At 33.2% G+C, this 144,179-nt stretch overlaps 10 protein-coding genes and 1 pseudogene across 14 annotated transcripts; 4 read left to right on the top strand and 7 right to left on the bottom strand.

The window, feature by feature from the left end:
- Positions 1-18,389: 18,389 nt before the first annotated feature.
- On the bottom strand, positions 18,390-20,149 carry LOC128164882 (acetylcholine receptor subunit alpha-like). The gene is made up of 2 exons (XM_052828940.1): positions 20,129-20,149; positions 18,390-19,975 (listed from the first exon to the last, which is right to left on the bottom strand). Exons 1-2 carry the CDS (start codon positions 20,147-20,149, stop codon positions 18,830-18,832), a joined length of 1,167 nt encoding a protein of 388 aa, XP_052684900.1. The 3' UTR covers positions 18,390-18,829.
- Positions 20,150-28,618: 8,469 nt separating this feature from the next.
- On the bottom strand, positions 28,619-39,239 carry LOC128164880 (neuronal acetylcholine receptor subunit alpha-5-like; annotated as a pseudogene).
- A 12,416-nt stretch (positions 39,240-51,655) lies between these two features.
- LOC128167210 (scavenger receptor class F member 2-like) lies at positions 51,656-55,376 on the top strand. 2 transcript variants are annotated; one of them, XM_052832789.1, is made up of 6 exons: positions 51,656-51,894; positions 52,184-52,324; positions 54,256-54,432; positions 54,579-54,708; positions 54,794-54,859; positions 54,934-55,376. In XM_052832789.1, the coding sequence occupies exons 1-6, from the start codon at positions 51,849-51,851 to the stop codon at positions 54,938-54,940; spliced, it is 567 nt and encodes a 188-aa protein (XP_052688749.1). In that variant the 5' UTR covers positions 51,656-51,848; the 3' UTR covers positions 54,941-55,376. The 2 variants fall into 2 exon arrangements, with proteins under 2 accessions (XP_052688749.1, XP_052688748.1); XM_052832788.1 differs by having other exon boundaries at positions 51,701-51,894; positions 54,959-55,376.
- Positions 55,377-57,264: 1,888 nt separating this feature from the next.
- On the top strand, positions 57,265-76,299 carry LOC128167209 (receptor-type tyrosine-protein phosphatase alpha-like). 3 transcript variants are annotated; one of them, XM_052832785.1, is made up of 33 exons: positions 57,265-57,342; positions 57,671-57,850; positions 58,057-58,263; positions 59,986-60,084; positions 60,215-60,355; positions 62,646-62,783; positions 63,322-63,558; positions 64,119-64,349; positions 64,494-64,589; positions 64,774-64,911; positions 65,243-65,383; positions 65,667-65,801; positions 66,189-66,320; positions 68,613-68,720; positions 69,594-69,732; positions 69,995-70,051; positions 70,229-70,302; positions 70,897-71,087; positions 71,205-71,292; positions 71,398-71,474; positions 72,018-72,054; positions 72,162-72,259; positions 72,341-72,469; positions 72,644-72,789; positions 72,954-73,089; positions 73,394-73,540; positions 73,730-73,802; positions 74,223-74,269; positions 74,390-74,521; positions 74,611-74,736; positions 75,023-75,177; positions 75,305-75,440; positions 75,875-76,299. In XM_052832785.1, exons 1-33 carry the CDS (start codon positions 57,282-57,284, stop codon positions 75,959-75,961), a joined length of 4,119 nt encoding a protein of 1,372 aa, XP_052688745.1. In that variant the 5' UTR covers positions 57,265-57,281; the 3' UTR covers positions 75,962-76,299. The 3 variants fall into 3 exon arrangements, with proteins under 3 accessions (XP_052688745.1, XP_052688746.1, XP_052688747.1); XM_052832786.1 differs by lacking the exon at positions 66,189-66,320; XM_052832787.1 differs by lacking the exons at positions 65,667-65,801; positions 66,189-66,320.
- Positions 75,979-78,220, bottom strand: LOC128167211 (uncharacterized). 2 transcript variants are annotated; one of them, XM_052832791.1, is made up of 2 exons: positions 78,046-78,220; positions 75,979-77,155 (listed from the first exon to the last, which is right to left on the bottom strand). In XM_052832791.1, the coding sequence occupies exon 2, from the start codon at positions 77,029-77,031 to the stop codon at positions 76,492-76,494; it is 540 nt and encodes a 179-aa protein (XP_052688751.1). In that variant the 5' UTR covers positions 77,032-77,155; positions 78,046-78,220; the 3' UTR covers positions 75,979-76,491. The 2 variants fall into 2 exon arrangements, with proteins under 2 accessions (XP_052688751.1, XP_052688750.1); XM_052832790.1 differs by lacking the exon at positions 78,046-78,220 and adding an exon at positions 77,595-77,745.
- A 2,226-nt stretch (positions 78,221-80,446) lies between these two features.
- Positions 80,447-83,225, bottom strand: LOC128165162 (uncharacterized). Its single transcript, XM_052829405.1, has 4 exons — positions 83,124-83,225; positions 81,784-81,840; positions 81,466-81,679; positions 80,447-80,927 (listed from the first exon to the last, which is right to left on the bottom strand). Exons 2-4 carry the CDS (start codon positions 81,820-81,822, stop codon positions 80,707-80,709), a joined length of 474 nt encoding a protein of 157 aa, XP_052685365.1. The 5' UTR covers positions 81,823-81,840; positions 83,124-83,225; the 3' UTR covers positions 80,447-80,706.
- A 645-nt stretch (positions 83,226-83,870) lies between these two features.
- On the bottom strand, positions 83,871-103,740 carry LOC128165159 (VWFA and cache domain-containing protein 1-like). Its single transcript, XM_052829402.1, has 27 exons — positions 103,191-103,740; positions 101,290-101,352; positions 100,918-101,066; positions 99,357-99,463; positions 95,494-95,632; positions 91,556-91,700; positions 91,224-91,368; positions 91,021-91,104; positions 90,660-90,797; positions 90,310-90,410; positions 89,950-90,082; positions 89,674-89,823; positions 89,445-89,568; positions 89,185-89,290; positions 88,986-89,064; positions 88,624-88,856; positions 88,009-88,196; positions 87,768-87,878; positions 87,522-87,644; positions 87,282-87,372; positions 87,012-87,176; positions 86,814-86,900; positions 86,574-86,689; positions 86,296-86,412; positions 86,051-86,196; positions 85,624-85,851; positions 83,871-85,411 (listed from the first exon to the last, which is right to left on the bottom strand). Exons 1-27 carry the CDS (start codon positions 103,524-103,526, stop codon positions 85,020-85,022), a joined length of 3,996 nt encoding a protein of 1,331 aa, XP_052685362.1. The 5' UTR covers positions 103,527-103,740; the 3' UTR covers positions 83,871-85,019.
- A 73-nt stretch (positions 103,741-103,813) lies between these two features.
- Positions 103,814-110,645, top strand: LOC128165161 (adrenodoxin-like protein 1, mitochondrial). Its single transcript, XM_052829404.1, has 6 exons — positions 103,814-103,973; positions 106,060-106,114; positions 106,414-106,520; positions 108,496-108,583; positions 108,900-108,952; positions 109,690-110,645. Exons 1-6 carry the CDS (start codon positions 103,829-103,831, stop codon positions 109,791-109,793), a joined length of 552 nt encoding a protein of 183 aa, XP_052685364.1. The 5' UTR covers positions 103,814-103,828; the 3' UTR covers positions 109,794-110,645.
- A 136-nt stretch (positions 110,646-110,781) lies between these two features.
- Positions 110,782-114,372, bottom strand: LOC128165160 (uncharacterized). Its single transcript, XM_052829403.1, has 2 exons — positions 114,082-114,372; positions 110,782-113,752 (listed from the first exon to the last, which is right to left on the bottom strand). The coding sequence occupies exon 2, from the start codon at positions 113,744-113,746 to the stop codon at positions 111,959-111,961; it is 1,788 nt and encodes a 595-aa protein (XP_052685363.1). The 5' UTR covers positions 113,747-113,752; positions 114,082-114,372; the 3' UTR covers positions 110,782-111,958.
- Positions 114,373-114,550: 178 nt separating this feature from the next.
- LOC128168226 (ubiquitin-conjugating enzyme E2 U-like) lies at positions 114,551-121,117 on the bottom strand. The gene is made up of 9 exons (XM_052834413.1): positions 120,894-121,117; positions 120,612-120,696; positions 120,390-120,482; positions 119,007-119,104; positions 118,694-118,820; positions 117,549-117,737; positions 116,981-117,077; positions 116,586-116,707; positions 114,551-114,856 (listed from the first exon to the last, which is right to left on the bottom strand). Exons 1-9 carry the CDS (start codon positions 120,957-120,959, stop codon positions 114,738-114,740), a joined length of 996 nt encoding a protein of 331 aa, XP_052690373.1. The 5' UTR covers positions 120,960-121,117; the 3' UTR covers positions 114,551-114,737.
- A 16,427-nt stretch (positions 121,118-137,544) lies between these two features.
- LOC128167913 (cystathionine gamma-lyase-like) lies at positions 137,545-143,834 on the top strand. The gene is made up of 13 exons (XM_052833897.1): positions 137,545-137,796; positions 138,045-138,126; positions 138,810-138,905; positions 139,173-139,282; positions 139,500-139,634; positions 139,829-139,886; positions 140,118-140,195; positions 140,316-140,468; positions 141,226-141,347; positions 141,434-141,486; positions 141,864-142,002; positions 143,283-143,354; positions 143,520-143,834. The coding sequence occupies exons 1-12, from the start codon at positions 137,545-137,547 to the stop codon at positions 143,331-143,333; spliced, it is 1,329 nt and encodes a 442-aa protein (XP_052689857.1). The 3' UTR covers positions 143,334-143,354; positions 143,520-143,834.
- Positions 143,835-144,179: the final 345 nt, after the last annotated feature.

Raw genomic sequence — 144,179 nt, 5'->3', positions numbered from 1 at the left:
CAAAGCACTCCTTTTTAAGCCGAGTAGAATAACGTGGGTGCATTGCTAAATGTTGTGTGCATGCAGTCATTGAGATGGCGGCATTTCTTTGATGCCGGCAAAGCGACCCAGCGAACTCTAATGCGGTCGAACTACAGGGGCACTTCGGCGGCATGTCTTTGATGTCAGCGATGCAACGAGCGTCGTAATTTAGAGAGCTGCTGATAGAAAAGAGCTCTATATTTGTACTAAAAAAAGCCGCTATCATTTTTTATTTATGACAAAAATAAAACGGAAAACATTCAAATTCATCATTTTAAAGATAAACCCATTAACCAAAACACAAATGAGAGAGAAAAAAGATTCGGCACTCAGGGACTGAACCCGGTTCGCCTGGGCACAAGTCCACCACTCTTACGACTGAGCTACGCGGACCCTCGCTTCAGAACTTTGGAGTCCAAAATCTCAAGAACTCGTGGATTGATTTTAAAACGAATTTCATATTCTGAAGTTTTGAGAGCGTCTCTATCGAATGAAAAAATAAAAAAAATTCAAATCCAAAAAATTAAAAAATTAAGGTTTTTCATTTCCTTCCGGTGACGACCGGAAGTGACGGCGGATGTTCGGATATGCGAAGGGCACTGCAACCGTTCACTCTCTACCTTCTCTGAAAATTTGAAAGTCCTATCTTGAATACTTTTTGAGAAAAATTGTGAACAAGCAAAAACATAAAATCTTTAATATCTCGGTACCGGAAGTGACGACCAAAAAAATCTCGTGTAATTTTCTTACAAATTTTGTCATGAATAAGATCTGAAAGTTTTACGAAAATCGGCTGAAGCGTTTTTGAGAAAACGTGACAGAAAAAAATTAATAATAATAATAGCTAGACACGATCTCGTTGCGAGCAACGAGGAGGTCTTCCGTCCGCTGAAGACGGAAGACCCTAATAATAAAACACTGTTTTTTGTCTAAATCTTAATTAAAGAGTGTTTTTCAACTTGTTTTACAGTCCAACACCCTTTGATGTTGAATATTTTAGTTAGAAAATTAGACAAAAAGGAGAGAAAGAAATAGAGAGAAAGAACAAATCTTGGCTCTGGCGAGATTAGAACACACAGCCTTTGCAGGTGTCTCAAAACATTGCTGACGCGAAATAATTCCCGAATTTGTCTTTGAATTTTGGGAGTTTCCGCCCGGGAGAGGAGTTGAGTTTTTGTATGAAATGAAAAACAACGTGTAAGATGTCTGACAATTTAGGTTTGGTAACAGTGCGAGGTCATTTGAAATATTGATGCGTGTTTGTGTCTGGAGGGGGTTGAAAAGACCCGAGCTTGAATTTTCGTCTTAAAGAAATCGAAAATAGAATTTTGAGGTGTGGATCTCGGATTCGGTTAACAACAATTAGGGGAAGTCCTAAATCAATGACTGATGCATTTTACCCATGTATTTCAGTGTTTAGATTTTTTTTCGTGTCGTTTTCTATTATGTTTGACTGTTTGATTTGATTGATAAAATCTTTATCAATGTAGAAATAACGAAATCAGTAACACGTAAATTTATTCGGTAAAAATTTGATGACAGTAATTTCCACAGTTCTAACATTCATAAGTAGTTCACACGCTATCGTAGATACAGACAAAATAGAAAACAAGAAATATACATGCAACAGAAATATAACGCGGCTGCTTACATTCCTTGTACTGTGTAAATTTTAAGTCTCCGTACAGGCTATACTCGCCGTTTGATCTCAGGAATTTCTTCTTAATTGTTCAATCCGCTGCATATTTGGCAGACAATAAGAATGGGGTCCAAGGTTTTTTTCTACAGTCATGTCAAGCACGCCAATCGAAACTCAAATGCCCAAAAATTCATAAATCCTTAAAAATGAACGAATATGTCTGGTCATTAGTACAGTAATCAAGAATTGAATTAGGTTGAAAATAAAGGCTCAAGATGAAAGATCAAGTAAAATAAGGCCAGAAAAACTAAATGATTTTGTGAATAGGAAGGGGGGGGGGGGTCGGTGCGTGTACAGTGTGTAAATTTAATTTCCACGTATAGGCAACAAGCGCCGTTTAATCTCAGGAATTTCGTCTTAATTGTTCAATCCGCTGCATATTTGACAGACAATAAGATTGGGGTCAGAGGTTCATTTTCACGAATTTTCATTAGGATTGAGTGAAGGGCTTGGGAGTCAGAATTTTTTTTTTACAGTACATGTCAAACACAACAACTAAAACTCAAATGCCAAAAGCTTCATAACTCTGTTAATAATGAACGAATTGGTCTGGTAATTAGTACAGTAATCTAGAATGATAATTAGTTGAAATTAAAGGTCGAAGATCAAAGATCAAGTAAAATCGGGCCCTAAAAACTAAATGATTTTTTGAATTTGGAGGGGGGAGGGGGGAGGTCGGTGACTTCTATATTAAACGTAGAAAATTAAATTCTAAATATCACATATTGAAATATGTGGCATTAAATAAAATACATATGTTAAAAACAATGTATAAGCGTTGTTTGAAAGATGAACCTATTGATTTTTTTTTTACATCTGTTTATTTTTAGGCTCAAACACTCATAAACGGGTGGTCAGTTTTCAAATCTTGTCGCAGTCACCCGTTCGTTTGTATAGTTACATGTACGAGTATAAACTTCGGAGGTTTTTCTTAATCCCAGACAGGCAACAGATTTGTATCAGTATATAGACATGCACAAAAAAGGAAAAAGTACACCATCATTAATAAAAATGACTTTTTAGCGTTGATTTCCAATCAGTAAGAAGACAATCATTAAACAATGAATTTCAAATTATTTGAATCCATAGACATTATCCCGTAACTTGAAATAAATACATGTATAATTTTTGGACGCCAATGTACATTTAGCCTCTATCCAATTTACTGCATGTTACCTGTACTTAGTTCTTATGTACTTGAGAGAGAGAGAGAGAGAGAGAGAGAGAGAGAGAGAGAGAGAGAGAGAGAGAGAGAGATTTTCTAGTTATTTATAGTGTTTAGGGAATCAGTATATCAGCAACGTATGTCAATAAACGCATGCATACATGCATGCGTGTATCTATATATGTGAACAAATACTAATCAGTCCTCCTTTTAAAGCTATGTAGAATAACGTTGGTGCATTGCGAAATGTTGTGTGCATACAGTCATTGAGATGGCGGCATTTCTTTGATGCCGGCAAAGCGACCCAGTGAACTCTAATGCGGTCGTACTGCAGGGTGCTTCGGCGGCATGTCTTTGATGGCGGCGATGCGAACTGCTGACAAAAACGAGCTCTATATTTGTACTAAAAAAGCTGTTATTATTTTTATTTATGATAAAAATAAAACGGAAACGATAAAAACCATCATTTTAAAGGTAAAATCGTTAAACAAAACAAAATTAGGGAAGAACAAATAATCGGCACTCGGGGATGGAACCCGGGTCGCCTGGGCACAAGTCCAACACTCTAACGACTGAGCTACGCGGACTCTCGCTTCAGAACTTTTGAACTCAAAATCTCGGGAATGCCTGGATCGATTTTAACACGAATTTCATATTCTGAAGTGTTTTAAGCGTCTCTATCGAATAAAAACATAAATAAAATTCAAATCTAAAAATTTGAAAAATTAAGGTTTTTCATTTCCTTCCGGTGACGACCGGAAGTGACGGCGGACGTTCGTATATGCAAAGGGCACTGCGGCCGTTCACTCTCTACCTTCTCTGAAAATTTGAATTTTCTATCGTAAATACTTTTTGAGAAAAATTGTGAACAAGCAAAAAAAATAAAATCTTTAATATCTCGGTACCGGAAGTGACGATCAAAAAAATCCCGTGCACTTTTCTTACAAATTTTGTCATGAATAAGATCTGAAAATTTCATGAAAATTGGCTGAAGCATTTTTGAGAAAACGTGACAGAAAAAAAAACCAATAAAAATAATAGTGAAAAAGAAACAAAGCAATAACAATAAGGTCTTCCGTTGGAAACGGAAGACCTTAATAATAGAGGAAAAGAAACAAAGCAAAAACAATAAGGTCTTCCGTTTCCAACGGAAGACCTTAATAATAGAGGAAAAGAAACAAAGCAAAAACAATAAGGTCTTCCGTTGGAAACGGAAGACCTTAATAATAGAGGAAAAGAAACAAAGCAAAAACAATAAGGTCTTCCGTTTCCAACGGAAGACCTTAATAATAGAGGAAAAGAATCAAAGCAATAACAATAAGGTCTTCCGTTGGAAACGGAAGACCTTAACTAGACACGATCTCGTTGCGAGCAACGAGGAGGTCTTCCGTCCGATTTTTAGAAGAGGAAATGACCTTGCCTTTTATCTTCATCAACGAAACATATCAGGAAATGCAGATGTGATCTAAAAGAGCGATGGATGAAGGATTATACCCCCCGTTGGATCCCTAATTTAAAGGACCAGCTCCATTTTATTTCATATTAAATAAGAGGTCTTTTGATCTAATAACAGGTCTAATGACCTGTAATAAAAAGAAACCGAAGAAAAAAGGAGGGTCTGCCTTTGTAAACGGCTTAATTGAAGAATGTTTTACAACTTGTACTACAGTCCAACGACCCTTTTATGTTGAATATTTTAGTTAGAAAATTAAATAAAAAGGAGAGAAAGAACAAATCTTGGCTCCGGCGAGATTAGAACACACAGCCTTTGCAGGTGTCTCAAAACATGGCTGACGCAAATATTTCCCGAATTTGTCTTTGAATTTGGGGCGTTTCCGCCCGGGAGAGGAGCTGAGTTTTTGTATGAGATGATAAACAACCTGTAAGATGTCTGACTATTCAGGTTTGGTAACCAGTCTAGACGGGACTCCCAAAACGGAGTCTTTGGCTCCATCATGCATTGCGGTAAAATGGCGTTTCTAATGTAAACAACGTATGAGTTTTGCCCCTTAGTTCTAAATAAATCTCTAAAATTGGCCAAAAACACGACAAAAATTAATTTTAAACTTTCAAAAAACATTTCTGAACGTTTATTTGTCATATTTATGTAAAATGTTCATAACTGTTTACTTGTATAACGTAAGATTAATTTTTAAAATGAAAAATTCACCCATATCTTCGATCGCGCATAACTATAACTTTTAAGAAATAAATTAAATGCTTGGATATGATTATTTATCATTGTTTGTTGAAATGTAGTCTCATTTACATCATTTTCAGGCTTAATTACTTAATTATCTTGAATAATTATGCATTTAATATGGTTAACTTCAATTTTTTTCAATTCAATTCTTTATTCGCTCAAGACCAGTTCACTGGTATTTGAGGTTCAAAATCAGTATATACAAATGTACACGAATACAGTCAAGGATCACATGTACAGTAGAAGTAATAATGACAAAAAAAAAGTTAAAATCACAATACAATAGGTTGTTAAAGTTGGTTTCTGGAAGAACAGACTTTGAAAATTTTCTTAATAAATATTGACAAGTTTTTTAGTTTTTCTACATTAAAAGTATTCATGAGCTCGTTAAATTTTATAATATTTGGGTTTTCATAATATCTCTTGGGTAAAAACATTTTTCTGTCGTTTACAAAATATGTACATTCTAAAATATAATGAAATTCATCCCCAATACTATTAGAATCACACATTGTACATTTTCTTAAATGTTTTTCAATATTGTGCCATCTACCTGTTTCAATGGGGAATCGATGATTACATGTTCGTAATTTTGTAAACGTGATCCGTAGATCTGTAGGTAAAATCAACAAGTACTTTTCTAAATTGAGATTTGTTTTAAAAATTCTATAATTAATACATTTTGGTGAGTTATCTACAATACTTCTCCAATCTTGTACAAATTGATTTTGTAATATTTCTTTAACTATTGACCTAAGCCAGTTATAACTACATATTGTTTGATTTTCCCATATATATGACAACCCGCACGAGTTGAGTATATCATGTATACATTGTATCCATGGATGTATAAAAGATCCATTTTTGTAACATCTATAAAAATAACAATAGATTACATTAGTGAGTTTACAATCGTGGGCTGTCAAAACTTTTGCCCAGTACATTATCATTTTAATTTTAACAAAGAGTGACAATGGATACCTTCCAGTTTCTCCATACACCATACAATTTGGAGTACTAGATTTAAGATTAAGAATAAATTTCAAAAATTTTAAATGTACCTTTTCAATAATATCTAAATTTTCGTAACCCCACACTTCGCACGAGTAAAGTAAAATTGGGTTAATGACCTTGTCAAATAGGTCTAACTGACAATTAATTGGTAGGCTAAAATAACGTATTTTACGTAAAACACCATACAATGCCTTTGACGCTTGTTCTACTAAATGTTTTTTAGCATTATTAAATTTTCCACTTCTTGATAAAACAATACCCAAATAGCAAAATGATTTTACGTTTTCAATAGTTACTCCTTTATACAAAAATTTACGCTTTGACATTGCACCTTTTGAAAAAATGAGGATTTTTGTTTTGGCTATATTGACATTAAGTTTCCATATATCACAATAATTTGCAAACACATCTAAAGCCTTTTGTAAATCAGGCGCAGATTCAGATATTAAGACAGTGTCATCGGCATAAAAAAGTAGACAGAGTTTCAACATAGCAAATAAATCATCCTGTATTTGAAGAGAAGGACAAGTAAAACCCTCTATCTGGTTTCTTAATAAATAATCTTCCAAATCGTTAATAAAAAGAGAAAATAAAAATGGTGACAAATTAACTAACATCGGAAACGACGCGACCGATTATAATTGTTTTGATGATAATTATCTGTTTAATCAAAGAGTTATTGTATCTAGAATGACAATTTGTTTAATTTTCGAGGTTTTTAAACTACCAATTCTATTTTTTCAAAACAAATAAGACGTTTTTAATCATCGCTAGAGCATCCAGTTTTTGTTAATAGTCGGGGCCCTATTCGTTTATGCACTTCTCAATTTGTGTGTTTGGTGACTTTAAATTGTAACACAATACGAAGAAAGTACAATTTAATGCAATTTACCTTTTAGTAACGATAAAATTCCATGAAAAACACAAAAATATCACTTTTTAAGAATCGTCCAAACATCCAACTTCGGAGATAAATAACTTTCTTATGTGCAAATAAACACTTATTTTGTGCAAATACGATCGATAGTAAATTATATCCTGTGTCTTTTAAAACATGTTAGAAGTCTGCCAACACATGCAGCACTTTGCAAGATGATTTCTCGTGGACCCCATGTTTTCATCGAAAAATCGCCATTTTTTGTATAAGTGCGCATGCGTAGACTCCCAAAACGGAGTCCAAAATACTTGCAGAAATTCACTTCCGTTGACTCCGTATTGGGAGTCCGTCTAGACTGGTAACAGTGCGAGGTCATTTGAAATATTGATGTTGTGTTTGTGTCTGGAGGGGGGTGAAAAGACCCGAGCTTGATTTTCGTCTTAAATAAATCGAAAATAGAATTTTGAGGTGTGGATCTCGGATTCGGTTAACAACAATATGGGGAAGTCCTAAAACAATGACTGATGCATTTTACCCTGTTGAGAATATTTTTTCGTGTCGTTTATTATTATGTTTGACTGTTTTATTTCAGCAGGATTGATAAAATCTTGATAAATGTAGAAATAACGAAATCAGTAATTAACACGTAAATTTATTCGGTAAAAATTTGATGACAGTAATTTCCACAGTTCTAACACTCATAAGTAGTTCACACGCTATCGTAGATACAGACTAAACGGAAAACAAGAAATATACATGCAACAGAAATATTACGCGGCTGCTTACATCCCTTGTACTCTGTAAATTTTAAGTCCCCGTACAGGCTATACTCGCCGTTTGATCTCAGTGATTTCTTCTTAATTGTTCAATCCGCTGCATATTTGGCAGACAACAAGAATGGGGTCCGAGGTACCTTTACACAAAATTTCATTAGGATTGAGTAAGGGGCTCGGGAGTTAGAATTTTTTTCTACAGTACATGTCAAGCACGCCAATCGAAATTAGAATGCCCAAAAATTCATATCCCTCTTAAAAATGAACGAATAGGTCTGGTCATTAGTACAGTAATCTAGACTTGAACTAGGTTGAAAATAAAGGTTCAAGATGAAAGATCCAGTAAAATCAGGCCAGAAAAACTTAATGATTTTGTGAATAGGAAGGGGGGGGGGGGGGGAGTCGGTGGGTGTACTGTGTAAATTTAATTTCCACGAATAGGCAATAAGCGCCGTTTAATCTCAGGAATTTCGTCTTAATTGTTCAATCCGCTGCATATTTCACAAACAATAAGAATGGGGTCCGAGGTTCATTTTCACGAATTTTCATTAAGATTGAGTAAAGGGCTTGGGAGTTAGAATTTTTTTTATAGTTCATGTCAAACACGACAATTGAAACTCAAATGCCAACTCTTTTATTAATGAACGAATTGGTCTGGTAATTAGTACAGTAATCTAGAATGGTAATTAGTTGAAATTAAAGGCCCAAGATCAAAGATCAAGTAAAATCGGGCCAGAAAAACTAAATGATTTTATGAATTGTGAGGGGGGGGGGGTCGGTCGGTGACTTCTATGTTAAACGTAGAATATTAAATTCTGAATATCACATATTACACAATTTCTAAATAAAATACACATGTTAGAACAATGTATAAGCGTTGTTTGAAAGATGTAACTATTGATTTTTTTTTTACATCTGTTTATTCCTATGCTCAAACACTCATAAACGGATGGTCAGTTTTCAAACCTTGTCGCAGTCACCCGTTCGCTTGTATAGTTACGTGTATAAACTTCGGAGGTTTTTCTTAATCCCAGACAGGCAACAGATTTGTATCGGTATATAGACATGCACAAAAAAGGAAAAAGTACACCATCTTTAATAAAAATGACTTTTTAGCGTTGACTTCCAATCAGTATGAAGACAATTATTAAACAATGAATTTCAAATTATTTAAATCCATAGACATTATCCCGTAACTTGAAATAAATACATGTATAATTTTTGGACGCCAATGTACATTTAGCCTCTATCCAATTGACTGCATGTTACCTGAACTAGTATTATTATTATTAGTATTAGTCTTATTCAAATGCTAAAACATTTGTACTTTAAAGAGAGAGAGAGAGAGAGAGAGAGAGAGAGAGAGAGAGAGAGAGAGAGAGAGAGATTTTTTAGTTTTTATAGTGTTTAGGGAATCAGTATATCAGCAACGTATGACAATAAACAAATTTATATACATGCATGCGTGTATCTATATATGTGAATAAATACTAATCAGTCCTCTTTTTAAGGTCATGTAGAATACTTTCTTAAACGTGGGTGCATTGCTAAATATTGTGTGTGTCATTGAGATGGCGACATTTCTTTGATGCCGACAAATAACCCAGCGTACTGCAGGGGTACGTCGGCGGCATGTCTTTGATGCCTGCGATGCGACGAGCGTTTGAATTTAACGAACTGCTGACAGAAACAAGCTATCTATTTGTAATGGGGAAAAAAGCTGCTAATAAATAAATATAAAACGGAAAACATTAAAATCCATCATTATAAAGATAAAATCGTTAAACAAACCTCAATTAAGATAGAAAAAAACGTTCGACACTCGGGGACTGAACCCGGGTCGCCTGGGCACAAGTCCACCACTTTAGCGACTGAGCTACGCGGACTCTCGCTTCAAGACTTTGAAGCCTAAAATCTCGAGAATGCGTGGATCGATTTTAAAACGGATTTCATATTCTGAAGTTATTTATGTGTCTCTATCGAATAGCAACAAATTTCAAAACAAAAAAGTTAAAAAATGACTTTTTTTTTGTTTCCTTCCGGTGACGACCGGAAAAGAATAATAATAATAGAGAAAAGAAACAAAGCAAAAACAATTAGGTCTTCCGTTTCCAACGGAAGACCTTAATAATAATAGGGGAAAAGAAACAAAGCAAAAACAATAAGGTCTTCCGTTTCCAACGGAAGACCTTAATAATAGTGAAAAAGAAACAAAGCAATAACAAGAAGGTCTTCCGTTTCCAACGGAAGACCTTAATAAACTGATAATGATACTGATACTCAGTAACTCACAATTACATAGCAAATCCCATTGACCAAAACCGTCAAAATCAAACCTGATATTAAAAAAAGCCTGTCAATAACTTCCCCTGACGGATATTTAACTTTCGTTTGAACAATACCTGGAGTATCTTCGGTTTTCTCGTGTTCCTTAGTTTTTGCTTTGTCATAGCATCTACTTGCATATATCACTCCAATAAGTAACACAAAGCTGATTGTATTGTCTCCAAACTGTTTAAAAACAAGAACTGGTACATCCGAAGTTTTTCTTCAGTAACAGTTAGAAATAATATGTTTTACGGTGCTACCGTTCCGGCGAGCGCAGCAAGAATTACACATACATGTACCTTGCATCATTGTCAACCTATAGTGTTATTTAGGTATCAACGAACGTCAAAGAATTTATGAGAGATTATTTCTCTACAATAAGTATACTGGCGCAAAGGTACTAATTTTAATGGTCATGATACATACAGCGCAACCCCCCTACCCCGAGAGAGAGAGAGAGAGAGAGAGAGAGAGAGAGAGAGAGAGAGAGAGAGAGAGAGAGAGAGAGAGAGAGAGAGAGAGAGAGACCGGTCCCTGTTTGTCGGTGTGTAATTTCCCACTTTTAAATTTAATGGTTTGACTATATGCAATATTTACATAAATTTTTTAACTGTTTATTTTTTCTCTTTATTCCTTTTTATTTAGTTCAAAATATCCTATTGTCCTATTTCCTCCCATTACTTACCTGCCTACGGTACATGCATGCATTAGCTTAAAAATGAATCGATATGACAGTAAAGTGTGGCACTTGTAAGTATATATTTAAATAATCTCTATATTAAAAAAAACAAATTATATGTCAATGAGACAGGTATCGCAGTCTATACTGAAATAGCTTGTACACGCATTACAGATGTGTGATCCACCTCTAAATTTATCGCGGGAAATATAGTGCGATAGCACTGTGACGTCATCCATAACGACTCAATACGAAGAACAAATCTCTTGAGTCTCGCCAAAGCATATGCGGTACTCTAAACGTGTCTTCAAACCTTAAGACACCGTAAATTACGAGTTAAAAGTCGGCCATTATGGGACGCAGACAAAAAATTTTGTATGATGAAAATGATGAAATGTAGGTTTAGCTCGTTCTTTTTCCCGCGCACACTGGTTCTTAGATATTTATCAAGAAAAGAAAGCAACATCTGATTGAAACAAATACCAACAAAACACATATGTAAACAATAACAAGACTCGAGCTTTGTTTACAAAACAAAGAATTCCAAACCCTGTATCTTGCTTATACATCATTATCTGACTTTTAGATTTTGATAAAGCATTAAAAATACCCATATTAACCATTCTAAACATTAAAAGTGGAAAAATAAAATTAAAAATTTTGCTTGTCCAAGTCCCTTTCCGTTGAATGTACAGTCGTTGATAATAGTGTTCGAACGCCTCGTAAACATCCTTCTACATCAACAAACATCAACAAACATCACCATTTCTGTTATTTCTGTTGGAATAACTAAGGCGACGTGCATTATTTGTCGCATAGAGACAAAAGGTTTGCGTAGCATACCACGTTCAGCACTTGCAAACATTTTCATACAGCAAGGCACCCCTGCGAATGTGTTCAGAATGTTTTCTTTATCGTTGCTAAGTACGTAATAAATCCTGAGGTGCTCGAATGAAAGTTCACGAGACTTCACCGAGATTTGTTCAGTTCCTGTGAAATTTCGAGCGGAAGTATAAGTGTTCGGATAATATTCTCAAAATACGTAAGTTTTGGTCGTTTTTCATATCATATCCTACTTTGATTTCTGTTAAAACGGGAAAAGCTTTCAAGATGTATGTCTTATTTTACCATCTTGCAATTATTTATATTAAACGATAATATTCAGAACAGAGTTATCGTTCGTGTTCAACCACGTGTAGAGTGGTTGAAATTATAAACATTGGGTTGCTTAATAAAATTATAGCCATGTTTGATGCTTGTGGTGTGCATTACCATGTTTTTAAAAAAAAATAATGAGTGTGTTTTTTACATTAAAACTTAGTACATCGAGCCATTTTCAAAGAACATTCTGCATAAAATGGTATAGTCTGTTTCACTATTGATGTCATTACTAGGTCAGACGCGGATCGGAAATTAATCCTCAGGAGGGATCTCTTTTAAGCATGTTAGTTGTTGCAATAGCAGACAAAAACTAATTTTTGTATAGTCACTTTTATTTCTAGAACACATTTTATTCACCAATTATTGAAGATAAAGTTTAAAACCAATAAACCAATAAAACAATAAATTTTTGACTACAAGAACCTAGATACTGTGAAATAGACTATATACACGAGGTACGATGTTTACTGCGAAACTGAAAGGGTCAAATAAAACCACGTGGTCTAAAATTTGTATGACAATAACATTCGCAGGGGTAAAGGGGTGCTTGTCAATCGTTGTGAAATAAATAAGTTCAAAAAAAAGATCTTGTAAAAACATTGCTTTTGATTAATGCAAATGAATGTGTTCTTCTTGTTGATACGGATCTGTTTCATAAATTTTGAATTATCAAAATTATTTAAAATATGAATGAGATAAAAGGAAAATAAATACCCGAGTTTAACGTCATTGAGAACACGTCATAATTACGCAAGAATTTAATTATGATCCTATACGGGAATGAAATACAATAACATTCCTTATTTTGCAAAGGATATCTGTAATGTTTTCAATTGAATAAAAGAAAATTGATGCATAAAACGACCTTTGAATTCGCGTCACGCGATAGTTGCTAATATGTCCCAGGTTGTAAATTAACGCATTTAAAGTATATTTATCGTATTATAGAAAGTAAACTGAAAAAAAATTAAAGATAACTAGATACGACCTCGTTACGAGTAACGAGTAGGTCTTCCGTCCGATTTTTTTTTGTTTAAATGATACCATGAAATATCGATACAATTTCAAAATTAACCCCCCCCCCAAATTTGAAGATAAAGAATAAAAACCCTAATTACGCCAAACATGGGCCTGACGACGACTTTGACTTTTTCAGACCGATAATGTAGAGATCAACAACTTTGATTTTATAATGCATAACAAAATATTTATCGTTTTCAAGGTATTCGTAATAGACTTTACGGGTCTCTTGGTCAGCCCCTATTTCTTGATTTTATTGGATAGAACTTTTGATTCTCTACAACTTTTGTTCTATATGTCTTAACAAAATATCAACTGATAAAAAGATACTGATCAAAACATATGAAAATTTTGATTCGAAATTTGTACCCCATTTTCGTGCCTAAGCGAGCTCCAAGGAATAGCGCCACTGGTGCAAAACAACTTAATAGTGCACAACTTCAAACCATGCTCTACCTATCCTGAAAATTTCAAAGTCATATCTCTAATAGTTTCTGAGATCAGCTGAGGCCGTTGGAAACGGAAGACCTTAATACCTTAATAAAGTAAAAAAAAAAAAAGCGCCCATAACTCACACTGCTGGGACAACGACTGTGAAACAGTAGATCAATTCTTTTGTTATATACAAGTGATCCTTAAAGGTCTTTCCCAATTAACCGGTATTAAAACACAAAGAACAGAGTACATGTCGTTTTATATAATAGCTTAGTTTAGTCATGAAAATTTTCCCTTAAACTAAAGAAAGACTTTTCAAGAAGTAGATTTTCTGGACTCTCTAACGTAGAAAAGGAGAACCAATTTGAAATCTACACCACCATTTTCATTACTACACACTAGAAGCAAAAATCGTCAGACAACAATATACAGAAAATACTTGGAATTTGAGAGCAGGACAAATAACAAAACAAACATGCTTTAAAAAAAGAACGCAAGTCTTCAAAAAGCCATTTCTGTAAGACAACAATACGACTTTCTTTTAGTCCCCGTTCATTCAACACTGTAAGTCATATGGTGTTATAGCGAGAAAGAGTGCTATTGGCAATTAAAGTGACTTGGTGAAATGTGCAATGGGACGTTTTTTCACAAAATAATGATTAAGACCATTAAAAGCTGTTTTAAAATACTTAAAAATATCATCCCGACCAAGTAGAGAAAAACAGTTCTTTGATCCCGCCAATTGCACTGATTCCGGTGTTATAATAATTAAGTCATTGGTTTGTTTCTTTATTACTATCACTAGTTTTCGCAAGTTATTTCTAGGAACAACATGGAGCAAAAACTGAATTGAGGATCTCACATTATAGACTCTAACATATGGAGCAGAAGTCTGGGGGAACTGAGATCATCGAAGTGATTGAAGCTGTACAGAATGACTTTTGTAAATGGATATTAGGGTTAAACAGAAAAGCCACTAATATAATGGCTAGAGAAGAATGTGGAAGACTTCCTCTAACGTTTTACATGATAAAACCAGTGAATAACTGGTATATAAAATGCAAAAAATGGAAACTCCAAGATTTCCAAGACAGTGTTTGGAAATGCTTTACAATTTGTGATTTTAGTTTGGTTTTGTGTAGCAGTCGTTCAACTCAAAACTGGGTATCTAAACTGAAATTAATCTTAAAGGGGCAGGGTCACGATTTTGGTCAAAGCTAATTTTTCCGATTTTCATGTTTACAATGCGTAAGTAAGGCATTTTTAATATGCAACCAAAATTTGAGTTTCATTCGTTGAGTTATAAGCGAGTTATAGAGCGTACAATTCTTTACTATGTAAACAAGGCTTTTGTTTACAATTTGAATGTTGAAGTAAAAACTCAAATTTTAGACCTAAATGTATGTGTTAAACGTCAGGAACTGTTAATTATTTTTAAAATGAATAAGAAGATAGACAAATCAGCTCGAAAAAGATTTTTACTGGTATGTTGAACAGGGCACAAGCCTTGTTTACATAACAAAGAGTTGTGAATTCTGTATCTTGCTAATAACTTAATGAATGGCTCTCAAATTCATTTGATCATTTGAAATGCATTTCTAAAGCATTATGAATAATAATAACAGAAAAATAGAATTTGACCAAAATTGTTACCAAGCCTCTTTAAATCAGAGTCCCTTTGGGGACGTTTGGTTAAGTGATCCAAAGGTCTTTGTCAGAAGTGAACCAAAGGATGAGAGACTGTGTCCTACAGGAACAAGAATGGAATCACAGTAAGCAAATTCATTAAAGTGTGCTGTCTATGCTATGTTTAAAAATAACCTACACTGTACATGTAAGAGTGGTCTCTCTTTACTTAGGTACCCCTTAAAACAGGCATTAGCTTCTATTAGGTGTTCCTTACACAAATTACGTATCGAAGAGGGTAGATTTTAGGGAATTGATAGTGTAGATAAATCATGTCAATTTTGCAACTTAAGGACGTTGTTTACTCAGGGTTTGAGTTCTCAAATTCGGATTGTTATAAAGTTCAATATCATGAGTAAAATTTGTTCTAATCACTAAAAGTATTTATGAAATGAATAATTATTGACAAACCATTTTATATTTTTACTATATTATGGAATTTGGCTCAAACAAAGTTGGACCTTTTCAAAACAGAGGAAATTCGGACTAAAATTTCAGATTTTGTTTTTCACTTAAATATTTTTGGTAGTACTGTAATATTCAAAGTTAAGATTTTATGTGTTAGTCAACATAATTTTGCATATTTTCTGTTGGTTTTATCTCACTTTTTTGTTTAGATATTTGAATGGTACACACTACAAAAATATTGAAAAATGCTTAAAAATGATAAAAGACACCTTATCTCAAAATTTTGATCATTGACCTCTTATAACTTTTAGGCCTGCAGAGTAAGGTTAATATACCTAGTTTAATGCTATAAATGTTTTGGCATTATCATCATTCAGTTTTTTGTAAAATTGAGTTAAAAAAGTGTAGGAATTTGGAAACTGATAGAGGAAATTTGGACTGTAATATTCATAAAAATTGTGAATGAAAACTTAATGCTTTGTGTCTGTTTAGTGTCACTGCCATTCATCAACTGAATTTCATTTTTAAAAGAATTTAGCGATTTGAATTATTTTCACAATTAAGAAAATCTCAATCACAGTGTTAAATTTTTGGGGATTTTTCTTATATTTTCAAAAAATATTCAATGGCCATTATCTCAAAAAGTAGGTCATTGACCTACTTTTTTGAAAGTGAAAAATAGCACTACCATGATAGGTCTTTAACACACAATAGATTATCATCAGTGGAATTTTTTTTCATTTTGAGTAAACGTATACCTTAAAGGTCATATGAAACGATTTTTAACACTATGATTTTCTTTCATAAATGTAAAGCTTGGTATAAACAAATGTTAAAATACGTGATGTAAGATTTTTTTGCCTTTGCTTTACTGAGAAATAACCGTGAAAACTGAGCACCTGTAAAATTTCTTGCCCGCTTATCGTTCTTGATTTTGTGGATTTATGACGTCACACAGACCCACCGATGTAAACAATGCATTAAAATTAGTGTAATTTGACAGTAGTTTATCGATTAAATTTTAGTAATTTTTGCATATATGAACGTGTCTTCCTTTTCAAATGAGATCATTTGATTTCGTAGTAACCTACAGATTACTTAGTTTTAATTAGTCGTTAATGAATAAATCTAATATCAGCTTCTCACCAGAGTAAAATCATAAAGAAGATCCCGTCCTGCAGTGGAAATTTAACGAAAGAAATGCTCCAACATTAACAGCTGATTAATGAATTATCCTTTTCCTTTTGAGATAGAAACATCATTTTCTTCTTCGGTACTTATAATGATTGAGCTACATTTAAAGGAAATTAAAGCATTTAAATTTATTTGATTTATTTTGTCATATAAAAAAGTATAAGGCAGGCCAATGAAAATGTTTAGGCACTGTGTACATAGTTTTTTTTAAGAGCTGCTATAAAATGCCGCAAAATTATTCTTAAATTTCATTTTGAAATAATATAAATTTCTGACTTATTGATATATACATGTAGCAATATCTTTAGAAAATACTTTGTGTACATGTGTATTAACGTTTTATTAAATTAGATCGCGGAAATGTGGCATTTAAGGATTTAGAAATGTATCGGTAAAATAAATCGGTTGTTTGATAAAAATAGTTGTGAACGAATGTGAAGATAATCAACAGATTTTAATAAGAACAAGCATCAATAATGATTAAAAAATGAAAGAAAACATTGCGGAAGAAAGTGGGATAGAAGAGATCTGTGAGTAAACACCGCATGTATACACGTTGTAAAATCAAAACACCGCACATACAAGTACACGTTTTAAAAACAAAACATATGAAGAAATTTTAATTTACCATTAAAATAATTAAATGGTAACATATTTGTGAATTTGAAAGCGAAACAAACAATATAATCGTGAAGCGAATGATGCACAATGAGGCCTATAAGTTGTTTAGAAAAAAAATCTTTAAAATGAATTGCATGAACGTGCAAATGGGAAAAAACGATCAGTTATTTTTGAATTTGTCAATTTCATTAAAAAGATCGAAATAAAACATATATACATGCATATATTAAAATTATATTATACTTGCATGTGGATCTATGAAGAAAATCATTCATTTTCCGTGCAGTCTCGAAACTGAATATGTACACGCTATTAAATATAAACGCACATGATTTCATTTCTTGAGAGAAAAAATACTGACGTGGTTGATTATTGTATAATTATACCAGTTTTTATATAAAATAGTATTTATTTTCTTTTAAAATGCTGCAAAATGACATGGATATTTGTATTCACAACATAGCTTTATAAGGCTATTGGGTCTTACTGACGTCATAAGCAAGTTTCAATTTGTATTGATCATCTTTTAAACAGCAGTGACCAAAATGTCATCAAATGTATAGCTATTTTAAAAAAAAAAAGTTTGTCTATTAAACAAGAATTGGTACCTCTATGATAATCTATGATTAAACAATATAGAATTATTCCTGTTTTAAATTAGGAGGGATATGTGCCCTTTAACGCTTATTATGAATACCTGTTGATGTCCTCTTACTAATACAAGTGTTTTAAAGATTTTTTAATGAGACTCAAGTGAGATAGAAACCCCTGAAATGAACCAGAACCCCTGGGAGCCACTTGATAGTACCCCTACAGCCTAAATTCCAGACCGGGGAATATTAGCCCGATAGGTCCCCTACATTGCCCTGGTATATGTTTGATTCAGTCTTCAAGATAAGGGAGATAATGGACCAGCATTTCTCTATTATCATTTTGAAATGCTAAAGGATGCCAAAGGAAGGATGAGCTAACTGGGCCCTTTTAGGGGTCATAGGTATATAATAACAGAAAAAAAATCAATGGAAAAGTCTTTTATTCACAAAACCCCATAGTAACTGTACATGTATGCTAGTTTTGCTTGTCACAGTTTTAAATAAAACGCAAACAAAGTTTATAAGACTTGTTAACATATTTTGGATACAAGAAATAATGTTTCTATTTTGCTATGTTTTAAGTCACAGCCTATTATATTATACTGATCTATCTAATAGTTACATATCAACTACACAAATTACAATACACATGATTACTATTGTCAAAATTATAAAAATCCCAAGCAAAACAAACAAACAAAAACGAAAAGGAAAGAAATACCTTATCCATGTATTTTATGCACTTTATAATATAATCATAACATTAATTTAGGAAACAGAGCTACAAGTATTAAACTTATATGAACTCTACACACCGAGGTTACGTTTTAATACTAGTATTGGTTAAAAATATTACACTGATCAGCTACTAGTATCTTTTTGATATACTTGCAGAGTACAATTGCCTTATTGATATTGCATGTAGATGCAATGCGCCTGTAAAATAAATTGATTATGAAAATTTTGCCAGCATATAACAAAAAAAATTAATTAAAACCGTGTATAAAGAACATACAATAAGAAACAATTTGTCAACACTTTTCCCCGACATATTTTCATCTTTTGTTTGTTCAACACCCGGTGTTTCTTCTGTTTTCTCGGATTCTTTAGATTTAGCTTTATCATAGCATCTACTAGCCCATATCACTCCACTTAGTATTGCAATGCTGGTAAAAATGTCTCCAAATTGTTTAAAAACAAGAATTGGTACATCCGAAGTTTTGGGTAGCTTCTCTTCAGTTATTGTAAGAAATATAACCTCAGCCAGGAGAATAGTTAATGAAAATCCTACTCTCTCACCTGATTCATCGGGCAACACAAACACCAGAAGCTGCAGCACACTTAAAACAAACATTGGCGATATTTGCCACAAATATGTTTCTGGTCTTCGTTCCAAATTAATTGCCAAATACAATAATTCAAAACTTATATTATCAATGTGATGAGTGAAAGGATAAATAGAAGTGCTAGTTATAGACCACTGCCCATCATATACAAACATATCCCTATTAAAGGTATCTGATTTAGGTATAAGTTTAAAATCGGAATAAAAATATCCTGAAACATACAGCTGCAAAATACAACGTCGAGTATCAAATGGATAATAGGTAATGTTGGCCGAGCACAATGCTTCAAAAGTGGTAGGAGGCGGCAAGCATGATACATTTCCATCATACCAAACGCTGCAAAAAAATCCATTGGAAAGTATCGGTTGAATTTCTTCTTGTGATTTCGTCAGGACCAGATACGGTGTCCAAATCTTGTCAACGGGAAGGAAAGTTTGATTAAGGCCACCGTCGTAGTCTGGTGGATTCCAAACAAGGCGAACATCTCTCCACTCCACACCAAGAGTGCCTACTAAACCCATTTTTCTATCAATTTCCTGGAACTCCTTAATGCTCCTCAAGTAGAATGAAATTTTGATTTCGGTTTTTATTGTTTGGTTCTCACCAGGTCGGATTTCCTTTTCATAGTTTGTGAATAAATCCTTTTGAAGTTTGGAAATATTTGCGAACGTGTATGCTTCCACTGCATAAAGCAGAAAATAAATTGTCAAAAACACTTTCATCGCTTCGCTGTAAGTCGAATAATAATACCCCTTTTTCAAACAACGCGTCTATATGACGGTATCTCTAGCACTTCTGGCCAATCACAAGTCTATGTTTACAAAGGATCCCGTCATTTTTCTTAGGTCATGGCTAGGGAATCAAATTTACATCGGCAAGTTTAAACAATTTACTGTCAAACAGACTTGTTTTACAAGTTGTGACATGTTAATGGTAAATACACTTTACACAATGAAAGTGGTTGCATATACATCGAGTTTGCAGAAATAAACGACATTTAACAATTGAGTTTTAAATGTCTAGAACACCGACCAAAGTGCAACAGGCCAAAACAAAAATTGCTTTAAAATACTTGCAAGAGATCATATTCTCAGTCATTTAGTTTTATTAAATCGACTTCACCCTAATATGTCTTTAAATTACTAGTATATAGTGATGGTCCTCATGATCTATAATAGATCTTTAATAAGTACCTAATATGTTTATGCACTGATTTTTAGCACAGTTCATATATATATATATATATATATATATATATATATATATATATATATATATATATATATATATATATATATATATATATATATATATATAATCCAAAATGAGTGAAAGGTGATATCACACAGTATAAATAATCAAAAAAGAAAATGAACAGTTCCAAAGTTTCTATTCACTAGCGCTTTCTGGATTTACATTCTTCTTCAGGTGAACGTACATAAGTTATGTACGTTCACCTGAAGAAGGATGTATATATATATATATATATATATATATATATATATATATATATATATATATATATATATATATATATATATGATAGAATACTGATAACAAATAAGAGCAAAATTCTAAGCAAAAATCAAAATTTTTCTCTAGAATTATTCATTATTTGCAAACCTCAGAGAGCGCAGAGAAATATCTGAGTGAGTAAATTTATTATTTTTTTAAATTTATTTCCTGCTAATGATATACTCAGAAACGGCTCCAATGAGTTATTCAAGATACATTAATACCTTATTATATTATAGTGGTTTTCTAAAGAACATATCTATTATATCTATTCGTCTCCTATATTTTAGACTAAGCATATCTCCTCTACGTTGAAGAATTTGGATGGAAGTAAATAAACTAAACATACTTGTATGACATTTTTAAATGGTTATGAAACCAATTCCGTATTCAAGAAAAATTTTGTACAGTTGTAAACGTATATATATGAGGGCCATTGAGACCCATCAGTATATTGCTCATAATTTTTATGATAAATTTAGCATAAACATTTCAAAACTGATGCCAATAAAGTTAATCGCTCCTCTAAGTGGAATTATAATTGTATCCCTTTATTAAACAACGCGTTTATATGACGATGAGTTTGCAGTCTCTAACACCTCTGACCAATCCCAATCTTCGACAGTCACGAAGAAACCCGCCGTTATACTCTGACAATGGTTACGGAATTCTATATCAGCAAGCATTACAATAGCCGAGAAGAAATGCTTTAAAATGTTAAGCTTTAAATGTCTACTACACCGACCAAAATTCAACAGGCCCAAACAGAAACTGTTAAAAAATACTTCCAAAAAATCATAAGGTCTTACTAAATAGACCTTATCTTAATATTTTTTTTATTAATAGCCAATGTCCTTGGGAACTGTGATAAGTATCATATATGTTTTCGCCTCATCAGGCTTTGGTAGATTTTTTTTCATAAATATTTATCATATGCTGATTTCTCTTGCATTTAGATTGATTTATTTCAGCGTTGGTATCGTTTTGTTTGAAGGGGCATGGCCACGATTTTGGTCAAAATCTATTTTTATGTTTTTATTATTAACAATGCTTTAGAAATGCATTTCTAATCATCAATTAAAATTTTAGAGTTATTCGTAGAGTTGTAAGCAAGATATAGGGCTCAGCATTTTTGTCATGTAAACAAGGCTCGTGCTCTTTTTTGTATACATAGGTTCAAAATACCAAGAAAAAATCTTTTTCCAGCTTATTTGTCTATTAAAAGTGCCTTTCCGAAGCATTGTAAATACTGAAATCGGAAAATAATCTTTGACCAAAATCGTGACCATGCCCCTTTAAAGTGCTACCATGATAAAACCAACATACAGTCTAGTGTGTGCGACGGCAAAGATTTGAAAAAATAGCAAATGAGCAAAAAAAATGATGCTACGGCGAATAGCTCAAGAATTAATAGTATCTCAGCAACTTTGCACCTTGACCTCTTCAATATTTGCTCTTGCAAAAAAGTGTACTTGAGAAATTGGAACAGACATGATTCCCGCTCTACTAAACGTACATATATAAATTTATTCAATCTTTTGAAGAATAAAGAATGAGACCCATTGAGGCCCATTCATTACATTGCTCGTTTGATATATTTAGCGTAACACTATCAACAACAATACCAACAAAATTAAAAGTTTCCATTTTGATAACGCCAAGCATTATATAATAATGACCATGATTTAATAGAAATTGATATACTTACACCTACATCAATATCATAGATTATAGCTCTTGAACCTGTTTTTACAGAAGAATGTTATGTTTTCTTTGGTCTCTTAACAGTGGATTAAAAAACAAATTTGACATCTGAAATACAAATTAAGAGTATACTGTAAATTAATAATTGAATTAATAAATGTTTATTCATGTGGACCTTTAGCATTTATCGATTGTCATCCGAACAAAAGTTTTCATAAATTTGACAATTTATTATGTGTTGATAAAACTTCAGTACTAGTGTTACTAGTGTTACATGTATATCTGAATGAAGAAAAAAATATGTAAATCATGTCAATTATCCCTTTAGATACCATTTTGCTTGTAGGAATGTGAACCTTGCGATAGCTTTCACATCAACCATAATTGGTTTTACATGCCAATGAGATTTCTTTCTGATGACCTACAAAGATTGCTTTCATAAGTACTTCTAAAATGCACACAGATTAGAACATGTCCAAACCTTGTTTAACTATAAGTTTCACCGTTATCGATTTAACCGTGAAGGTTATAATTATTTCTCGAATCTGATAGCTTTTGAATCGTCAATTTGCTCTTTGTATTTCATACTTAGAGATCTTTAAAGCAAAGAACCTTATTCGGCAGAAATTTTTATCAAGTTCCCGATCTCAACTGACATTTAAGAAAATTGTTTCCTTCAATTTGTAACTTTCTATGAACACGGTCACCTATCCCGACATTTATATTCACAAATGATATCCCTTATAATCATCCTGCAATTTTTAAATATCTAATTGGACCACTCACATTTCCCCAACTTCTGTTTCCCTAAGGCTATCGAAAAAAATCTGTTTCCTTTACAATTTTTGTTCATTGTAGTTTTTAAAAAAAATATAATTCTAAATAAAATTCGATTACTAACGATTTGGATCCCTCTTTGATAGTCTGGTTATGAAAAGTATCAAAGTTTGGTTAAAATTGGCACGGTGGCGAACAGGCAGACAAAAAGTCAGACATAAAAGCTCAAACATTTCGGCCAGATGAGTTGGACAATTAAAATTAGTTCAAATTCAAATATATAAAATGGCTGAAAATAAAATAATACCCAAGTATAACCTATTGTATTATAATTATTTTAAGACTTGGTTACTATGTTTTTCAACTTTCCTATGCAACTACTCTGGCAAAACGGAAGTAAAATAGTGTTTAGACCTAAGTACAAATCATGAATGGAAAATCGTCACTGCTGACAAGACATAACACCAGAGAATAATTGATGAATTCGATGGAATGTATTCGGAAGCCTTGTTTTTCAACGAGGCGTATTCATAAATACATTGAATATATATGCAGGTATTTATCTGGACATACATGTACAATTCTATACAATATCACTAAATTCTAGCTTGTAGGGTATTCATATCTTTTTGGGGAAGTTGTTCCATATTACTTTAGAGGCATTTAATCATTAGCCCTGAGTCACATTATTTGTATCCATTTTCCATTTTTTGAACCACAACTTGGTTCGCTATTAGAAAAAAATATGCCTTCATTTTTTTTTCTATGTCGTGACTAATGATGAAAGAAATTCAACGTAGATTCCTCATTTCGTCAGGTCATGTTTTTCAAATGTTTTTATTAACTTCTGAATAAAAACAACTCCCGTCAATACTTTCATTTTTATCATACATGGTTAGTATAAATTGCCCCCCCCCCCCAAAAAAAAAAAGAAAAAGAAAAAAAGAAAAATTCGTATATTTCGTGAATTTCGTGATCAGTTTTAGACAATGATTATAATTATCCAGGAATAAACAGAGTAAAATTATTGATATGATATAACAGTTTACGTTGAATAAATATTTTTGATACATGTTTAAATTACACTGAACAAAAAAACATGAAATATACTCTGTCAAAAACTTTGCCAGCATATGTAACACCTCTTTAGCTTAAGGAGGCGGCCGGGTGGTCAACAAATTAACCATCAGACTGTCTTAAACTTTAACATATGATATTTTTTTTTATATTGACATTTACTTTATAGATATCCAAAATATTTAGCTTTAAAATTTAAGCACTTTCATATGTCTGTATACAGAGCTTTTCTTCATAAGGAGGTAAATGGCTATGGCCACCGAGCCTTCTTAAACAATGATAGCCTTAAAATACCTTATCACTTTACATACACCTCTACACGTACATGTATATTAACATGGGTATAACAGGTCTTTTTAGATCAATGGTTTCTCCCTTTTCATTTCTTGGCATTATTATACAAATCTCTCGCTATTACAACTTTCATCCCTTAAAAAAGCTATATTATGATGACGACCACCCGTGTTTAGATAATTTATAATAACTCTGGATTTGGAGCTTCCTGTAATTTTTCTTGAATCATCGTGAAAAATACTACATTGGCCAAAAGAACAAAAATCTAAAAAGCTCTTTTCTGAATTATAAGATTTATTATGCGACAAAAAAAAAACAAGTTCTGCATCAAATTAAACAATAAGACTGGTGAGAGGCTTATAAGTTATAACGCAATCTTCGTCTCATTTTATTTCCAACTTTAATTTTCAAAATTTTTATTATCAAAGTGATTGTCATACACTGTCCACAACTCTATATTTGTCTGGTATTCTCAGACCTGGCGTATTTTCCTATTTGAACAAAAAGTGTAGAAGTATATAGATTACATACAAATATGCATCTACGTGTACTTCATGAACTTTGGGCCATCTGATTTATAGAAGAGAACAAAAAGGAAAGAGGAGCAACTCTTGTCATTTTTGACAACTTAGGTCGATATATTAGTATCTTTCTCTACCTAGAAAGAAATTATTCGGAAGTGAATCAAATTATAAAAAATGATTTTTTTTTAAATTATGAAACCACTCATACTAATTAAATACTCAATAACATGTAAGTTAGACCATATGAGAATTTATGTGCCACCTTTCACCTTAATTCATAAAATTTTGGTAGAGGCTAACAGAAAATAATTATCCTTTAAGTTTATTTCTACATAATGTTTAACTTTGATTTTTATTCTATTATCCATACTCTTCATAAGGTCAACACTGATGTTTCTCCTATTTTTTTCGGGAAATCTTAGACTCTTATTTGGCAGCTTTATGACCTCTTTTAGAAATGGTCATGATTTTTATTCAGATAAAACTAAAATAACCAGATGTTATATATAGTATGTCCTGGGTAACTGCTTCCCTCACTTTATAGCGAATTTTAACGCACGCACGCACGCACGCACGCGCACACACGCACACACACACACACACACACACACACATGCGGCTGAGCTGTACAGTTAATTTAACATGAACCTCGATTCATATCAAGAAATGATCAAATCATTTGGAAAACCCAATAATAACCTTCGTCATTATAACAGAGAAATAAAAGAAAAATCAAAGAAAAAGTTTTTTATTCATAAAATGAACATATGGTTTTTACTTGTTCATGATTGCCACATACCGGGGTATTCAAGTTAACAAAGTTTATAAGACTATATATTTTGGATGCTAGAAATAATGTTTCTACTTTGCTTTTTTGTTAATTAAAGGACAGGTGACACAATCACAAAAACATTGACCAACAAGTTGATTTGTGAGTGGGATACAATTTCTGCAAAATTTTCCTTACTACTCCCATCAGTTTCACAGCTATTGCTGAATTACTGAGCTGATAAGACGCGTGACCTCAATATGCATATCTGAAGCCTCTGAGATCGGAAACCTTCGGTGCGACGTAATAGCCGACACACTGCCCATTCGCTGTATCTTTGAACCATAGGGATTTCTGAATTGCTCTTGTCTAAAATCTGAAGTCATTAACTTTTGCTCATTGCTATTAAAAGTTTGAGAACCCAGTACATAAACAGAGTTATTCTAAGCTTAGAAACCCCATTTTTATTTCCTCAGCAATTATGAATAAGAGTAAAAATTGTGACCTGTTCTGTTAACTTTTCATTGATCTATATACTTCATGCTGGAAAAAATATGCCAGATGTTGGATTTGTAAATTTAAAGATAAAAATCATCAAAACCATGGAATCATTGTTTCTGAAGAAAGGATTTTGTTTTGTCAACACAAAGTAAGTGATAATGTATAGAGACTTTTCGTAACCAGGAATTTCACTGGATCTTAAACCCTAAATAAACCCTAATTAAGTTAATTGGACTTAATAAAGGATATTTTGATTTAAGAAGTATCACCAGAAATCCTGGTACCTGTAAGCAAATATTTTTGTAAATTTCTTTAATTCCACTAAATCAGGGGTCTACCTTAATCTCAATACTAATAACCGAAACATCTTTTAATTTCATTTTTAGTATGGTATTTGATCATGTTCGTTTATTGAAATTTCATTAAAAGAACTATAGATATATACCAATTTTCATTATCAGTAAATACTGAAACAGTAGTTTCTTAACATAGTATTCAGGTTTTAAAATCGTATTAATCTCAGACTCCTTGAATTTTATCCAAATGTAATTTGATCTTTCTTTTAATAGTTTATGAAGATCATTTTTTGGTAGTACTTCTGAGGTGTGTATAATTTATTCTCTATTGATCAAACTTAAGAAAAAAAGCCCAAAAACGAGCTGTTATGCACACTGATTACTTCTTATATACTGACATTAGATTCAGAATGGACAATGGATTTTTTTTTTTCAGCAACACCAATTGTTACAAATAGCACACAAAAAAGGGTTTATATGTGATATAATAAAAATCTAACTCATCGTGCCCCAGTTGAGTTTTTTAAAGAAAAAAAAATATTTAGATTAATATCAACTAATTCAAATCAATGTTTTGGATCTGCAAGATTGGATTAATATGCATATTATTCAAACAATATATTTCAAACTTTACTGAATACTGACAATCTGAGCAAGTGGGTGCCTGTCTGGCTGACAGGATGATAATCTGCAATTAATGATTATCAATCACAGAATCTTCAGATTCATTCTAATTTAATTACTTTTTTTCAATTCCTATTACCACTATCTTATGTACATGTAATCTTGTACATTCTATAATCTTATTACTTTGTTTTTAGGATAGGGTGCATACACTAAACTTTTCAATAAAATATGCTTTAATAAATTCACTTTAATCTAATAGTGCTTTATTTCAAAATCATCATTTGCAACACAAATACACTATCCTGTATGTGTAAATAAATCCTCGTCCATTGCTCTGTTTACTATGTAGCCGATAGCTGACTATGTCATCTTTGACGAATAACGTACAGGGGTTTCTTATCTCATTAAAGATCGGCAAAACTCGGAGATCTGCTGCAGCTGGGATTTTCAGCACACTTAATTGAGCTGTGTGTTCTTATCTGATGCTAGTCAAATGGAAAAATTGTTATAAACTGATTTATATTTATCAAAGAAAATGTTTTTAGAAGAAAATGATTTTGTGTCACCTGTCCTTTAAATCTCGCCACAGCCTTAAATTATATAATTTATTATTATGTGATATAATACTATATTATAGAAACCAATATCAATACCGTATGATGCAATATTATATAGTATACAATATCGTATCATACAATACAATATTATATATTGCAATATCATATGTAACAGTATCATGTGATAATATAATGAATAAATAATACAATATCATATTATACAATATTGTATCATAATATTGAATACTATACATAACAATATCATGATACAATATCATATCATAACATACAAAAAAAGTTGATACACTATCATATTTTGTTTTGCCTCGGACTAGAATGTCGCGACGGCATTGGATGAAACGCGTCACGTGGCTGCCTTACAAATTTCTTTAAAAGGCAAGCGTCAAAATTTATAGCGCAACATGGCGGACGTAACGTTATTTGAACTGATTTTCTACACAAACGTTTGTTTACTTATCAAACTTTAGGTCCTCGACAAAACAAAACACTTATTAGGTTTGTTACTGACTGTTTAAAGAAATTTGTGGGGTCGGTAAAGTCCATAGAAGGCTCGGCTCCGCCTCGCCTTCTATGGACTTTACCGACCCCACAAATTTCTTTAAACAGTCAGTAACAAACCTAATAAGTAATAGTATCAGATAATTTTATTACAATAAAACATATGATATTATATTGTATCATATGAAACAGTCATATTATAAAATACTTTATCATATATTTTTTTGACCTAGCTACTAGTTACATATCAACTATAAGAACTCGTAAAATGTGGTTACTATTGTCAGAAGACAGAAACAAAAATCTCACACAAAACATACAAACAAAGGCAAAAAGGAAAGAAATAACATATGCATGTATTTTAAGCATTTAGTATTATAATTTTAATATTTATTTAGGAAACAGAGCTACAAGTATTAAACTGATATGAGATGTACACATCAAAGTTACGTTTTTGACACTAGTATTGGTAAGTTAACAATATTACAACTTTTAATACCCCGTGACTTTTACGTTTTCTGAAAGTACGTCACAACATGGCGATTTTAACGCCTGTTAAAACAGTTTATATCGCCAAAGAGTTTGAAAACTGCAGACTTTTATTCATGAATAACGGTAAAATTTTAAAAATTTGATTTTTTTCCACCAAAATTGTTTTCCCCTTGTTATTTTCTAGTCGATCACATGCTAGAAATCCATACCTTAAGGACGTTGTTTTCTCAGAGTTTGATTTCTTAAATCTGGATTGTTAAAAAGTTCAATTTCATGAGTAAAATTTGTTTTAAATACAAAAAGCATTTATAAAATGAATTATTATTGACAAAACAATCGATATTTTACTAAATTATTGAATTAGGCTCTGACAAAGTTTGACTTTTTGGACAAAATTTTCAGATTTTGTTTTCCACTGAAATATTTTTGGTAGTACTATAATATTTGAAATTAAGATTTTATTTGTTAATCAACACAATTTTTGTTCTGTTAGTTTTATGTTGCTTTTTTGCTTAGATACTCGTATGGCACATGCTACAAAAATATTGAAAAATGATTTAAAATGATAAAAGACACCATATGTCAAAATCTTAATCATTGACCTAATAAAACTTTTAGGCCAGCAGAGAAAGGTCAATATACTTAGTGTAAAGGGAAATGGGCACGATTTTGATCAAAAATTAATTTTCCGTTTTTTAATGTTCACAATGCTTCAGTTAAGCATTTGTAATAGGCAACCAAAATTTGAGAGTCATTCGTTGAGTTATAAGCGAGTTACAAAGCTTACAATTCTTTGCTATGTAAACAAAGCTTTTCTTTACATTTTGAATACTAAAGTGAAAATTCAAATCTTATACCTAAAATGGATGTGTTAAACGTTAGAAACTGTTTAATTATGCTTAAAATTAATTAGAAGGTAGACAAAGCCGCTCAAGGAAGATTTTTTACAGGTATATCGAACCAATGTAAACAAAAACAGGGCACGAACCTTGATTACATGACAAAAAATTGTGAGCTCTGTATCTTGCTTGTAGCTTAACTATTGACCCTCAAATTTTATTTCATAATTAGAATTGCATTTCTAGAGCATTGTAAATAATAAAAAAAGAAAAATAGAATTTGACCAAAATCATGACCATGCTTCTTTAATACAATAAGTGTTTTAGCATTATCATCATTAAGTTTTTTGTCATATTGAATAAAAAATTGGTAGTAATTTGAAAACTGATAGAGGAAATTCGGACTAGAAATCTATATTTACCTACTTTTTTTAAAGTGAAGAAAAACACTACCATGTAAGGTCTATAACACACAATAGTTGGTTTTTCATTATCATGAGTGGAATTTTTTTCATTCGGAATAAACGTCAACCTTAAAGTAATTTAGTATATTGGGTTTGTATGCAGATATGTTCACCCAGATGGGTGGAGGTTAAACAAACATTGGCGAAATATTTTCGGTGTTCTTTTCAATTCAATTGTTAAATAAATTAATTTATAACTTATATTTTCAATGTGATGCGTGGAAGGAAAATTTTAGACCACGGCCCACCATATATATAAACATATCTGTGTTAAAAGTCGATTATTTAGGTATAAGTTTTAAATCTGAATGAAAATATTGACATATTCTAATATTACGTAGCCTTAAGAAAACTTTTTAATATGTTCTGAATACAAGGAATAATGTTTCTAGTTTATATTTTTAGGAAGTCTCGACACAGCCTATTATACTTTATTGACCTAGCTATTTTTGTTTTACATATCAACTATACAAATTACAATACACATGTTTACTATTGGCAAAATACAAAAACAAACAACTTCACCAAGAAAAAAGACCCCACACAAATAAAAAATAAATACCCTATGCAAGTATTTTGTGCATTTCATAACATACTTTTAACGTTTTTTTAGGAAACAGAGCTACACAAATTAAACTAAAATGAATGGTACACAGCGAAGTTACGTATTTCATACTTAAAACGGTAATGAAAATATTACACTGATCAAACATCTGTTTTAAGAGAGCTTTAAAGTACAATATCCTTAATGAAATTAAATGCAATGGACATGAGAAATAAACTTATTATGATACTGATACTCAGTAACTCACAATTACATAGCAAATCCCATTGATCAAAACCGTCAAAATCAAACCTGATATTAAAAAAAGCCTGTCAATAACTTCCCCTGACGGATATTTAACTTTTGTTTGAACAATACCTGGAGTATCTTCGGTTTTCTCGTGTTCCTTAGTTTTTGCTTTGTCATAGCATCTACTTGCATATATCACTCCAATAAGTAACACAAAGCTAATTGTAATGTCTCCAAACTGTTTAAAAACAAGAACTGGTACATCCGAAGTTTTTGGTAGCTTTTCTTCAGTAACAGTTAGAAATATTACCTCAGCCAGGAGAATAGTTAATGAAAAACTTATTCTCTCACCTGATTCATAGGGCAACCTAAACACCAAAAGCTGCATCACACTTAAAACAAACATTGGCGATATATGCCACAAATATGTTTCCGGGGTTCGTTTTAAATCAATTGTCAGATACAATAATTCAAAACTAATATTATCAACGTGATGAGTAAAAGGATAAATAGAAGTGCTAGTTATAGACCACGGCCCATCATATATATACATATCTGTGTTTAAGGTGGATGATTTAGGCATAAGTTTTAAATCTGAATGAAAATATCCTGAAACATAGAGCTGCAAAATACAACGTCGAGTATCAAAGGGATAATAGGTAGTGTTGGCTGAGCACAAAGCTTCAAAAGTGATAGGCGGCGCCAAGCATGATACATTCCCATCATACCAAACTCTGCAAGAAAATCCACCGGAAAGTATCGGTTGATTGTCTTCATGTGAATTTGTCAGGAACAGACACGGCGTCCAAATCTTGTCAACTGGAACAAAAGTTTGATTAAGACCTACACCATAGTCTGATGGCTTCCAAACGAGGCGAACATCTCTCCACTCCACACCAAGAGAGCCTAATAAACCCATTTTCCTATTGATGTCTTGGAACTCATCGATACTCTTAAAGTAGAAAGAAATTTTTAATTCGGTTTGTATACTTTGGTTCTCACCAGGTCGGAATTCCTTTTCATAGTTTGTGAACAAATCTTTGTAAAGTTTGGTAATATTTGCAAACGTGTATGCTTCCACTGCATAAAACAGACAAAGCATTGATAAAATCATCTTCATTGCTCGGCTGAAAGTGAATTAATACACGTAGTATCCCTTTATCAAACAACGCGTCTTTATGACAACGAGTTTGCAGTCTCTTTATTTCTGGCCAATCACAATTCATATTTCACGAATTGACCTGCCTTTTAAATCGGGCAATTGACACAAAATCAAGATCTATAAGATCTTAAAATATACTTCATATGTTTATACACTGATTTTAAGCGCTGTTAATACCGTGGCATATGTCTGTGAGAGGCATAATGATAACAGAAAAATATAATGAACTTGTTACTGAAAGCAACAGTAACAAGGTGAAATGCATATGTTAAATATACATAATTTACTGTAATAACTCTCGAAAAGAAGCATCTGCTACAAAACTCAAAGAGAACACAGAGAGATACCTGGTAAATACATATATTACCAAGTTGTAAACACCAATAATATATCATATTATATAATATTAATTTATTAATATAATATTATAATAATTAATAAAATTATTATAATAAAATTTTATTTTAATATAAAATTTTATATTATTAAATAGTATTATTATATTTGTTTATAATATAATATTAATAAATAAATAACCGTTGTAGTTTTCAAGAAGAACTAGATGTTAAAGGGGTAGTTTTCAAGAAGAGGTTAAAAATGTAAATTGTTACGACGCACGACGGACGACGACCGACGCACGATGACCGATAAGGACAATTTGCAATAGGTCACTTGGTGACTAAGATGGCTTAAAATGTTAGCGCATTTGATAACAAGTAACTAACTTTATTCTGATTATAAAATGTACATGTAATTCCATTTGCTTACAAATTGTTTACGTTGTACGTGTATAACTTATTTATTAGTTCCATTTGCTTACAAATTGTTGATATTGTACGTGTATATCTTTGCGGTTTTTTTTAGAATATGATTCTTGATGATAAAAACATCAATAAAAAAAAAAGTAAATATTTGAAAACTTACTTTTATTTCGTTTTTAATTACATACACTGTAATTATAATTACTAATTACCTTTGTTTTAAAATCATTTCTGATTCTATCATTGCACCCAGTCGCTAGATTTCAAGAATAAGAGAGGAAGTAAAATTTTACTCCATGATCAAATGGACGGCTTTTGGGTGATGAAAGAGGTAATAAATTTTTGTAATCTTTGACCCCGTTTTTCTTCAAAAGATACACACCAGTCAAGATTTGCCACAACGTTTTTTGATAGGAGCTTAAGACTTAGTAATTTTTAATATGAGTAAACAATGTCATTTTATATATTGTGAAATCTTGCCATAAAAGATCCGCCATAAACATTGCCATAATAAAAGAAAGGGGGAAATTCTACCAGAAAGTAGACTTTCCGTGGGGGGAATCTGTCTATATAAAGGAGGAATACCACTATATAGCCTGTAAACCGTTGGAGAAAACTGCTACATAGCGATTTTACGGGGGAAGGGTGGGGGATGGTTAGGGGAGAAATGCACTATACAACACCGGTATTATCTTTACGACAGATAAAAAAATTATACTTTAAAAAAATACCGACAATTCTGGGATTCGCATCAAATGAATCAAAACGTCAGACCGGACCGGGTCAGCAAGGGGCCAACCAACGTTACAACACCACCAAACCAGACACGTTGAATTTTGCGAAAAATGAACACATCGTGCTTATTTTTCGGAGGTATTCACGTTTTTCTGTGATAAGATAAGATTTTTACAAATATGCCTGTTTAAGAAACAAATTGGAAATGGAAGTTTCTAAAAAAAATTCTGGCTCTTGATATTCATATGAAATTAATTTTGTTTCAAGGAGGCAGTTTTTCACAATACTAAGGATTCCCTTTATAAAAAAGCATAAAATCTGTTACATTTTTATGTGCTACCATTTTACTATTCATTTATTTCATTTGATTTCATTTAATAGTCTTAAAAAAGTAGGTATGAAGTTTTCAGATATAATTCTATCTTTCTTCATGTATAACGTTGTATGTAAAAAAAAAATACATCGAATTCTGTTACTAATTTTTTTTTTTTTCATTTTATGTGCAACAGCTTTTAGGAAAAAAACAGAGGAACTGCACATCTTCTTAAATTGATGCTGTCCAGCTGTCACCGATATCATATTCTTCGAGGCGCAGCTATCGAGCGCAATCGAGAATCGGACGTATTATATACAATGAACAACCTTAACTCCTGAAAACACAAAATATTTGGTTAAACGATTTGCCGCAACCGTAATTGCTCGTTCATCGATCGTAATAAACAAATGACAATATGATGGAGAAACACGAGGCTACTAAAGGAGCATCAGTTACCATCGTGCCACAATGAAAACCAAACAAAATACTCCTAAAACATCCATCGAGAAACAATTTTTTGAATGCACAGATTTGACAAAAAGGCCAAAAAAAAATATCAGAAAAATACATTGTTTCAATAGCTATTCAAACAACAACTGCATATAATCTATTAAATATTTTCGATTCGTCTAAAATTATTTCCTAAAACTATGTATTCAAAACGAGATGTTAAAAATAAGTTTTGAAATAGAAAGCCAAATGAAGGCAAGCATTATGAAGTTGTCCTGACATTTTAATTATTATAAACATTCGCAAATGAATCAAAGAAACAGAGCACCTTACAGGTTGGTTTCCAATAATCAAGGTGTAAAATATCACCAACATAGATTGCAAAGCATATTCATTAGCTGGCCAATGCATCAAAGTAAACGATTAAATGACAAACTGGTTCCCAATAATTCAAAATGTTAAAAATATAATCAACATTCTTTGCAATTTATCGATATTTTCATTTTCCAGTGATTTGTCTGTGATAACACTACGAATCAAATTGGTAATGTATGGTTCAATACATTTCCTCAATGACTTATCGTTACGGAGCAAGCGGGGTTTGCAAAATAATACGAAGTTGAAAAAACTTAACCATGTCAATTAATTAATAATAAAATTATTAATTGTACAATTGCTAAAAATTATTTAAGGAATCATTCTTTGAATATTATGAGGTGATCAAATACAGTCGGGGTGATCAAATAAGCCCATATGACTTTATGATAGATTTGATCACGCCCGACCGTATTTGATCACCTAATAATATTCAAAGAATGATTCCTTATTACTGACATTACTTGATCAACAAATTCTTTATCATATTCGTATGCTGGATTTCAAATGATGATTTAACACGTTTGCAGCTTGTTTTGAAAAACGTTTTAGTATGTTCATACAACACTAGTGTTTAGGTTTCAATGTCATATTTCATTATGATAGCAAAATCAAAAGTTGGTACGTTAAAATAACAGTATATTAAAATGTTTGTTTTGATGTTCTAATCCTCGAAACTATAATAAAATGTCAGGTAAATTGTTGACAGTCAAGCTTCGAGACTGCGATGGTGAAGGTAATTTGTTGATGCAGTAGGCCAGGTATAATGCTATCATTATATCGCCCAATTTATCGAGCTTTTCTTTGACTATCACTTTTAAGTTAGTTCAACATTTTTGTAACTATTAAGTGTAATTGTACGCTATATTTTAACCAGCTATTATAAGGCAACAAATATGTACGTAAATTTCTAAATTTTTAATTGTACATGGTAGACTTTAAAAAAAGAGAAAAAAAAAAAGAAAAAGAAACATGGCAAATACATGGTATAATTTTCTTATTCATTTACTGCCACTAGATATTCAAAAAGTCACGTTCATTATTTGTCTTTAATTACAAGTATATGTGTAGTAAGATCTTGACAAAGATAAACTTTAATCAGTTTTTGAAACCTACTTTTAGGATATCAACTGACCAATTTTAATATCCTTTGTCTCAACATTTCCAATAAAAAATTAAGAAATAAATAATAATAAAAAGCGAAAAATAGGTTACTATGACTTATATGTACTTTCGAATAAAAATACCCTATGTTGAGATAGTAAACCAACTAAAAGATTTTGATGACCATAGACCTAAGAATGTCAAAGATTTGACAATACTTTCATGTTAAATACTGAAATCTGATTGGTTAAGACGCAGTTCATAATCCTTTCTATTACCCTCAGCGTTAGCAACGCACTTAGCAACGGGTAACATTAAAAAATGGTTACATGCGCGAAAATTATGCGCGTACGGTTCGCTGTAGAATTCACCTTATTCCTATATAAAAGCAGTAAAATATTCTTAAAAATTAAGACATTCAGTATAACAAAATAAATAGTGCCTGTTTGGGAGGATAACAGTTGAAATTGACACCCCTTGAAAACCATTGTCAACCTCCGCTTCGCGTCGGTTGACAATGGTTTTCTCGGGGTGTCAATTTCAACTGTTACCCTCCCAGACAGGCACTATATATATAATGTAAAATAGCGAGTCTGCTGAACTTCTTGAACTTGATATAGATATTTGAGGATATGGGAATGATTACGAAATAATATCATAATTAAATCGTAGCATTGTATTACTAGATTTCAGATTTCCTCTCTGTTGAACGTTAAGCCCCTCCTGTGGGCCCAGTATCGGTTTGAACAATAAAAAATCTACACTATATGAGAACGCTGGCATACTCATTTCACAGTTTGAAGCATTGTAGTTCATGAAGAAAAACGTTTTAAACATGTTCCCTCTTTATTCTTTGTTTAAATTTGAACTTTTCTTTGGGCCCAAAAAGTGCACTGGGGTCGCAGTTTTAATAATTTAAAATCTACACAATCGGAAAGTGCTTGTTTACCAATATCACAGCATTGTAGTTCTTGAGACGAACATTTATAACGTTTTTCCTATGTCGAATGTGATTAACAGTTTCAGATAAGACAAACGCTGCCGTTATACTGACACACCCTGGTCTAAACCCTCGCTGTAGAGGGTACGGAAATGATTCTCGAGAAGTGTCTTTGTTTATACTCCAGGAGTTGCATGGCGGTGAGTGTCAGTGACAACCATATTTCACAGGAGTAGAGGGCAGAGGGTAGCACAACACGTTTCCATATTTTGGCAGACACAACTGGATGGATGTCGGAGTTACTAACAATAATAGAGTATAATGAGTGGATTTTTGATCTTGCATTTTTGCACACTCGTTCGGTTAGCTTGTCAGTTTTCAATTTGCTTGTAGAAGGCACCCAGCATAAACCGTTTTATCAGACTGAGGAATTTTACTACCAAATAATGTAATACTATAGGAAACAGAACATTTTTGTGTTTTGTTAAAAACAATAAAGACACTTTTACTTGGATTTTAATGAAGTCTATGCATATTTTTCTACTTGATTAAGTAAACATTGTAAAGATCTTAGCGAGTTGGTCATTAAAGCAGTATCATCCGCTAGTAAAATACCTGGTATGTGTATAGCGCCCAAAACAAAACCATTACCATTTTGGCAAATTTCAGATAACAAATCATTAAAAGAAACATAAAAGTACCGTGGACTCTTCCTTGTCCTACACCTTGTAAAATTTTAAACAAATTTGAGTTTGCACCACAAAATGATACATAACATTTGCTGCCATTATACCAGTATTTCATAATTTGCCATAGCCTTGAGTCAATATTAAGATCATATAGTTTATATAGGAGGCCATTATGCCAAATTCTGTCAAACACTTTTTCATTGTCTAAAATAGCACAACATGCTGGTGAACCTTTATCTACATAATAACGTATTGCTTCTTTTAAGTCATAACAAGCTGGTATGGCTAATCACTTCTGATCCCAAATGCAAATTATATGGGAATGATACATTTTTGTTAGCGAGGTCATTTTCCATTCTTGATAGAATTATTTTTTCAAATAGTTTGATCTCTACAGATGTCAATGTAATACCTCTGTAATTAGTAGGATCACACTTATCCTTATTTTTACCTTTATAGATATATATTATTTTTCCAACTTTAAACATTTCGGGTACATACTTTTCACTCAGTTTAGCATTACAAAGTAGACATAGTTTTTCAGTAAGAATATGACCACTGTATATCAGGTGCTCTGTTATAAAAAAGTCTGGTTCAGGGGCTTTGCCTTTTAGGAGTTTTTCAATGTGATGCGTTATTTCCTCAACTGTTATCTGCGGCGTCTTGTTCCGTGAATGGTTTTTCCTGATAGTTTAGATTATTATCGATGTTTTCTACGATTTCATTATTAATAATATAGTTTCTAAAGTTATCATCGAATTTACCTGGACAGTGCTGTTAGCACGCAAGATCTGAATAATATTCCTGCCAAATATTACACATATCAATTATGTTTTTAGCAGTTTTTTCTTTATATCTTAACTTGGAAGGTAGTGCTGTGGTTGTTCGTTTTTTTGGGGTTTTTCCACGCTGTTCTATAAAAGGTTCCTATATCTATCTCGGCGGCTTTGTCAATTTCATCAAATATTGTTTGTGTCCAATTTTTTTTGCTAATCTGTGAAGTTTTCTAAATTTACATTTTGTGTTTTTGTAATTTACATACGATTCGTGGTTTTTTTTTTTGTCTCTAGGTGAACCTTCTGATTTCCATGCTCCTCTAGAACGCCACATTTCATAATGGGCGTTGTGTAACTCTGATTTTTTCCAATATGGTTTGATGTGTGAATTAAATTTTCCATACGGAATATGTTCGTCATCAGATGATAGAAAAGAAGCGGTTAGATGGATAAGGAACATGTCGTTAGATGACATACCATATCTGTTGAATTTAAAAGATTATCTCATGTAATTCCATATGCTGCTAGGTTGTTTGTTTCAGCTAACTTTCTTTTTGGAATATTTCTTGAATAGTCTGATGGTAGATGAGTGAAGATGTTTTGGATGTCAATTTCACATAGTAACTGAAAGTGGTCAGAAACATCGTAAGCAGTCTTGAAATATTTCTTTATATTTCACTTCTGGAGTAATCTACTCGGGTACAAAGATGTAGTCAAGAAGTGATCTAAATATTTTTATCTTTTGTTTGGAACGTAAAATGGTTGTCAGATGAGATTAAGATGTTAAGATAGTTTCCTAAAGGAGTTTTGACTTTAAACTGCTGTATTTGTTTTAATATCTGTATTAGAGTCGCCACATAGTATTACGGGACCAATTTCACTACGCTCGTCAAACAAGTCGAACAGATCTTTTATCGCCTGTTTGTATTCTTCGGAAGATTTGTGGAAGGGAGGAGACATCTAATAATAAAGAGTTTGTGTCTCTCATTACCTATTTCAATTCCTATCACTCTTTCATTTACTATTTTTACTTCTCTTGCATAGATTTCACTAATTCCATGAAACCACTCCATGCTAGTTAAACACTCTGACTATAACAAGTGAGACCATGTTAGAATATAGTGGCACCTTTCACCTTACGGATATACAATTTTGGTAGAGGCTAACAGAAAATATGCCAGAGGTTTATCTCTACAAATTATTTGCATTGATTTTTTCATAAAATCTATTTTAGGTAATGAATGAATGATTATTTGTAAACTTAAAAACAATACAGATGAAAATCATATTTGTTACTGTTTTTGTACTAATCTATATCTACATATGTACATATTGAATGTCCACTGGGCTTTTTTTAAAGCTTGCAATTCCAAAATGAAAAAAAATGTTATCTCAGATTCAACTGTATCTATTTCCGTAAATAAGTCATAGGTTAAATTGTATCAAAATGTTAAAATCTGATCACATATCTTAATAATTATACATGATTATCTTAGCCACATTAAGGATATATGTACATGTATTTACACAGTTATGTTCCTTAAATTACATAGAAAAGTAAATAAAACTAAAACTATGTTTTCACTTTATGAGATTTTGGTAGATTTTCTTGCACAAATATTTTGCATTTACAACAGAGGACCTAAAAATACCCTAGACTGACTAGACGTATTCTGATTTATTTGGTAGTGTGGGGTTTTAATCTCATCATGATTTACTTGTTCTGAAAAAAACAACAACATTCAGTCCGATTAGTATCTAAGCAACTTTGCAATTTATCTCATTTAATTTTTGCTCGTACAAAAATCATGTACTTGAGAAAGAATATACGGAAATACGATGGCGCAAATGTCAATTGGTTTTATCGAAAATTACAATTCAATTAAAGTTTGTTAATTCAAATCTATTTGTTTATAATATGATAATACAATCATGCAAAAACCTAGTTTTTAAATTTCAATAGTTCAGTACATCAAGACTTATTCGTTTTATAGACACAGCGTCACAAGCTGAAGATTTAAATGTTTGTATCAATCGATTTGGTTGAATATCATCTTCACTTACTCATAAGAATTCCTAATCACGTGTTCGAATCTGCCTGGGCTTTTGTTCATATTTACTGAATTAAAAAATTGAAAATAATAATTATATATGCAAAATTGCATATTTCATGCCCATTTGACTTAAATACTTCTTATGCATCGTGCTATCTATAATTAAGAATTAATTTTCTGCTGATTTCAGAAACTATTTACTACTCGTTATGATTTAATAAACAGGCACGTCGCAAGGGGAGCCTGCCCCCCACCCCCGCAAACATTTTCCCGCAGCAAACATTTTTTTGAATTTGCAAATAAAAAAGTAAATTAAAATGGAGCCCCCCCCCCCTTTTTTTTGGGAGCATGAGCATGTAAAAAATAAATTAAAAGGAAGGAAATTAGCAGTGAAATTGATGTTATATGAAGCTATAGGAACGCTATGCTCTCACTTGTACATGTAAGCACTTGACAAATTTTAACGAAAATTCACATACCTGTCAAAGAAATACAATTGAAATCGATATACGGGGGAAAACCCAAGATTTCTTCATCGACACTTCATCATATATTATCCGGAGAAATAAAAATGAACGAAAACAAATTTTTTTACGCAGATTTATAATTTTCTCTATTCGCAATTACTCGGAACACCTCGCACAAGTTTTAAACGTTATCATCCGAGTGTGTTTATGTCTAATGTAATGCAAAATCCCTGTAGACTTTCTATATTCGGTTGTGTATTGAAAGCTGCAGCGGTAGAGGGGGCGTTTCAAAACAGATAATCTGGACATTTTTCATTCTAGTTGATAAACATAGTTTGGGCATTTTGGGTATTTTTGATTATCGAAATATTATGCAAAAAGTGGTGGAAGAAGAAACTTGGGACAGAGTAAAGTAACTTTTTAAAATGTGAAAATCGTCATTTGTGGTCCCTCTTTGATATGCAGAGGTGACAGTTTGTAAATGATGAATCATTCATTTACCAGTAGGTGTAAAAAGTCATATCTTTTATTCCTAAAATAACATGTACATGCATATTAGTGACCTTTCTAGAATGGCAGCGCGTGCAGATTACAGTACCGGGAATTTCTGTCAGGTGAATCGACGTCTAATTGAACTTGATAACACAACTTGTGTCTATTGAGGAGCTGAGTGAAATTAGATGTATAGCTAACGTTTTTAGTATGGCATAATGTTAGAATGGAAAATCAGCTTCACTTTCATGGTCAAGAATTTTAAATAAAACTCACGACGACAAGCTGGCGTTTCCAGGAAGGTAACGGGACTAAATTTCAAATGATTTAAATAGTTGTTTTGATGCAGCCCATGCCTATTTGCTCGTAATACACTTTAATATATATACATGCACTTACACATGTTTAAATTTGCCCGCATTATTATGCGTTCATGGGAAGGATGTGAATACACGTTTTCGTTTGTTTACCGCAGGAGAAGGTCATATGTTGTGTGGATGCCAGTAACTGTCTCGTGTGTGGGATAAGCATTTCTCGCATTATCACCGGTGTGAGATCGGTTTGTCCGGTGTGAGACAGCAGTGTGAGATTTTTCTGCCTTACACTGTGTATTACTACGCTGTTTTAAAACGTAAACAAACGTTGTCTGCCGTAGGGAAACGCAAAATAGTGCATTGAGATTATCCATTAAGTAATTGTGTTGCATAATTTATTACAATTTTTCATATTTTGATTGAAAAAACTGTCGTATGCTTTCATTTAACTTGCACTATTTGAAGCACGCGGAGGGATAAACCGAAAGTACTTTTGAACGTCATAACAGAAAGTTGTCAAACATCATTTTTTTAAGCTAATATAATGCGAGAAAAATAATCATTCATTATATACTCGTGTGGGATAGTGAAATTCCACCTCGGGGCCAAGATTCACGGTCTAGGACTCGGCAAAGCCTCGTCCTAGACAGTGAATCTTGTCCCCTCGGTGGAATTTCACTATCCCACACTCGTAATAATGAATGATTCTATTAGTATCGGAACAACACGTGAGGACTTATACATTGAAAGATGTGGAGAATGTAATTATGAATTAATGGATGGATTGGATAGATTTAATATCATATCAAAAATCCAGAGCTTCAAATTGTTTTGTAACATGTTTCTAATTGTTTCTAACTAGAAAGTCCCTATCTATGACTAAACAGTATCTAAAAAGGATTGGATTAAAAATTAAGTTTTGAAAATCCTTTACAATTTAGGAAGTGTAAACCCCGATTTTAATTTTTGCTAACCCTGTCATCTCACATCTCCTTCGTAAATACTAGGACTATTTGCAATATGTTGTAACTTTAATGTAGTTAAAGATAATAAAAGGATTTATATAGTCGGTAAATAGGGTTCCGGCCGGGACAACAATACTGAGAGGAGTTCAAGTGTAACTTCCGTCTTACTTTTCCGCAATTGCTTTTTGTGAAAGGTAAAACTCAAACAAAATCAAATAAACTCGCGTAAGTTGTATCGTCAAAAAGGATGTTTACTTACTTAAAATACATGGTGTTAAATTAAAATTTAAAAAAAAGCACATTGTGTAATGCATCAGTTACTAATATACAACAATAGAAGACATCTTAACGAGTCAATGAACTGAAAGACAGGATCGACTATCCAAAGAAAAAAAAATAAAATATATATATATTTGTTATATTCAGTAATATATTCTCACTATATAACTCTATATAGACAAATAGTCAATAACTGTAATATTAGCTCGTCCGAAAAATATTGACCGGTCAATATTTTTTTGATATTGACCGGCTAGGAATAATATCTAGAGAACATTCCCTCCATTTCAAATAATCGCCTCTGATTTGTTGATTCGTAAACGATGACGTAAATAACTCTTCGCGACTCCAAAACAAGGTGACGTCATAATAGACAGTCAGTCAAGGCAAGTAAACAACGGACGCGCAATACGACGGTTTGCTATCATAACGGATATAAGGATTTGCGAATTACTGTGAAATGAAATCAGGTAGAACGTCTGTATGTTAATTCTTACGGTCGGCGGAATATCACCAGTGACCGTTTGATGCTGAGGATATTTTGAAAATGAACTTTGCACAAAATTGAATTTGTGAATTCTTTGTTGAGCTGAGAAAATTACGGCGATCTGTTTTCAATTACTTTCTTAAATTTTGGTTTGTTTCTTCATATAACAAAACAAATGTTGACTGTGTTTTCGGGCAACATTGATTATATTAGCCCCCTTGGGACGAAAATATTGCCCTCCGCTTCGCGTCGGGCAATATTGCGTCCCTCGGGGGCTAATATAATCAATGTTGCCCTCAACCCCAGTCAATATTTGTATAATATATATATATAATCCAAAATGAGTGAAAGGTGATATCACACAGTATAAATAATCAAAAAAGAAAAAGAAAATGAACAGTTCCAAAGTTTCTATTCACTAGCGCTTTCTGGATTTACATCCTTCTTCAGGTGAATGTACATAAGTTATGTACATTCACCTGAAGAAGGATGTAAATCCAGAAAGCGCTAGTGAATAGAAACTTTGGAACTGTTCATTTTCTTTTTCTTTTTTGATTATATATATATATATATATATATATATATATATATATATATATATATATATATATATATATATATATATATATATAATTAAAAAAGAAAAAGAAAATGAACAGTTCCAAAGTTTCTATTCACTAGCGCTTTCTGGATTTACATCCTTCTTCAGGTGAATGTACATAAGTTATGAACTTGTTTTCCTTAGAAACGTTTACTATGACGTCATGATGTAACGAGTCTTTTCAGGGAAGGAATAAATCCATGACGTCATAATACAATATAAAACGTTAAAGTTCGGGAAAACTGAATTAGACACAATATGATCATAACGACATCAATAAATTTACAAATATCAAGACTGGCTAGAACAAAGATGATTATACAGATATTTAATGTTTGTTGAGTTTTGGGGAAAATAATTTAATAAAATAGTTCTCTTTCACAAGTCTCATGGCGGTTGAATCGGTTTTAAGTTTATAAAATGGGAATACTTTATAATCTCCCTTAGCACATCTGTCAAAATGTTCACTGCATGGGGTGTTTCTGGTACTGGGATCATTGATCTGTTGGCGATGGACGCGCATGCGGGCGGTAAGTTGTGTTCCGGTTTGGCCGATGTAATCTTCACCACAGTGGTTACATGTAATACAGTAAAGCAGATTTTTGGATTTACACGACATAGTCTGAAGAAAATATTAACAAGAGCAAAATTTCATTCAACACCAGAAAAATATGTTGTTTCCAAATGCGGAGATTCAAGGTGCGGCACGTGTCCTTATCTAAAGACAGGAGATTCGATTTCTTTTAAATGTGGAAAGACTTTTTATGTTAATGAAAATATGTCGTGGATTTATTCCTTCCCTGAAAAGACTCTCGTTACATCATGACGTCATAGTAAACGTTTCTAAGGAAAACAAGTTCATAACTTATGTACATTCACTGAAGAAGGGTGTAAATCCAGAAAGCGCTAGTGAATAGAAACTTTGGAACTGTTCATTTTCTTTTTCTTTTTTGATTATTTATACTGTGTGATATCACCTTTCAATCATTTTGGATTATATATATATATAAAACTTGTACTAGAAAATAACACTTTCCTCTTTGATGATGTAAATTACCTACAGATAAAAGGTACTGCCATGGGCACAAAAGTTGCCCCTACGTATGCCTCACTTGTAATGGGGTACCTTGAAGAAAAACTTTATAGTATATTGCCGGATATCTTTGATGCCGATTTTACGCTATACATTAAAGAGAACTGGAAAAGATACCTTGATGACTGTTTCATCTTTTGGACCAGAACGGAAGAGGATCTTATAAAATTTCATACTATCTTAAATGAACTGCAGGCCTCGATAAAATTCACTATAGACGTCCATCGTGAGAAACTCCCATTCTTAGATATTCTTATTATCAAAGACGGCGAGAATATCATTACCGATTTATTTAGCAAAGAAACAGATTCCCATCAATACTTGGATTTTCATTCATGTCATCCGTCTCACACAAAAAGGAATATTCCATACAACATGGCACGGCGTGTATGTACTATTGTGACTCACCCTTCTCTTCGCCTACAAAGGCTTCAAGAGTTAAAACACCTTAGACGACAGAATTACCCCGTGGAACTTATTAATGACGGAATTAACCGGGCTATGGATATTCCTTTAGCACAACTTAGAAGGACCCGCCTTAAGGAGGAGAAACAAGATGAGAAAATTCCGTTTGTAACTACACATAATCCGTGTAACCATAATATTTTTAAATCAGCAAAACGTTTTTTTCCAATATTAGAACAATCAGAAAATATGAAAAAACTGTTAAACCAATCATCTATCATAAACAGCAGAAGACAAGCGCCGAATCTGAGGAAAATTCTCTCCAAAGCAAAGTTCTCGTCCAGCAATACTATTTCCATCAAAAAGTGCGGCGACCCCCGATGTGGAACATGTGACCTTATACAGGAGGGAGAAGGAATAATATTAAAAAGCGGCCAAATTTTAAAACCTAATGCCCCAATGAACTGCAAATCGTCTAATTTGATATATTGTGCGACTTGTCCAACATGTGGAGAAAATTATATTGGCCAGACTAACCAGCTCAACGCCCGAGTGAGAGTCCACAAACAACAAATAAAGGACGAAACAGTGAGAAACACTCCATGTTCGGAACATTTTGCAAAGTGCGGAAAGGGAACATTTAAAATATTTCCGTTTTACAAAATGTGGACTTCAAATGAAATCCACAAAACCACAAAAGAGGACTATTTTATTAAAATATTTAACCCGAAACTTAATCGAAAATAGATTTATCATATATATAATTTTTTATATGTATTGTATTATATGTCTATGCATTGCTTAACGGCGTTGATAAAGTTCACGCCATCGCTACCTTGATGTACATTGTGACGTCATAATGAACTTTAAAATCACGACGTCATTGACAACGTTACAAACAACGTTTTTAATATAGCATTGAATCATGATTTTTTGAAGTATACACTCTCATAACTGCAGCGGTGTGTGCATACAAATTGAGTAACGCGCGTTAGCGCGTTATGAAAATTTGTATGCACACACCGCTGCAGTTATGAGAGTGTATACTTCAAAAAATCATGATTTAATGCTTATATTTACATTTTTTTAACTTCTTGCCTTGTCTGCAAATGCGATTCATACCTTAAAATTCCTGTCTTATCCTAAGGGTAAGTTAATATTAATGGAAGAGCCACAGTAACAGCCACAAGCGTGAACTTTGATTTTCGCTTGTGACGTTGCAGTTTACAGCGTTTAACGTTTGTGACGTCATAACAAAAACTCGTCAATTTGACCTTTGACTACTTGTTGCATTTAGAGGCATTTGAAGATCACAGAATTTAATGGGAAAACACAGTAGAATGTAAATATTTTTGTATAACTGTCTGAAGAGCCGACATGGCTGAAAGCGCTAACAGTAAACAATTTATTTAATTTGGACTGTCGCATTCTGTTTTATTTATCTAAGTGTTTTTTGCTGTACCAAGGCTTTATTTTTCTACATATATATATATAATATATATATATATATATATATATATATATATATATATATATATATATATATATATATATATATATATATATATATATATATATATAAATAGTATGAATCCACACACGTAGTATTATATGAAAAAAATCACAACACCGAAAAAAACTCAACTAGTTTCATTTTAAATCATTTTAAATACTCCTGATGATTTAAAATGAAACTAGTTGAGTTTATTTCGGTGTTGTGATTTTTTTCATATATATATATATATATATATATATATATATATATATATATATATAATTGGTTGACATATGTATCTAGTTTACAGATTTATTAGTTTGACAGGTATCTCTGTTTGACAGATATCTCTGTTTGACAGGTATCTCTGATTGACAGATATCTCTGTTTGACAGGTATCTCTGATTGACAGATATCTCTGTTTGACAGGTATCTCTGTTTGACAGGTATCTCTGTTTGACAAGTATCCCTGTTTGACAGGTATCTCTGTTTGACAGGTATCTCTGTTTGACAGGTATCTCTGTTTGACAGGTATCTCTGTTTGACAGATATCTCTGATTGACAGGAATCTCTGTTTGACAGGTATCTCTGTTTGACAGGTATCTCTGTTTGACAGATATCTCTGTTTTACAGGAATCTCTGTTTGACAGGTATCTCTGTTTGACAGGTATCTCTGTTTGACTGGTATCTCTGTTTGACAGGTATCTCTGTTTGACAGGTATCTCTGTTTGACAGGTACAGTACAGCTCACGAGTATCCCGACAAAAACACCGACCACCGTGTTTGAAAGTCCACGCTGAGCGTGGAAGTGTCGGTACCTTTGATCTATTGTTCTCTGTTACGGCCACAGAACGAGAAAAAACACGGTGCGACACGGTGCAACGCGATGCAACACGGACAATAACACGGTGTAACACGCGGTATTTACCTGTGAAAAAAGGAGGATTTAGGAATAAAACTTATAAAGAATAAAACATTTATTGATGTAAGTAAGAGAATCAAAGAAAAAGACAAAGAAATAGAAATAAATAAAATTTTTATGCACGCAATTTTCAGATGTATGCGATTGACACGGTTGGTTTTTATTAATCAAAAATCGATATCGCCCACATAAAGGTTTGAACAATTAAGTTTACTAACACTTTCTTTTCCTTTTTAAAATTCAAATAAACGGTTCTATAAGTTTTTGTTTCAGTCCGTTTTTAAACGTAGTAGTAATCGTAGTTACTGTAGTTTGGCAGTTTCAATAGTGCATAGAACCATAACTGTGATCTTTTCTCACTTATACTCTATTCAACGATAACAAATCTAACGGGTTGTTGAAAACAAATGCACGTTCTGTAAATAATATAATTATACAGCTTTATATCTAATATACTTTCAAATTTCTTTCTTTTATACATATGTGTGATGTACTTGTCCATGTAGTACCGCACGGTACATATTCATAGCGCTAAGAATCCGTGGATCGGTTCTTGACAATTTTTTATTTTATCTTTATAGCAACTTGAGTTTAGAAATTATTTGTGTTCCAAGAACCTACTCAGTATTGCAATAATTACTGTTTGATTGTTTAATGATCGTCATATGAGAGAGAGAGAGAGAGAGAGAGAGAGAGAGAGAGAGAGAGAGAGAGAGAGAATACCAGTATGAGTTTAATTTAAGTACATTTTACTTGTAATTCAGTGTAATAAGTTAGATTTATAGTTTCCATTATATTGAACCCTTTTCCCTAAAATTGCAATAGAATATATGCAGTCAGGGTCCACGTGCTATCCCTGTCAATCAAATCCGCCCGCGAGATAGACCACGTGCTCCTTCCATGACATGGAAAAAATGTCGTTCTATTGTTTTTTTAAGTCTGCAAAATAGAAAAATGTTTTACAATGACGTATTCAGTGTTTGAAATGTTTAGTTTCTTCATTCTTATACTGCATGCATGAGGGTTGGAATATTACGTTGTAAAATATCTCTCTCTCTCTCTCTCTCTCTCTCTGTGTACTTTTGTGCAACTTTTTTTGAATCATAAGAGTTCTATTTGTATGAATTTATTTCATTTATTTTAGATCCATTTAATAACGATTTCAACACAATGACTAAAAGTTTGTAAAGTTCACGATATAATAAGATTTTTCGTTAAAATTTCGACGCTATTTCACATCAATAAAATTGTGTTTATTATAAATGCTTGCAAAAAGTTGCTGGTATTATCTCATTCATCTTTGTAATCAATCAGGTTTTTTTGTACATACATGTATGTGTAACCGGTAAATAATTTCTTATCGCAAGTTAATACTTTGTGAAATTCCCGCATTTATAGAGTTGCTGAATTGTTCCCCGGATCCACGCGCCGTTAGTCTTACGTGTAGTTGTTTGTGTACATATCTACAGACAAATTTTTTGTTTGTTAGAGATTAGGAAAAATCATTGAACTAACAAAGTAGAAGTAAAATATATTCAGACCATACACATGACGGGTTGTGATAAGTTACCAAACAGGTGTTCGCGGAAAGGTGTGAATAACGGCATCTCGAGTACACCTGTTCAGACGTCCAAATATACACACAGATAGTTGTAAATTCCAATGACACCTAACAAGACATACAATAACACCTGTTGTGTATAGAACCCAAGATGAAAGACAATGCTGTGTATCTGATCAGCTTCCGTACATCGCACGAGTGATTTTTTCATGTGAAATCACGAGGCCATTACGTGCTATACGGAAATAAAGTTGAAAATTATTTTATGAAATGCGGGTATATTTTGAATACATGCTTGAATAAAATTTAAAAAGAGTTTGTACATGTATTTATCTATAATCTATAATATAAAAGTGATTTTTTTGTTTATTTATTGCTACATAAATAGCTGAAGTCCAAATTATTCGAGTCACCGGTAATATGGGGTTGTTATTTACTACAGCACATCAACAGCACATGTTTTTAGAAAAACATGATCTGAAATGTTTTCATTTCTCATTTTTAATTGGTTAAAAATAAGGCTGTAAATTAATTAATAAATCAGAAAGTGTTTACAGATAACAGAAATAAGACGTTTAAGCTCCCGACATTTTAATAGGATCGTCAGTTACAACATCACGTGTGTTTAGAAAAAAACTAAGATGAATTAAATTGATTTGAATTTTGATTAAATATTAATTGATTATTAAATATTTTTGGTGAATTTATTTCAATTTATTTAAGAACAAATGAATTAAAAGGTATCCATTTACGTAGAGTTTTCAGATTACAAAAAATTAACTTCACGTTGACAGCCTCGACAATTTTCTGAGTCCGTGTAACTTAAGTCGACATTCTTTTTTTTTAATATGAAAAGGATATATATGTTTCAACCCTTGTTTAGCCATAATTTCTTTATTTCTAAACATACGCTATTTCTATCAACGTCTCAGGTAACGATATCCACGGAGTAACACAGAGGCCACGGAGTTACACAGGCGGCCACGGTGCGACACGGTGCTTTTTCTTGAATTTTCCAATACACATACACGGTGTCACACCGTGTACACGGTGCGACACAGACCGTTTTCCACCGTGTTTTTTACACGGTGGGTGTCGGAATACTCGTGAGCTGTACTGTATCTCTGTTTGACTGGTATCTCTGTTTGACAGGTATCTCTGTTTGACAGGTATCTCTGTTTGACAGATATCTCTGTTTTACAGGAATCTCTGTTTGACAGGTATCTCTGTTTGACAGGTATCTCTGTTTGACTGGTATCTCTGTTTTACAGGTATCTCTGTTTGACAGGTATCTCTGTTTGACTGGTATCTCTTTTTGACTGGTATCTCAGTTTAACGGGTATCTCAGTTTGACAGATATCTCAGTTTGACAGATATCTCTGTTTGACAGGTATCTCTGTTTGACAGATATCTGAGTTTGATAAGTACTGTATAATAGTTTGACAGAATATACTGTTTACTAACGTTTTCAGTTTTAGGGAAACACCAGTTTGAGAGGAGCCCCATTTTGACAAATACCTCAATTTGAAAGGTATCTAACTCTGACTGGTATCCTAGTTTGACGGATATCTCAATTTGACACATATGAACAGTTCAACAGGTGTCTTTGTTTAACAAGCATTTCAGTTTGAAAGCTATATTAACTATTTCAGTTTTCTTAGTTAATCAGCTTGTAGTTGTAGCCATTGATAGATTCGGATAACTTGACAGATTCAAATATGCACCTCAGACACGAATATCTGTATATGAATGTAGGATATTTTTACAGCAAACACGAATATCCTGCATATATAAATAAGTGCGATATTGGGATTGTTTTCATATACTGTAGATAGACGAATGCAAAAATGCCATCTCGGCACCAGCATGATTATACGACAGATTATAGTGTAAAAAGTGACAATCGTCCTGTTAAATTACTTTATTTTATATGCACGTTGTTTCAACCATAGCTGTACTAAAGAACCAAAATCTCCACCAGGTTTTTATTGGGAAAAATGAATTTATATAACTATTACCTTGGGCAAATGACCCCAGATTAGGGTCATGGTCAAACCACAAATGTCAAGGATAACTGTTGTATAAAGGATTAACCCCTGATCAGTCGAATGCTAGTTTCCTGAACAGACAGATAGACGGATAAGAGGATTCAAATATATCCTATTTCTTACAAAATTATAGATTGTAGAGTGTTCAATATTAATCCAGCTAATTTTTCTCCAGATTTAATGCCCCATTCACCCGCTGATAATTTTAACCCATAAAACAAAAATAACTTTTATTTTGGTTGTGTTGTAAATACTACTACCGGTAGTTGAATTGTAAACTATGCTCGACTACTATAGAAGGAATGTCTTAATAACTACGACGTCATTCCGGACATTTTGTTTATAAATATCCGTGATATGCGTGCACCTCTTAATGTTATTCAGTGATGAAACTGTTAAGGCTCCTTCTTTTTACCGTATGTGTACTAACCGGTGAGTAATTTTTTTTTTGATATATGATTTACTAAATAATGAACTCGAAGTGTAATTGACTATACGGAAACAAAAAACTATCTGGCATTGTGTAGTAAGTGGGTGGCGGGGTTTAAACAATAACAAACCGTGATATTTTACAATCAAATAACTGACAGAGTAAAATATTTTGTTTAAGATATTATAAGTGATACAGGGAGAAATAAAATAGAGAGAGAGAGAGACAGAGAGAGAGAGAGAGAGAGAGAGAGAGAGAGAGAGATGTTACTGATGAATTGATTTGCTGCAGTCTTGGGGGTGTGTCCAGATGGAAAGTATGGACCCCAATGTTCCTTAACGTGTGGCTCCTGCAAGAATATCACCTGTCATGAAGACACTGGAGTGTGTCAGGGGTGTTCTGCTGGGTACCTGGGCCTGCTGTGCGTTAGAGGTAAGTGCCCTGTTACATTTCATTAACAAATCATACACTCACTCTTAAACATAATAGTGTTTGCGATATAGCTATAATGATCTCAACAATCATTCACTCGTTTGATCATCTTATGCTGTTATACAAATGATATACCAATTCTACAATATTATAGTTTAGATGCGATATACAATTTTTAATGTACATATGAATTTAACAACCATTTACACATTTATATATGATATTCATCAACATTCGGTTGATTCACTTCCCCTGTGTTACTTAGTGGTTGAGCGTAGGTTTTAGTTCGTACCAGAGTCGGTACGGAGGGTGTCAATACTGGCATCAGTTGTTCGATACCACTTTGGGACATTTTTTCTGCATACATTGTATTAGTGACAATCTCCTGAATCGAGGTAATAATAAATACGTTATTGTTGCGACACACAGTACTAGTTATACATGAAGAAATACATAAAATTATAACTTGCATCGAGGATATGATCAGATTGTATACAAATTGGCTTAAGTGGGTTTCTCAAATGACTTTGATAGAGAATTATCCATTTAATATTTGATATCTACACGTTAGAGCAGGAAATATTCAAGTTACGGCCATGTCCTTTAGCGACATATTTGATTTTTATCTGAAATATAAAACGACGACGATAATTCTACCGTGTTTATTTCCCAAACAATCAAAATAAACAACATTTTGTTTAAGCATTGAATGCAGTGCAGGCAGACAAATTGAAAATATTTCATAATTTGTCTGAACCGCTTGGTGTGTTATAGGACCGACGACATCCAAAAATAAGCATTCAATGCTTTGATATATTAATATTCATACTGAAGTCTTTTTGTATGAAATATAGTAATATAAAATTCAGAATTATGTTGTATTATACTCAGGCATTGAATCATCATTTGTTGAAAGAAATTATCTCACACCTGACACGGTGGGTGCACACAAATTTAGTAACCCAAGTTAACGCGTTATGAAAACTTGTTTGCACACACAACCGCAGTTATTAGACTAGGCTACATCTTTTTAAATATAGGTTTACATTTTTTTAAACTAAAACTTCCTGTATTGCAAATGTGTTTTTAAAATATCTTAAAATTTCTGTAATATCCTTATGCTAAGTTAAAAACAATAGGACCACTTAACTTATAATGAAAGAGACACTACAGCTAATTTTCCTTGCTTAATTCTTTTTTTAAACACAATTCAATAAAACAATAGAAGTTGTTCATGTACTGAAAGTTCGAATCTTGTTACTGCTATTGTATTACTGCTATAATAAGCTCGCGATTTTTTGTTAAAGATCTTCGGGATTTCAAAATTCATTTCATATTGACTCGCACTTTAAAATATTCTAGATAGCTTCATAAAAATAAACAAACAGTAAAAATTAATTCTTCATGTAAAGAAATTTCTACACTTTTTAATACGACCCCAGAGCGTCATTTTACATGAGGAATCTGACGGAGAAGGAAAGTGGAATTGTTCGGCGGATCTAGGTGTTAGAACATTCTTAAAATAAAATGATGTAATTTCTGCAAACTTCATACTTTAAAATTTGCAAGAAATTTCATTTAATTAAGGTGCGGGAAAACTGTTATTTCATGGCATTAGTGCAAAATGGGCTGTAGTGTCTCCTTAACTAAATTCTCTTCATTAAAAAAAGAACTCGTGCTTATGCTTATACTGACTGTGCTAATAATCGTAGTGGTTAAAAACAAAAATTTGCATTTTATAATGTATTCCTTTTTCATATGTTGTGTCTATTTGGTAAATCGCACTAAGCCAATTTTTATTTCATTTTCTATGCTGAGCTCCCCAGCGGTCACACGCAGAACATGACCATTTGTAGAGTAGGTAAAATACATGTAACTGCTTTGGACAAGTTCTAAAAAAACTATATGATTTTTATTTCTCTTCGTACCAGAGTGTACAATAGGTACATATGGAGAAAACTGCCTGCTCAGCTGTAACCAATGCGTTAATAATACTTGCGACCCGGTGAACGGCACATGTACTAATGGAACTAAACAAACCACCAGTTCCACATCTACTACTGCAAAAAGTACCACCACTTCCACGAAACAGACCACTACCACTCAAGGTAAGTCACATATCAACTCACGATTTTTGAAAATAAGTTTTCTGTGATCGAAACTGAAAAAAATCCCAACAACTTAAACAATGCTCATTGATCTTTTGCTTTGATATTTTGAATCTCTAATTTCTATTGTTTTCTCTTATTTTCAGAAAAAGGATTAATATTCGACAGCCCTGCGGTGTTTTTGGGTTTTTCTATCCCAGGTCTGGGGCTTGTTGGAGCGGGGGCACTCATCTTGTTTCTGATCATCGCAATCCTGTGTCACACGGCACTGAACAGGTAACCAAGAGGACTGCGTGTATGTTTACATCAAAGGATTCGAATTTTTGAAAAGCCCTCGTGTTTTAACTTTTATCTTTTTTAGATGTTGTCCGAGGAAAGTACAAGTTGAACCGACTTACCACGCAAAACGACGACGATCAGAAAGAAGGTACATATTTATTAATCATCTACATACATGAATATTGGCCTACAAATAAATTGTTACGACATTTCTTTGTCTAGTAATTGAAATTTTTTTTGGTTCCAGTACCTCATTCATGTACAGAAAATGGTCCTCCAGTCCGACATAAGAAATTTCTTACGCCTCATCTTGTGATCATCAAAAACCGGATGTACTATTATGTCAGCCCGACTTCCGTAAGAAGTAGAACACCACAGAGCGCAAAAGGGAGCAGCGACACCGGAAGCGCGATTCACTATAGCTACTAGCTTTTCGCATTTGCTAGAAACCTTAACAATACGTGGACTTTTGTTTTCATGTTCTTGTCATCATTTTGATTATCTTAAAATCTTATTAATACTCATAGAAGCATAGTCGGTCTTTATATCACGATTGAAGTACATAAATTAACCGAATTCTTTACAGCAGTAAAATAAATACCAGTATGATCAAATAATTTGGAACGTTTTTGTCAGAAAATTTGAAATAAAATGTTTATATTTGTTTTGTTGTTTAATGAACTAGGTAATTCACATTATTGCAAAACCAATGATTTTTTTGTCATATTTATATATTTACATTTTCAACTGTCTTTTTCTGTGGTAACATTACGAATCAATTTTGAACCCTGAAACCCAAAAACTTCATAAAATATGAGTGACACAAAATGGGCGTGTCTTGGAGCATAACCGAAAAACGGTATTGGCTGCGCCGGGTAGTAATACATAGCATGTAGTGGTTTTAAAATAATGTTGTTTTAAAGTGTACAAATTGGAAATAATATAAATATAAGTAATAAGGAATCATTCTTTGAATATTATGATGTGATAATTTCGGTTGGAGCGTGGTCAAATCTATCATAAAAACCTTTCGGCTTCATTTGATTTGACCACGCCACGACCGACATTATCACCTCATAATACTCAAAGAATGATTCCTTATTCCTTATTCCTTTAATAAGCTCTGACTGGTTACAAGGTTTGATATGGTACCTCACTTCCGTCTTAATAGCCAATCAAATATGGAAACTCGTTGTCTTAAGTAGCATCTCTCATTTCAGTTCACAGAATTACAAAATTATTCCGATAACTCCAATGATTTTCAAAACAGGCGAGTAATTTGGGGCACCATGAGATAATGAGATAATTGTTAATGAAAGAAAATTCGAGATAACATTACGGTTTCAATTTTTTTTTCAAAATACATTTTAAAAATTCTTATAAAGGTGAAAAAACCCACGTAGGGTAAAGAGCTTATAAAGGGTTTTAAAGGGGCATGGTCACGATTTTGGTCATATTTTATTTTTCTGTTTTTATTATTTACAATGCTTTATGAATGCATTTCTAATGATCAAATGAAATTTGGGTGCCCGTTGATAAGTTTTAAGCAAGTTAAAGGGCTCACAATTCTTCGTCATGTAAACAAGGCTCGTGCCCTGCTTTTGTTTACATAGGTTAAATATACCAGTAAAAAATCTTTTTTTTTTCAAGATGTTTTGTCTATATTCTCATTCTATTGAAGCATAAATAAACAGTTCCAAACGATAAACACATTCATTTTAGGTCTAAGACTGGAATTTTCACTTCAACATTCAAAATTTAAACAAACGCTTTGTTTGCATAGCGAGGAATTGTAATCTCTGAAACTCGCTTATAACTCAACAAATGACACTCAAATTTTGGTTGCTAATTAAAAATGCCTTACTGAGGCGTTTTAAACAATAAAATCGAAAAAATAATTTTTGACCAAAATCGTGACCATGCCCCTTTAAACATGCTTTGCAGATCGTTAGCTGGCGCTTTAACATAATGCGCTACGCTGTTACACATCAAAATGGTGAAGGAAAAATCGTGTAAAATTATAATGGATTCTTCTGTCGTTTATTTCAAAAGACATTGAGTCAAAATACAGAAGTGTCCCATAACTCCTCAACAAATTTAAGACCAAATATTTAAAAAAAAAAGAACAGAAATGACTACTTAAACTATGATAAACCCATAGTTATACACCAACGGATGTCCAAAACTTAAAAGTATCTAAGACTTGAATATAAGAACAGGAATTACCCAACAATTATTAAAGCGGATGTTCAATGTACGTAAACATATTCGCTTCACCGACTGGTTGATGTAGACGTAACGTTGGGTCGACATTGCTAATCACTATATAGAATATAAAGATGTAAACATGAAACATCAAATATTTGCGTCAACTTTGCAGGCCTAAGACAACGTAAATCTACTCATTGATGATTCATAAAAAAAATCATTACTACATTTACGTGCATGTATTTGCGATATTATGCCCCTCACAGTTTGCTTATCTAAGAACGTCCGGCTGAGTACAGCTTCATCCTCCTCGGTTTCCGCTGATCATTGTTCTGTCCGTAATAACACTAGGACCAGAGCCGATGGCGGCCACCGAACGAGTGCTTCTATTAGCTTTAGTTTTTCGGAATATATTTGCTTACGGTGAGGATACTAAATCTAATATTGTTTGGATTTTATTTTTAAAATTGTATTCTAAAAATTAAGATTGGCAAAAACTTAATATATTCATTTAGAAATGGTTTAACGGATTTTATCAGTTTGTGAAGAAGAAGATATAACCATGTACTATATGTAAATAATTTAAATGTTTGCATATTAAAGATTTGGACTAAGATGTGTTTATCACTAAAATTGTAATGATAAGTTTTGAGACTACAAAAAATTACTTAAATGTGTCTTTGTTTTAATAAATCTAATTTTTATCTGTGTTACCAAATTAATTTAAAAAACTGATAAATTTTTTAATCAGACAACCTCGCTTTGAATCGGCCATCAAGCTTCGAGCCGTTCCAGACAGCGGCTCCGGGTAACGATGGCAACCCGTCATCCTGCGTCACCATGTCTCCGACAGCTACGTCAGTCGCCAGATTTGTCGTAGAATTTGCCAGCAGCAGAACAATTCAAGAAGTCAACGTCACATTTCCTTCAGGCAAGAGACAGAGAGAGAGAGAGAGAGAGAGAGAGAGAGAGAGAGAGAGAGAGAGAGAGAGAGAGAGAGAGAGAGAGTTTTAACTTGTTAATTGTAATTTTCTTGATAACAAACATGTAGAATTCTACCTTGGGTGAGCAGTCCAAGCAGAATCTTAAAATGTAAATTACAGTCATTTCAAGTAAACTTTATACTTTTTTATACAGGGGGAACTGGCATGGAGGGGTTCTTCATTTCTATATCCAACTCGTCGGAACTGGACAGTGGATACATTTGCTATCGCTCAAAGTTGAATGTAATTCCGCCATCATCCAACACTTATCCCTGTGTTGGTACCGGGAACTATTTGACTGTATACAACAGACAGAGAGACGGACCCATAGACTTTGACATCTGCGAAGTTGCAGTAACAGGTATTGTATTTAATTGACTGGGAAAGAACACATGCATGATGTCTCTAATAATTAGTCAGAAATCTGAAAATACAATATGTTAATAGTTTCTTAAAATTATTAACGAATTAGAATTGGTAGTAAATATTAGCCTTATTCTCCAATGGCAGGCATATATATTTGACTACGATCTGCACTATTTAACCAAGTTTTACCCTTTCAAACACATTAATTTAATCATATCATATTGCACACTCCTTTAATTAAGAAGTATTTTTTTTCAAGTTCATGTATATCATATAGATACACTGAATGAAATTGAACAGCAGACAAAATGCCCATATATGTTCTATTCTAAAATACGTTTTACACTGTTGCCAATGATGTTAATGATTATTTGTTGGCTATTACTGAGTATATTTATTTTCTATTAAATTTTCTCAAATATCATATACGGTACGATTGGGTTTTTAGATTAATGACGTTTAATAAATGGCTAAAGAAATCTGGTAGAAATGTGTTAAGGCTTGATATGATCCTTGAGCCCAAATCCTCATATTCACTTATTAAATATACATATCTAAATATCAGTAACTTGTCTGTACAGAAGCGGTCAATTTCAATTTAATAATGCTCAAAGCATTATACATGATCTCATACAGAATAAAAACAAAAGTAGTCAGAGGTATGCACACTGTACAATAAGAAAACAGGAAATAAGATATTAATAAATACAAATATACTATATGTGCAAGAAAAAAAAAGAGGGATTGGAAAGCTATTGAAACAAGTTTTAATAATTAAATTACAGAAATTATTCATAATTGCAACATTTGTACTCAGAATAAATTCACAGAATTTAATATTTGGAACAGAGCAGTATTTATGATTAAGATAATTTTGTCTTTTTTTAAAATCATTATTAGTTCCTGGCACTTATAAAGAAAATAACGGAATTCGTTGGCAGTTTGTCCTGAATTACATTTAATTTACTTACTCTTTGGTTGAGAGTAATTTTGTACCATCTCCCAGTCATCAATAAGAGAATAAGGCTTGAGGTTCTGAATTTCATAAAAATCATTTTAAAAAACGCACGATTTTTGTGCGAATATGTAAATTTTATTCGGTTCGGTTGAAAGGCAACACAATTTTTAACGCATGGCAATCCAAAAGTTTGAGATATTTCCTAGTAGATACAATTTAATTTTCAAAGTGTGTTTACAATTTTGCCTAGTGGGAACTCATTCTGATATGCACATTGATATATAAAGGAAAATTATCTGCCTCCCTGTAAATCATGTTTGATGGCTTACTTCTTTTCCAGTTAATTGCATACTTTAAAAATTCTAGATGTACACGTATGTTTTCGTAGCCCCAGATCTAACACCCAATCGAAAACACTGGAACATTAAATTTATCAAATAAGTCAAATTGGCAATAAAGTGAGAGTCAAAAAGTCTCCCTTTATTTTTTAATTAATACTCATGTTTTTGATCTTTAGAAAATTATAACATTATAAAAAAAACCATAGCCATGTATTGAAAATCTTGATAATATTCCTTATTGTCATAAATGACTTTGTTTTGCAAAGAACATTTGCTTTTGTAGCCACGTTAATCAAAGCAAATATAACAGTTCTTGTAAATGTAATATGACAGGGTTTCTGAATTACTGGTATTAAGGGTGATATTTAGGCATATACTGTTGATATCTAAGTAACTGCTTTGTCATTTCTACCTGAAGGATGTTCCTACCAGAGGTTCGGTTACGAATGTTCTCAGACATGTTCCTGTCCAGGCGAATGCCATTTTGAGACTGGAGAATGCATTACTCCCATATCAGGTATTGTATAAGGTGTCCCCTAGCGTTCAACTGTACTTCCTCTTTATACCAATATCAACTGCTCATGAAACGTGATGGCTGTAAGTGAAACTTTTGAAACTGATTAATTTGCTTCACTACTTTGTGATAGTTTGCAATATCACTGGACGTTGGGGAGAAAACTGTAACGAGGTCTGCGGGTTTTGTAAAGATGGCGCTGCGTGCGACATGTCGACAGGTTCGTGCCCGGCCGGATGTTCCGCTGGTTACCGAACAAGCAAGTGCACTGTGGGTAAGTTGATCAAAGGTTTTAAATTCTAAATCCAATTTCTATATGTTTAATATCTAATAATTTAATTATGGTTGTAACGCAGCATTTTATTGGATAGAAAAATTTAGTTAAAGTATAACCATGTTAGCACGTCAGAATGCACCAACGTCAAAAACGTACGCATTAGCTTGACGTTACGTTTCAAAATTGATCAGTTTATCATCAATAATTTCTTAAAGTAAAACGTACTCAATTTGAACAGTTAATTACAGAAAATGAAATTTAATTTATAATAAGGAATGAACTAAATATCTACCAAAGTTATACTCGTATGACCTGGTTTGGAGCAACATACACTTTTTTTTATATAATCCGCTTCGCGGATTATATAGTGTAAACTGTTTAAGGAGGCTGGGGGGTAAAAATATAATTTTATATAAAACCATCAGATTTATTTGAAAATCTTATATGCGATTTCTGAAACTATCAACTACTATTTGATAAAGAAAAATTTCATATATTTTGATATAAAATTTCATCATTTCGCATTATCTTTATATGGAGCTCTTCTTTTATAGGAGATCAATATCGTCTAAAATGGCAGCCACCCCCAGCCCCCTTAAACTCATGTTGTATTTGTATAACTTGGATAGACATTGAGTTCTTTTCTTAAATATATTTAAAATCTTTGAAGAATAGTTTTGTTGCCAGCATTATACATCACAGTCAAACTGGTATCAAATAAAGACAATGTAAAAAGCGTGATTTTTCTTTCGGCTAGATTTGCAAACTCACTGCATGCAGTATCACGTAGAATTTGTGTTCACGTGGAACTCATAAAGGTATCTCACTCCTGAATTTTGCTGCATCAAGAATTTCTTTTCCAATTAAGCAGAGTATTTAAATCAACAATTGAATTAAATTGTGCACAATGATCAGATTGAGTATTGGGAGAAAGGAAAGCTGTTATATAAGGCCTGCATAATTTTTCATGACCTTTTTACACTAAAAATGGTTTATTTTTCTAAAGTATCAAATTGATTTGAAATTAAATATTTTCAATATCAAACTCTCATAAATCCGATGCAGTTTTTCAAGATATGTTATCAGTTTGTAATTGACAAAATAAAACAGAACGGTCAGTGATTTAATATTTCTAAAGAGGACTCAAATGTATATTTTTTTAAAAATCAGACTTTTTTTATTTATATGCATGTTTTACACTAAAAGTCAATCTAATCCTTTAATATTGATTTCTAGATGCAATTCAGAGCCTACAAAATATTTTTAAACACGCCACATGTTTAAAGTTTGTGTACATAAAAATTTATATTAATGAAATGCTTAAAGTTACTAATAGTAAATCCTCAAAGAGCCCATGACTTTATTAATCATTTTTGTCTGGAAAACCTTTCGCAAGAAAATATAATTTCCGGCAAAACCTAGCTGTTTTTTTTTTATATTTTAAATTGATTTTTGTGAACGTTTTGTAATTATTAAATAACAATCTTTTGTGCCAAATGAATACATTCATACTAGTTGACCTTAAAACGTGATGAGCGATATACCTCAAATTGAAACCTAAATGTAAAAATCATTTAAGACATATTTCTGTCTGTGTACTGCACATTGTATTAAGGAGGACATGTGTTAACAAATTAACCATAAGATCTTCCTTAAATTTTTAGATACTGGTAATGATGTTTGTTTAGCTATAAACTATCGTTTAGTAAAGAAACAATCCACATATTTCAGTTCTTAGTTTGAATATTTTGCTATATCATTCTACAATGCTCTTCTTCTTTAGGAGATAAATAATATAATATTAATAAAATGGTCACGACCATGCAGCCCTCTCAAACTCTGAATGCCAGTAGATAACAAAATACATGTCGGGTAGAATATATACAAGTAATAATTACCCAAACCTACAAGTAATAATTACCCAAACCTACAAGTAATAATTACCCAAACCTTTGTTATTTTACAAGCTAACTTATTTGTGTTGTGCAACGGTGTCGTGCATCCCATTTATCTTGGTCTTTGACTCATCAGCCATCTTAACGAATATCAAACGAACATTTGCCGAACGCTAAGATGACCATTTCTGTTGCACAGTACGTACAGTAGACAAACTCCTTCTAGCGAAATATATGAAGGTTTTTATGGGGATTTTTGGGGGAGTTTTTTGTTTGTTTGTTTTTTTGGGTTTTCTGGAGGAGGAGAAGGGTAATTTGCAAGAGAATGATGTTAGAAGTGGGTTTTTTTTGCTGCGAAACATTAATAAAAGGATTATAATTATTTCTTCAAGAATGCATCGGCGGGACATTTGGCGAGGATTGTCAAAAATCTTGTGGTCAATGTAAGAACAGTCGCTGTAACCCCGTGACAGGAGAATGCGATAACACGGGTTGTAATACGGGCTACATAGGGGCCTCCTGCTTCAATAGTAAGTATACATTGATGTGACAGTATTTATGATAAATCACCAACTAAGTTAGATGAATCACTCAGTGTTTGCCCGTCGTCGTCCATAAACATTCACGTGTTCTGACCTTTTTAAACATCACTGAGGAAATTTTGACCTTACTTATCATGGATCATGGGTAGGGAAACGGGGTCATGATAAACATGACATGAATTCCTGGACCTTTGTCTCTAAATAACATCCTTATTTTGTTATACTATAAACTCTAAAAATGAAGAAGGTGTTAAAATATCTTCTTTTGAGCATATAATTAAGCATATATCGAATGTTTGTATTTAGTCAAGGTTAACATTGGGGGCTTCAGCAAAATTATAAATTGCATTATCCATGGTCAGGGGATTGGTGCTAGGGTGAGGGGGGGGGGCTTTATTTTTCATAACGTAAAATTTTTATAACGATCCATAGCCTCCCAAATATATATTATTGATGCTCGTGTCGAGATGTATTCACAGGATATGTTGAAAATAAGTACATGTAAAACCGCTCTGTTTTTGTACAGGCAACACCTTTTACAACAATCAGAACGGAGCAACCTCCCTTGCCTGGCAAGGCAATGTTGCTACGGGAAGCATAAATTACAACGGTCAGATTTTGACGGACGAGAGACTGTCGTCCTGTGTCTATCAGGCGGCAGCCTTCACCAATACCATAGGATCATCTTCCGTGCAGGTCACGCTGACGAAGGAAAGAATGATCAGAGAACTCGTCCTTTCTCATTACCCGGAAGGGGTTACTGGTATTAAAGATATTCTGAATGTAAACGAAATTAATGCAACAGTTTTAACCATTTTATACACGGCATTTAAGACGATTGGGAAAAACAGCGATGAATACCGCTGTTTGTCATTGAAATGTTTGGAAGAAAGCTTCAATATTGTGACGTACTTCCTTTTGAAATAAACATAATTTTCTTTCTTAACTATGATGTCTGAAAGCGTGAATCAAAAGGTTAAGCATTAGTTATATATGTTTTGCAAGTCATGAGAGACCAGATTTGGCTTGTACCATTTTTACAGTTCGAAGACTTCTGAAAGTGTATTTTATTGTCAAATATTGTATGATCAAAAAACTAAAACGGTGATAAGATTTTGAACCCCATGTACTTTCAACCACGTCGATATTTCAAGGTATCCAATACCAGATGAGTGCCGGCGACATTTGCTCACTTTTTCTTGAAGTGGGATAAAATGGTCGTCGCTTCTATAGTATTCCAGAACCTAACGGCAGCAATCCACAAAATTATAGCCATTTACTTGTTTTAAATAACAGGAATCGCTTCTTACTTTTTTAATGTAGGTCCTACCTTATCAAACATGGCGGGGTTTAAGATCTTGATATCAAATGGTGTCACCGTTAAGGATTGTTTCAACTGGACCTCAAGTGACGTCCCTAAACAGCTTCAAACCGTGACCTGTGTCGGCCTGGCAAAGGTCATTACCATTATTAACACTAGGTCAATAGGGACTACATATCCATCTGCCTGGGGGCTCAATCCTGGTCTAGCCTTTTGTGAAATAGCTGCTATAGGTAAATCAAATTCCATTTTTGTAAAGCATGCTCAGTCTGTAAATCAAAGATTGCACCCCTTATCATTTAATATTTGTTTTCGAATATAATCATGGTGATGTGTTGATAGTTTTAATATGCTTTTTGAATGACTTTATTTCACAGGCTGCCCGGAGGGCAAGTTTGGTACTTATTGTGAAAAAGACTGCATTTGTCCATTATGTGATTATGTCACAGGGGCGTGCAATAATATTGATCAAAGTGAGTACTGATTACACTTGCAGTGATGGGCATATACTTCGACATATTTGAGTTAATGCAAGACATAAAAATAGAAATCATTTCGTCGAAGGATGACAGAGCTCTATAGAATATGCAATATTCTACAGAAAATATTATGAATTACAACGTAAACAAATAATGACTTTATTTTCGATCATTATAGATTGTCAGATGGGAATGTACGGTGTCAATTGTGTAGAAAAATGTGGAAATTGCAAGAATAATGAAACATGCGATATTGTGAATGGCACGTGCCCAAACGGATGTGCGGCGGGCTACAATGGAACCGTGTGTAAAGATGGTAAGTTACTGTGAGCTACAATTAAAATTTATTCTACGCAGATGATGTGGCTCCTTGGTCAGTCAGAGCAGTTGTTACCATAATACAGAATACGCTGTTGTGTTATTACAACGCTAAAGACATGTCGTAAATCAAAATCATTTTAAAAGTTGATTTTGATTAAATTTACGCGATACATAAACACTGATATTCAAAAACATATTAATAAAACTATAAGATTATGACTCAAAACTGAACTTGAATAGATAAAATATGTACTGAGAGAAAAAACTAAATTTTGTTGATTTCATTATGCAAATAGCTTCAATTTGCTTTTTTTCCTTTTTATTAGCGTGTTTGTCTGGGTATTACGGAGAAAATTGTGTCGGAGAGTGCTCCAAATTTTGCCGAAACAACAGTGCTTGTGAACCCATAAGCGGCAATTGTCCAACAGGGTGTTCGGACGGATATCTCGGAGCAAACTGTTCACAGAGTAAGAATAAAGACACGTCTCATATACAATGACGTAAACGTGAAGGACATAAAAAAAACAATACAAAATTAGTTATAATATTCAATCTTATTAAAATTAGACTTGGAAATTCGCTCCTCTGGCATATGCTGATAACTGAACTGCGTATCGTAGAGGAGAAGATTTACGATTGTGAATGCAGCTGTATATATTTCAAACGCTTCCTATTTTCACTCTTGTGTATGCATCTACTTTATGATTCTTATGCATGGCAGGATATTTATAAGGGCGTTTCCTTTGACAGTTTGTGAGAGTGGTACTTATGGGATGGATTGTATGAATAACTGCAGCAGAGACTGTCGGGGCCAGGCTTGTAATCATATAAGCGGGACTTGCACCAGTTGTAATGTCGGATATCGGGGACAATTTTGCACAGATGGTATTTTTTGATAAACAGTATCTTAGGAGGCTGGGTGATTTCTCACACAATCATCTTTAAATTAAACATTACAAAAATGACTTGTCTACTAACTGTTAAATTTCTAATTTCATCTTTTATTATCGGAGGTAAAAAAGTTTCGTAATATGGCAGCGACCACCTAGCCTCGATAAGTTGTCAAGAGGACAATAAATAAACTTAGATTGTCGCTCAGTTGCGTAAAAAGTTGTCATTGGTTGAAATGTTTTTTCCCTTAAAATTCTGGTCAATAGTCATAACTTATTGACTCACTTTCATAGTTATTAGCATTGTATTTACTGATCGTTCTTGTATCATTATTACATGTCCATATGTATATCAATAGTATGACTGTGCTTCATTTTTCAGCATGTGAAAATGGCACATATGGTCAAGACTGTACTAACCAATGCAGCAATTGTCGAAACAACTTATGCAATCACAGAAACGGCACTTGTTTCCAGTGTGTAGTCGGATATCAGGGGGAAAATTGCTCAGATGGTATCAGTATATTTTTGGCTTTTACTATTGTGTACATAGTAACAGGAATTTATTTGAAGTTTAAAAGATCAGTTATCAATATGCTTTTAATAATTTAAGGCATCCATTTTTTGTTAAGAAAAACATCACCTCTTTAAAATAAAATGTACACATACGAGTATTTACCTAGTGTACGCATTTCAACATGCTATTGGGTTGTCTTTTTTTCACAAAGTGCTTTTCTAGTCTTTGAAAAATTTCTTTGAAATGTAAAACTTCTGGAAACTGTAAACTATCGATTTGATTACTGATCGCAGAAAAGAATACCAAGTCAATGGTTAAGATGTTGATTGAAAACATTTCCGATATTTACTATGTAGGTCATAATTTTTGCAATATTTAAAAATGATGCATAGTACTCATTTATTATGATCATTAAATATCATATAAACACTTTCTCAATACCTAGTCTCATTCCTTCTGCAATTTTTTATTAGAGGCACATAACATCAAGTTAGATCTACTCTTTTTCAATATATATAGACTTTCTTATGGTTTATATGCAGTTCGATATACATGTTTTTGTTGCATTTTCAATTATCAGATTTAATTCAATATGAATGAACAATAAATGATGATACCAAATGATATAAACCAATGAATGAATAACTATCTTTTTAGCTCACCTGAGCCAAAGGCTCAAGTGAGCTTTTCTGATAACAATTTGTCCGTTGTCTGTCGTTGTCGTCGTTGTTGTCGTCGTCGTTGTTGTAAACTTTTCACATTTTATCTTCTTCTCAAGAACCACTGGGCAGATTTCAACCAAATTTGGCACAAAGCACCACTAGGTGAAGGGGATTCAAGTTTGTTCAAATGAAATGCCACGCCCTCTTTAAAGGGGAGATAATTGAGAATTATTGAAAATTTGTTGGTATTTTTCAAAAATCTTCTTCTCAAAAACTATTCGGCCTGAAAAGCTTAAACTTGTGTGGAGGCATCTTCAGGTAGTGTAGATTCAAGTTTGTTCAAATCATGGTCCCCGGGGGTAGGGAGGGGCCACAAGAGGGGGATCAAGTTTTACATAGGAATACATAGAGAAAATCTTTAAAAATCTTCATCTCAAAAACTATTGAGCCAGGAAAGCTCAACTTTGAGTGGAAGCATCATCAGATAGTGTAGATTCAAGTTTGTTTAAATCATGGTCCCCCGGGGTAGGGTGGGGCCACAATTGTGGGATAAATTTTTATATAGGAATATATAGAGAAAATCTTTAAAAATCTTCTTCTCAAAAACTATTAGGCCAGGAAAGCTCAAATTTGAGTGGAAGCATCCTCAGATAGTGTAGATTCAAGTTTGTTCAAATCATGGTCCCCCGGGGTAGGGTGGGGCCACAATTGTGGGATAAATTTTTACATAGGAAAATAGAGAAAAATTTCTTTTAAAAACCATTTGGCTCAAATTGGCATGTAACCATCCTCAGATAATGTAGATTCAAGTTTGTTCAAATCATCGTCCCTGGGGGTAGGGCGGGACCACAATGTGGGATAAATTTTTATGTATAGAGAAAATCTTTAAAAATCTTCTTCTCAAAACTATTAAGCCAGGAAAGCCCGAATTTGAGTGGAAGCATCCCCAGATCATATAGATTCAAGTTTGTAAAAATAATAGTCCAGGGGTAGGTGGAGGCCACAATGGGGGATGAATTTTTACTTCGGAATATATAGAGAAAATCTTTAAAAATCTTCTTTTTAAAGACTATTTGGCCAGAAAAGCTTAAACTTGTGTAGAGGCATCCTCGGGTAGTGTAAATTCAAGTTTGCAAAATCACAGTCCCTAGTGGTAGGGCGGGACCGTGATGGCGGTTTGAATTTTTACATAGGAATATATAGAGCAAATCTTTAAAAATATTCTTGGAAAGTTTTCGGTCCAAAACTCAGTACTTAGTGTGAAAGCACAGGTTATGCAGATTTAAGTTTGATGAAACCATGATTCACTAGAGAAAAGTGGGGCCACGAAATGGGGGGGGGGGTATTTAGGAATAGAGAAAAATCTTCTTACAGGTACAACAACAAAAGGGGCTTGGTATTTACCAAAAAATAAGAGGTGGATAAAAATTGGCAGAATTTCAATTTTTTTAGCAAGATCTACTGTACTCAGTTGTCAAGATATTTTGATACTGTAATGCTAATTTGATCAGAATTAAGGCAATTGTTGCTCAGGTGAGCGATGTGGCCCCTAGGCCTCTTGTTTAAGCTAAGTTCCGAAGTCGACATACACATTCAGTATTTTAATTAAATTTTAATTTAATCGCAGTATGTAGTCCCGGTACTTACGGTCAGGACTGTGCCCAGCTGTGTGCATGCGCCAACAACCAGACCTGCAACCATATAACCGGCCAGTGTCCAGTCATCGTAACCAATGGTATTCAATCTCTAAGGCAATTTTTATTCGAAACGGAAAAAATATTTTATTTTACATTGTCAAATCTTAGGACTACATTTCTCTGCACTGTACTAAAATTGTGCAAGTTGGGTTTTTTTTTACTATTTTAAATATACTTTCTCCTTTGTAGAAACTGTTAAGACATTTAACTATATTAGTGTTGTTACTCTTTTCATTAAAGAAATTCTTTAAAACACCCTTATTAACCCTGAAAGTGGGTGATTACGTTTACATGTAAGTTGGCGACAGTTCATCAGCCCGTTATGACACACTTCACTTTTCGAAGTTGGTGTGTGCATTCATAGAGAATTTTCGGGGTGATATCTTACATTTCTGGTAAAATAAAATTTCACTGGATTTGATAAGGAAACTAGTAAAAAAATTAAAATTATGGCATGATTTTTGTGCGCATTGAATGTCTTTTTGCATGTACAGAACCTATGATATCTCCACCCGAAGTTTTCGTCTGACGACAACCCTTCAGCTACATGAATATTTTTCGGAGGAAAAAATATTTGACTTTTCACATCATCCTGTACCACCTTTTTTATCAGCAGTCGCAATTCAAAATTATTTTTTTTATATTTAGGGCCTAAACTTTTCAGATTTTGGCTTCAGCCAGTGGTGGAAAACCACAACCACTTTGAAAAAATGATGATGTTGTCATTTCTAGCATATGAGATTCGGACAGATGATAGAGTTTATGTGAAATTTATTTTCAAATATATCTCAGAATTTTTTAAGGCTATATTAATAAATTAATTAAGTCCACAGTAATATGATGGAATATTTTTTTAACGCTGATCACGTTCTATCGTCAGAGTCTGACTATTCCTTGTCATTACTTCACAGGGACAATAACCGAGCCCCAGGCTGCCTCAGCGTCGCTGAGTACGGACGACCTTGCCATGCTCATCTGCCTGGTGCTGGGGGTCATCACTCTCATCATCGCCGTCATCTTCATCATCATCGCCGCTCGTGCCAACAAACGGTACAATCAAATCAATTCATTTTTTTAAACCAATTTACAATGTAAACATATGTATCAAACCTCTTTTTTCATTCTACGTTAATCTGGAAAAATTCAATGTTCAAAATTATTGATTTAAAGCATGCCATCTTTTTTGAACCCGTTTTGTACTGCTAACATTAGGCTTTGAAAATTGATGAACATTTTTTAAATATTATAGACTAGTTTTGTAAAATGTTTTCAATGCAATACAGCTGGATTTTTTTCTTCCGTACTGGTTTAGATTTAAGCAGGAAGCAGAAGAAGACTCCGAAGAAAAACAAAATATTAATAAACACAGGTATAACATGAAGAAATTCAAAGTTTTTATGATAATGTTACCCCTCCAATAAATATCAACACTGAACTTGAATGTCATGGAGGATCCTAGATTTTTCTGCTGTACATTCTATATCTAGGTAATGGTTAAGAAATCGATAATATGTTTTACTACATAGCATTTTTCTGTCCATTTCAGCGATGAGGTAGTGCCACTGTCAGGAAATGGGCATGTACCAAGTTCCCACAACGAACATTTAGTGCAGGTTCAAGGTATCCACCACTAACCCGACACATACTAGAGGATATATCATTGCTGGAAAAAGCCTAACAAACTATATATATACCATAAGGAATCATTATATTAAGATACTATAAATACATGTATTTATATATAAAAAATATATCATTGTCTGGTGCAGGAAAAACCTTACAAACTACACATCTCATAATGGATATTAAAATCCTATAAACACATGTATATTAACTATCTTCATTGCCATCCTACCGTTAGGAATATCGTATATTATTTTTTCCTCTCTTCATCAACTTAAAGAATTTTTCTCGTTAAATTGATTTATTTATATCCATTGATTAAATCAAATATGAACAATAAACGCTGAATCTCCTATATAGTTGTTCTGGTTATTTATTTCTTTAAAATATAAAATTGAAACTCGCCACGAAAACTCCTTACACTGAGAAACGCATGATATTACTTCAGATGTCATTTTCAAAAAAAAATAATCCGTTACAAAGTTTTTGCTAACAGTTTTTAAAACAGAGAATTTTCGTTTATTCACCGTCAATTTAAAGCCGAAATCAGAGGGCAACTTGTTGTATATCTCTGAATAACTCCATTTCTAGGTCCCTTCCCTAGCGCCCCTAAGCCCGCCCCTCCCGTGACGGATGACGGGGGACTTTACTTTGGAGTGGATGACTTACCAGCCAAGACAGAGGACTACTACAACTCTAGTGTGCTGTCCAGCGGGGTCTCCGTCCCAGATTTGAAAGAGCGCATTAAAAATGGCCAGAAGATGATAGAGGATGAGTTTAAAGTACAGTTCTTTATAACATCAGGGACATTATTAGCATCCTAGTATTGTAATTTCAGAACTGATAAATGCTGGACTTAGAATGATCTCTACGTTAGCAATGCGTTACATTTATTTCAGGAGCTACAAAAGGGGGCCGTCCATCCTTGTACCATCGCAAACAAAGTTGGAAACAAACCAAAGAATAGATACCTCACAGTCTTACCATGTATTAGTTCTCTCTCTCTCTCTCTCTCTCTCTCTTAATGAATAGATAAAGGCACAAATAAACAATTAATCGGTAATTTGAACAATTTTCTCTGATGCTTTGAAGATGACCACTCCATTGTACAACTGACGCCTCTTTCTGGGAAGCCAGACACGAACTACATAAACGGAAGTTACATTGATGTAAGTGTCTGTAATAGTTACGGAAGTACGGTAATCGCCATTATTTAAAATGCGTCATTTATGCTCTAGTATTAAAAAGAGAATCATTACAAACTACGGCCAGTACTGTAAATTCTTAATTAAATGCGAGGAATTAATATCCGCGTAAAATCGCGAGAAGCCCGTCTTGCGAATTCTTAAATCTTGCTTTTAATTTTGGGAGACATGTAAACTACATGAAACTATGATGAAATTTCGCCATTCGCAATTTTATGTTCTCGCGATTTGATGGTAAATCGTTGAATCGCGGAATTAAGAATTCGCGTAAAATAAGGAATCTACAGTATGTACGATGTTCTCCCATCTGGCGGATATGGGAGAGCCATATAGACTGCGGACCGTGGTTTGAGACAAAAGATTAAAAAGAGAGTGCAATCCAATTGACCAACGGGGCTTACTTAGTAGCTTCCAAGAGTCAGTTTCATTTATACAAGTTATAAATATAAAAAAAACTACATGTACAGACAGTGTATAGAAAAGTTTTCTCTCGTTTTTTATTCTCAGAGTACACTAGAGGACAAGGCTTACATTGCAACACAAGGTAAAGTTTGCCTTTATCATTATATGGCTGTTTTTATCTTATTCCACCAAAGTTGAAAGCAAAAGAAGTAAAAAACAAAAACAAAAACCGTATGATTTGTGTTTTAGGACCGATGACATCAACAATTGGAGATTTCTGGCGGATGGTTTGGCAGACATGTTGTGGCAAAATAGTGATGCTAACCAATCTAAAGGAGAAAAACAAAGTAAGTTCATCTGTCGGACGATCATTTCTTTAACCCTGACTCATTGTCATTCACTGAAACCCTTTCAACATTCGTTTTTAGATAAAATGTGCTCAATATTGGCCAAATAAAGGGTCTACGCTAGAGTTTGGACTTTATAAGATATCAGTGCAAGCCGAAAAGACGCACATAACGTACGTCCAGAGGGCGCTACGTCTGGAGGACATGACAGTAAGTTTATTGTCCATCTTACATGTAATTTAAATACTGATGCGGGATAAATTCCAAAATTTTGTATTTTAAGTTGTACGTGCCGGAAAACGAATTGGAGTTTTCTGAAAATGTAAAAAGGATCTGAAAATTTTTACATACTAATGTCTTAACGGCTTTGTTGCCTGACTTTAGACCAGCGAGTGTCGAACCATTCACCACTTCCATTACACGGCCTGGCCAGACCACGGCACCCCCGATCACGTGCGGCTTGTAGCTTTCCACCATCTTGTGTCGTCCGAGGAATCGGACTTCATTGGACCAATGGTCGTCCATTGCAGGTACAGTTTGCTGATGATTCTTGCACGTAACATAATATAAATACTTTGATTTATGGCAGTTAGAGCTTCAGCAAATCTTCAGCACCATTGAAGTCTCCTAAATTTGCCAGGAATGATATTAGCGTTGATATGATAGACACGGGTGTTTTGGTTATTTGCTTTAGCGCTGGTATCGGTAGGACGGGTACTTTTATAGCCCTGGACTCTCTCCTGAAGCAAGCAAAACTCACCAACCAGGTGCAAGTCTTCAACTTTGTCAAACATATGAGGAAGGACCGCATGAACATGATTCAGACGGCGGTAAGACATCCAGTATACTAGTACAGTAAAACAAGGTTACAGCGAACACGCTTACAACGAATTCACTCTTATAGCAAAATCAGTTTCATTCTCTTGAAATTGTATTATGTATTTATTAGATATAATCATATAACAAATTTAGTTTGTTAGGAATCTAAATCACTTGTTCCTAACTCTTCTACTAATTTTGTGTAACTGATGTTTCAATATATTATATAGTATATAATGATAGATACATACATGCTACATTTTATGCTATAAATATGAATAAATCATTGGTAAAGTAAGGTTTTGTCTTTTATAGGATCAGTATATGTATGTTTATCACACAATTTATGAGGCATTGAATATGAAAAACTCAACCATTAAAAGAAAAGATTTTCCAAAAGAGCACTTCAAACTTGAGGACCCGTCTTTTAAGGCGGAGAAGAGAACTGTGGCGGAATTCAGGGTAACTGTGTATTGTAATGTCACTCAGCAGTGTAGTCTTATTACATGTATATATAATACCGGTGTCATTTAGACAGAGTTTCAAACCTAAAGTCTTTATATGTTACGAAAGTCATACTTGCTTAACAAACAGTTATTCTTGAAGAAGGAACAAGTATCAAATTACTTACTTTATTCTCATGTTCGGTAGACTCTACAGGAAATGCGGGGTGTTTTTACTGCCGACAATCTCAATCCAAAGCCAAAGAGAAAAGGCCGAAAATGTGTGTATTCATACTTGTTGTTAATACGCTTCTACTTGCATGAAACATTCAATGAATTTTAACAGACATTACATTATCACCATTTAAATGTACATTTTAAGTCGGATGATTTAATAACTTATAAAATCATTTAAAATTTAAAAATAAACTATTTATTTTTAATATCATAGTCAATATTTTAAAAAGTAAATATAGGACCAGTATTTGCGGGCTTTAGTGTGTGTTGGATAAAACTAATTTCAAAAAATTGGAGTTCTGCTTAATATAGATCGAAAAATCAAATTAATAGAGAAGCTACTTGTGTAACTTTGTTATTTACCCAGCTATGCTGGCAGTTTAGATATTTATTAAGCATGCAAAATATTTTTTAAATTTTGTCTGTTGCGCATTTTTTAAGCTCATGTTTTATATCGAATATAGCTCAGGACAACACCATTGTTGAAACTTTACAGACCATTAAAGTTCTGGTAAGTTATTTTATGCCATATATATCTTATGACGAACTTTTTAATGACGTAGAGCAGAACGCGATCAAAATGCATACTAGATGGGCAGTTTAGTTATAGTAATTTTATTTACATTTCTAGCCTTACGGGGACAGCAGGGGATTTCTATTGGTCCAATCACTGATGCCGACCATGGACACGGATCTGTGGAACTTGGTTATGACGTCAGAGTCTGCAGTTGTCGTGTCGGTGGACAAACAGTCTAGCGATATTGTAAGTTTCAGATAAAATTTGAAATCCTTCGATGGTCACATTTGACAAATCATAATCCTTCCTTATGTCCTCGTCGATTTTATTTGCAGCTGGGCAGTTTCTTGCCTACATCGGGGGAAATTCGAGTGACCAACGGAATGGCGGTTTCTATCACTAGTTCCGCCATCAATGAGAATGTCAACGCGTCATGCTCTGCAGTGGACATAACTAACAAGGTTAGGGACAAAGATAGTCTAAAATACATCATAATATTTCGGATAAATGTAATTCGTCTTTATCGAGGACGAATATCATCGTTGAGTTTCCCATCGATATCTAAAAACGAATAGAAAAACGAGTTGTTCAGCCGTTTTTTACTTCATCAGTTAATTAAACTTCTCTATTCATTTAATATGTATTTTTAATAGAAAAAGGTTAGAGATTTTAAACTTTGTTATTTATCATGCATTCATTTAGTACACGTGTGATTTACTTAATATGGTCATAATTTATTACATGTAGAACACTGAGCAAAGTGACGAAATGACAGTTATTAGAGCTTGTATTGATGGAAAGAACCCAAAAATGACCGCTACGGAAATGGCAAATCTGGCAATCCTAATCGAACACACGGAAAAATCCAGCTCACTCGTAGGCCCGACAATTGTACTGAGCAGGTAATTGAAAGTCTAAAAGCAAACAATCAAATCAAGATTTTTCACATTTTAAGCTTCATCTCATCACTGTAAGGATAAATAAGATTTCTTTTAAAAATTGTTACGAAAATGAATACTTTGTTTCAAGCGACGGAATTTCAAGTCCCGGATTGCTGTGCGTCGTTTCCTACGCTATACAGGACGCCATTAAAGAAAAGACTGTCAACCTATTTCAGACTGTTCGTCAGTTTCATATCAGACACCCGGAATTCATTGCCACAAAGGTAATATTTTAGAATTTTTAATTCTATAACGATAGTTTGCAAATACGTGTAGTTTTATGGGGCTTAACAAGTTGTTATTCCTATAAAATATAAGTAAATTTTATGTTCCACTTTTCCTAAATGTTATTAAATAAATCATTTTTGTTCTCTTTGTATCATGGGCTTAAAAGATATTTAGCAATATTGACTTGTTAAAGTAAAAACAATATTAAATAAAAAGGCAAATACAACTTCTAATGCAATGCTGTCCTTTTTTGCCCAGGATAAAATTAATAACAAATACAGCTTTTTCGTTTGGTCACTTCATAGATAAAATAGACTTCACTTAAATACGTATGCTTTTTTTGACATTTTGAAAGCCTTAAAGGGTAGTACTTGAACAAATTCAATAATATTAGAACGGGATATATAAGATGTTTTTGTATTATTTGCAGGAGGACTACGATTTTTGCTACCACTCGGTGTACGAGTTCCTGTTGACAGATAATGATTACGCCAACGTCGATAATGATCAGGAATAAATTATTTCTACAAACGTCTCAGCTACCAAGGCTAAATAAGGCTAAATGATCAGATACTACCAATGACACCTTTTTACCAGGAGTCAGTTGGGTTTTTTTTTATATTAGAATTGGGGACAAATTACCATACCATTAGCTTTAACATTTAGCATTGGAAAACAAAGTTTCGTGTTGTTTCCATATTGCAAGAAAAGCATTTTCATTTCTTATGAAATTGTAAATCAACAGTAAATCTTAATTTATTTGGGTTTTTTTTTCAGATATATAGCTTATGTTTTTATATTGTAACTTGAGAAATTGACTGTACGTTCATTAAAAATAAATAAACTTGACTGTCATACTAGCAGCCGTTCATCACAGATATCTATAGTCAATATCTTCCGTAACCTTATTTTGAATTGCTGTCATTAAGTCAGGATCCGATAGTTTCACCGACAATTAAGATTAATAATTAAATAATTCAGACAATTTGATCACAAGTGAGAGGGTAACCACAATCCATCTACTTCCGGTATTTCTGGTTTAACTTTTCAAGGCATGGTTAGTTCTCGTTGGACAATCATAGTTTTTGGTGGAAGGGTTCTTAAGGCGGAATCGTCACGTGCCTGTCCTGTTTCAACACGGTCATTTTGTTCTGGATTTTCTCGATGAGATACGCTGAACAGCAGCTTTTGATTTTTGTGTAACTGTTTCTTATCAAAGTTTTTACCTGAATGGTTAAGATTTGAATCGTGTAATTTCCAGTCATTGTAACTGTACTTGAGAGACAGAAAGGTATTCACTCTGTTGGTGATGTTCTTAAGTTTCAGTAGTCTGTCCTGGACTTTCTGAGAGTATTTCCGAACTTCTGCGGTAAAAACCCGTTGTCCCCGCTCATAGGCTCGAATCTTTCGTTCCGACTCCTTCGTCAAGTCTCGGTGAATCCTGTGCAGTTGACCGTGACGAACCGGGTTCCTCATCGACTCGAATCTGACGTCATGAGTCGTGTCGTATTTCAGCTGCCAGTGTACCGGGGGTTGCCGAAGCTCTTGGTCCTCTCCCGGAATTCGAAATTTCTTTTCCGTCATCATTTTTAACACTATTCCAAGCTAATCAAACACACAGACTGCCTCATTCTTTTCGAATCCTTCTTGTTGAAGAAAATTAATTCCACTTTAAAAATAAGATTGAGAAGTTGTTGAAGACTTGTAATGCCTGCAAAAGAAAGAAATGTTGTGAAGGAATTGATTCGTACAGCTGTAATGTAAGACAATATTCCAATAATATACATGGAACTCGCGGTCAGTGAAGTGTCCCAGATCAATTTCTCTGGGACATACAAATCGCAGTAATGACATGATATGGCACTTTTGTACCCTCCGTGGGTATTGTTGGCGTCTTTTGAAAGAAATAAAAGAACTGTGAATACAATCAGCTAATCAATGTTTGTTTATTGCTTTCATACATAGGCGACAGTGTAGAATTACTGCCCAGTCGCCATTGGACATCAAACCTTTTTTTATGATTTTGCAATAAGTGTAACGAATTTACCCGTTTTCCATCTAAAAACCTTTAAGCTTTTTTGTTAATAGATTTTTAGTAAAAATGATACGACGGTAAATATATTTGAAAATGTGCCATTTAAAATACAAACCTGAATTAAATGAAAAATTTAGGTTACTCCTGAATGTAAAAATCAAAAATGCCGAGCGAATATATTTCTTTAACTTTAAAACAATAAAACGTCTTTAAAAAAAACAATCGCGCGTTAGCAGGTGGAACATCGGACGATATCCCGGTAAAATCAAGGGTCTCGCATCACAGGGCTTGTTGAATGAAGATCGGTTGTGACACGATGTCTTATCTACTACAAAGGGTTTTAATAGACAATTTGTATATATCTAAGATAGTATCTTTTGTGATAAAAAAGACACGTGTGGATAATCGCACACACATATACATTTATACACACTACTTAGCTTCCCTTGTCGAACAACGCTACACATAATTAATGCAAATTACATTAACGAAGACAATTTCCTTAACATTTTCTTTTCAATTTTTTTTTAAAGATTTAAATTGATATCTGATCTAATGTAACCCACCTTCATTGCCAGTTTAGTAGACGGCAAAACCCTCATAGGGGAGTGGCGATTGTGTACGACTTTATGGTTAATACCTCTAACTTATGTTAATATTTACACTCTTTGGAAACGTTTGCTACAAAGTATGTATGAATTGTACATTAATATGAATATAAAAGAAACGAATTCACTTATCGTATAAAAATGGCCTCTAATAAAAGGACCTAACACGGATTTTGTTTATTCTTCCAATTATTAACTCAAGTTGGATAAATAAATAAGAAGTAAACTTTTCAGTGAAGCATAGGTACATGGATATCAGTTGGAAAAAATTAAATAGAAAATTTGATGCAAACGTCGAAGCATTGTCAACCATTGAACCGCGAGAGAAAATAACCTCATTGATTGAAAAATCAAATGGAAGCGTATTTCAAGTTCATATTGCTGATTCAATATGTCAAGTTTAAAGGTGTCGATGGGGGTCAATTCCAAGGTCAAGGTGAAATGAATTATTCCATATGGCCCTTGACGCTTCGGTGTGGATGACAAAATTGGTTGCGCGAGGAGCGAACGTATATGTTACTTTATTTGATGTACATATGTAGTAGAAAAACATGTCTGAATGCACATTAATTTCAAGCAAATGCTAACTTATTTATCATAAAAAATATACCATTTTGTATGTGTCTACCTATATAGGCATAATGTGTTTGCTATATCCATATTCCGTCCTTTCTTCCGTCCGTCGAACTCATTCTCAAAAAATGCTCAAATGCTCAAATATTTTCAATAAAATTCATAGATATACACATTGCGATGCCATACATGTCATGACGTGTGTAAAAGCAATTCAGCAATAGTCTCTGTCGTCTTATATAATGAACTTTCAGTCATTTACCACGACTTGTGCCCTTGCTCGAGCCCAGCGTTTGAAGAAACGTGTTAATAAAATCATATATTAATACATGTGAGAAAAATTAAGTAAAAGGTTTGATATAACTATAACTATAATTTGGAAAAATGGGGAAATATTTTTAATAATTGTTTATACCACCCGCTCTTTTATCATTTTCTGAATTCTCCTTGTTGAAGCTCAGATCAGTAAAGCTCACTTCAGTTTTTGGTCCTGATGAACTCGAAACGATCATAAATCATGCTAACGATGACCAGCAATTATTATAGAATGATCAGGTAATAATTCGAATGCTCGAAGGGAAAAAACACAAAGAGAAAGTGTCGCTAGATCGCCCACGGGCGAGTTTCCCAAATTTCAAACACGCAACCTGTTAGCGTACATTGTATGAATTTAAAAAAGACCGAGAAGTGGGCATCCCATCGTGGTCCCGGGGGCGCCGTGTTACATTGGTACAATCTGAGATAGACAATCACTAAGCTTCGATTAGTACAGGATACCAAATCAATGTCCATGAACAAATTACAGCTTGCGGCATGGTAAGGGTAGACACCAACTTACTAGAGTAGATCACTAGAACATATGTTAAACAAATGTCCATTAGTATTGTGGTTAGTTCTTATGTTAATTGACCTTCTTGTTGAACTGCAATTCACCAGAATGGCACATTTTAGACGGGGGTGAAAGAAATGGGTTTAGACCTTTTCAGATCTTCCCTCTTACTTTCCTTTCCAAAAACCTGGTAATTGGCATGGAATATGCCCATTTTCTTTAAAATTTTCATATTAATTAATAATCAGACAGAGAATATCCATACGGAAATGGGCAGATTATATAGATAAGGAAACAGGAATCAATTCTGTTGATTAGTGCGTCAAAAGTACCGAAGAAAAATACATGTACATCTATTCTGTGGTAGAACTTACACATATTTTAGTTTAAAAAAAAATGTATATTAAAACTTAATTTTGTCGAAAGGCTTAAGCGAGCTTTTCTGATCAAATGTTTGGTCGTTTCGTTATAATTTTTTTTTTACTTGTTCATCCTCTTCTAACCAAACTTTAACCAAACTTGGTGCAAAGCATTCTTGGAGGAAACGGATTCATGTTTGTTTATATGAAAGGCTGAATCTTGTGTAGAAGCAACATGAGGTACAGTAGATATAGTTACATGTAGTTCAAATTATGATCCGCTGGGGTAAGATACATGTAAGGCCACAATGTGGGTTGAATTTTTACAAAGGAATATATAGAGAAAACATTTCAAAACCTTCTTCTCAAAACTAAAGAACAAAAGCGGCTTCATATTTAACATAAGAATAAGCGGAGAAAAAAAAAATTAAAAAACTTTTAAATAAAATCTGCTCTAGACTACTAAATTGATAGTTTTTATTATTTGAGCTATTACAGCTTATTTGATCAGACTTTTAGTTATTGTTGCTCAGGTGAGCGATTCTATGACAACTAATACCGATGCTTTAAAAACTGCTAATTAAAATTTAAAATAAACAAATATAAAAATCATTTATTTGGAATTCAATTTTCTTTTTAAAAAAATAGCATTGTTAACGAAAAATTGAAAGTTAAATGTACTTTACAGTAGAAATTCAAACGATGCAAGATTGAAATTTCACATCTTTAAAAGTAACAAAAACGATTATGGAGAATTGCCATATCGTGCTCTGGGACAACCCAGGCTTTGTTGTGACGTGCTCAGGGGGGATAGCACAGGCAAGCGAGCGATTGAAATCAGTGTCCATAGTCCCCGTTCTATTTGACTGACCAGTCCATCATCACAGAGTATTCATCCTCGTCGAACTCGCCCTTGGTGGGGCTGGGTTTGGTAAGTCGTTCCTTGAGAACACGGACTCGCCTCCATAGATAGCCGATAGCGAGGAGGGCAGTGATCAGGAGCAGGATCAGGATGACGATCAGGACAATGATGGCGGGCGACGGTTTGTGGAGAACAACGACGGAAGCAGACTGATGCCCTGTCACAATAGAAATTTAGACAGTTACAATGAGACATTTAGAATGAAGACTTTGTATATATCTCACACTCTTATTTTTATGTTAGACACAAATATTTTTTAACAGTAAGAATAAAAATATTATATTATGTCACAATTGCCGAGTACTTCAGTTTTATCCAGATATATTTAAAAAAAAAACCAACAACTGTTATGTATATTGTGAATTTAAAAAAAGTTAAATGATACATGTCCATTTAAAGATAAAGGAATCATTCTTTTAATATTATGAGGTGATCAATTACGGTTGGATTGATCAAATCCAATAAACCTCAAAGTGCTTTATGATACTAGATTTGACGCAAGACCGTATTTGATCACCTCATAATATTCAAAGAATGATTCCTTACTTCTGTTTATATAATTTTCAGCAATTATACGATTAAATATTAAAGTACTTATTGATGAAATGTATTGGACTATACAAAACCAAACCTATTCGTAATGTATCACAGACAAACATATTGGAAAATGTAAGTGTGTCGATGTCAAAACACACCTGTAGCACTATTTGATATATCACCAGGCTGTCGTTTAGGAGGAGGGTGTTCGGTGACTTTATAGACAGGGGTTTTGTCTAACAATACGTCCGTGTCCCCGCTCCCCTCGTAAACCACGTGGGAACTTCTCTGGACCGGAAGGAGGAGTTCCGACTGTAAATGGTCGTGAATCGTCTGCTGGCTATTGCGTACTCCACAGATTAAAGGAAGAAACTAAATACAGAAAGAGGAAAAAATCGTTCATTATTGACGCTGTGTGTGAAGAGTAATCGTTGTCCGAATTTTTTTTCAAATCGCCAATTTCTTGATCGCTATACCTGAAAAGCAGCAAACACTCCAGCAAATGTCCACTTCATTTTTCTCAAAGGAAACCCCTTTATAAAAAGAAATACTCTGTACATATATCAAGAGTAACAATGGAGCTTTGTGTATTTATTTCCTTGAATAGTACTCATTTTCCAATGCACGATATGTATTATGTGTTTTATTGTACATACTTATGTTGACTAATGACACATGTCAAACATGTATTCTCTCTCTCTCTCTCTCTCTCTCTCTCTCTGGCACAGACACACACGAAATTTATAGAAGAACCAAATAACATCGCAATTCCAAAATACAGTATTGTTTTACATGGTTACACAACATTTGCTAAGGAAAAGTTTTGGTCAGTGAAGTCGTGGGCTAAGTACTCATCCAAACAAAATGCTCTCGGGGCACCACACTAACATTTCTGATGCCCTGGGGAAAGACGACTCGCCGGTGTTTAAACAGATATCAAAGATAAATGACTTGTCAATGGGTGTCTGTACCTTGATTACACAGAAAAAAATTAGTCAGTGAATTGGGAAGATACTTTAACATATTAGTCTAAGAACAGATTATACAAATTTTACAAGGTTGTTTTTTTTTTATTTGAAGTGAAGGGTTTCTTGTATGTTAACACGTTTTAGCTTGAATCGTTTTTGCATTAAAACATATTTGTAAGAGAATTCGTGTTTTGTAATGGGGAGAGTATTCAGATTATTCAGACACCATCCATCCAGCTTTGTAAAGGGACACAAGAAGACCGAAAAGTGGAGCCGTACGACGTACAAGTAAAGAGGCATGCCTGGTAGTATATGTACCACTCACAAAATCATAATCGAAAATGCCATGTTTTCAAAACTAAAATATGCATTATGATTACTGTTATTTTCCTCGCAAGAGTGAATTGTCACTCATATACTGGAGAAGGGCGCGTATAGATGTGTTTTATTTACATCGGTTGTCGAGCTGTCACTTGCATTCAGTGGCATCCCTCACCTGTAGAACATTTCCTGTAGCACATTGGAGGACTTGTACTAACCGAACATTTCACGTGTTAATTTTAATTTCGTTTGACAAGAATAAGCGCCATATTTCCTCCTTTACTGTACATTTCAAGTCTCTCTTCTCTTATTTTTTTTCTGGCAAATATACATGTTTATAATTATTTATAAAAGTAATGTAGTTAGCGTATGTATCAGCAAGACCAAAGTTTCACGCAATAGACATAACTTAATTATCTTTGGTTCATCAATGAAACAATAAAATTCTTGGGGGTGGGGTTCAAATAAACTCAACCAAATATTAAGAAAAAATCCAGTTTCGATTAAAAAATAAAAGCCAGCTTTACCTTGGTGTTGAGAACCGACCCTCACGTCCTTTGGTGACTTCCGTTATGCAAATGACGCGAGCTGTCAACGCCAGAATTGTGACATAATGTTAGCGAGTCAGAATGTCAGTCAAAGATGCGCAGTTCTAGAACGCACACAAGTACTCTCCCTTGTCAAAAAAAATCCTTTAATATAGAACAAAGCCTATATTCATACCCTCCTAATGAAAAAATAACTGGATTTGATCATTACCTAACTCACTTTCATGTAACATGTAATAATTATCGGTATTTTCGATTCATCTAAACTGAAACCTTTTTGAGGATATAAAAAACAAGTAAAGAGTTTGGTATTTCTTTAATTTTATTACAAATTTTTCATTTGTTCTTGTACTCAATGCAAAAGAACTGCACTGTGTGATGATACACTATGTATCAATGTAAATTGTCTATGTATGATGTATCAATGGTACGATGCAGTGATACATAATGTGTCAGAAAAGGTTTGGTTGAAAGAGGGATAACTCTTCATACACACAACTATTACACAAAATGCAAGGTTCATTATAAACTTCATTTCAGTGTGGTAAAATTGATGGTTTTTTTTTTTTAGATTAAAAAAACTGTATAAATAGGTAAAATGTAAAAATTGATACATATATTAAATCTAGATGCAATTCAGAACACAACTCTATGGTATTAAACTATAAATTACAACCTTTTATAGTAAAACATAATTTTGGACTTTAACATGATTTTTCTTATATATATATATATATATATCACATGCACACAACTCAAACACACATCACAGGCAATAAATAAACAGTTCAATATAAATGTTTGCTGCAATTTTATATCAACTGTTTTTCTTTATATTTTACACATCTATTTTTTACTAATTTTTTTTAAGGTTCACAAAACTTTTAATAATAATACCTTCTACACATACTTTGCTCATATATATAAGACCAGAATTGATGGAATGAATTTGTTTCCACTGTGAGATGTTCCTTTGATTTTCATTATCTGCAGTACTAAATGTACCAGATAAATGCACCTTATTATTCCTCTATCAAAATTCTACCTCAGTAATAAATCAGTTTTCTATGTACATTCACATTGTTGTCAGTTCATTTAATAAATATCTATGAAATTGATTGACTATTACAACCTTGTATTTACAGCTAAATGTATAAAAATCCCAGTGCAAAATAAAGGAAAAATACAAGAAATTGCTAAAAATCTTTAAAGACTATAAAAAAAATCAAAAATAAAAATTTCAGCAGCTAATAAAATGTAAACTATCTCTTTTCATTGTGCATAAATGCACACAATTGTTTATATGAAAGTCCTTAGACACACAAGACAAAGCACTTATAATGGAGAAAAAACAGCAGCACCCACAATGTTAATTGATCAGCACACAATCCCTGAATGAAACCATTCTAGCATCACTGGCCAGTACACAATATTTACGAGAAGTCATTTCTTCAGTTTAACCATTTCACATTGCCCTGGAGGTCAAAGTTCAAAATTCAGTCATCTCCAATAAATCCTGAGGTTAAGTTTTCTTTCCTTGACATTGAATTTATTGCTCTGTGGGATTTTTTTTTTCTGTGGCACAGTTTGAACAAAAACAATTGCGCTCCGTCTTACTTTCACTTTCCAGTGTATCACAATCACATAGTTACAAATACTATGTTTGAAAAGTTCACGTCAGCCTCCACAAATCTGCACCAACAGAAGAGTACTGATGTTAGGCTTCAAATGCACCAACTTTTGAAATAAAATAATCCTTGAGAAATCACAGTTGAACAACTGTCCAGTGCATTCCAAGTCCTCTCTTCTTCCACTGAACAAACATTTAGGTTCAAGAAGAATTTTCAGATCTACAGAAAATGCACATGTTCATAACTAATGTGTGTCCACCATATGCACCTGAACATTAGCTATGACACTGTTAGGGTGTTCAATAATGGTAGTCTGAGGGGGGATGACAGTTTGTTCAGGTATGGGTTGATAGTACTTGGGAGGGGTGGGGCTCCGGCTCCTCCTGTAGTGACTGGGAGGGGGAGGGATTTTCCCTGGTGTATTTTTAACAACACTGAGAGATCCTGGTTTGTATCTCTCCTTAATCAAAGGTTCAAGGCACGGCAGACTGGCGTGCTCACTGTCCTCATGAGGAGTCATTGTGCTGTATCCGTGATCACTGTCCCCTCCGGCGGGCCGCCGATACGAAGTGTTCACACGATACGGTGATATGCTGGCAGGATTCTCAAATGTTGATAGAACAAAATTGGTATGTCCTGAAAATAAAATGAAATAAACACTTATTGACCTTCCATATTGAATCTTACTGAATTTTGAGAAAGAATTTTCTCCAAATATAGACTAATTTGAATTTGGTGATGAAGTTTAATAGGTAATGATTGATACATGTGTAATGTTTAAGTTTCATCGAGATTTTCAATAACAACGACAATATCATCATATTGTCCACTGAATCACAATTGATTACCTGCAGCAATGTCATCTGTGGGTTCTGGTGGCTCCTCTTCATAGAAATGAGACATTCGGTTCTGGTTTTCTGGTAGGTTATTTATGTATTGGTGTGAACTCCGGTGGATATGATGTCGGTAACAGTAAACACCCAGGGCCAGCACCAGGAAACATCCCATGATTCCTCCTGCTACAGGGCCCACCGGGGTGCTCTTCATGGGCATAGGCTTCTCCTGGTTAGCCATGGCTGAGGATAGCAAAATAATAACACAGCTGGTGAAAGTCTTGGCTTTTTTCATTACATGTCTCTATTATTCTGAACGGATTCAAAAATTTGTCCATCAGCAAAAATATACATATAAAAGAGTTGAGAGGCAAACTATGTACTGCATACATTTCTATTCAAAGAAAATAAATCTAAAAAAGTTGTTAGGACTTTGAGATACCTCTTATTTCATCTCCGTAAGGTGAGACTGCCTCCTCCACCCCACCAAAACATCTCCGCTGGTCAGCACAGTAGGGATGCTTCACACTGGCCAGTCCGTGCTTCTGTCTCTCACACCAAGCACACCCAATGGCACTGATGCAGTCCCTGTCCACCAAACATACATGTATACCCAGTTAACAAAGTGTCTGCACAATTATTTTGTTAATTCAACAAATGCAATTAAAAATTTTAACAGTTTCTTACAGTTTGGTTGCAAGCATGCTGCATTTTGATCGATGACACTGTCTGACATCATCAAATGGTGGGAAATTTAAATGGATTGGAGTCTCTTTCTCTACTTCATGACTGCATGAGGGATTTCTGCATTAAAAAAATGCCAATAAACAATTAAGGCTCTGTTGACAATTGTCGAAGCTTAAATGCTTAACTTTTTCTACAATCCATTTTTAAAAAAAACATTTAAAAATGCTTGTTCTCAGTATAAGATTACTCTAGTGGATTAGTATTGTAGGTGTGTTTACCTGTCATCTTCCTGCAGTAACTCCCCAGTACAGAAGTTCATATCCAGAGGACACTCACATGGACACTCACACACAATCTGCTCCATCTGGTTACAGTTCAGACACAGACGGTCCACCTGTATCACAAACAATAAAACACAACACTGTAGCTATGTTACACTAGTTTAAGAGTACCACTATTCAAAGTAACCATCAATGATCTCAACAGTTAACTTAAATCATAACGCCATGTTTTCTTACCGTGCTACAAGGGCAGAAAGCAGTGTCTGTGTTACACGTATGATTCACAATCCCCAGAAATGAATTGGTTCCAGGAATATGAGTGATCTGTAGAGAAACAAATATGTAAAACATTGTATCAGTAAGTGTTCTCTGTAAGGCACAGTACTCCTGCTAGATATCAAATCATATTTATTTAATAAACTTCAGAAATCCTACCTGGTATCTTGCGCAGTGTTCTCCATGGACCAGGTTGGTGAGTACGCCCTCCAGACTGGTGTTGAACTTGTAGAAGCGCTGGATGGTCCGGTCATTGTAGCTGTTACACAGGGTCTTCCTCACAAAGTGCTTGTGGTTCAGGATGTCATTAGCAACCAATTGTTCCTTTTAAAAGTAACAAAATAACAGTGTATTGTAATTCTGTTCCTCTTTATAAGTGCACTTTAACAATAAATTTGTAGCAAATTAGAGAATAGATAGCCAGTGTACCTTGTGGGTGATGTGCTGGACCACTTTACTGTTTGGTTCAATCAGTTTAGGATGAGCCACTAGATATCCCTTGTCATCCATAATGAAACATCTAAATCAAATACAAGTAACATGTCGTTAACTACATATATGAAACTTAATGGCTGATATTTCATAATTCTAGTACATGTACGGTAACTAATAAGTTAAACTTAAAAAAAAAATATAGGTGCAATAATTCAAGAATGATTGACAACTTACCTGATATTTTGGTGAGCACAGATTGGAATCACTTCAGACAGAAGCTTGTGGAGGAATCCCATGGTCAGGTCCATCCCCATCACAGCTACCACACGGTCGTGTGGACTGTGTAGGGAGGCTGGCCTATATAGAAGTCAACAAAAATAAATCAACAAGAAACCCAGCACAGAAATCAACTTAATACAAAACCTTTTCAGTGTAGGCAGTCAAGAGTTTTTATCAGAGTAATATTCTTTATGTACTTACTTTCCCTCGTAAATGGTGTGGCTGATAGTGGCAATGTATCCAGCTCCAAGAGTATCCAAATATGGTGGGGTTAATGTCACATGACCAGGAAATTCTTCTGCCCTTTGAAACCTGTCAACAAAATTGCCCATCTTGTAATACTTTTAATTTTATGATATGAAATTTGATCAGTATTTCCTCTTTATTATCTCAGAAAATGTAGTAAATGAAACAGTGTTTAAAGTAAGTCCTCATTCTTTACCAGTCGGTTTTGGTCGGATCAGACGTCTTTTCAATCACTGTTCCAGGGAAAGACCTAAACACTCCACTAGGTGTTGCCACATAGCGGCGTACAATGGATTCTTCCTGGTGGTTCATGTGGTGGTGGTAGCGGCGTAACCACTCAGTGTTAATTCTACCAGTGGCAGCAACATCATTCTTCACCTCAGTCTACAAAGTTATAAGATTTGTTGAATTATACACAATACAACTGACTATAAGATTAGATTCTTGACAATCATACCTATGATATAAAATAAAATATTTTGATTATGTTTTATTCATCTGTAATGAATACATCTACGCACATTGATTGAAAATACATGTACATGTATAAACAATGACAATTCTTTAGATGATGGTTTGTTTTCTAGTATCCTCTCCAAATCAATTGTGCAAATATAATTCATAATAAGTATTGGAGACCAACACTAAAGAACACTTAGCGAATCGTATTCAATTAAAATGTCCAAATTATGATGCATATGAAATTAGTGTAAGCTAGCTGTAGAAAACTTGAAACCAACTTAATTCACAAAGAACTTGAAAGATTCAAACAAATTCAAGCAACAAAACAAAATAATAAAACAGATCTCACCTTCAATCCAGGGTTTGTGATGAGACGAGTGTCATCTTTCAGATAAGCCACATAATTCTGAACCATTCTCTTAGTCTCCAAGTTGCTGAGGTGCTCAAAGGGGTCCAGAAAGCTCTTTGGGGACAGGAACACTGTACTAGTGTCTGAAGTGGCTGGCATGTGGCGATGCAGACACATATCATTGGGCTGGACCAGATCCAGGCGGTGATAGACCAAGTGTGGGTCATTGGACACTGAAGGAGAAAGACATTCATCTCAATCTAACTCTGCATATTCATTCTAAAAACCTCTTTTACTATCTCAGAAAACAGCACAACACTGACTCAATGTATAAATACAACAAGAGGTATATCTGTAAATACCGTGTAGATGTTCTAGAGTCTGGGTGGTTTCAACTTCTGTCAAAAGTTTCAGCACCACAATAAAAGTTGTGTTTTCAATCTAAAACAAAGTATGTAAATATTGCATTTTTATAATTGATGAAGAGTTATGAAGACAACATGATACAGTTTATATCTGTTTTTTCACATCTCATTACTGTCTTTATTACTGTGCACTTACTCTCTTCCACATGTATTTGGCATAAAAGTCTGATTTGGATGAATTGTCCTCTGTGGAATTTGTATTTCCTTTTTTATTGTGCATCAATCTTTCTCCTTCTGGCAAACTGTAACAACATAATCAAATGGATTTTATTTTTGATTTTATCGTTCTGGCAGAAAGCATAAGACAATTCCCAAAACTTTAACCTCTTGAAATAAAGATGACACATTAAAAACCTAGCTATTGATGAAATTTTGTGATATTTTGGAGGTTCTTACTTTAACATGTCACTTCTTATTCTGGCAAATCCATCCTTGTTTTCAAAGTGCCATATATCTGTGTGCATGGGCTGTATGCGAGTTTTCATTGGACGATTGAATGCTGGATGCATTATGGTATACCCTGGAAATAAAGTAGACAGTACATCAGTATTTCTTCATAATGACAAAACAGTGACTGTGATAAGTTCAGTGTTATCAATGACAACATTAATCCATTTAAACTTGCCTTCTGTTGTGATAAGGAAAATGTATGAATTTAATTCTTGATTGTAATAAGTCACATCTTGGACAACATCCTCCATATGTAGGTCAACTCCCATGATTCCTATCAGTTCTTTGCCATGGAAACATGGCTGGCTTATACTCATTGTGAGAGCTGCAAAAATAATGAATCTAAGTTACACTCATGCAATTTTAAGGGGAAAAAATCACAACATTATTTATGATCAATATCCTGTGGAAAAAATAAGAAATTAAATCCAAATTTCATTATAAAGCTTACTCTGATCTGCCATGTCCATGTAAGGGAGGGAGAAGATGGGTGATTCTGGGGCTGACTTGTTGAGGGGGAGATAAAACCTGCCCACAGAAACACTTAGGTCCTTGGTAGAATTAATGGTCACCATCATTCCCGCCTGTAACAGACATTTGTTCACGTTAACAAATAAAACATAATTGATATACTAGTACTGCAGTTAGATGTTCAATTTAAGAAATTATCGGATTATTCTTAAAATTATCTACAAATTAGATCTGAACGGTCAGAAAATTCCCAGACCTTTAAAATCATTAGAAATATAATATTTATCAAATTTGATTTCAACAGTAAACAAACAACCATTCTTGTATTTTCTCAACTTACAATGACAGGCTTAGGACTCTTGTAGTTGACTTCATACTTCAGGAAATTCTGCTCAGCAATATCTTGTAAAATGCTCTTTTCAAACATTATATGCTTTCCATCTGAAAAAAGTTTTGGACGTAAGTTATGAATAGAAGTGATCATTTTTCATTTAAAATTTTGAAGGCAGTATTTTACATTAATGAGCAAAAAATGCTTTAAAAATATAAATGCCCCCATAAGACAATATTTTAAAAAGTAGTGAGTAGACAAGCAAAGAATTCCCAACACTGATTAGACAATATTTTTCTCTGTCTAGAGTATTTTGATCATTAACCTATTGTTTTAATACTTATTTAGAATCTACTTGCCATCTATGACAGCATATGTGTTAATGATGACTCTGTGATCCAGACGACCATTGTGTATAGAAATGGTCTCCATGATGTCTCGTCCTTCCGTCAGAGAAGACAACAAGCCTCGACTGATGTACAAAATCATGGCATTCTCTGTTCAAAGACAAAAGCAAGATAAACTTTCCAGCTACATTTTTATTGAGGAATAAATTTTCATTTAAGAATATCAATATATCAAACAATCTTAAAATAAGTAACAGAATCTGGAGTCATAGCAATCAAGTTTTGATTTAATTTGGTCAAAATTTATGAAATTAGTTATATCCCATAGTAAGTTGCATTAACCATGTTACAGATGGTTTATCAGATATCCTACCTATGGTAACTCCTTTGCTCCTTCTGATCATGTTTTCTATCATCTCAAAGGCAGTTTGAAAACCAAGAGAATGGTTTGTAGATGCTGAAATACAGAACATACCGTATGTACTGTAAGTTGATTTATCATCAATATAAAACAGAGAAGATGATGTAATTTGTACATAATATTGTTAGAAAAATTTCTGCTGTTTTTTCCCTTACCATCTTCTTGTTGAAGGTTATCCACAAAAGAACTGAAAAAGAGACTAGCTTCAAATGTAGCAGGGACCAATGAGTTTGGCAAACATGAGTCATCGCTTGGATCTCGAGGAAATGAGGGACGAGAAGCTAACCCAAACACAGCAACCTGTAAAAAGACATACTCTTCCATTACTATATTACTTGTGTAGCTATCACACAGTGCTCATTAAACAAAAAAATTAAAATCGAGAATCTTCCATTACACTATATCAAAATTCATATTTGCACTTCCTGTTTATAGATATTTGTTGGAGATAAAAACTCTTGCCTGTCTTAAAGTTCTTTTAACTTACTCTGTCTCTCTCTGACAGGGAATTCAGGAATTGCTTGGCTATCCCCTTGGCTGTTTTTAACTGGTTACTACTGAGTGAGTTTCCATGGTCCATCACTATGACGACATGTTGTGGCTGGGGCTGAACAGTGGCCAAGTACACATCACTGTAAAAGTAAACAATCAATCGACTGTGATACAGATCAACAGAATTTGTGTTCAAAATGTACAGGTAGATAATTCTAATAAAATTATTCTAACATCAAATAATGACTTCAAGCCATTTGTTTCTTTACAGAATTAAAAATGATTTTTTTTTTTTTTTTTTAATTTTTTTTTTTTTGGGGGGGGGGGGGGGGGGGGGGGGGGCAGAGGTTTTGTTATATATTGATATACATATGTAAAATGCTTGAAATGATTAAAATTATAGAATGTTAATGATTTCTGTTTTGTTATTTATGAAATGTAAATTACTTTTTTGTGAGACGTCACATCTCCAAAACAAAATCAATGAAAACTAATTTCTACCATTAACACCCCATCCCTTTTTGGGAAAAAAAAACTTCAAACAGGAAAAAACTTCAAAAACAGGTATATCAATGGTGTTGAAACAAATTAAGTTCTGTGATGTGTATTCATTGGCGTCTTATGTAATCCTGTCCTTGTCAGACACATGCTTTTCATTTTCTCTCACACAATAAATATTTCAACACTTTTCCACCCATCCTGTTAGCTTAGTGCAACATGACTTCTTTGACCGACAGCCCCTATATTTGCTTTCCTTTCTGCTGCACTATTAATTTGGATTGTAAGAGCTACATCAAAGATGGTTCTACTCTCAGAGATGTTTGATTGTGAGGAGCAGGATAAAAAATACTCCTTTTATTTCAGGCAACAATCAAACAAAATATCAAATAATACACATAATTGCAGTTCTGACTTTGCACTTGCTTCCATCGACCAACCAAAAGGTTTTTTGAAGTTTGTGACACACATGTTTGCTTTCAACTACATCAAAGCTCCGGTGTTTAATAACTATTTGATTTATATTTCCAATAAACTAGACTGGATTTTTTTCTTTATTTTCAGGTTCAACCTTGTCAATCTTTATCTCCTCCACTATAACCAGCAATCAAAGGAAAATTTCCACTTTGATACCGAGTTCTAAATGCAAAGCTAAGAATTATGGATGTAATTATTGAACATGCACACTGCAGGTAGTGGATTTACATGAGCTTGTGTTGAATCTAGTCTGTTTTATGTGGGCCTCGTTTCACCAAACTCGATTTATATCATTTTCTCTCCTCCCATATCCCTAATGCAGGGCTACAAATCATGATTGTAATTACAGTCTTGCATGTGATTGTCTCATACATATCTCACAAGTTGTGCAAATGTTGCTACTCCTCATGATGTGAGTGTTATTTTATCAAGTCTCCCTAATTTACTCACTTCCTAAAATACCCTACTCTCAGTTCTAGTTTTGTTTTATGTTATCCTGCATGACTTTCAGCACTCTTCCATCCAATATGCATGCCAGCTATATTTCTGATTGTCATGCAAATTTCAAAATCATGAGGCCTGCTCTACAAAGCCCATTTCCTCTGACAACCACCAGCAATAAAAAGTTGGTGCATTGAAAAATTTATTTCATATAATTTCACTTTAAAGCAAAAAAAAAAAAAATTTCAAACCAACCCTATTTAAAAATCAAATAACTGGAACGTTATGTCGAGCAATTCATGTATGCTTGCTATTGGTGACCATCATGTGTGACCCATTAAGATGGAACAGAAAAAGGTCCAACAAATAGAAAAGAACCAGTTTATTCACTTGTACACAGGGTGCTTTGATGGAGAAAAAAATATCCAATGTATAATTCATGAATTCTGACACCAGAGGAAATATTTTTTCCTGCCTGATTTCTTTAGAACTCATCAAGGAAAAAGCTATGGAGAAGAGAGGCTCTGGCTTGTGAAGTCTCTACCCCCCTGGTGTGAAAGTTAAACATCATCCTGCTGTTAGCAGGCCACTTTCTGATACAATCGGCTCAGCGCCATGTCAAGTGCTGCTCTTTGATAGTTTTGAATACTTATATTGGCTGATTTTATGCTAGGTAATCAGGCTTGCTTCTGCTGATGATCCCAAAAGATTGTTTTTGCCTCTTTGGTTGGAGAATTGCTTTATACTTGGTTAACCTGTCTAGATATTAACTTTCATCATTGGCAGGCTAATTAAATGCTCACTACTGATAGGCCAGATATTCACTGACTCATAATAAATTGATGTAGCGATCAAAATAAATAGGAATTTGGATAATCCAAGGACAGAACAAATTTAAGAAAATTGTTAATTAGTCATAATGCTTTCAACAATTCATATTTTAATTAATATTTTTGACTCTTAGTAAAAAAATATATTGATGCATTGTATGGGAAACTAGAGGAAAGTTGCAAATAGTTAAGGATTGAGGCAGGTAAGTGAAAATATTGAAATGAACTAGCTTGTTTATTAATCATTATGCTTTCAATAATTTATATTTCGATTAATATTTTTATTCATACCATCATTCCCCCTACCACCGCCTAACCCCCCCCCCCCCCAAAAAAAAAATCCACAGAAACTCAATATCAAATAAAATTCAACGATAATCTAAAGGCTAGCCCTAATAATTTATTTAAAAATTTACAATTTAAAATGTCTCCTCAATGTCCCTTGGATCATAAATAATCAATTATGGAATGAAAAAAAAAAAAGCTTGCGTCAGGAGGACCAATACACTTTACATGACCGTTCGACCCTATTCAATAAAATTCATTTGATAATAGCTTTGCCACGCTCTCTCTTTTTCTGCATAATTAAAAAGAAAAACAATTTCCAATTTTCCAATATTGTTGATTGTTGTACATATGCTTCAAAAAAGAGATCCAAATTATCAGGTTTGAACAGACATCAAAGAGAAACGTCCATGTTTAAAATTCGTATTATGCTGGAACACTGCCGCTTAAATGCAGTGGGTTTACAGACCGGCTTTGATGTTTAATTACTCTTTTATAGGAGTATGTACATTGCCCCCTTCATTCAGATACACAAAACTTATATCAACTTCCAGCTAGTTCAATAAACAGTTTCCACTTTGAAATAAGCCAGTCAAAGGAATACTGGGATATACACTGAATAAACCAAACTGTTTCTTGTTTACGTTACAATGAAAATAAATGTAGTTTTGAAGATCAAGAAAAAGCACACAAAACTCGGGGTGCTTTGATTAGCGGTTTTTTTAGACGGTTACATAACATCTGCACAATGGGTCAATTTAAAAGGTTACTTCAAAGACGTAAATTTTGCCATTAAATGTCGATTTAAGTTGTCGCGTTCTCATCCTCACACACTAGCTCTGCCTTCAGAACCACTGTTTATGTGCCTGGAAACCAGACTATGTTTTACAAGTCCAAGCTGGGTAGTAAATATCTTGTATATAAAATGTCTGCTACATTTCCTAACTCAGAAATAAACTGTCAAACCCACAACTACTGTTTTCCCCAGTTACCTAGAAGCAATTTCATGCTACATTGTTATTCTGAAGCTCTTTTGGCTGAGCGCATTCAATAGGAATTCTACTGAAGGCAGCAGACCCTTATGTTGTTTCAGCAATTCTGTCTACACACAAGACAGAGACCAATTCTACAGTAACTCTGCAGTGCTCACTGAACATCATTCAAGATGTTTTTCAAGTTCTTATTTATTACACCAACTATATAAATCTAAGAATTCAATATCTGACAAATGAAAAATCATATGAAGATGTTTCTCAAGTATGACCACTTACAAACTTGAGATGAAATTCCATCAACTACAGTGTATGGAAAGTTTGGTAGCACTACAGCCATCTTAATTGGTCCTAAATTTCCTAATGTAAGTCTAAATAAAGGGTGTGGGTCTTTTGATTGGGTTCTTTACCTGTGCCTGATATCATGAGCCTGGGGACAATTGTTGAACCAGGTGAAGGCATTGGCTGGGTACTCGGTGTGGACTCCTTCCACAGAGATGAAATACTGCCACTTCAGTCCAGGAAACAGTTTCTTGTTATCCTTCCACACTGTCAGAAAAAAGGGAAAGATTACTTACATGTACTGAGATATATACAAAACTATGTTAATATATAAAATTTATAGTGTCTTGTTTAGTCACGAAGGTCCATAGGTCCATCAAAGGAAAATTGTGTACGTCATTTACTCATCATACATCATTGTGTTTACTTCAATATTGCAGTAAGGGAATTATTTATGAGCATGCAACTATAAAGCAATTTCATGTTGATAAGACTTTCATCATGAATTCTGTAGAGGAAGACTGCTGGTGGTTAGCCATGGTAAAGGTGAACCAGACAAGTCACTTGATTTCTGCTGGGCGATCCTTAGTGTGGCCGCCGACAATGATCTTTTATCGGACCAGATAAAAAGACGACTTATTCATACTTTTCTTTTTTTATTATGAATTTTATCAGCTTCATTTATCAGGCCTGTGTGAATGTAGAACTCATCCAGCCTAGACTCTGAATGAGGGGCCTTTCATTTACATTTTTCGTGAAATAATAACATTGGTTTTAGGGGCTCCATTCACACTAGAGGTTTAAAAGGCCATCTGGACAGCTCAGGTACAACATTATATGTTTGTCCCCACTGACCAGGGGGGAATTTTAGATAACAAGAATGCAATATCATACCATTTTAAATTAATACCTCAATTCCTCGAAACTAAAGACTGTTTCAAAATTTCAATATTGATCAATTTTTCTAGCCATTCATTTACATATAACAACTGAAATTTCTAACAGAAATTTTATTTACCTTAAAAATCAGAGCTTAGTCTATTGAATTCTGCATTTCTTTTAATCTAGCTTTTCTGTTGCATGAATTGCATTTTTTTTCTACTTGGAGAAAATAATACAAGTTTAAGAGGTGATGAAAAAATCTGGACAAAATTAACACATTTTCTTGAATGAGGAATCTTACAAAGTACAAGGGGGAAAATCTTAATTTCGCACAGATGTGAGAACACTCCAATTGCAGGTATTATAGGAGAGTATCATAGGACTGGTAAAGCCATTTCACTGATCTACAAAAGCTCCCCCAAAGCCTTAAGAAGCTGGGATAATGCTTGCCGTTTTATGAGATCCACTCAGTTAGCCAAGCAGAACCTTGCGGATTTAATAACAGGCAATTTGCTTTAAAACACAACCCATCTACTAGCATTTCATAAACCTGTGCAAAAAGGAATCCTAGCTTAGAAGCATATATCAGCCAATTTTCCTAGATCTAAAGATGTTCTATTTTAATGTGCATGTATTTCTTTCACCTTGTGACCCTTCACAAAATAGTTCACATAAAAGTTATCGTCTATGTGCCTTGGCTCATCACACACACACTGAGGTTTCTTAAAATCACGATCACAGAAGTAGATACTCATAAAAGTATTGAACTTTTTTTCTCACTTTATTTAAGTTAAATTTTCCTTCTCTCTTGTGTTCTCCGGTTATGTAAGAAGGGGGAAATGAGTAAGTAGATTGTATTTAAAAACAAGTGGTTATCAAACCATAACTCATGTACCAAAGCCACATGAAAAAGTCAGTATTTGTTTAATGAAGGAATCCTTTGAGATTGGGGCTTGTTTGACATCTTGAATGCATTAATACAAGTTTTTGAAGTACCTGTGAACATTACCTTTGCTCAAGAAAAACAGCTGTTTTTCCCCACATGTGCAGCACTATAAAGTGAATCTGACACCACACTTAGACTAAAAATTGTTTTTGATGATATGTAGATAGGGTAATAGACTAGATACAAGCAAGATAACAACTACCTACTCTACTGAGCTCAGTCAACAGTTTTTTCTTCATCAAGGAATTTTCAGTTATATTTTATATTATGATACACACAGTAACAACACACAACAAAACAGTTACAAGACTCTAACTATATGAATTATAGGTATCTGTGCTTGCAATATAACAGAATCAAGACATTCTTTGCCCCATACATCAGAATCTGGCCTTTTGTCAAAGGCTGTAATATTCACAGCCAAAATCAACCAAAGCATGAAAAATGTCCCACTATAATTGGAAAACTGTCCATAAATCTGGATAGGGCTGTTGGGTTTTCGTTTATGCCTGGCCTGTTTTACACAGCATACCACCATAGCCGTGGATTGCTAGGCAGGCATAAAACACGGCCCCCTATCTAAAGTAGCTGGGGATGTTTGTGCATTTTGGGGACCAAATCAACTATAACCTTTGAAGGCAGACTTTACATTGAGTAAGACTCTGCATAGCTTTGCAGCTTTTATCATTCCATTTCTCTTTCTCTCTCTCTCTCTACTTATTTAAATACCGGTAAATAAATATATACATTCCATCATTTTATTATAATGTGATCCACAGGTCATGCTGAATGCATTTCTTGTATATAATACATGTAATTAAATTTTTGAATAAAAAGCAAATAAATCATTGACTAGTTTCATGGTCGATAGAAATGTGTATGACAAAGTTACAAAATTGTATCTCAGTGTTAAAGAAATAATACAAGTCTTTTTTTCTCTTTTACAGAAAAAACCTTTTTCTAAAACAAATTGAGGCTCTCTAGGGAAGGCAATATGACAGATTGATGGATAGAGGATTGTGTAATATTTCACAAACAACTTTGTCAAGACGGGCATTTGAAATGATCAAACAGATTTTTCTTTATTGGAATGATCTAAAGTGTGTAAACGATACTGTTTAACTTTCAAAAGCTCACAGAGGGCTCCCACTACTCGCCTTGCAATAAGATCAGCAGATACTAGTGTCAAAGGAATCATTTCAATAAAACTAAGGAGTCTTTTTATCTCATTTCTCATTACTACATGTAAAATCTTTACTAGACGATACCCAATGTCAAAACCTGATTTAACACAACAAATTGCTTAGTTAGTACACTCCAACCTTGGGTTGCTTAATTATCTTTTAAATATGAGCTATGACTGTACATAAAGCGAACTGGTCATGTTGTTCCTTATGAAGCTAGCTTTTTTTGGTCTTATTCAAGAGAGAAAAGGGGACTGAGGTTCAATATCAACTAACAAGAATGCAACCCAGTTATAAACACAGTATTTGAATCATTAGAGATATGTTTAGCATTATGAATGTTGAAATACAAATTCTATTCACCACATTCAGATGTTACAAATTCCACATTCTATTTAAGAAAGATACCAAAATAATTTACACTTATCTCAGGGCTAGCTTTCTAGGATTAACAGATAATATCGATATGAAAGACTTCAAGCATCTTAGAGAGCATTAATTACATTCAATTACAAAATCTTATTTTTAAATCTTCACTAAGATATATCTTTAAATCTTCACTAAGATCTTTGCAATATCTAGTCAAGGACAACTTATAAAGTTGGCATAAAGAGGGCTCTAAGTTGCCCAAAACTAGGACCATTGAAGGCCTCTTTTCCAATAAAAAAGGTACCTTTTTTTTCCGAAATGAGTATTTTTTTTTCCCAATCATCCTTAATCCATAAACTTCAGAACATATATATCTGGATATACTTATATCATATCATAACTGTATTTACTTTTCATTTTTTCAGGTGAATAATGAAAAAGAATTAAGTTAATAACAATACAATAGAGAATCAAAATATGATGACTTTAAAGATAAATTTTCCATTATTTCCCCAAAATGCTGCTTTTTTTTTTCATTTAAAATCTCCACCCTCCACCCCCAGAACCAATATTAGAGCCCATAATTCAGGGAGAGTTTTGTGGTGCCTACCTTCTGTCAACATCCTGCCTGGGTTGAAGGCGTTCTCTCGGACATTGTCTGGATAAAGATCACAACTGGTTCTCTTGGAGACTCGACATCCATACTGGTTATCCTCTCTATAAACAAGAAACAAAATTCTAATATCACACTACAAATCATTTAAACTTTGAACACTTAACTGTCTGGGACATTTGTTCTATAAATCTGTGACACTGGCTTTTGCATTGTACATAACGTAATATTTATGACTATCATATACCCCAATTCTTTTTGTTGATCATAAAAAGAAACTGTATTTTCATCGAGAGATGGGAATCAATCAGTTTACTTAAGTTCATTGATAAGGAAATTGTTGTGATCGTGAATATTAAGATATCATGTTTGATGCTGTTTGACTCCTCTTTTCAAAAATAGCCATTCCTTCCAATTATAAATCCTTATATTTCTACAACCATTCTTATGATTCAATTATAAATGCTTAGTTCTTAACGCAAGGCACTGTTAATGTACATAATCACAGGTATTATGTTCATTAGAATTTATTTATTCACCCACATTAGAATACAAAGCATTATCAATTCAACCTGGAGGCCAATCTATGGCAAAACTTGTCAAAAGTGGTGTAGTTTCTATCTCTTCAAACGCTCTGCCTTCTTGTTTGAACACACATTTTATGGTAATTTGAATATTGATGGAATATCTTTCTACCAATTTCTCCCCAAAGCCAAATTGTGGGCATTTAATCAAAAGTAGAAAATCAAAGCTAAAATCACTTTTCCTTTCCAAATTATTGATAGATTTATTCAAATTAAGACTATTTAGATGGCTTTCATCTCATCTATAGAAGATATCACCAAACTGCATTTTACATTTTTTATTCCAGGCAACCAGTTCATTTTGTCCTATCCTTCCTATTTGATACACATCAAAATATCAATATCATTTACATACAAACACTTTGAACAAGAGCTGCTATCATGAAAGATATTGGATTTAAATCCCATTTTCTACCGCTCACAGGTAACTCTTGGCCGGTAGTTTGACCCAATCCTCGGGCCTGACCGTCAAAGGAGTTATTGGTACAACTACAAAGAAGCCAGCCAGGTGATTGTTTGCTTGGCCATGAGAGAACCAATATTGCGGGATTGAATTTTTTGTCCAACACTCCACACAGATAGCGTTTGATCTACCTACATGTACTCCAAAATGGATAGATCTGATGTCTAATGAAAGAAAAACAGACTGGGTTTTAGTCATTCCTTTTCCTATGAAACTTTGTTCCATAAACAGAAAAGGAATTGCCAACTCAAAAGGTGACATACCCATTTGAAAACCACTTTCTTTTCAACAACAAAAACAACTCATGTAAGAAAAAAGAAAAAAAATTCCAGACTACATGGGTTTGGGATGTCTTTGTTGATCTCTCTCGATCTCTCTCTCTCTCTGAGAGAGAAATCAGAGCAGTAGAAGTAGACAAAACATTTCTAAATTCATGTCTAAATTTAAGTCCTTATAAATAAATATCAAAATTGACATCACTCACAAAACTATAGACTGATAGTTAACTTACATAAACTCCTGGTGTGGAATCATACAGCAGCTGATGTTGCTATTCATGGGGTTCTTAACATGGAACCGGTACATGTTTTGAACAGTGGCTTTGTTGGTTTGTAAAACTTGAATATAGTTTCTAAATCTCTTTTTCAACCGTGAAGCAATCTGCAAATGAAAAACATAAATGTAAACATACATTTCTTTAAGAGTAGTCTTTTATTTTTAATTTTTTTTTTTTAATAACTATGTCCACATTACCAATGTTGATGTAAACTGATCTTTGGACAATGATTCAGAAAAGATTTTCAACATCATTTGATAGAAACACTTCTCTGTACCATACTTAAACATGATATAAAATGTAATAATTTGTAGTTATTGAACTCACTTTCTGTAGTGTATTGATTGGATCATGATTTTTCTTCTCATATGGCAATGAATCATAAATGGCCTGTAAGTAAAAAATTTGATGCATAAAACCAGTAAATACTGATATATTGGCATTTGAAGAATGAGTTTGTAAAAAGGTATTAGTAAGCGATTGATTAAACTCATGAAGAAAACCTACTTCATGATAGATATGGTGGAAACACTTGACATTCATCATAATCTATCAAACAGAATATTCAAATGTTAAAAAACCCATGGATATACATGTAGATGTGCTTATGTGTGCAATATTAGTTTTCCCAATTCTGTTGAAAATAAATTGATGTATCAAAAGACTCACATTAAACTTATTTATTTTTTGACACTTGATTATTAATAATTTTGTCTAACATTGAAAATTTGATTATTTCCAGGGAAGGGGGCGAGGAGTACATTTATCTTCAGTATCTTGAGTATTTTAACTTTGAATGAGTTCATTCATTTACAGTATTTTAACCCCAAATTAGAGGTTTAACCTTGTTTATTGAACTTTTGCAATAATAGTGCAACATATCGTTCTGAAAAAAAAAAACAACAAGGAAAGCTGCATAAAAAGCTGCATTGAAAGAACTTTAATGCCTGTACTATTTTAAATCTACTCTCAACCAATATTTGCCAATAGCTGCCTTGAGCTCTGTGTCAACAAAATCCCAATTCCTCAAGGTGTGACAATTGATTTCAATAATTTTATCTACAAAAAAGAGACCCACTTTGATGAATGATTTGAACAGTATTGAAAACTTCAAACATTAAAAAATCTTGTCTTAATACTGGCTGACACCTATGAAGAGGACACCTTGTAAGCATGCACTGAGGATCTGTCACTTCATAATCAACATTTCAGGACATTATTTGATTGTATTTCACTGTGTGAACTTCAATCCAAAAAATCTTTTTAGTGAATCAGTTTATATGAGGAGAAACACACTGTTATATCTTAGCTTTTATAGAGAAATCCTTTCAAATAATTCTACATAAAAATACACATAATTAATGATAAATTGTTTTCTATGTATGATATATGCAGTTTAACTTAAGAAAAGCACACTGGTACTAAATCATTAGGAGAAATTTTCTTTAAATCTTTTTTCATCCAGTAAATCTGATGATTCAGGTAATAGTATTTTGAAAAACTGTTAAACCTTGAAGCTTAAAGAATGTTCTTTGAAAACTTATTTGACTTTTATTAAACAAATTGATACCATTTAAGAGAAAAAACAGAAAAAGAGTCAACTACCGTGATATAACAAAATGTACATTCACATTTCCATACAATACATAGTTTTCGTTTGTTAATTCCATGAAATTAATTCAGAACTGAATAAATCAGGGTACCCAGAGAGCTAGGGCACATTTACTTAAATTTTAACATGTAATTGTAAATCAACTGTCTCAATCAAAACTGAAAATTTGAAAAATATAATGCTGTACTAGGAGATTTTGTAATTAATGCACATAAATTTAATTTTTTTTTATTAAGTGACAAGTGTTCAAGTTAATATTAAAAGGGACAAGATTATCAAATATAAAATATTGAAAGAACATGCATTTTGGAAATCAGTCTAGAATTATGAGTACACTTTATTAATAAGACCTCAATGGTTTAAGTTTGTTGTTCTTTCTATCTTGTGCTGACCTCGGTATCGAGTGTATTAGTAGCATATATTGTTATATCAAATTGGTTTAATAAATAAAATTGCAAAATACAACATTAAAGGTAAAAAAATTCATATGTTACTTAACCATATACAATTGATTTTTTTTAATTAATAAGAGGTGATTTATGCTGTTTAGTGAAAAGCTAAAAAATAATTGATAGAAGTTAGAACAGTTTGACTAAAATTCACAAATCATACAAACCTGCATCTTGGTTATTCCAATTTCTTCATTACTAAGCCACCTGAGTCGAGCTGAGAGTTTTCGTGCTTCGTGTTCAATTTTGATTCCCCCAAAAACTGTGGGGTTGGGTGTCTCTTGCCGTGTGTCGGGACTATACCCGTCATCGCTGGCTCTTGTATGCACATGATCATGATGATCATCTTTCTCACCCAAGTTTCGCAAATGTAACCTTCCAGAACTTAAATTTTTTAACCACTTCACATTTTCGGACACAGTTTGAACATCAAAAGTGAATATAAACAAATAAATCAATACACACAATAGGCTTCGATTACATTTAGGTCTACAGGTCGCCATGTTGAAAAATGCGCTGACCTCTCCACATGCAAAGCACTGTCAAAATTGCACCCAAATGTCATGATTCATATTAGCGAATTTAATGACCACCGAATGTTTCCATAATAACCAATCATACCCGTCCAATTACTGTATGTTTATCCTCCAACATAGAATTGTGTTCTGATCGGATGGGGTTCGACTGTTCTCTGTCATTAAATTGCCACAAACGTACAGAGCTAGAACTTTGTTTAGCTTTTAGTTTCGCAGTCGGTGACCTAGATATTTTTTAGATTCGAAATCAATGAGCCAGCTTTACTAATATGTCTGCGCCCTTGCTGAAATTGCAATTGTTTTGTAATCGATGTGCAAATTATGTAAAAAGTGCAAGTTACAAATATCGTTTTAGCCACAAAAACATTAAAAATGTTTCATATTCAGTCAAAAGATATTTTAAAACAACAACAGGTAAGATTTTTAAAAAGAATATAATATGCGTTCGAATTTGTTCGAATTGTATAGTGTCTTTAGCACTGTATCTTTATTGATGATTTAGTAATAAAAAGATCATCCGATACAGTTCTGAAAACAACAAGAAATAATAACAATTAGATAAAGTCGAATTGAGCAACCTGGACCATATTTAATTCAATGATTTTATTATGATGTCAGCAGCAAAAAAGTGTCATTCACATGGGTCTGTAGCTCCCAGACTGAAAACAATCGGATGGATAACCTGGGCGGTACTGTTCCATATGTGTTAAAAAGTTGTAATTTACAGCACATTTATGATTATAAGTTGCAGTAGATTTGGACCGATTTATCATATTTGTGAACATATTCTATACAAATATTTGAGTCAAAAAATTTCCTCAGACATTTTACCTAAATATTTTCAATTAATTGCCTCTATTATTCTTTTAAACACCATCTTCAGCCCTGTAAAGTGAAGTGGTGCTAAAATTTTCCTCCTTATTTGTATGGAAATAAAGTAAATAAGTACAAAACTAGTGCAATTTGTTTGTGCGCCTTAGATTGCAACTTTAATACTTAATGAAATTTAACTCCTAGATCATCCATGTGATTTCTCAGAATGGTGTATTAAAAGTGCCAAAATCATTATCAAAATGTCTAAAGAATTTTGTTATAAAATATTTCATAGAATATAAAAAGTTAGATTTATGATAAGACCAAAACAATGGAACTGTTACCTCGATCTGGTCTGTCAGCCTATTTTGATGTGGAGCTTCAGTTCTGAAGCTAGATTTGAGGGTACATGTATGAATTATGAATAATATACCAGTATTTATATGATATATATATATTTTTTTTGGCTACAAAAAAGAAAACTTTTGCATTTAATGTGATTAATTCATTATCATGAAAGAGACATCAGAAAACAAAAATATCTAGATTCTAGAGGAAATCTTGTATTTATGGCTCATAGAGACAATGTCGGTGGGAGCTTAGGCTAAAACCCTGATGTTGGCATCTGGACCTGGTCTTTGGAGCTTAAATATACCCCAAAACTACATTGCATCAATGATGTGTTTTACAATACCAATATTTGTATGATTATTATTTATATTTTTATTTCAAAACAAGCTTAATTTATAGCGCTCTTTGACTTCAATGCTAAGAAAAACTTTGCAACGTCCAGTGATAATTTTAGGATGAAAATACATCATCAGAAATACACTTTATAAGATGCCAAGCAGTTTTGATATTGTGGCATTATATTTAGGATTTTAGGCAATTCTAATGACTTTTATTAAAGTCATTTTTAAGAGAAATTTTTCAGTTAATCTCTTCAGTAAATGTGTGATTTAAACATTTCCATGCAGCATAACATGGGTGGTATATATGAATTAAGATGAAAGGAGATTTCGGACATCCTGTGTCATCATTTTGTAAAACTCACATGACCAAAATAGACTGTTGGAAACACATGACAGCATGATATATCGTATCATATGATACAAAATTGTATAGTTGTGTATCGATAAATATTTATCTTACAGCACAGTAAGAAATTTACATGTAATATGATACAATATTGTATTATATGATGCTATACAATATTGTGTCAAACCACACTACAATAAACAATTTTCATATAATATGATAAAGGTGGTCTCATAAAGTTGATACCTGTCTTCATATAATATGATAAACGTTGTTTCATAAGGATGATGCCTCATCTCAGTGAGCTCTGTAGTCTTGAATTACCTGTTTAAAAGGGTGTTTAGTTGTTTGCCTCTGAGCCAAAGGAATTTCTACATTTTCGAAAATTGTATGCTAACAGTCTAACAGATAAACTTATGATTTTTATAATTTTTACCCTTTTGTTGTTTGTGCATAATTTATAAACAATGCAATTAAATTTGAGATTAACCTATTCAATATGCAGTGAAAGAGTAGATGCCCCCAAATATTTTACTGCACAAGGCGCATCACATTGCAACTTTGTATTAGTTAAAATTATTTATGAACATATAATAAGGTTTTATATATATAGTTTATGATCAACCAGGTGACCTTTTCATTATATCAGGTCCCCTCTTTCATGGTGAATATGAGATGCAGGATCCAAAATCACCAGAGGAAGTGTGAGTTTTACATCTCTTTGATATATGCATTGTAGTACTATTTTAAGAACTGCATTCAGGGTCATTTTTCTCCCATCTTCTTTTCTTTCTTCTATTCTTGCAAACTGTTTACCCTGTCTTTAATTTGTTAAGGTAGAATAGATACTTTTTCTAATCAACACAGTTATCTAAAAATTGTTTTGAACTCGCCTAGTCTTAAATTTACAAGCTCATTTGTTTAGAACGAAGATATGGAACATAGAATAAAATGTTAATATTCATTTACTTAAAACTTGAATTTCATGTGATTTGTTTTGCAGAGTAAACATCACTTTTATAGATAAAACAGGAAAGCATATTCCTATCAAGGGAAAGATTGGTGACAATGTTCTATATCTTGCCCACAGATATGGAATTGAATTAGAAGGTCTGTATCTTTCTTGACTTTCGAAGAGTTTGTTATAATGATATCCCATTTGAGGATATCCCTTATTCTTTGTGAATAATGTAAAAGATTCACATGTTTAAGAACAGGGGACAATCACTGTGATAGATATATAAATTTATATCTTCTGTTTTGAACATTATCTTATTAAACCTTTTTCCTCCTTTCTGTGGTCAAATAGAAAATGTGTTACCAAAGAACTCTTGCACTATAAAATGTAAAAATAATCTGTCAGGGTCTACGTCTAGCTATTAATTTTGCATTTCATTCAATCAGCAATAGATTTTACATATGCATGTTTACAACATTTTACAACATACAATGATGATACATTCGTTAGTCAATAGTGTATCCTGTTTACAGAAAAAATGAAATTTAATTGGACATAACTTCCTCCATCTAATTTCATTATAAACTATCACTGGGTATAATATTTAACATTATTCCAATGTAATAAAGATAATTTTAGAAGAATACAAGAATACCTGTCTTTATCTATGTATGCACACGCAGCATTGTTAAGGCGTCCCGATGCTAAAATACGGCTGGAAAACGATATTATTTGAATCATGGCAAAAATAATTTTACCGGGAGTATTTCTTTAAATCTATGTTACATTTATTGACATCGATGTTAAACATTATATTTGATGCATTTTTGTGACGTCACATGTACTTCGTAATCACGTGACAGGCGAATCCTAATATTGCAAATGATCTAATTAAAACGCATCGGCGCAGGTGATTAATGACATTAAATCATACATATTTTTAAGAAAAATCCTTTGTTAAGTCATAAACTTTGAAGTTCTTGCTTGGGGAAGAAATAGATATTTCGTTTATAGAAGATATTGTTGAAACATTCCACAAAATCATCAAAATAATGCACATTTTTACTTATCAAAAGCGATTTACAAAGAATTGGGGTAAATCCGTAGGTTTCCGCAGCACGATTCACATTGGTACTTATATTCTCTACCAATTTTACGTAAAATATTCTAAAATTGTGTTGATCTTTCACCTGCGCCAAGCTGGTTTTACATGCATTAAAATTTCTTCATTCAGTTGTTTACACGTAGCAGGGAGAGTTTCCAAACCACTAGTTTATAAATAGTCTTTTACTTAAAACAAAGCTTTAAAACTGCCGATTATTTGATACTGGCTTTTAATATGAATGAATTCTGTACGTCTAGAATTAACTGCAGCATCTATATAAAGGAAACATGCGGTATTATACTGGTTTGATATAATTCACTTTTAACGTTAAGATACATTCCCTGAGAACTATCGACAGGAATGCAGATCGTGACGTCAAAGTTAATTATGACGTCATATCGTATGAAGTACAGGCAAGTGACTTTCTATATATCGCATCGGGAAGCCTTAACATGCCCGCGCATAAATAATGTCTCTACTTAGGCACAAATGGCTGGGTAAGAACTTATCTTGGATGATGGATTGATATACAAAAGGAGGTACCCGTTAGTCATTTTATTTGTTCTGTTTACCCGGTACATACAGATATAAATAATTATTTTGTGACAATAAATAACCATGAGCAGAAGTTGCATGAAATTCTATTGGATATACAGTGTATACTGTGGAATCATTAAATTTCGTGGGGGCCAATTTTCGTGGATGGCTTATATTTTACAAGTTTGTGGGGACGTAATTTCATGTATTCTTATATATCTACAAAAGGAAATATTATTGGAGGATGTTATTTCATGGATGAGAGGTACCCACGAATTCCACGAAAATTGAGCCACCACAAAATCTAATGATTCCACAGTATGGTACTCATAATATATGTATCATCAGGTTCACACTACAGTACAGTGTACTTAAAAAATAGAACCATTCTCCATTCTCCACACTCTTTACAGACAATCTGTTAGCTAGGAACTGATTATTTGAACCAATAAGTAGTGTATTCAGTATTTTTCTCTTTGTTGCAGGTGCTTGTGAGGCTTCCTTAGCTTGCTCTACATGTCATGTGTATGTGAATGACAAGTTCCTGGACAAACTTCCAGAACCAGTGGAGGAGTAAGTGTGCTCAGACAAAGAACATTTCTCTGAAATTCACTGAACACTCTCACATCAGAACAGGCAACTGTTTCCTAAAGTTCTCTTATTTCAGCCATATTGATAAGTGTATGTTGCATACCAAAGAAATAATCCCAAATATATGTTCATTTTTAATGTGTCTAAAATAAATGAACACTTGTGTGAAATTAGACATTGTAATGTTTTAAGTAACTGCTACATAGCTTATGTTCTAGTAGGGCATTGTTGCAATATGGCTCATGGGCTTATTATTTTAAATCAATTTGTTAATTCTTTATGTTTTTCTTTCTTTTAGGGAAGATGACATGTTGGACTTGGCATATTTTTTAAGAGAAAACTCAAGATTAGGTCAGGTGGTGCATATGTACATCTAACCATCAAAATTGTTGTGTATTAACAGACACTCATTAAACCTTTCTTGGTTTTAGTAAAAAGTGATGCCTTATTCCCATTGGCTCCTTCACACTTTCTTGAAGAAAATTTCACCGATGACAAGAAAGTGGACATTTTCTAACATAAGATTTGTTTTAAGAACTCAAATTATGTATAGTTTCACTTATTCATCAGTGGAGTGACAAGAATAAATATTTTTGAAACCAAGAAAAGTTCATTGAGTTGGCCATGTCATTTAACATATTAGACCGGCCATGGTTTACTGATGATGTTATTTGTATGATACACACAAGTTTGAAATTTATTGCATTCAGTACCTTACAATAGTAATAATGTTTAAAGTTAGAAGCATTTGCGGGTTTATCAAATCATAAACCCACGGCAATTTATAAAGTTATAATGTATAGAATTGTTACATGTAACAATCAAAAATTATTTTCATGTCCGACTGTGTATGTAATCATAATTGTTATATGTCATGCCCCATGAGGCCCTAATTTAGAAAATAAATTCTATTCTACTCAATTCTAAACTTAAAAAACCTGACAGGTGTTCCTTCTATTTGTTGTTATAATGCAACATATAAAAATTAAATGTATTCTTAAAAGTAAACAAAACGTGATTTATTTCTCAAAATACCATTGTCTTCCAACTGGTATCTGTAACAGTCTTGTTTTAATGGTTTGTTTCAGGTTGTCAAATAGTTTTAACCAAAGAGCTGGAGGGAATGGAGCTGACTCTTCCTCAAGCCACACGGAACTTCTATGTGGATGGACATGTTCCACAACCCCATTGATGTGTGGAAAATCCCAAAAATTACCCGTGTGATATTCATTTCTTTTGGTTTTCTACTGTTACATGCATCATCTTTGTTTCAATTTTTTGTAATTTTGTGTTTTTGATGTTGGCATTTGCCGTTTATTTTGATCATGATTTATGGATAATACATGTAAGTGCAAAGGGAATACATTGGGATATTTTTAGCAAAACTCTCCAAGATACAGTTTTAGAAATGTTATACACATGTGTTAATAATGTATGGATTCAGATATTTATAACATGGGCATTAAATGTTATAATACAATGTATTGGGATTCAATTTAGTACCCGGTATGCAAGTAAATAAGAGAGAGAGACCCGGTATGCAAGTAACTAAGAGAGAGAGAGAGAGAGAGAGAGAGAGATGGAGAGCAGCCTGCTTATTATTAGTATGTATTAATGTGAATGAAGTAAAGTCAATGGAAATTAAACTTTGTTTTTCTCCACCACAACCTAGAAGAATATTTTTGTCAATTTTTAATACAAATACGATTTAATTATAAATGCAAATTATTTGTTTATAAAAATCAGATGATACACAGGACAAAGCTCTGCCATTCAGTCAACTGAAATGTGACTGAAAGGTTACTGAAAGCTGACTTAAATGTTACTGAAAGGTTACTGAAATGTGACTGAGAGGTGACTTAAATGTAACTGAATGGTGTAGCTATGCCATTCAGTCACCTTTTCCAGACCAATCAGTTTTCATACAGTTGACTTAATTAATGGCAGAGCTCCATCATGTGATAAGGATTTACGTATTAATCTAATTTGTTCATATGGCAATGAGTATACAAATTAAGATAAATAAAATCTTTTGTTGAACAAATTCCAAAATTTGTGATATTTTCAATCAACAAATAACAGAATGGATCTTTTAAAATCATTTATTCCAGGTGTATCATGAAACCAATTTATGAATACATGTATCTAAAAAATAAAAACCTATACATAAACCTTAACATATCCGGGACATTAGTAAAAAATTATTACAAGTGTCACTTGTACATGTGTATGCAAATGATCAGATGACATTCAAGATATCAATGAATATGTATGGTATTTATGGGGTAAAGTTTCAATAGATTTCATGAAATGTGAACATCTTGCATTTTTAGTCAGGAGTTCAACCCCTGAGCTACCAAAGCCTTGGTCTATGCATAAAGGTAAAAAATGGCAAAGACTATGGCGAATACTAAAACATAACAAGAGGCCAACAGGGGTTGACGGTCACCTGAGTACCATTACCTTTTTGACTGAGATGTTTGCATTTTAAGCTTCATTTTGAAGTCTAAACCCCAATCTGAGCGTTCTCTGACTGTTACCCTGCTTTAATAATTTGATCAAAATTGGAAGGGGGGGGGGGGTGTTTAAGAGTCAGAAGATACTTGCATTACCTGAACCTTAGCTCCAGGGGCCAAAAATTGTAAACTTTTGGTGATGAGACCTGCAGCCTTTAATGGTCAATCTTTTATAATATTCACAGTTTCATTTATAATGCACACAAAATGCATACAGCTTAATTATTTCTACAAGTATACAATTATGCACAGTCCTTAAATAGAAAACATCTTTAATTCAATGTTGCCAATTTACCAACACAGCAATTACTCTAAGTTAAAATTCATGTTCAATATATGGCTACATGTATATTTATCTCCCCCCCCCCCCCCTTTCTCAATAAACTTTGGCAGTGAATTTCACAATTTATGATCAGGACATTATGAACACAATGACAAAGCATGACTTTATCTCCCATGACTGTAACAGAAAAGAAGAAAATATTATTTTCACTATGTGACTATATTAGCCCCGCACTAGGACCTGAACCCCTGACCCAGGAACCATGAATTTCACAATTTAGGTAGAGAGCTTCATGGACGTCATAATCATGCATGTATTTTTTTTAAGGCTTTGTGAATGGTAAAGCCATAAATTTCACACTTTAGATTCCTCCTACCGTAGAAATGCTTTACACCAAAAATGGTAATAATTGGCCTTATAGTTTTCAAGAAGTTAAAAATGTAAAATTGTTAACTCACAATGACGGATGAAGATCAATTGCAATAGGTCACCAAAGTGAATAGGGTGACCTAGTAAAAATTTTGGGTTTAACTTTGAAGGATCTGGATTTAATAAGTCTTAGATCTCGGTTGAGAATGACTGAAAAACTTTCAACTTTCCTGTTCGGCATTCTGCCACCCAAAGTTTTTTTTCGGCATCAATGCTGATATCACATGGCCGACTTAAGCCATCACTTCGATCCAGCAAGCATATGAGGAATTCTCCAATGTCATTGAGCAGGATAACCTCATGATTTCCATAGTCCACTACTGCAATGTTACCATCTACATCAATGTCCAGGCCACGTGGGTCAAATGGAGATCTATCGTCAGATATGTTTCTCTTGTATTCAAACCGAACATTTCCGCAAGGATCCAATCCAATGATGGCATGTTTTAATGTGTCAGATACAAAAATATTGGATCCTTCATTTCTGCAAACATAACTTGGTTGAAGAAAAATATGACTTCCATTCCCATCCAATACATATTCAAATAACAATATGCCTTCTTTGTTGAATTTTGTGACTTTTCCATATTTATTTTCTACTTGACAGACATACACTTCGTCGTGCATTCCACTGCATAAGCCTTTTGGATTCCAGTCAGTGCTGAAAGTTGTAATCAAAACTCGTGTTTTACCAGAAACCCTTGAAACTGACTTCTCGTCAAAATCTGTGAAAAGAATATCTCCATCTGTTGTCACGGCAACATCTGATGGTCCATCAGTCAGACAACTTGTGGAAAAGCTGTCACATTCTCCACTCTCAAGGTCCATCAGCTTAATGTCAGAGTGTTGCCCACTTATCCATGCCTTCTCTGGTGACACACAGTTAACCGATGTCATAACACTATAACTTCTCTTAAAGTTCTTCACACTTTTTGCTGATTTTGTCAAAGATGTGCTCCTGCTAGGTGGATTACTTGAGACTGGACCTGAGGGCGTGGCTGATGAAGGGCTGGTTGGTGGAAAAGCTAAAATATTCCCCAACGTACTTACAAGAATTGCCCTGGCTTCTGAACGTTTTGAAGTCTGTAGTCTTACCTTTTTTACTTTACAGTACTTCATGGATGATGGCTTTAATTCTCCAAGATATTTGGCAAGCTTTGTCTTGTCTGCTTTCCCACCTTTGAAAATTGGTGGAGAATACATGAGAGATTCTGGTATAGTTCTGTAACTGGAAATTCCAGGATTAGCACGCCGGAACAAAATCAGGTCAGATTCAAATCTTGTTTTAAGTTGGCTTTCAAACAAGGTGGTTATGTTGTGCAATTTCAGTATGATTTCATCAATGTGGCCTATATGCTCATCCATGGCTTTGACATCACTTACTTCCATCTCTCCAAGTTCATTTATTGTCTCCTCATAGATCTCGTCAATTAGCAGTTTGGCTTTTTCAACCCGAATTTTTAGATAGTTTGCAACCATCTGACACTTGCTGGGAATATTTTCTTTTTCAGCTCTTGCATGCTGCGCAATTATATCAAGATTTGGGTGTATTTTGCTTTTCATTTCAGATATGTCCTCTAAAATTGCGGCTTTGTCCTCCTCATACAAGACAGATATGTTGACCATTTTATGTTTGTTATGGACATCTAGAATACAATTGGTGCATACAGGCACACGACACTCAGAGCAGCAAACCTCATAGCGATGCCGTGGATGCTTAGAACAGAACCCTTGTACTTTCGCCACTTTAGCAAGGGGTTTACTGTCGGTATTGGAATGAATATTTTGATGGACTTTTTCACAAATGTTGCAGACACGGTCATAACAAACTTGACAGACAACCTCTGCATTGCTAGCCTTACAGAACTCACAGAACACAGGGTCCTGTGCCATTATCCTTTCACATGAATTTGCCATCTGTTCCTAAGAAGACAATCATTATTAAAATCTACCAGTAGACTGTATAGTAAATTATTTTGCTTTAGCAATATGTGTCCAAAAAACATAGAATCAACTACTGTATGCAGAAAATTTTGTTAGTAAAGATAATTTATTAGCCTACTCAAAATATAATTTTCAAGAGGATTTTAATTGTCTGCCATTTTCCTATATAAACCCTGCCTCCATCATTTACTTGCAGTTCTGCATGCTGCATGCAATTAAAATACCGGTAAATGAATGAAAATCACTTAATTGAATAAAATACAAAAATTAATTAAATTATAATGATACATCAAATTAGATATACATACCAACCAACCCTGAGAGAAAGCAAATAAAAATGCTCCCACAATGATGAGGAAATGAATTAGGAAATGAGAATGATAATTTGATGAAATACAATTTTTTTTTTACTTCCTTGATGCTATTCTCAACATTGCAGAATGCACATTTTATTCCTAGGAAACTATATTAAAAACGGCGCACATATAAACAAATCTAAAAAAAACCCTCTAAAAACAAAAACATGCAGCATAAGGGTAAAGGAAGTTATTCAATTCGCTACAATTAGGATAATCTCTTCATATCACATAGCAGTTCAATGCTTGAAACCAATCAATGGGTGACTATTCCAAAGCTGCCATGTTACGTTCCCAGAGACAACAAATCCAAACACTTGTTCATGTACCAGCAAACCCTGCTCTTCATATTTATACAGGAAATGAAGCTTTTAAACTTCATTTTTGTTCCATCACCATTTATAAATTTTAAATGTATATATTTGGTAAATTATGCTTTATTAATTTTTCATGGAATGCATAAAAACAAATAGCAATATAAAAGATAGCTATAAACATTATCTTCAGAGAAAATATATTTAAAAATCCATTATCTTTGTCTGCAAATAAAATATCAGTCTATTTGTCCTTTTCATTGTCACTCAGTTCGATGCTCCTCCATTCCTCGGTCACACTTCATCGATTTCATCAGCATCCAGCTTTGCTGACCACTCAACCAGATTATCCACTTCATCCTCCCACGGTTCCCCCTTCCTCTCCTTGGTCGGGGGAGGTTGTATCGATGGAACTGATAAATAAGAGCAATAAAGATTTATATAATTCATTTTCATATAGTCAAGTCATCCAGATTAAGGCATGATAGCTATATGCTACAATCAGAAAGAGGTACAAGAACATATTGAACATTTCAAACATTTAATACAAGAAAAAAATGATCAATCAGTTACTTATGTAATTCCATTTTTCAAAAAAAATGTACACATTTTACATATACTGCAAATTTCAATTGCACATAGAGATAAGAGATCGAGCCAATTAAGAGCAGAGGGATGTAACACATATTAGAGTGGTATTGCTTATGTATTCACTATGTGATGATTGTGATCTCACATTAAGAGGTTAATATTTCCATTTCAAACATAATGTAGGAAGTATTTCTGTGTTTAATACTTCAAAGTATAAGAATTTAATAGTTATTTAATTTTCCTAATTGGGCACCTGCCAAACCAGACTCATTTGCTGGTTTAGAGGGTTAGCTGGATTTCTTTGGTATTGTGTTTTTACTTAAAAAAAAAAAACCACCAGTATGCTCCCCTCTCCTTCAGAGTGGGGGCATAACAAAACAAACGTTACCCATTCATAAGCTAGAAATGCACTAGAAATTGTGCCTTTATGAAAACTAAAATGGCTTTTATGACCCTATTGTTTTCTGGCAGTTTAAGCTATGCACTAATCTGAAGAATGTAGATGGACCAATTTGTCCATTCAAGGCAGTCTTATACATAATTCAAAGCTCATGCATATAACATAATTGGAGAAGAAAGAATTCTTAGGCCAGAAATACAAAAAAAAAAATATGAATATAAAGAAATTTGGTGTGTTTAACATATTCCCATTGGATCCATAAGTAAAATTAATAAGTTTTGAGATGACCCTTCTGGAAACTGGGAGAAATTGTGTGAACTGAGTGAAGGAGAGATGATGTAGGGAAGTTAAAATAAATATGGCAAGACAGGATGCAGTTTTAACAGAGATGTTCCGCAACAATCCAAGGCTTTTTTTTCTGATGTAAATGCAATTAAATAAACATATTTCAAATTTAATGGCTTTCATATAAAAGATACCTTATTTGCAACTTCTAATCCGTTTTATTACTTCAAATCATTTGTCAAGTTTCCAATCATAACTTTTGTCCGCCATATTGGTTCCAGTGCTACACCCAACAACACATGCCCCTGATTTTGTGTAGAAAAGTGTACACCCAGTTACACATAAATGCTACACCCTGTACTGCACCTGATTTACAAAAGTGTACATGGTGTAATTTTTTCGGAAAATCAAATGCGCTCCTTGCCAGCAGGGTGGTTAAAGTAATTGCTTTTCCATTGCTTATATAAAATGAAAGAAAAAGTGGGCAAGCTCAACTACCCCACATTATAATGAATGACACGGTGTGCATTAGATACACGAAACAATTAATAAAGTGGCAGAACTTTCAAAAACTCATCAAATTAAAACTTTCAGCTAATATGCATATCTATATTTTTGTCTATAACAACAAGAGAACCAGAATTTTCAGGTACATGAACCAGTATTATGAACATCTACACATTGTGTCCTAGCTAATTTCCTACCAAGTTTCTCCTCTTACTCCTCCTATCAATACACTTAGTTTGCCTGCTTAATGCCTAGAAGGAAACTTGTGATGCTTATTCGCTACTTTAGCTTTACTGCCTGTCCACTCAAATTTTCCCTTAGAGCTACAGTTCTGCAGCTTAAATTGAATGTGAACTTACTTGGAGACAATCTGGGTGGTAAGTAGATTTTTTTCATTCTGTTTAATTTTGCAAGTTTTGCGGCCTTTTCTTCTTCAACATCAGCTTTCATTTTGAAGTTTCCATACATAAGTGCATTATGTCTGTAAATGAAAAATTAAGAATTTATATACAATCTACAACTTAACTTTACAATATATTTACAATTTATGGTTACATGTATTCACAATCATTTGAGATACCGGTACATGTATTTAAAACAAAATGTATTATCATTACACACACAACTACTTAACTTATTAATAGACATATTTTTATTTTTCAGTAATTCAAAATCAAGAGTAGTGTACCAATAAGTATTGTTCATCATTAAAGAAAAAATTCTGCTAGTTTTTAGAAATCAATCACATTCTTACTCCTCAAGCTGTCTCTTCATTTGATCTTGGATTTCTTCTTGTGGAATTCCTAAATGGGCTCTCTGTAATCCAGGTTTATCTTTGATTGCCTCTAATACTATCAAAAACATTTAGAATGTTTATTTTTAGAAGAATGAGTAAAATATAACCAAAAACGTGTCAATTAAAAGAGACTTCTTTTTGTCAATTGTAAGAACATCTAAGGATATGCTTAATCCAGTGAAAGTGGATTTAAATTATTTCATCTTGAATTTTTTTGTATTTAAATTCAAATGGATTTTTTCAAAGGCTAAATTTAAGTTAATTCATATTTAAATTAGGGCATTTGAAAACTTTTCCTGTTTAAGCACTGAAACTTACATGTAGTATAGAACAAAAAGTACGCAAGAAGAATGCAAAGACAGCAATCATTTTAGTGGGTGATTTCATTGATAAAGAAGTGTTTGTAAATACGAAAGTCTGTTTTTTTTATATTTTTAAATTACATTTTTTAGTATCCTTTGTCCTCAAATAAAACATTTTTAATGTCATATAAAGCTGACATTTTTATTGCATATTTTGCGCTTACGTGGATTTGGGGTCTCTATGGTAGGTTTAGATGTAGCAATTCCACTCCATGTCATGAAATAGTCATCAAATGACAGACGGGTGACAGGGGGGTTAGCTGTCTTAGCAGTTCCTGTGTATTGTTTCCTATTCCTGTCAGGGGTGGCAAATCGAACCCGAGACTCAAGGTCTTGATGAGGAGTAACTCCAGCTATGAATACATTTAATAAACAAAGACTGAAATCATTAGGATTAATTATTAAATCTAGACTGTGAAATCATTATAGAATTCCTTAATGACTGTGGAATCCTTAGAATTCATGGGGCTTAGTCTTTATAAATACTCCTCACCCTCATATTTAAATCCTCAATGATTAGGGAAACTAACACTGTATGTTTTAAAATTATTCCTATAAATACATATGAGTTGAACATATTTTATTGACTAATGTCAATACTATTACTTATTAGGTTAGTTACTGACTCACTACAGAAATATAATGGGTTGATCAATCTCATAGATGGCGAGGCGAAGCCCAGCCGTCTATGAGATTGATCAACCCAATATAGTTCCCTAGTGAGTCAGTAACTAACCTAATGAGTTAGTGTCCGCGGCAGAGATTTGAGCAAATTTCTACACTGCCATTTTGTTCTGCTCCAGACAAAACAATGTGACGTCAATATTCTAAGGGCAACTACTCTAATTTTACAGAATTTCAAAGGGCAACTACTCCAAATACTTAAGAACTAACAGCATGCGGTTTATGTATTAAATACTATGAAATGTCGAAATGAGTAAGTGAAGCGTCGGCCAATGACGACCATATTGCCTAATATTATTTCTCACTGAACAAATATAGAGATATATGAGGCAATCATGTGCTATGTTTAAACCAATGAAAGTGTTACATTTCAGTCCAAGGGAAAACAAATACATATACATGCCAATAAATACTTATTCAGATGAATCAGAGGCATTTAGGTCCCTACAGTCCTGATAAAATATAAGCAACCCAAGGAAACTGCAGTTCACAAATTCAAATGATTCCACAGTAGGTTTGCCCTAACATGATAACAGTTAAAATATTCTTAGAAGTTTTTACAAGATGTAGTGAAATAAGATGATATGTGAATAAGAGATTTAAAACAATAGATCAAACTTTGTACCTTCCACCCTCTGACTGGCTGTGACACAATCAAGCACCATTTGTTTATAAGCTTTGGGAGAGTGTATCAGCATCTCAGCAGCCTCCTGATTGACAGGGCTGTCTAGGTTTGGATTTGACAGTAAATGCTACAATAAATGTGTAAACGGTAAACCTTCAACTATCTAATAATTTGACACTTTGAAGCTTATTTAGTTTTGATAAAGAGTAATTTTGGTCTTACAAATAAACATGCATGCATGGAAACTTCTTTTGTCAATTTGTTATGTGTATTAAATGATATTTTTTAAAAATTTTATTCCAAATGTATTTACCTGTATTGTTACAAGGATAAAAGATAATGAGTAGCCTTCTTTCCATTTTGAAAAATCATCTAAGAAGTCTATACAAGGTCTTCCTGTTATCATTTCAACTGTAAAAATAGAATGGACTAGAAATTCAGTGAAAAAATAAAATATTACATTGATATTAAATTATATTACATATTCAATCATAACACATTTGCTACAATAAACATTTGTAGGTTTTGAAATAAGAGAATTAAGTGATTTCTTTTGATTGTCAGTGTACAGTTTTCCCCCAAAAATTCCAGTATTTTTGTGGCTCCTGTACAGTTTTGTGATCTTGAGCTTATCATATGTATGTTTATTATTTTAAAAAATTCCACATGGCAAAGATAGGGAATAAAAGTACAAAAGAAATATACCAGTAAACAGAATTAAGGATGCTAGTTACAGACTGTTCTCACACTGAACTTCAATATTTACAATATCTAAAACATTATGCCCATATGTTAAAGTGAGCTTAGCCACCTTTTTCAATGTTTATTAACCTCTATATCTAAAATCCTCACGTATCTGCATTTTGCTATCAAATTGCTGACATGTGGAATATGATCCATGATAATTAAATTGTTAACTTTTTTATTGCAATTTACAATATTTAAAAATCAGAACATAATTAAAGCTGCTTGGTCCGATTTTTTTGTAATTACAGTATCAAATTTTTTTTCATACAAATCATTTATCTTAGAAAGTTATGGACTTTCTCCTATTTACACAAGCAGAATCAGTCTCCTTTCTAAGTTAGAAATATTCAAAGTAAATAAAAATAATTTCTCTTTGGGCAAACGAAAAAACAAACCAAAATGCATCACGGGAATGTTTAGGAAAGGAAACCGCATGGTTTCGTCCCCCGAACGATTGGGGTTATTCAACCCGTATGCTATGCATCAATTTTAAAGAAAGTCAACTTTAGAAATATTGGCTAACAAAACGTACACATGTATATTTGTAATTTGTCTGATCATTTCGACCTTTCTTTAAAGCGATGTCAAATTCCTAATACAACCATATTCGTCTCGTCGTCAGGGGTGAAATTTAACATGAGGCGAAATAACGCGGTACCTTTTAATGTCGTTTTGTTTTGTTAGCAAATTTTGTACGTATTTTTCTTCATTGAAATTTGACATAATTGACGGGTAAAACTACTGCAATGTCTATTATTATACATATACTAAGCATAGCCATCGTTTAAAAGCGTGCATAAAATTTGATATAAAATCGGACCAAGCAGCTTTAACAGCTAGAATCTGACATAAAGGAAAATTTGTTTGGTCTGACAATATCATACTAAATTTGGTGTTTTCAAAACAAGACATGTACATTTACATATAATTATTTTGTTGAATTACATACCATTAGGATGAAAAGGAATCGTGTGAAAACAAACTTCTGGGGGCCGTATATTGTAATGTTCATCAAACTTAATGTACAGTCTAAAGATTCCACCTGCAAAGAAAGGGGTCAAAATCAATTCACAACAATATATGATACATCAAAAAATTATGGCTTTTGAGATTTTTTTATATAGAAATACTAAATCACATTAACAATATCTAGAAAAATACAATATATTACCATCCCATAATGTATCTTTCAATCCCTTAACTTTAGCCACCCATTCAAAAATACTGTCCTCTTGCAGGGGAATGGCTTCTATACCCTAGAAAATATATACATACACTTATAAGCAAACATGATTCAATATAATTATAATATTAATAAAATATCTCACCATCGATTAAAACTAAAACAGAAACAGTATTTTTCGAAAATTTTAAATATTTTACATTGTTAAAACATGTGAACAGCTTTAAATCATTGAAACATAAGATGTTAATTAAGTGACTTTAACGTTACCCATGGTTGATCATCAAGAAGCTTTTTGTATTCCTTCTCTATTAGGAGATGAGCTCTAGAAAACATTTCCAATTAAACAAAATTGTTCTTCTTAAATGTTATAGACTTGTGATGTCACCTAACCGTCCGCAATAATTCAATATAACGTAAATTTGATGTACATTTAACAGACTCTTCATATAGCGGCCATATTTGTTTTTCTTCGCGACATCCTTCGTTTCATCTCGAACATTTACACAAATGTTAGAAGTCTTCCGAAAGTCAGTATAAATTTAAAACCACAACGCAACCTTTTTTTCCGAAAAAAATATTTGGCGTACAATGTACATGCATATACTTTTTTGTATGTTTCACTAGATAATGAAAGACAAAAAATCATATTCACAAACAAAACATACATGATGACCCTTTTAAACTCAGTCATCTTTAAACAAAACAAAAAAAAAACCTATATGGTCGAATATTTCATATTAAATAGAAAAATCTATCAGAAGAGGAATTATAAAAAAAATACTAATAATGAGAAATCCAATCCGATAGAATTTGAGCTAAAACCCGGAATGAAACAGAAACTACGTTATACAAGTGTAGCAAATCATAAAGGTCTAATTTTGTAATCCTGGCCTGCTTACTATATAGTATATCAAATAGTTCTGTTTTAGATCAGGCCATGCAATCCCTCCCTATATTATAACATATTTGGTAGATCTGATTCTCACTAGGCTAGTGCTGTCTTAAAAAATTATGCTACGTGCCTGTTAATTTATGAAAATAAAAAAAATCAATCATTATTATAAGTTTTTTTAAGGATTTACAGTACTTTAACTACATTGTATTGTTATACGCCCATATGTAGATTTTGCATGATATTCTTAAAGATGACTGTCCTCTTATGTATGATTTTAAGATTTAACAATTTATTAACAGCAAACTTATTTTATTGTAGAAAATGCCATATAATTAAAAGAACATAAAAAGAAAATTAATCTAATAAGTAAATCAAAAAATACTATACACACAAAATATAATCAATAAAATGTTAATGATTATTTCTGTGTAGCTCTTTTTTCGGCGTCCCTCTCGATGATAAGGGTACTATAAAAATGTAACTGTGCTAATTAGAAGCATTGTCATCAGGTAGGTAAAATCGATTTTGAAAGTAGGAGGGGGCAAACTCATCAAAAAAATCTTTACAATGCAAACAAAAAAAAAGTAAAAGATAAAGGAATTAAAAATTCAATGGGGGAGGGAAATAAGTATGCGTTTACCTATTTTCACTTTAATTTCCTAATATTCACTTGCAGTTTTTACATGCTCCCAAAAAGGGGGGCAACTCCTCGATAATGCCATTTTTTTACGTTTGCTGCGAGAAAAAATGATGGAGAGCCCCCCCCCCCCCCCTTTACTCCAAAATGTGCAATCAAATCATTCATTCCATTGCTTTAAGACATACTTACATACCAGTAGGATTAAAATTCTAAATTATTTTTATTTAGGTACCAGAATAGGCCTAACTCTTCACTCCAGACTAAGACTAGAATGTAGTGGTCTTAATCTTCATTTGTTTCAAAGAAAATTTATCAACTCGTCTCTTTGTATTTGCAGCGAAGTTGAAAGTACTGACCATTTTTATTACACTGTAATACATATCCCAGAGTTAGGATCAATACAATCCTGACATTTACATATTTTCTTAATGTTAAATTATTGTTATATGGTAACGCTAATTTATCTGAAAGTGAAAACAACAATATTTTTTACCTTCTCCAGAAATTTCTTGTTGAGAGTAAAAGGATCTATACATATTTGTATGTACCTGTATGTTCACAGATATATAGCGCATACTGAGTATATAGAGTTACTTAGCACCATTATGTTTTAACATCAATTTTAATGAAATAATAAACTGTCAAACATCTCAAAAATCCATAAAACGAAACACAAATTCAAAGCAGAGCAACACGGACCTCTAAAAAGAAAGAGACAGGATCAGGTGCCTAGGAGGAGTAAGCATCTTCTGTTGACCTGTCACACCCGCCGTGTGCTCTTTGTCATAATCGAGAAAAACGGAAAAGTCCGTAGACAATTAGGCGATTAATTATGGTTTAACAATTAGTATGAAAAACGTAAGTCAGTATGCAGCCAAGTGGAAGATTGTATTTGCTGACAAGGTCGTTGTATCGACCATAGAAATAACGAAAAGATGACTTCAAACGAGACTGTTGAAAGCCCTGTTTTATCAATTTGTTTGTCAGTAGCTTGCCTCGCCTTAGAAACTGTTCATACAAAGAGCATGCTCTTGTGTATCGAATTAACTGAGAGACAAAAACACCACATGCAGGTGATGAAGGTACATGTATATTGCTACAAAGTAAGGAAAGTTGACTATATAAAAATTGAAGTCATCGCGTTTATCATAAAGTTTTGTTGTTAGGTTACCATCAATGTCCATTTCCAGTAAAATATCCAAATATGAAACAGATGACGCAGACTCTGTGGTATCTTTTATTTCAAGTTCAGTGGGATATATCGAATCGACGTAATAAGTATGGAAATAACAATTGTTAATTGATAATGCGTCGTCGATATACCTGAATGTTGAGTTGAAGGCCACAGCGAGTGATTTATTTTTTTCACGTGCAAGTTTTTGAATAAATTCTGCTTCATATGAATACAAAAATGGTCTGCTAACAATGGGGCACAGTTGGTACCCATGGGAATTCCAACAGACTGTTGGAGGACTTGATTTCGAAAAACTATGTAGATGTTGTCTGTCAGAAACTCAAGCATATTTTTAATGTCAACTTCAGAGTAATTGTGTGCAATCAGAATGGTTTTTAACAAAATAACTTTTAAGATTTTTAATGCCGAGGTAAGCATTTTTACGACTGGCATTTTTATTGAAGAAACAACTGTCGATGATATCAAACAGCCTAGATTTTAATTTGTCATCGGGAATGGTTGCATAAAGCGTTGAAAAATCGTACGTTTTGATGTTATTGATTTTGGTAAGATTTTGTGACCTCAAAGTTTCTAATAATTCTTTGGAGTTTTTTAGTATCCACATCTGATTCATACCGCTTCTAGAGTATATTGTTGTACAGTACAACAATGAAGTTTCTCCTTGGCGGTTGGTAGAACATTTACTCGAACCTGCTATATATCTCTGTTTGTAAGGACTTTTGTGAAGCTTTAGTATCCAGTACAAATAAGGTAAATCAAATTCATTTTGTTTATTGGGGATATTAAAAATACCCAAATCTGATTTATGATTTTGAAGTATTTCCTGCTTGGAAAGGCTGCTATGGCTGTAAGTAGGATTACCACGTGTAGAATTGAAACCTAGTTCTTTGCAAATGCAATTAATATAATGTGTCTTACAAACAAAGACAATGTTGTTACTTGCCTGATCAGCAGGGACCAGTACATACAGATCGTGCAATCTATCGAGTTCTTTTCTCTCTTCTGTTTTATTGAAAACAGAAGGATAGATGGTTTTTATTTGACCTCTAGGTCAATTAATAGGAGATTTTAATATACATCTGATTCTTTTAACCCACTCTGACAAGGTATCAAGGTCTTTTTTTTTTCAGATTTTCCCCATCGCTTGGCGTAATCTTCTACAGACTTCGTGATATGTATAAAATTACGACGCCATGTGAAGGATCTAGGCTTCCTATTTGGTCCTTTCATAATAAGTGATCTTAGGTCTTCGTTGTTAACTTAATTAACATCACCAGAAATGACGTGTCCGGCAGGACTATAGTTGTAGGGTGAAAAAGAATATGAACACGTTGGAGGATTATCTTTCAGATGTTCGATATTAAGGTCTTGTAGAGTTTGTTTGTAATTGAAGAGTTTGGAAGCAATTGTTGAAGTACAATTGTAGGAAGTACAAGGGTTTGACCTTATCTTGAAATATGGCGGAATGCAGGACTGAACTTCTTTGTGAATAAGAATATTACTTATATTAACGGCATCAATTCCCTTGTTGGCATACTGCAGTTTGAAAAAAAAACGTGGTGCATGATCAGTATTATCTGTTTGTGTAGGTTTAAAAAGCTGATGATGAGCAATATCCATTATCATGGATCAGAGTCTGTATTCCGGTGTAGAAAAATCAAAAACCTGCTTTTCCTCGACTTTTTCAAGAAGATTGTTTAACTCTTTCAAAGGGACAGAGTAGGTGCGAATGTTGTAGAGACCCAATTGTTTATTTACATAGGGTAATAATGAATCAAAGGAAACATTAAAAACATCGTGTATGATTTGTTTGTTATAAGACCGATGGCCATGATTACGCACGTCTCTTGGTTATAATGAACAAGAAGAGTCAAATTACAATGTATTTTCTCTTGATGAACTTAATATGTTATCTGATATGAATCTTAATAATGATATTAACCAACCAATAACTCACGAAGAAATATTTAAGGGTATCAATATGTTGAAAAATAACAAAGCCTGTGGTGATGATAGAATTTATAATGAATATATCAAAGTACCCAAGATTGTATGTTGAATTTATATACTGTATTGTTTAACAAAATATTTTATTCCGGTGTTATACCCACACGGTGGGTTAGTGGTAACATTATACCTGTTTATAAGAATAAAAGGGATAGTACATAACCTCAAATTATAGACCAATTACACCTCTGAGTTGTCTTGGAAAATTAAGCACTGCTATCATTAATGATATGCTGATAGTGTTTTGCTCATTTTAGATAACCAAGCAGGTTTTCGTAGAGGTCATACCCCGATAGTACTAAAGATCATATTTTTTCACTGTACGCTCTTATCGAGCTCTTCAAATTGCATAAGATGAAATTATATTGTGCTTTTATAGATTTTGAGAAAGCATTTGACTCTGTTTGGCATATTGGCTTATGGAACAATGTATTATTGAACAATATTGATGGAAAATGTTTTAAAGTTATCACTAATATGTACAAAGATATAAAGTCAAAAGTTTGGTTAATGGATTATTAAGTTCTGAATTTTTCGAATGTACAGTTGGAGTAACACAAGGGAAAAATTATCACCTTTTTTATTTTCGCTAAATCTAAATGATCTTGAGGAGTATTTGTATACAAACAATGTCAGAGGTTTGTCACGCTTGTCTATGGAACGCCATAGCTGCCTTATGTGGCTATTTTATATGTAGATGGTGCTTTATTATATTATGCTGTGGTTATTTCATGTGAAGATGGTGCTTTATTATATGAAGATGGTGCTTTATTATATGAAGATGGTGCCTTATTATATGAAGGTGGTGCTTTATTATATGAAGATGGTGCTTTTTTATGTGAAGATGGTGCTTTGTTATATGAAGATGGTGCTTTATTATATGAAGATGGTGCTTTTTTATGTGATGGTGCTTTTTAATGGGAAGATGGTCACTCGGAACTTTATTTTTGAAGACTGAGTTTAACATTTATTATCTCGAAATTTTGAAACTAGAACAAAATTGATACAGTTAAAATCCATTTAATACACAATTGCTAGTTTCTCTTTTTTAGCATAATAAGTATTTATGTTACGAGATGAACTGTACGACTTAATCTCAACTGAATTGACAAATATGATTAATTGAATAATACAATATTTTGTCAGTATTTCTTGACATTTTACTTTTGCCTTTACCACTTATAAAAGGGCCTTCTTTAAGCTATATTATAGTATAGTAGACCTTTCCCTGTGACTTTCCCTTACTTTATCTTCCAGTCAAATCCTATCACCTAGGGCATCAGTCTGTTTAAAATCAGATTTTTGGACTTTTTCGACAAGAATGTCGAGAAACCCCCCATATGAATCATCTTAAATAATATTTAAAGATAAAATTAATTCAATCAAACTATGTATCAGTAATAGAAATATTTCTCGAAAATTGTATGGATCCAAGGAATAATGAACTCTATAGTCTCGTTCAACCAAACGCTCGGCTGACACCGTAAATCTCCGACAAGCAAGGGAGACTCTCTGCTTGTCGGAGATTTACGGAGAAAGCCGAGCGTCGAGTTGAACGAGACTATATTGAACTCTGGCGTAGGAATACATACGACTACAAAAAATATCTAAATTGTTCGTACCATTTAAAATCTGACTATTTTCAAGCTATTTATAAATAAGTTTCCTTGAAAAGCAATGCTTTAGCATACATTACATCGAATTTATCAATTATGTTCAAGAACTAAGTCTTGTCAGCAGCGATGATTTGTGATGAGGTCCAAACACTGTTTCACATTCGGTTTGTCTGAGTAACTGTATAGGAGAGTTGATTAAAATCAACTCCCAATTAAGAGCGGATCAAAGATCTTATTTTAATCAGATTGCTAGGGCATAACCTTCGCTTAAACACAAATAATTATTAAATTCAATTTTCTGCTTTTCAGGATAACGTTACTAGGCTTTAATTCTTGTAATATTCCGTCATTATATAAGTTGTCTCTTAATAGATGTCAGAGGCGGATCCAGCTATCTGGAAAAGGGGGGGGGGGTCCAACTGATGAAAATCAATACGTGCAAAATTCATTATTTGTCAATAAACAAGCGGGACATGTAATTTTCTTTCTATTTTTCGTACGAAACGAAGTAAAACTTATCTATTATAATACTTTATTTTTATTGTTTTGTATTTCTTTAATTTTTCACATGTTTACTCAGTGTAGTAAACATCGGATGCTGAAGGGGAGTACAATGTACATTATTTCGATAAAAATTCGATTGGGTTTTTTCATATAAGAACAAAATTACGATACGTTGTATTAAATTCTTTAAATAAGCAATTTTAAAAGCATTTATTTGAGATAACTACAGTATTTATATTATAAATGGAGAAATTTGCCTTTAAATAGGCGTTAAAAGTTTTCAAAAAAAATCACATGTCCCATAGAAAGGAGGGGGGGGGGGGGTCCGACCCCCGGACCCCCCCCCCCCCTCTGGATCCGCCAATAGATGTAAGTTCGGTTGGGGTAAAGTCGTACACAGCTAGATCTTCTCGATAGCTTATATACTAATTGTGCTAGAAAAAAGAGGAACTAGCAATAGTGTATCAAATGGATTTTGATCGCATCAATTTTTTGTTTCACTTTCAATATTTCGAGATAATACATATATGGTTAACCCAGTATTCAAAAATAAGAGGAGTTCCGAGTGATCACCTTCACATTAAAAAGCACCATCATATAAAAAAAACACCATCATATAATAAAGCACCATCTTCACATAAAAAAGCATCATCACATAAAAAAGCACCATCTTCATATAATAAAGCACCATCTTCACATAAAAAAGCACCATCACATAAAAAAGCACCATCTTCATATAACAAAGCACCATCTTCATATAATAAAGCACCATCTTCATATAAAAAAGCACCATCTTCATATAATAAAGCACCATCTTCATATGATAAAGCACCACCTTCATATAATAAAGCACCATCTTCACATGAAATAGGCACATAAGGCAGCTATGGCGTTCCATACTTGTCTGAGAACATTAAGAAAGATCTTAATCTTTATTTAAATCTTTTTGTCTTATGGTATGCAGATGATACCATCTTATTGTCAGAAAATCCAGAAGATTTTCAACATTTACTCAGTGGTTTTTTTTTGTAGATATTGTAAAGTGTGGCGTCTTAAGGTTAACAGTAAACAAGAGGCCCATGGGGCCACAAAGCTCATCTCAGCAACAATGGGCTTTCAAAAGATATTGTGCCATATGATCCCTCGGTAGAATAACAAAAAATATATATTGTAAAGTATTCGAATTTTACACTTATTTTTGCATACATTTAATCTTTGACATTGTACCTTCAGGAAATACTATTTTTTTTTACCAGAATAAGAAAATCCAACGCAAGAAATAAAACTAAACATTTGGTAGGGGTACACTGTTAAGTTGTTAACTTCCAATTCCCTATATTTTCGTTCTGCCCCCCCCCCCCCCCCCCCAATTTGTAAAGGGATCAAAATATATGAGAGCATATAGGTACATTTTCTTCATCAACTACTTACTAGTTATTGTATTTTAAAAAATATATATAATAGTTATTGTTTTTTATTTTAAAAATCCTACATGTATAGATGTGAAGAAGAAAATTGTACCTCAATGTGCTCAATTCCTCAAATTAAAAACATTCAAAAATTTTATTTGTCTTCTCCATTATAATTAAATGCCTGTTATTTACTTCGCGTACAAACCAGGATAATTTTTCGCTGTGATATTTTCTTAGGAATAGCGATAATTACTTTATCCCTGCAACAGAAATGTGTAAGAACTATGGAAACTGTTTTAAAGATGTCGTTTTTATTTACTTGTGTCTGAAAAACTATCAAAATTGATGTAGATTTCACATTATTTACTGTATAAAGAGGGGGCTTAGAGAGTAGGCATATAAAGAATATCATTCTTTTATTTTGTTTGTACAAGTATTTAACATACTCTAATTCATATAGAATTTCTAATGTTCATCCAAAATTTCAGCGTCAATCGTAGAATGATAAGCAAGATACAGAGCTCACAGTTCGCCTAGGTTTGAGTAATATTTTGTTCACATGAATTTATTACATTCAGCTTAAGATTTTTAACTTGGTATGTTCTATTCAGCATTTAAAATGGTAAAAAAGAATGGCCTAAGATTTTATATTCATTTATTCACTCAAGACACTGGTATTTGAGGTTCAAAATCAGTTTATACAAATGTACACAAACACAGTCAAGGATCACATGTACAGTAGGAGTAATAATGACGAAACAAGATTAAGTTTACAATACAATAAGTTGTTAAAGTTGGTTTCTTGAAGAACAGACTTTGAAAATTTTCTTAATAAATATTGACAAATTTTTTACTTTTTTAATCTTAAGTTTTTAAGATCTGTGTACAAACATAGAATTGTGAGCAAATCTCTGTATCTTGCTTATAATTCGAAGCTTAACACTCAAATATGGTTAGTAAATAGAAATTGTAAACAATTAAACACAAGAAACATGCACTATAACAAATAAAAAACACAATTTATTTTTTCGAAATGAATCATATATATACATGTATATACCTACATATTTCCGTCAGCGATATCAAACTCTATTTAAACTGAATAAACTTGAGAAAATGTCGAGCATCTCAACAAAACCTATTGCATTAATCTACCATTACGCAAAAGATAATGCCGAATTACCGATAGAATGAATTGTATTTCAGTACTTTTTTGATACATCAGATTTTGCTTAATTTGTGCAGGTAAACAGTTAACAGTTTGATTTACCGATGTCTCTGTTTGATTTGATACGTATTTATCACGAAATACAGACGATAGTTCCCAGGTTACAACATAAATAATGAAAACGTAACGAAAATCAGAACAAGCTAACACCAACGTCATGTGTGAAAACTGTCAACGCATTGAAATACTTAGCATCAATTTACTTCACAAAATCGGCACTAATATATTTTGCATGTTTCAAAAATTTCCCTTCATACGCGAACTGTTGCACAACAAGCAAATTCATCATAGTCAGATCGACCCTTTTTCGTATAATGTCATGGCTGCTTTAAACAAAGAACCTCGTTTTAGAAGTATGGAATACGAGTCCTGAGGCCTGTTCAACAGAGCGGGTGCTCGCGAGCGCTCGCCAAAATCCACTATACCCGCAACACAAATTTTGGCGAGCGTTCGCGGGCGCTCTCTCTGCTGAACACGCCTTTGGTAAAATGGGTATGCAAACCCGGGCCGTGGCAAAATAAAAGCCGGCAATCGTCAATTCCAAATACGCATTATTTTGCAGCAATATTTACAGCGAATACAAATATACTGGTCCATCAAATATCCTGAAATTTTAATGAGATTGGAAGATTAATAACTGCCAATCTTTTGTTTTGCCCAGGCCAAGTCTTGCCTACCCATTTTACCGGATGCCGAACCCGATTGAAACACGCCTTTCCTTTATTATTATTTTCGTAATAACTCAGATTTGAAACAGAATTAGACCTTAATTTTTGCAATTTATATTTTCCTTCCCATAAGGATGATTTATGCTAAACTACGTTGAATTGGAATCAGTAGTTCTAGAGAAGAAGATTTTTAAAAATGCACCCCCCTTTTGTACAGTTTCAATGTTTTCTCCGCTTTGAATACAGATCGGACTTTTATTTCTGCAATTTATATTCGCCCTCCCATAAGGATACTTTGTGCCAAATTTGGTTGAAATTGGATCAGCGGTTTTAGAGAAGAAGTTCAAAATGTAAAAAGTTTACAGACGGACAGACAGACAGACGGACAGACGGAAGACGGACAAAATGTGATCAGAATAGCTCACTTGAGCTTTCAGCTCAGGTGAGCTAAAAAACTAAAGTTGTAATATTTGGTAGAGGCAAGCAAAGCAACTATTTTACTATTGAAGTTTCCAATTAGAAATTGTTAACAACTTTAAATACCTTGGGCTCGTAACATAACGCATGCTAAGATTTTGACTTCAGTAGGGTCATATGTAGGACTTAGGCGGAATCTTAGGACCTACATAAGTCCTACTTAAGTATGTCTTATACTGTAACATAAAGCAAACTTACCAATGTCTTAGCTCAGTCATGCTTATGTTAAAAAGTAAACACGAATATTTCATCACCTTTGTCGAATTTGAATGCATTGGTAATAAAATCATTGCCTTAAGTTAAAAGCTTGTGTATTCTTGATACCTTTGATATTAGATGGGGGTAGATGTAAATGTGCAGAACAATTCAAGTTGGCATGAATATACATACACATGTACCTATTTTTTTTTTAAAAAAGCTCAAAGCGATGGATCTTAGGCAATGTATTCAGTCTATTGTTGTTACTTCTTTGTTTTGACGAATATTCACCAGTCGTTTTTGAAGGCTGCCTGTGGCGTAATATGGCGATGCCGTTAGAACTTGATAGAATAGTAGTGATTTCTTTAAATCTTTTGATATTCATCTTACCTTACCAATACGGCAATTCGCATACTCTGAGTATACTTTCATCTTGGAGTCGATATACATTGTAATGAAATGAGGCAATCGTCGTCTATAATATCGCAAAGGGTAAACAAATGTCCTTTTTTAATTTCTCAAGTTTTGCGAATTTACATATATAGTTACTTCTTCTCTACTGACTATTACGTGTTGACAACATATTCAGCAGCCCAGGTGCATACTATATGGAAAATGTTCATTATACGACCATTTTTAATCTTTATATCAATTAAATAAAAACATTTATATTGGTGAACATTAAGATATTGATTTAGCGTGAATTTGTGGTAAATTCACTGTATTCAAATGCTGAATTGAAATAATAAACAATGAAACTTCTAAATGTATGAAAACAACCTCTACCGGCCGCCTTGGTTTTAGGTAAATTGTCCTAGCTAAGCACTCTTCTAGTTACGGACGTAAGTCAAAGAATGTACATAAGTCCTTCTTAAGCACTGTCTTAGACTTAAGTACCCTTTATGTTACGAGCCCTAGGGTGTTACTTTTTGTAAAAGCAACTCTTTTAATCTTACTGTTAAAGAACTGTTTGACAAAGCTACAAAAGCAATGTTTGGTGTTATTGGGAAGAGCAGAACCCATAATCTAGCAGTAAAATAGACATGTTCGATAAATTTATCAAACCAATATTATTATATGGATGCGAAGTTTGGGGTTTTCATAACACTAATCTCCTTGAGAAATTACATTTAAAATTTTGTAAACATAAACATGTATTGAATGATTTCCTTCTGAGGTAAATGAGTTAATTTCCAGAACTCAAAATTGTCAGCAAAACTTTTTAATGTATTGAAGAATTTTAATAACCCATGGTGCAAAGCCATTATGAAAACTTTAAATCAATGTGGATATATATATATATGTATATATATATATATATATATATATATATATATATATATATATATATATATATATATATATGTTCTTGTTTACTTTGTTTTTAAATCTACTGAAGAGCCCGCTAGGGCGAAAGCGCTATAGATAAAAGTTGTTTGAGCATTGGACTTATTCTTTGTGCTTATTCATCCCCGGTACCAAGAAAAAAGGATTTATTGAATAGCCTATATATATATATATATATATATATATATATATATATATATATATATATATATATATATATATATATATATGAAAATGCAATTAACATACTCTGGTTAAAATCTTAAAGTATACAATATTTTATCAGACCAATTTAAGCAATCATGGTATAGCGAGGTACAAAATTCTCCATAAGGTTAAAGTTATAGGATTTTTAAAAAGCACTAGATTGTGGAAAGTATTTTTTGATTTTGCCAACAAAATTATGTAAGAAATATTGTAATTTTAGAACTGGTAATGGTAAATTACCTATTGAGATAGGTAGATGGTTTAATATTCCTAGAGAAAACAGAAATTGTAAATTATGTGCCTGCAATGATATTGGAGATGAATTTCACTATCTTTTTTAAATGTACCGAAGTATGTATATCCAATTCAATGGTTATATGTTTACCAAATTATTTCATAAACAAATCCAAATGTAAAATTTGAAACACTGTTTAATGTCACAAACATAAACCAACTTACCAATATTTGTAAACTTTTAGATACTATATTTGAGAGAGTTAGCACTCTTGGTTAAATTATGTCTGTTATTTTCATTTATATGGAATGGCTCAACTCACAGAATAAAGAGGGATGTTCTTGTTCAAAAATATGAAGAAGGTGGTCTTAAGATGATAAATATCAAAGCATTTATATCCTCCATGAAATTATTCTGGGTGAGACAGCTTATTGTTACAAACAGGGGGTTGAGTCAATTCATACTTAATTTTAATCAAAATAAATTTACATCATGTGGTATTGAATACATTAATATACTTTTGAAATCATTAAAAAACAAGTTCTGGATAGATGTGTTTAAGGCATGGGTTGACCTGCATAATATATTAGAGTCTGGTGCAACTGCAGACTCACCTTTATTTTATAACCCTTTGATCCATATTGGAGGGAAATCTTTTTTTAATAAACAACTATTTGATAATAATATTAGATACATCAATGATATCATTGAGGAAGGTAGTACTTTTCTTAGTTTTGATAAGTTTTGTGATATGTATACGAATGTAAAGGTCAATTTTTTAGAATATGCAAGTATAATCCATGCTGTAAAGACATACATCAGAAAATTGGGTGAAAACCAAACTTTAAGAAAATTAGCAAACCCACTTATTAGAGAAAACATACATAAAGTTATGAAATGTAAAAAGTCAAAGTTTTTTTATGATATTTTAAACAATAATACCTCTGTGACAACAGGTAAAAGAAGGTGGAATGAATTATTAGATATAGAGGACATGGAATGGAAATTAATCCATAAACTACCTTTCATAATAACAAAAAACTGTAAACTTCAATGGTTCCAATACAGAATAATTAACAAAATTTTAGCAACAAACTCTTTTCTATTCAAAATTGAAAAAATAAACTCTAAAATGTGTACCTTTTGTCACAGAGAAGATGAAACTATAGAACATATACTGTGGGATTGTGAATGTGTTCAATCTTTTTTAGAACATTTTAAACATTATTTAGAAGAAAAAATCAATTTTCAGGTTACATTTACCAAGAAAACTTTCATTCTAGGCATCCTTGGTAAAAACAAAGATATCCTTAATAACATTTTTCTTTGGTTAAAGTACTATATTTACACAGCAAGGTGTACCGAGAAACAGTTGAGTGTTTCTTATGCAATGTCCTCTTTAAAGCTCTTTTATGAAACACAGAAATTTATTTCTTATAAAAATGGTGAAAATGAGATTTTTGATACTCATTGGAACATCTGGAATCCAATTTTTACTTGAATTTTCTCTCTCTCTCTCTCTCTCTCTCTATCTCTCTCTCTCTCTTTCTCTTTCTCTCTCAAAAAAATTTTTTTTGCACTTCTGAATTATTATATTGAAAGCATCATAATCATGCATTGTATGTCTGCAGAATGTGTGAAATAAAAAAAAAAAAAAATTATGTCTGTTATCCCTTCATCATTACTGTACCAATGATTCTCATCTATTATATATATATTGTAGTTTGTACATACTGTACATAAGTATTTTCTCTACACTGTAAATTCGGTTATGAGAATAAAGTTCATGAAATTGTCATTGTCATCAACAATTGTGTTAAAAAGTCCCATTACAATAACATTGGAACACTGAGGACTTGAAGAAAGTTTATTTGAAAGGATCTAGAGGGGGGTTACGGGGGGTTCGGACCCCCCCCCCCCCCCCGTAAAATTCTTTCTTTAAATAACATTATAAAAATAACAAAATATGCCTCGGACCCCCCCCCCCCCCCCCCCCCCCAGGCGCCTGTAAAGTGCGAAACGAAATCGAAACGAAATCGAACGAAACGAAACGAAACCAATAGAAACGAAACGAAACCAATCGAAACGAAACGAAACCAAATGAAACGAAACCAAATATCGAAACGAAACGAAACGGAATTTAAACAAAACTATTATCAATTAAAAAATTAAAAAAGTGAAGTAAATTCATTGAAATAAATTTTTGAACCATAAAACATAACTACCTGTATGTATGTTTTAGATTGCCGCTGTAAATTTTTAAGCCGATTATCCGAAATTTGCAAAAATTATATAATTATGTAAATAAGTGATGCACATTCTTATATTTTTTTAATGTTTCAAATTTGTTTCATTAAATGATATTCAGACGTTTAGAGAGAGAGAGAGAGAGAGAGAGAGAGAGAGAGAGAGAGAGAGAGAGAGAGAGAGAGAGAGAGAGAGAGAGAGAGATATGATGATGATGATGTATTGAAGGGGACATTCTAACAACAATTTTCTTTCTATCGATTTGAAATATTGTAAAAATGAAACGATCGAATACAATGTGATTTAGAGCAGATGGTTACCAGTTTCTAACATATAATATGAATTGCTTTAATACCGTGGTATGTATAGCATGAATTTGGACGTCGTAATTGACAAAATTAACGTGCAATTTAAAGAGTTTTTTACCTATGCATTACCTTAAATCAAACACAATCCCCTCTTTCTCTCCCTTTCACACGCACGCACATTGTATTTGATTCATTTTTACAATATTTCATATCAATATAAAAAAAAAATCGTGTAGTTGGAATGTCTCCGTAAATACTGTAAACGCACTATATTTAGGGTGTACACTATTTGGCGGAATATAATTTTTCAACAAGTTAGCATGGATTTGATTTACCGCATTTCTGAATTTACCTTTGTATCGACTTATATATATTTTACATTTGGCAATGTACTTGATTTTGTGGACGCCGTTTTCCGCCAAGAACGCAAAATAGAATACACAGCCAAAGGACTAAAGACAGTTTTTTTAATATACTTTTACAGTATAATAATCTTTATATTGCAAATTAATTTTGTCAAATTACGACGTCCAAATTCATGCTATACATATTAAAACAATTATTATTATGTGTTAGAAACTGGTAACCAACCAGTATGCTCTAAATCACATTGTATTCGATCGTTACATTTTTACAATAATTCAAATCGATAGAATGAAAATTGTTGTTAGAATGTCCCCTTAAGTATCATCATCATCATCATCATATCTCTATCTCTCTCTTTCTTTCTTTCTCTCTCTCTCTCCCAAACTTGCGTGTATATTTTGCTATGTGATGTCGCTGATAAGTTTTAAGGCATCTCTCTCTCTCTCTCTCTCTCTCTCTCTCTCTCTCTCTCTAAACGTCTGAATATCATTTAATGAAACAAATTAGAAATATTTAAAGGTATTAGGAATGTACATCACTTACTTACATGATTATATAATTTTTTTGCAAATTTCGAATAATCGGCTTAATAGTTACAGCGGCAATCTGAAACATACAGGTAGTTATATTTTATGGTTCAAAAATTTATTTCAATGAATTTATTTTCACTTTTATGTAGTAAAAATTGATAGTAGTTTTGTTTATATTCCGTTTCTTTTCGTTTCGATTTTTGGTTTCGTTTCGTTTGGTTTCATTTCGTTTCGATTGGTTTCGTTTCGTTTCGATCGATTTCGTTCCGTTTCGTTTCGTTTCGATTTCGTTTCGCACTTTACAGGCGCCCCCCCCCCCCACCCCGACAATCTGAAAAAACCGTCGGAGGTACAAGGGTTTTTTTATATGACAATTTGATGCCTTTTAGCAATAACTTTGATATGTAGGACAGAGAAAGAAAACCCTATGGCAAAAGTTTTAAAAAAAATGTGCAAAATTGATATATTTCAAGCAAAATCCCATAGGGTCCTTTTTAAAATTAACAAACTTTGAGATAACCCCTTAAACAAACGGTAAAGATCTTATTTTTTTTTATCTTAGAATAATAATTATATCAATAAAAATTCATGTAAAAAAATTCATTAAAAAATCTAGGGCAGAACAAATTAGACCCGGCCTTGTTAAATGAAATAGTAGTGGTTTGAAAATTCGCGCCATATAATCTTCAGGGGACAACGCCTTCAAATTTACATGATGCACAAAACTATTATAAGACAAATAATATTTCGCCGAACTCTTTTACATTTGTTAATTAAACTGAAAGATAATAACATCTAAATCAAATGTTGTTATACTGAATATATTAATATAAATGTCATGATTAAGCCAAAAGGAAGTAGATCATCACATAAAGTTGAAGGTCGATTTAACCGACGTGGAAAACTACGACGCGCACACGAAAAGCCGGTCTCACAAAGTGTCAGCATGGAGCAATTTAAACCATTTCCTGGATTTGGCACACTAGCAACGCACGAAGGACAAGATCCAGAGAAATGGACTTCGAGGGCTGTCGTTCCCCCCATTTCGATGTCTACAACGTTCAAACAGAAAGCACCTGGGGAGCACTATGTTAGTGTGTACAGTAACTAGGACATTGTCTGTCATTGACTTCAGTGATGCACCGATCCATCTAGATATCTTTTTTACTCAGTAAATTATTGTTTTAACCATTTTGTAAAACTGTAAATATTCTTTGAGAATTCTTTAATTCATTTTGATGACAATTCAATTATCCAGATATTTGAGTATGAACAGGTCAGCAGATATGACTGATAAGTACACAATGTACGTATAATATTGAATCTATCTATTTGTAGGGATTTGAATATTCAAGAAGTGGAAATCCAACCAGAAATTGTTTAGAGGAATGCATAGCAGCTTTGGAAGGTGGAAAACATGGTAAGCAAACAATGAACTATTACTAGAGATTTACAAACAGATTGCATCATCAAATCTTTCTGTATGCCAGGATAAAGATTACAAATTCTGTTTGACAATCAAGAGCAAAGAAAATAAGATTGCAGTATGGGTATATAGAACACGCTGAAAAGTCAAAGAGTATTTTTTATAAAAAAGATTATTAAGGCATCAAAGAAATTAAAGAGAAAAATCATTCCCATAAATATGACATTAATGTTGTACATGTTTATCAGTTCAGTATTTTTTAAAATGTTAATTATGACAAGCCAGAACAGTTACAAAATGTCACAGAATCTAATTAAGATTTATAGAAATTTATACAATTAACAACATAAATCCTATATACTGCATGTATATCAGGGAATTGTTCTTACTTCTTAGTTAAGAATTTTTGTATCTGATCAATGATCACATTGTAAAATATCATGAATATTTCTGTGATGTAAATATACCACCTTGTTATGGACCTATGGTGACAGTGTTAGACTTCCATCTCTAATATAATAAAGCAACCAGTGCATGTGTTTTGTAATTTACTTTCAGTCTAGTCTATATGCAATAAATGTATAAATCTTAATATTCAAAATTTCAAATAAAGTTTACTGCCACTGACAGTTCTTTTAGTCTTCATCTTATATATTTTTAAACAAATTATTTTGTAGCACTGGTGTTTGCCTCAGGACTTGCTACCACAACTGCAGTCACCTATCTTCTAAAGTCAGGGGACCATATTGTCAGCATGGATGACTTATATGGAGGTTAGACCACATAGAATTTTGTAGCTGATTGAACAGAGCTTAGTTAATATCAAGAGTTATTTCTCTATATATAAACTTTTTTTTATTTTATTCAAACCTCAGTCCATTTGAAGAAAATTTGATAAAAAGTCTAATTATAAGTGAAGAAATATGGTAAAATTTAACAGCAAATATATATTTAGAAATGATAAGTGTTAATACCATAAAAACTTTGTTATGTATTGGATTCTACTAAACATGAAAGGTAAAAAAAAATGTTCCTTTCAGGTACTAACAGATTTTTCAAACAAGTGGCGACCAGAATGGGGGTGGAAACCTCCTTTGTTGACTGCACTGTCATTGATAATGTAAAAAAAGCCATGAAACCAAATACAAAGGTATTTTAATGAAACAACTACTGGTAGTCTTTGATGCATTAGAAAGCTTCAGTCATAATTTGCAAGAATATTTCAGTAAAACAAAGCAGTAGTACCGTTATGTCATAATATAATTTCTATGCATCTGGTAAATGTCAAGAGTTGTGTTGTTGTTTTTTTGATAACTGGTAACACATTCTTCTGTTTAATAGGCTCTGTTTATGTTTTGAATTGACAGCTGGTTTGGTTAGAGACACCTACCAACCCGACCTTAAGAATCGTGGACATAGCTGAGGCCGTGAAGGTCATCAAGCAGAAGAACAAGGACATCATTGTCGTCGTTGACAACACCTTCATGTCCTCATATTTTCAGGTCTGTAACAACTTTCTCACAATTTTGAATGGTAATATGTGCAAGATATAAAAAGACATGTTTAAGAAATTGGGGGAGAGTTGAGATGTCAAATTGTTGATTAAGAGTCGTGTAAGCCTCTAAGCAAGAAATGAAGAAGGGTTTAGTTTCAAAATCAGTTAACTCAATTTTGAAAAGAATGTTTTCTTTTGCAGCGTCCTCTGGACTTTGGAGCTGACATGGTCATGCATTCCTTAACAAAATATATGAATGGTAAGTCAAGGACATTTAGTAATGGTGCAAGGACACGCATTGGAGTAATATCTTAGTTTATTTAATTTAATGAAGGGAATGACATGATGTCCAAAGAATCTTATAACTGCTTTTTGTTACTTCAGTTGAATACCGGTACATTTATTAACATGGGATAGATAGTTGTTTATTTCAATTGAAAATGTGTTGGCATGGGATCGAATGATTTTATAGATGAGTTTCCTTTTGTAGGACATTCCGATGTTGTGATGGGTGCAGTAGCATTGAAAGACGATGGATTGTGCGAGAGACTTAGGTTCCTTCAAAATGGTAAATATAAATGGCTGTTTAAAAATGATATACATAGAAAATATGGATACCGGTACATGTATATCAAAGAATTTCCAAGTTTGAAAGTTAGTGAACTACAAACCATTTTGATTATTCAAGCTTTTGGAGCAGTTCCCTCCCCTTTTGACAGTTTCTTGGTGAACAGAGGTCTGAAGACTCTGCATGTTAGAATGAAGGAACACATGAAAAATGGATTGGCAGTTGCCAAATTTTTAGAATCTCATCCATGTGTAGAGAAAGTTATTCATCCAGGTATGTGCCTGTAACCTGTAACATTAATGATATTATGGGACAATATTAGAAAATTTCTTTCCATTCATTTACAAAACTAATAACAATGGTTGATTCTGTTGTGTTTCTTATTTTTGGGAGTTGATTTTAATCAACTCTCCTATGTAGTTACTCAGACAAACCAAAAGTGAAACAGTGTTTGGACCTCATCACAAATCATTGCTGCTGACAAGACTTAGTTCTTGAAAATAATTGATGAATTAGATGTAATGTATGCTAAAGCATTGTTTTTCAAGGAAACTTATTTATAAATACCTTGAAAATAGTCAGATTTTAAATGGTACGAACAATTTAAATATTTTTTGTAGTCATATGTATTCCTATGCCAGAGTTCAATATAGTCTCGTTCAACTCGACGCTCGGCTGTCTCCTTAAATCCTTGTCGGAGATTTACGGTGTCAGCCGAGCATTTGGTTGAACTAGACTAGAGTTCAATATTGCTTGGATCCATACAAATTTCGCGAAATATTTCTATCACTGATACATAGTTTGATTGAATTAATTTTATCTTTAAATATTATTTAACATTATTCAAATGGGGGTTTCTCAACACTTTTGTCGAAAAAGTCCAAAAATTCATATTATAAAAATGTGCGTACCGGTAATTCAAATTAGAAAATACATATACTTGTCATGCAAAATAACATATCATTGATTTTAAAATAAATAAACATCGACAAAATCAACTCCCGTCAGTTCTTCAGTACTTTGATTTAAGGATTGCCATCCCATCCCCAGCATGAACTGGCAAAGAAGCAGATGAGGGGGTTTAGTGGAATGGTCACATTCTACATTAAGGGGGGACTTAAAGAGGCCTCAGAATTTCTAAAGAATGTCAAGGTTTGTATTTCATATTTATCTGACATTGATTTTTTTGGTTAACAGCTAGTAAATAGTTTTGTAGTTTTATTATTTATTGATTTTAGGTTTTCACTCTGGCTGAAAGTCTGGGAGGTTTTGAAAGTCTCTGTGAGCTTCCGTAAGTACAATATGGATATGTTTTAATGTAACTGGCAATTTTTCATCACATTATTAATTATGGTAAAAACCCATACACAAAACTATTCATACATGCATTTCCAATACCAAAATATCTCGAAATTTGTCAATTTGCAATGACACTTGTCCGACTTCATCCAGAGATGTATATTCATTGAAACAGTACAATTTCACACAACAGAGCAGATCTTGGCTATAACCTTCCTTGAAAATCTTTGAATATTAATGAGCTTCTCCTAGCGAATTAAAAGAAAGGTCAATATTTGAAAGTTTGTTTTGATGACCAAACTAGATAGTATTAACATCTAATCAAATGCAAAAAGAGCAGTTAAGAATTTCTAAAATATTTTTGCACAGATCAGTGATGACTCATGCATCTGTCCCAGCAAACGAGCGAGACAAACTTGGAATCTCGGACAATCTCATCCGACTCTCGGTAGGAATTGAAGAGGAGGAGGATCTACTTCAGGATCTGGACCAGGCTCTGAAGGCTGCTGTAAGTATCTCAATGTATCCATATCACCAGTGTTCTGAAGGGCTCCAGTAAGTATCTCTATACTGATAACCACGCAAGGTTTTCGTTCAGTTTATTTATTGTACACTTGTACACCAGTATGCTTGCAGTAAAAAGCTGTAATAAACAAATAACAGAGTTATAAATCTGAAAATTATTAACATAGTTTAAATCAATACATGACAAATGACTGAAAAAATATATATGTTGACTTCTCCACATAAAAACACAATGACACCTAAATCAACTCAATTTCTATGAAAAAAGGTTTTGTCATATATAATATCTTTGTTATAAATATGTATTGAACGTATTGTGGTTAAATAAATTTTTCATATATTTTACCTAGCATTTATACATATAACATCATGCACGAGCGATTTTCGCGCCAACATGGCTGAGTTCTGTCATACAACTTCAATTTCATAAACATCCTAAACTGAACATTTTTAATATTATGAAAATAATAAACACAAAATTACTTACACGGTGGGGCTACATCATCAGCTCCATTGGTACGCTTGTACAAATATAGCTTAAGCCATCTGCAGCATGTGTGCACGTCTTGGTGCACAACTCAGGAATACATTGAAGTATACAAAAAAGGGGAATAACTCTTGATATAAAAAGCAACTCGGACCAAGAATATTCGTGTAACACAACAATCTCAATGTATTCATATCAATGAAGGCTGCTGTAAGTATCTCAATGTATCCATATCACCAGTGTTCTGAAGGGCTCCAGTAAGTATATCAGTGTATCCACATCACCAGTGATCTGAAGGGCTGCAGTAAGTATCTCAGTTTATCCATATCACCAGTGTTCTGAAGGGCTGCAGTAAGTATCTTAGTGTATCTATGTCACTGAAGGCTGCTGTGAGTATCTCAATGTATCCATATCACTGAAGGCTGCAGTAATTATCTCAATGTATCCATATCTGTGTTCTGAAGGGACGCGTTAAGTAATTCATTGTATCCAAATCCCTAGGGTTATTAAGGCAGCAGTAAGTACCTCAATATATTCAAATCCCAAGTGTTTTAAAGGCTGCAGTAAGTATCTTGAAATGTATCCATATCACAAGTGTTCTCAAGGCTGCATATTTGAAATATCTGTTTGTATTCAAATCCCAGGCATTCTTTTGATCACTGCAGCAAGTATCTAAATGTATCCTTACATAACAATCCATCCCCCAACAAGTTCTAAAGACTGCAGTTAATATCTGAATGTATTCAATATATTTCTGTAATATGTAATTCAAACAGACTGGAAAACCAGGGGCTTCCCCTAACAAGAAGAGGAAAGTGGCCAAGTAATCTACCGTCCCAGCATTAAAGGCAAGTACCAGTACTCCGTTGTTTCAGTGATATTGTTTGATTTTACGGAAACAAATAAAAATTGTTTTATAGCTTATTCATTGCTTACTCAATGGTTTTTTTTTTTAATTTTTTGGGTTTTGTTTAGTTTTTGTTGTTGTTGATATTTAGAAATTTCCTTTTCAGTTTAAAGTGGAGAAGAGATCTCAGCTAAGGACCAAATCCAAACGGCATTGTAATGTGATGCATAGTTTTCACTGGATTTCATCAGCTTGTTACCTAGAAGCACAATCATAGTGCCATACCATTTCTTCAGGTCTTCAATAGAAATTATTAAAATTTAACAAAACAACAAAAATTTAACTTGGAGCATTTCACCACATGTCCCTACAATGACATTCTCTCTTTTGTTCCATTTTTAGAAACATATTTGTACAGTTTATTTAGGTTCAATGAATGTGTGTTTTGAACATGAAATCTGAATAAAACCATCAAAAAAATGTTCTCTCTTTTATTTTAGGTTATACTAGTCCTTTCAGATTATTTCAGTGAACCAAAGTTTGTTTTTAGATTGAACAGTACATAATATCAATGTACAAGAGTATATGTGAAAAGGCAGCAAAAAAAAACACTATATATATACCCTATAGATCAAAGTTAAAATAGCTTAGTATAATGTATCTTTTTTAGTGACTGTGTGTAGATACGGTCATACTAAAACACGCCTGCCAACGCCTGCCGGGGAAAACACGCCTGCCGAGAGAAAACCACACACCTGCCGTTTACCTGATGGATTATTTTAATATTTTCTTTGATATTTTATTTAACTTAACTAAATTAAGTATC

The sequence above is a fragment of the Crassostrea angulata genome, chromosome 10, assembly GCF_025612915.1.
Source record: "Crassostrea angulata isolate pt1a10 chromosome 10, ASM2561291v2, whole genome shotgun sequence".
In the NCBI taxonomy this organism is placed as follows: domain Eukaryota; kingdom Metazoa; phylum Mollusca; class Bivalvia; order Ostreida; family Ostreidae; genus Magallana; species Magallana angulata.
Note: the sequence above shows the minus strand (reverse complement) of the source record. Positions and strands in the feature narration are given on the sequence as shown.

What these genes read in the sequence shown, in the direction of transcription:
- LOC128165162 (XM_052829405.1), bottom strand. Translation starts at nt 81,822, where the DNA reads ATGAAGTGGACATTTGCTGGAGTGTTTGCTGCTTTTCAG. An exon ending in GAGTGTTTGCTGCTTTTCAG is followed by an intron (nt 81,680 to 81,783) that starts GTATAGCGATCA and finishes TTCTGTATTTAG; the next exon opens with TTTCTTCCTTTAATCTGTGG. An exon ending in TATATCAAATAGTGCTACAG is followed by an intron (nt 80,928 to 81,465) that starts GTGTGTTTTGAC and finishes CTATTGTGACAG; the next exon opens with GGCATCAGTCTGCTTCCGTC.
- LOC128167209 (XM_052832785.1), top strand. Translation starts at nt 57,282, where the DNA reads ATGGCGGCCACCGAACGAGTGCTTCTATTAGCTTTAGTTTTTCGGAAT. An exon ending in TCGGAATATATTTGCTTACG is followed by an intron (nt 57,343 to 57,670) that starts GTGAGGATACTA and finishes TTTTTTAATCAG; the next exon opens with ACAACCTCGCTTTGAATCGG. An exon ending in AAAGAGAAAAGGCCGAAAAT is followed by an intron (nt 73,803 to 74,222) that starts GTGTGTATTCAT and finishes TATCGAATATAG; the next exon opens with CTCAGGACAACACCATTGTT.
- LOC128165159 (XM_052829402.1), bottom strand. Translation starts at nt 103,526, where the DNA reads ATGGCGACCTGTAGACCTAAATGTAATCGAAGCCTATTGTGTGTATTG. An exon ending in TCACAAACCCTGGATTGAAG is followed by an intron (nt 88,197 to 88,623) that starts GTGAGATCTGTT and finishes ATAACTTTGTAG; the next exon opens with ACTGAGGTGAAGAATGATGT. An exon ending in GATCCGACCAAAACCGACTG is followed by an intron (nt 87,879 to 88,008) that starts GTAAAGAATGAG and finishes TTTTGTTGACAG; the next exon opens with GTTTCAAAGGGCAGAAGAAT.
- LOC128167210 (XM_052832788.1), top strand. Translation starts at nt 51,849, where the DNA reads ATGAAACTGTTAAGGCTCCTTCTTTTTACCGTATGTGTACTAACCG. An exon ending in TACCGTATGTGTACTAACCG is followed by an intron (nt 51,895 to 52,183) that starts GTGAGTAATTTT and finishes GATTTGCTGCAG; the next exon opens with TCTTGGGGGTGTGTCCAGAT. An exon ending in TGTCACACGGCACTGAACAG is followed by an intron (nt 54,709 to 54,793) that starts GTAACCAAGAGG and finishes TATCTTTTTTAG; the next exon opens with ATGTTGTCCGAGGAAAGTAC.
- LOC128168226 (XM_052834413.1), bottom strand. Translation starts at nt 120,959, where the DNA reads ATGTTTTCTAGAGCTCATCTCCTAATAGAGAAGGAATACAAAAAGCTT. An exon ending in TTCTTGATGATCAACCATGG is followed by an intron (nt 120,697 to 120,893) that starts GTAACGTTAAAG and finishes TATATTTTCTAG; the next exon opens with GGTATAGAAGCCATTCCCCT. An exon ending in GAAAGATACATTATGGGATG is followed by an intron (nt 120,483 to 120,611) that starts GTAATATATTGT and finishes CTTTCTTTGCAG; the next exon opens with GTGGAATCTTTAGACTGTAC.
- LOC128165160 (XM_052829403.1), bottom strand. Translation starts at nt 113,746, where the DNA reads ATGGCAAATTCATGTGAAAGGATAATGGCACAGGACCCTGTGTTCTGT.
- LOC128167913 (XM_052833897.1), top strand. Translation starts at nt 137,545, where the DNA reads ATGATTAAGCCAAAAGGAAGTAGATCATCACATAAAGTTGAAGGTCGA. An exon ending in TCATGTCCTCATATTTTCAG is followed by an intron (nt 139,635 to 139,828) that starts GTCTGTAACAAC and finishes TTTCTTTTGCAG; the next exon opens with CGTCCTCTGGACTTTGGAGC. An exon ending in GAAAGTCTCTGTGAGCTTCC is followed by an intron (nt 141,487 to 141,863) that starts GTAAGTACAATA and finishes ATTTTTGCACAG; the next exon opens with ATCAGTGATGACTCATGCAT.
- LOC128165161 (XM_052829404.1), top strand. Translation starts at nt 103,829, where the DNA reads ATGTCTGCGCCCTTGCTGAAATTGCAATTGTTTTGTAATCGATGTGCA. An exon ending in CTTCCAGAACCAGTGGAGGA is followed by an intron (nt 108,584 to 108,899) that starts GTAAGTGTGCTC and finishes TCTTTCTTTTAG; the next exon opens with GGAAGATGACATGTTGGACT. An exon ending in AAGAGAAAACTCAAGATTAG is followed by an intron (nt 108,953 to 109,689) that starts GTCAGGTGGTGC and finishes GGTTTGTTTCAG; the next exon opens with GTTGTCAAATAGTTTTAACC.
- LOC128167211 (XM_052832791.1), bottom strand. Translation starts at nt 77,031, where the DNA reads ATGATGACGGAAAAGAAATTTCGAATTCCGGGAGAGGACCAAGAGCTT.
- LOC128164882 (XM_052828940.1), bottom strand. Translation starts at nt 20,149, where the DNA reads ATGTCACAACTTGTAAAACAA. An exon ending in TGTCACAACTTGTAAAACAA is followed by an intron (nt 19,976 to 20,128) that starts GTCTGTTTGACA and finishes TGTTTGAAAAAG; the next exon opens with GGGTATTATTATTCGACTTA.